The 109,516-nt window shown below is 48.0% G+C and overlaps 1 protein-coding gene across 5 annotated transcripts; it reads right to left on the bottom strand.

Moving 5' to 3' along the window:
* Window positions 1-3,356: 3,356 nt before the first annotated feature.
* Window positions 3,357-98,817, bottom strand: LOC135247357 (C-terminal-binding protein 2). 5 transcript variants are annotated; one of them, XM_064320710.1, is made up of 10 exons: window positions 98,458-98,817; window positions 60,295-60,478; window positions 21,309-21,463; window positions 17,327-17,471; window positions 15,939-16,145; window positions 11,964-12,178; window positions 8,921-9,051; window positions 7,960-8,087; window positions 7,306-7,423; window positions 3,357-5,623 (listed from the first exon to the last, which is right to left on the bottom strand). In XM_064320710.1, exons 2-10 carry the CDS (start codon window positions 60,350-60,352, stop codon window positions 5,443-5,445), a joined length of 1,338 nt encoding a protein of 445 aa, XP_064176780.1. In that variant the 5' UTR covers window positions 60,353-60,478; window positions 98,458-98,817; the 3' UTR covers window positions 3,357-5,442. The 5 variants fall into 5 exon arrangements, with proteins under 5 accessions (XP_064176780.1, XP_064176778.1, XP_064176781.1 ...); XM_064320709.1 differs by lacking the exons at window positions 60,295-60,478; window positions 98,458-98,817 and adding exons at window positions 6,749-6,823; window positions 44,275-46,213 and having other exon boundaries at window positions 5,485-5,623; XM_064320708.1 differs by lacking the exons at window positions 60,295-60,478; window positions 98,458-98,817 and adding an exon at window positions 44,275-46,206.
* Window positions 98,818-109,516: the final 10,699 nt, after the last annotated feature.

The raw sequence follows: 109,516 nt of genomic DNA on the forward strand, positions 1-109,516 counted from the left end.
CACCGTGCAGGACAACGACCTGCTGCTAAAGCAACCAAGGAGTTGCTCAGGGCCGAAAATGGAATGTTCTTGACTAGCCAATCACTTTAAGTCAAGTCAGTCACCTGTCCTGAATACAACTGAACATGCGTATCACTTGCTGAAAACAAGACATCACCAGGGAAGATAACCAGCGTCTAGCGATCTCTATAGGTTGCAGACTTTAAGCAGCCATCGAATGCAAAGGATTTGTAATCAAGAACAAATACGAGTGCTTTATTTCAGATTATGTTAATTTGTCCAATTACCTTTGCCCCCGTAAAATGGTGAGGACTATGTATAAAAAGGGCTGTTATTCCTACACGGATCATTCGATATGGATGCAAATTCGCTCAAATTAAAGCAGTATTCACTCTCACATCATATTCATTGTTTCATTTGCAAATACAACACTACAGAGTAAGCACCTGCACCTGGGGGGTGAAAATTGAAGCCAACACACGGCCTCTGTTTTGTCATCTTTTCTGTTTCTGGTATTCACCTTGGGGATAATTCACACCTTGCAGCAGCTGCAAACTTGAAACACAACCTCTCCACTGGACTCCGTGAAACCTGACACAGCGGGAATCTAGAGCGGCAGTTTCTCACCTTACCCTGCCTGAAAGTCAGGGGAAAAAAACCAGGACAATGGAGGTGTGCGAGTAGTCTATATTTATCTCATTTTGTATCGTTTTTGTCGTCTGAAATATGCTCCTCTCATCCTCTCATGGTGCCTATCCCCTTCATTTAAACAGACCTTTCCAATGCAACAGGACATTGTGTGTTTTATTTCTATGTGAACCAAGGATGTACAATATATGTATGCATTTCCATTACAGTGCAGTCCCTTTGTCCGATTCTTCCCCTTCGTTTCCTCACCTGAAGCAGCCTCACGGCTGATCTTCCACAACAGCAGGAAGAGTGTAAACCTGGGAGCTATCCAGTCTCCTCAGCGGCAGAATGGCAAAGAGCCCATCAGTAGTAACAAGATTCCAGAAGCAAGATATCATTAAGCAGGGGAACAAAAAAATGTATTATTATTTTGTTACTGAACCACACATAAGAAATTCTGGAAGTAGTTTCTTAACCCGAGTTTAAACTGCAGTCAGAGATCAACCAAAATTTTAAACGTACAATATTGGCTTCTCTGTCATCATTTCCTGCTTTGTTCATATTATGGTTTAATTGGTGATTAGCTGGTATCAAGCAGGTTGACTATATTTGTGTCCATCATAACAGGCACAAATGTTCAGATTGTAATGGGAACACAGTCCTTTGGGACCTGCAAACACTTGATGACAGTCTTTTATCCAGCGAACATAGCGCATAATACCTCCTAAACAAATCATGTTTGATGCAAAAAACAAGTCCAGTCAGCCATGGAAAATTTAGCAGACCTAACAGATGGACTACAGTGACCCAATGCAAAATGGTTTGTTAAAATGGTCTATTCGCCATCTTGAAAACACTTAAATGAGACATCCTTTGTTCAGTACTTCCCAGCTCAGCTAATTTAATTGTTAAAAAAACAAACGAACAAACAAAAAAACATCTGGTTACATTGACATATTCCTGAACTAACTTTGACAATCTGTATGCTTCAATCTTTCAATCTAGATCCTACTTTATTATCTAATTTTGAAGTGCATAAATATGTTATGGCCTTCAGTCCTCTTTCACCTCAATGTGGAAACCATGTGACCTCAGTTCTCAAGACCCATGCCCTGAATAATAACTGTCACTATTAAGTCTATTCCTGTCCTGTGTTTTATTGGTTTGGAAAGAAAATGACTCAGTGATTTAGCAAACACTTTGATTACACAAAGCAGAGAAAAGGGATAGTTATTCAACTTTACATTAAAGGGAAAGTCCACTTTCTGAGGTTTTTGGTGAGTACATTTGAGTACATTTTGTCGATTGACCCAACTTTTCTGACATGAAGGATAGTTTGGCAGGGAGACAGAAAATTCTGTAAACATATAAAATATCCTTCATCACATTCAAAATTGTTTGAGTCAATTCAAAGACAAATTGAAATAAAAATTTAAAAAACACCCAGCACCCAGAAAGTAAACTATCCTTTTAATATTTGTTTAATAGTGCCCCCCTGTGGTAAAAACATACGCTCAAATCCTCAGTCAAGATTGAGAAAGCAGGCCCTGCAGATGGTCATTTGTCAGAAAAAAATCATTACACAAATGTCATAAGGGACTGACGTTTATGATGCAGTGTAATGAAATGCATCAAGATGGCAGTATATCAGCCTTTAAATTGTGTGTAGTAACTTTGAGCTCTGCATGTGATCAGACTAATTCTACTACATGATCAGACCTCCTGCCATGCAATAAAAATGCATAAACAATAATAATAATAAAAAGCAAAATAAAAATAATATAGCTGCAAGCAGTGATGTTGGGGGGCAAGCATCAAGTGTGAGCCATAGTGCATTTGGGGGTACTTTGTCATGGACTGCAAACCTAACTCAAATACAATCCATATCAACTTTGGTGTGCATTGGATGTAAGGGTAACATCTGTAATTATAATTTTTTGAAAATTGCTATCTTGAAATGCTGTTGCATCACCTAGGGTGGTACTGACAGAAAATTTCATACACATGACCTACATGGGAGACTCTTAAATTTGTACGTAAATTAGAGTAGTGGCTCAATTTAAAGGAGGTGCGATTAAATATGTTTTCCACAATATATGCTTACTCACTTAATTTTTTAAAATATCTTGGACTGAGGGGGACATACTTCTCAGGACTGTTGCAGTGAAGCAGTCTGAGGGATCCTGTCAAATTTCAAACAATTTGGGCTATGGAGCCAATGCAAATGCATATTTTAAAAATGGTGGCCTCTACAGGCCATATTACACTATAAGACCGCATGCCTGTGCATGCTGTTCCACAATATGGCTTCCTATCATTCCCTGAAGTATCGTCGCATTCAACTGAAATTTTGGGCCACAGGCAAAATATGGTTGACTTTATGGGTTGTATGAAATCATTTGGCCAGGATGATGAAATAGACATGAGATAAATTTGGTGCATGTAAGTGAAACGGGATCATTTTTTCAATGTTGCAGGTGGTGCTGCAGTGCCCCCTAGTGAGTCAGTTGCATGGGTGTCGTATAATAAATTGGCAGCCATACCAGGCATGCATGCGCAATTTTGGAGTTTTTGAGCATGGGAAAGGGTTGAAAGCGTAGTGACAGGCCCAGATGAGGAGGAAGAAAAGGAGAGGAAGAAGAAGAATCTTAGCAAAAACAATTGGGGCCCTACACACCCTTCACGCTTGGCGCCCTAACTAAGCATTTCGGTACAAACAACAGGACTTCTGAGTTGTTTTTCTTTTTATTTGAACTGCACTGAATGCTAAATGTTCACCTTGTACAAGAAACAATACAAATACTCACACTAAAAACAAAACATTTCTCTGGCAGCCATCGTCTGCTATTGTTGGGACACTAGTAAGAGTTTGCTATTGCTCTCAGAGTACAACGCCCTCAAGAGCTCCAACTGGCCTTCATTAGAACAAAAAAAGAGAGAGAGGTGGTTCACAAAAAGACTATGGTTATAAGAACATTTAACTAGGCAATACAAATCTAACAGGACTCTGCAAAACTTTTAAACACCAAACACACGGGATGTGTCTGTTATATAAAAATATCACAATGGAGAAGAGAGAGGGAGTAGGAAGAGAGAAATATCCAGACAGCTTTTTTTTTCTTTCTCAGACAATATCTTGGGGAAAAATATCTGCAAAAAGGTGGTTTCCTGAGTCAGTAAGAAATGTGTGGTTTACTTTAATCCACAACTAATGTTTGCTTTAACCCTTTCCTGATCAAGGGAATGTAATCTTACTTCTGATGAAAAGGCATGAATTTATTTAAAAAAAAAGGAACCAGTCTTATCAAAACCATCAGGAGATGTGGTTGGAGAGAAAAAGTCATACACAATATCTTCTTGCTTTTGCTGAGAAATAGGACATCAAAAGCATGATCAGTCAGATGTTAGCTGAAAATTCTGAATTTGCTGGGTAGTTTGCTGCCTCACACACAAACATCCTCTCATCTGAGCAAGACTGTTCAAACAATACCCAGGTATACACTTCACTGCCAGAAATAAGGTAACTCAAGTACGTGCTACTGGGTACTTCCAAGAATTCTGATTCCAATATTAATATAAATAGCTGTAAGTTCTGTCTGAAAATATTCTGTATGTAACATTTATGAATCAGACACATTTTGTTTAAAATGAATGGCAGGACAGCTTTGTTTCGGCAGCTCTTTTTTTTTGCTAGGGTGGTGGGTAGAGAAGTGAGTTGGTAACCAGAAGGTCAGAGGCATGAATCTTGTTTAGAGTGCTCCTGCTATACCTTTGAGCAAAGTAATGGACCTGAACTGCTAAAGTAATCATCCTTATGCATGGCAAATATATAAAAATGCAAGCTATGCAAGTTACTCTTCGTAAGGGCTTATGCTAAGGCTAAGCAAATAAATAAGTAATTGTTACACTTACTAATGCCGGAGCTATTTCATGAAGCGTATTAGCCGAATCATACAAATGCAATCTGTGAGTGCTGTGTGACCTTGAATTATCGGCATTAAGACTATTGTGCTACAATTTGATGTAAATAGATAATAGATTTTTATTTATTTAAATACTCCGTGGCCAGAAGCCACGCTATGGGTCTGCTGTGTGGAAGCATTCTCTGGGTGGTCAAAGCCCATTCTGAGAACTACCTATCATGGTACATCAGTGAAAGGCCATGGCCAGGAAAGGGTTAAAGTTCACTAAGTAGATTGCTGCTGCAGTGGGCAATCTTTTTCCTTCCTTTTGCTGTTGTCTGATAAATATATATATTTTTTATAATCTTTTTTTATTTTCTTATTTCTCACATTAAAGAATAAAAGAAAAGCATATTTGCTTTCTGGGGCTTGAATAAACGGAATAAACCGAGAATAACCTTCAGACGCACATTAACTGACATGGAAGGGGGGTTAGAGAGGGAGGGAATACGGGGAAATGGGTCACAGGGCGGGGTGAGGGGGGGGGTGGGGGCGGGGTCCAGTAACACGTGATGTCGTGGTTTCTCTGAGCTCTGATCTGTACGTCAGGAAGCAGGCTTTCCCCACGAGACGATGAGTGGGTAGGCGTGGCTGAGTCTCCTGGCTGACACGCTAGCCCCGCCCCACCTGCACTGTATTAACACTGGAACGTCCAATAAAAACTGGCATTTCCGAAAAAAAAAAAATTGTACTAAACCAAAAAAAGAAAGAAAAAAAAAAAACACCTAAACTAAAAATGAAAAGTACAAATCCGTGGAACGTGTGGCTGTTCCCAGTGCAGGGCAGTGGGTGTGTTCACTGTCTCTTGGTCCCGGGTTGAGTGTTGGTTGTGAACGCTCCTGGTCTACTGCTATTGCTCGGTTAGGTGCTCTCTGGTGTCGCCATGTTTGGAGGGCTGGTTGGGCGATGGGGCCTGTGAGGGGTGTGTACCGGAGGGCAAGGTGTGGGCCACCGGCACTCCCCCTGGCACCATGCCCTCCATCGTTCCGGGGATCCCACCTGGAGCCACGCCCACCACGCCCGGCGGGTACCTGGCGGGCGAGAGAAGACGAGGGTGAGCGCCAATGCCGCGCGCCGCTTAAGAGCATCACTCTATATTCACACCAAACACAGATTATCTTCTGTATGACTGCCCATGCTACACGGGGCTAGCAGAGCTCCCCTTCTGGTTGGGGCGGCTTCTGGGGGGGCATTTTATACACCCCTCTCCTGAACCCCTTCATTTTCACCCGAAAGGGTCTGTCAAAGTGACTGAATGCTGTCTAAATGCATTCTAAAACACACACTGTCAGAATGCTAAAAAAAAACAAAAAAACATTAGCATTAGCTGCCAGCTGCTGTACTTTGCTGCAAAAGAAACTATTTACAGTGCTGCAGCCTCAATGACAAACCCTCTCATTATTGCTCGCACTGGTAAACAGGTGTTAATAACAGCTAAAAACTATTTTCACCCTGGAACAACTACACTGAATGTTGTTCCATGGTGAAAAAAAAAACTGGAGGACTTGTTCTACCAGAGCTGCTAATGGGAGCTCAGGCATTTGTTAGCGGTAGCGCTGTTTGCTGAAACCCCTTATAAAAAGCTCCACAGAAGCTTATTATGTGTAAGATTTCAGCAAATTGCACACAGCACAGTATGAACGCAAGTGCGTATGAAGTTGAAGATGAAGATGAAGAATGAAGTGGGAGATAAACAAACGCATGAGCGGGCGTGAAGACAGGTATGCAGACAGATGGTCCCTCCCTTTCTCAAATGCAGCTACAGACGGGGATGTCTGACGCACGACCGCAGTGCTCGGAAGGCCCCGGAAACGTGGTGCCGCCATGTCGTGAATGTGCAACTGCAGACATGAATCTGAATCAGAGAGCTAACGGTCTTACAGTAGGATCGCTACGATCTCGCTGCGCATCGAAATGATGCAACTTCAGGAAAGAGGCTAAGCCGAACCTAAAATAGAGAAATTCCTGTTTGTGTATTCTGACTTTTTTTTTTTATCTCTTGTGGTAAGGAGGAGGAGGAGAAGGAAGAAGGGAGGTGTTTGGGTTGGTAATGCAGCATTAAAACATATGGCAGTAACAAAAAAGTAAAATAAAATAGGGGAAAAAAAGGCATCTATCCCTCCCCAGCCCAGACAGGCTTGGGTCCGAGTATTTACCTGGTTCTGATTTAGGTATATAATTTGTCTTGGACACCACCGGTCGCTACGGCCTGTAGCGTTTGGTTCACTCGGCTGTGTGAGAGAAGCAGTCAGTCCTTTTACGACATCAAGGCTGATATTTTGAGATGCTTAGCAACTACAGCGATGGGTAAAATCCACCCTGACATCTCCTACCAGCAGGATGGGTCAGTCATCAAAACACAAACCCACCACAAAGTACTGCCCGAAAAAATACTCTTGCACTGCTTATAATAAAACTTCTTAGAGCAAAGACAACATCTGTGAATTTGTATAGTAATGTCGCAGTGATGTTTTTAATTCATTAAATTTTTTTTTTAAACTAGTTGTTAAACTGCACTAATTTTTAAAACTGTGTTTGTTGGTACAAATATATTGGGGTTTGCAGCACATTCTATTACTTTTTTAAAATAAATTATTTTGAAATGTTAAAATTCTTTGGCACATGTTGTAAGACAAAGAGCAGAGACAAATGATGTTAACATGACGAAAGGCACAGACACGGCACGCTTTTTAGTGACGCTTCGGTCACCCACCTGTAGGCGGCGCCATTGAGCTCAGGATGAACGGCTTGCTGGTCCACCACTCCCCAGGGTGCCGTGGTGACGAAGAACTCCTTGTTGACGCAGTTTCTTAGGCTGTCAGGGATACGACCTATTCCGAAGAGCGCAGAGGACAACCAAACCAAGATTATTAAAATGATGGACACGAGGATTGGTACAAAAACACACAGTCGTTATGTCTGAAAGATGAGCGCAGGGCTTTATTAATTAGCCTTAGACCAGAAAAAAACATATCTACTGAGGATAATCATCAATTAACATCTTTCAACAAACAAGATATTATTGTCCAGGCCAACCCCTGGGCTTTCTGGCCACTGCCAGCCTCCAGACCCCCCCCCCCACCCGCTTCCCTCCACCCGCATCGTAAGGCTAACGATGACATCTATTAAGAGATAGCGATTTAATCATGGCTGCGTGGGACCTATTGAAGTGTAAATGTGACATCTGGGTAAGGGAGAAAATTGCATGCTGGGAAAAAGAGTGTGTGTCTGGGGGTGGGGGTGGGGGGGGTCACAAATGAGTCACTTCCAGTCATACAGCATTCTGTAAAACAGTAGGCCTGACCCAGCCCCGCCACCGCCCCCCCAGTCCCCCCGCCCCAAACCGCGGCGGGGCCCCGGGGCCTACCGGTGATGGCACGGCGGATCTCCGTGGCCGCCGCCTCTCTCATCTCCAGGGAGGCCTGCTCGCTGTACCAGGCCGTGTGCGGGGTGCATATCAGGTTCGGCGCGTCCTTCAGAGGGCCCTGGGCGAAGCTGGGCGAGGGGGGGAGGGAGAGGCGCGAGCGTCAGCCACTCAGCTAGCGAGCGTCAGCTAGCATCGGTTGTCTCGCGGCTGCAGCCTGGACCGTAGCCGCCGTGAACACTGCTCTCTAACTCCGAGCGGTGTCTCACACACCTGCGACAGTGTGATACGAGTTCACGTAAAGGGCAAGCTAGCCTCCCCCTGTTGGCTCAACTGTAAAAGGCAGAGCCTGTGAAGGTCTAGGCATTACTAGAACTTGTTAGACCTGCATTGAAACGACCAGGTCTGTCCTGCCGAGGGTTCTCCCTCATGTCTTCTGCTCACCTCAAAATGGTGACAAAAAGACACCTTGCTTTTATGTTCAGTGAAAAACGGAACTGTTGAAAATAAGAAACTACGTGGTAGACTGTAATAGAAAGACTATGCAGACATCAGTTATTACTGTGTAATGTTAATTAAGTGTAAGTAATGCATGAGCCTTGCATAAATGATATGCTTTCACTTAGTGACTACGCTGTCACGAGCAATAAATGCAAACAAAGTCATAGACGCTTCCGCTGGTGTGCTGATGACTCACAGGCAAACAGCCAAGGCAGAGAGAGAGATAGTGAGAGAGTGTAAGAGGCAGAGAGAGACAGTGAGAGAGTGTAAGAGACAGAGACAGAAAGAGAGAGAGAGAGAGAGATAGTGAGAGAGTGTAAGAGACAGAGAGAGAGAGAAAGAGAGAGAGAGAGAGAGAGAATGAATGTAGGGTACTGTGATCCCTAGCGCTCCACTGATGCGCCTGGCTCCACTTGCAGCTCAGGGGACTTCCTGTACGGGCATCAACCGCCCGCCCTCTCACCTGAAGGGCTCCGACTCGTGGACGTCCAGGGCAGCCCCGCGTATCCTCCCCTCCTTCAGAGCCTGGGCCAGGGCCTTTTCATCCACCAGGCCCCCCCGCGCCGCGTTCACCAGGAAAGCCCCCTGCCGCATCTGGGGTGGAGAAAGAGCAGCATGAGGAGGAGCTAATGACCGTCAACTACGCCCTGCTGGAATACGAGACGAAGCGCACTCACAAAATGGCACTTCACTTGTCAAATGCATTTACAGCACCGCGACTCGACTTCCACAGGTCGTTCACTAGAGCACTGCCCACTGGTTCGGTTTTTTTGTTCACCTGTTGTGATTTTCAGTAGAAGTTTTTTTTTCTTTTTGTCACAGTAATTCATCAGCAGGTAAAATTTGCAGGACATGGGGAAAATATGGGACGAAGGATGTTGCGTGCGAGACAAACCATTTTTAGCCGAAATACAGGATGCCTCAGCAGGACCGCTGGAAATTCTAGGACAAGCAGCATCAAGAGGAGGAGGAGCAGGGGGGAGGAGGGCGAGGAGGAGACAAATGAGGACGAGCAGCTTCATGTTCTTTACAGGTGACCACTAATACACGCATATGAAAGGGGAGGATAGCACTGTGCTGTAGTTAGCGCAGCCACTCACAGGGCCTATGCCCTGCTGGAAACTGCGCCACACTGTGTTGGTCACAGCCCTCACGCCAGGATGTTTTTCAGCCTCGTGCATGGACAGGAGCTTCTGGATTCGACACAAAAATGTGTTTGTGTTCAAGACAAGAACAAATCAATGGCCTAAACTAACCGGCTGCATGTAACAACAAATACAGCTCACCAAAAATAAGACAAGCTCATGGAAGAGAACCAATCCCTTCATCTCAAAGAAGGTGAGACCCAGGGCACATAAACCCTTTATGCTCCCGAACATTCTTTCATTAGTCTTTTAAATTGCTCCACTTTACAGCACAGAGCTGCTAGATACACTCCAGGAAAAGAAATAAAAATCACACACTCTTTCACTTTAAACCTAAAAGACTGTTTATTTCTGAGTGCAGCGTCGATAAACAGCTAATGAACTAGGCCGAGTCGCTTTCTCCTTACTGTAACTGCACTTAATATCTCGGAGGCATAAAAGTTGAAGGCATAAAGCCTTGAACTGAGACATGGGGGTGACTTGTTCTGCAACTCGCCTGCAGGTGGCAGTAGCGGAAAAGGGACGGTGGCAGAGCACGAGAGCTTCAGTGCTACCTGTGTATCGCTTTGTTACGCTGCAGGGTAGCCAAAGACATGCGTATATGTTGAACCAAGATGAGCTCGGTCTCCTGGAGTATCCAGCAATCATATGTGTTCATATTCACATACATTCAAATCAGATATACAGCTGTGATATATATGTGCTGAAGTAACCTAGAAAGTAATCTTATTGAGATTCACCTGTACAAAGCTAAAAGATTAGTAAATATAATCTGTGCTAAAACTTCAGGGGCACCCACACAGTGCAGGATATCAGGGCTCCTCTCTAATTTTAACTCAGTCACTCTAGAAAATACTTTCAGATTTAAGTGGACTCAAACATAAATAAATAAATTGCCCATTTAAAGTCAGTTGAGTATTAATTCCGGACTCTGTCTATATCCGTTGCAATATATTTTTTAAATGCAATGAAAGGTCTGCTTATGCAATTTCTCCAGAATGATAAATGACCCAGCATGAGAATGAGTTTATTACACCCGCCCTACATGGCAGGGGGTCGCATTAAATTATATCACAGGGAGGCTCAATTACGATCACTAAATGGGCATTTAAGTGCTTGGCCTAAAATTGAGTGGTCGGATGTATGCCCAATATGAATGAAATATATTGTCTATTTTGAAATGACTTAACTGTTATGGACACTCCAATAATACTAAACTCTTTTGAAACATGAGATACTGTTCATGAATGTTTCAAATTGAAATGCCTTCCATCCCCACACATATCCATTTGGAACAATGATTGGAACAATCCCTCCCATCTCCCAGTATTTAAGTATTTAAGGAATACTTTTTAATGCCATCTTTACATCCAAGAGCTTTCCTCCTTTTTAAAGAATTCAAAAAAGATTGTGATATCACCTCTTCCTACTACTACTGATTTTTTTATTTTTACAAATAAGACATTTGCTACAATCTGTCGTGAAGCCTAAAGCCTCCAATACTACATGTAGTATGAAATTGAATACAGATACAGGGGAACTAATTAGAATTAAAGAATGGCGATGCAGTAGACTCTGAAGTCTCATTTATTTAAGCAACCCTAATATAATGTGTGCTACACAAAGCATTATTGTTGTTATTATTATCTTTCTTTGCAAAACCTGGCTATTTATTGTATATAGTTAAACGGCTACAGTTGTATACCCAAGTACATTTGTGAGACTTGCAAACACAATATATCCTATAGCCATCAACATTACTATTATTCCTAATTTAGTTGCAGTGCAATATGCATGCAGATGGGTAAATACAGTATATGGACACATGTTATGTCATGTGTATGTATGTTCAATATGAGTATGGAAGGCAAAATGTTTTTATATACAGGTGGATAGTTATTGCACAAATTGGTATGAATTATAATTATTTGTATTTGTTTACCGCTTATTGTCATTTTTCTACACTCCCACAGTCTAAGGGAAGAGGTGGGGATAGAAGGATAATATATCATACGTATTAAGACATTCTATTCATAACATTATGTAAATGTGGTAAAAATTGATTTGGGAAAAAATGAATAAAAATATTAATTTTCTGCACATAGAAGTTATTACATAGAAATTACTACAGAGTACACAGAATGTTAGAAAACTGGTATTGAAACCACTGAGAAACTTATCTTATTAGAACTTATCTCAGCACAACCAGCACAAGGTTGTGACCACTGACGTGGGAAAGAATGGACTGCATCCAGGTTTGGCGAGTGTAATATTTTTAAAAAGTACAGTTCATTTAAACATTCAGTCTGAGTTGACTGCTCTGGACGCCGTCCCCCGTCACAGACGGGCGGGGCTCCTCACCTGTTTGATGGTGAAGTCGTTGATCAGGTGGTGGTTGTGCTCGTTGAGGTTGCAGTGCAGGGACACGCAGTCGCTCTGGTAGAGCAGGTCCTGGAGGGTGTAGACGCGCTGCACCCCCAGCGAGCGCTCCAGCCCGTCCTGCAGGTACGGGTCGTAGAAGATCACGTTGAAGCCGAACACCTTGGCCCGCACCGCCACCGCCTGCCCGGACCGGCCTGTGCGGAGGAGACACGCCCGTTGGCTCGTTCATCTGCTGACCTTCGACCCCCAACCCCGCCCATTCACACAGATTTCACACATCATCCCATTTTACACATCATTCCATTTTAGACGCATATTTACAGAAGCAATGCAGGTTGAGAGCCTTTCTCAAGGACACAGCAAGCAGTGCCCTGCCTGGGAATTAAGACCATGCCCAATCAAAATCTTTAGAAGTTATACAATGCATAAAGAACCAGACCAACTAATACCATATTCATTTTAAATGAGATTTAAATTTTAAATAAGATTTTAAATTAGTTCTTTGTTTAACTGAAATAAGCAGGAAAGCCCACTATTTTTCAGCCCACTATATGATGACTTTGTATTGGACATTTGGCCTTCATTTCACAACTAACACGGTCATTACCACTGCCATTTTACATTAAGCAATCAGCGATGAGTCTGTTTAGTTGGCGGCCAATGGGAGTGAACTTGAGGTCAATATCCATACAGATCGGACATGCCGTGTCAGACCTCCAGCTCTCCGGTTCAGAAACGACACGCTTTACGTGAAATGGGAATCGCATAACATTTATGTTCATAAATAATTTTTTTTTAAAAACAAGCATAAAACTCTACCTAGGGGCTTAATACGTTACGCGGGAGAATCCCTCGGTCTTTAAAAGCCCGTCACCTGCACAGGTAGCGCGCGCGGCGCAGGGAGCAAATTTGTGTCAAAGCGAATATATTATCAGGCTGATTAAGTAATTAAGCGCAGGGGTGGGAGGGTAAGAGAAGCTAAAAAAAAGGAAGTGAGTTTGACACCTCTGTTCCAGATGCTGCGCGGTACGGCACTCATCAGCGGGTTTCCAGGGTGTCTCACGCTGTGATAAAGGTTAATGAAGCTCTGCTTTTACAGAGCCTCCGATTTAATTAACGCCACACTCTGGGGGGGGGAGGGGGAGGGGGGGGGGGGAGCGGTGGATACGCGAATCCCGCCGGCTCGACCGCCCGCGCTCCGAGACGGGGCGGGGTCGGGATCCGAACGCCCTTCCCCGCGACCCGCGGCCCCTCCCTCGCGGGTTCTCACGGGGGCGCGCTCGATAGCCCGCTAGTCCCCCCCCCGGGGTTTTTATAACCCGGCGGCGCACGGTCGCGGCACAGAAATGGCCGGCGCTCCCTCTTTTCCGCCAGAGCCACGGCCCCCGGCTCTCAGGAGAGAGAGAGAGAGAGAGAGAGAGAGAGAGAGAGACCCGGCGAGTTGCCTGGCAACACCTGCCGTGCCGACCGCCGGTGCGCGGTGGCGGTCGTGTTTGGCCGGTGTTGAGCCCCCGTTGTAAATTAAATCAATGCGGCCGCGAAGAGAAAGCTTGTCAACACTTATTGACGCTTGCTGAGGACCAGGTGAGGTTTGTCTCGGGGACCCCGCTGCCCGCACCGAAGGGCGACGAGAGAGACTGTTTTGGGGGGCGAAGGCGCTCTCACGAGCAGCTACCCCCGCGAGGAATCAATAACCCATCACGCTGCTAACGTCCTCATCTGGTCCAGCCGCGGACGGCCCCCGGTCTCACACCGCATTAATAACCGTAAGAAAAGCCCGCGTCGTCTGGAAGGCGAGAGCATGTGCGAGAATGTGAGAGACAGAAAATGAGAAAGAGATAATGGGAGCGAGGGAGAGAGGGAGACAGACAAAAAAAAAGGGAGAGAGAGAAACAGAGAGAGAGGGAGGGAGAGAGAGAGAGAGAGAGAGAGAGAGAGAGAGAGAGAGAGAGCATATCTAAACCATTCCTCTGTACTCTCGAATCTCAGCCATGGCAGAAACCTGAAAAATGAGCCCTATCAAAGCCGGAGACACAGGCTTTTTTTTCTTCCTATGCGACTATGCGATCAATAATTTTTTTCTGAAATGTACTTCTGAAATGGACAGCCAGTCACCTCTCGTGGGCTGAGAGAGATCGCGGTTAGCTGTCCTGAAGCTACAGCTGTCTACTCTTTATTTTTCCTCCATCCCCACAGTGAAGTTCATATCCTTCCTTTCCGCATGATAAATAACAAAAGTCTCGAGGTTATGACTAGGTGGAAGGGATGCATTTTTAAAGATCAGGCGAGGAATTGTGGGAGAGTGCAACTGACATTTTTTAAACCCTTGCAGCCTTTTCCTGTAGATGCAAACCTCAGCTTTCCAGATCACATGAATTTGTGACCGAGAGTAACCTCTGGTCACGAGACAACAACAACAACAAAAAAGAAAGTTCTGGTGGGCTTTGATCTAGATGTTGCACTTCATGTAGCTGAACAAAGAAAATCAGCTTTGGAAAAATCATACTTTATAGGAAGCAATGCCTTTAAGCTCCTCTTTGGATGTGAGCATGTACTGTGTGTGTGTGTGTGTGTGCATGCGTACATGCATCTGTGCACTTATGAGACTGAATGTATGTATATATATATATATATATATGAGTTTGTGTGCATGTGTGTGTGTGCATTTATGGGACTGTGAATATATGCATATGTATGGGTTTGTGTGCGTGCATCTGTGTGTGCACTTGCACTTCCAAATACATGCACGCGCGTCTAAATGTTTATGAGACTGAATGTATGTATATAAATACATGGGTTTGTGTGTGTGTGCGTGTGTGCATTTGTTTGGGAATGTGTCTGAGCGTTTATGAGGCTGAATGCATGTATATATATAGGTTTGTGTGTGTGTGTGTGATTGTGAATGTGTGTGTGTGTGTGTGTGTGTGTGTATTATTCTCCTAACCTCCCTGTAGTCATGCCCCACCCCTGGAGGGAGGCTTTCAGCGTCTAGTCATGACATCACAGCGCCGCCGCTCTAGCCAGACCTGCGCTCTATTGTTCCTCTCTCGCGCCCGCCAGAGTCATTCTCCTCGCCACGCGAGTATTAAGCGCGCTTTTAATCTGGCGTGACCGAGACGAGCGAGGCGGCCCGGCGCGGGGGGACGCGGCGGCGGCGGCGTCTGCAATCAGGCGGGCTTAGCGCTGGCCCGACCCCCGGGCCGCCGCCGGGAACCGCAGGGACGGCGGAGCACAATGGCCGCTCCGCCGCGCGGCCCCGCCGGAGGGCCGAGGGGAGACGCGTGCGGAGGTGCAGATAAGCGGCTGGCGGGAGGAGCCGGGGGGAGCCCCCCCACCCCACCCCACGAATCCGTGTAGGTGCGCGTGCGGGGCTCAGGTGAGGGGCGGCAGTTTGAACAGTGCGGCGAGCGGAGGGGAGAGGGGAGAGGGATGTTATACACGCGCCATAGGGGCAGCCTACAGACAGAGCCGCTATCACAGAACACGGGCTGAGAGACAGAGGGAGAGAGAGACGGAGGGAAACCACGAGAAAGCACGAGAGAACGACAGGGAGGCAGTAAGGGAGGGTAGAGGCAATGGGAGAATGTGTGAATGAGATACCGAAGTGCACAGTGTGAGTGAGTGTATGTGTGTGTGTGTGAGTGAGACTGAATGAGAGAACTCGCGAGCGAGTTTGTGTGAAAATAAATCAAAGAATGAGCGAGAGAGTGAATGAGTTACTCAAGGTAGCGAATGAACTAGCGAACATTCAGAGTGAGGGAATGAGCAAACGGAAAGAGAGAAGAGAAGGCCGCAGAGCCAGAGAGAGAGAGAGAAAGAAAGAGAGAAGCAGCGTGACTGTGCTGAGATAAACCCTGTGCTCCCGCCCCCATGGGTTATCTCCGGGCGCGCTCAGAGGGCGGGGTGCTCGAGGGCGGAGGGCGGAGGGCGGAGGTGGGCGGCGGCGCTCCTCACCGAAGCCGATGAGGCCCAGGGTCTCCCCCCGGATGCGGGCGGCGCCGGACGCCACCTCGCGGATCTGCTCCACGCTCTGCACGCGCGTGCCCTCCCGCAGGGCCTGGTACAGCCAGGTGTTCCGCCGGTACAGGTTCAGGATGTGGCAGAGGGTGGAGTCGGCCGTCTCCTCCACCGCCGCCGACGGGATGTTGCACACGGCGATCCCTAGGGGGCAGAAGCGAGCGCGGTCAGAGGCCTGCCGTTAACCCCAGTACCAGCCCCCCGTAACCCCTCCCCTTCACATACACGGTGCACCAACCAGGCGGGATGTCCAATAAAAGCCCTTATTCTTCACCTAGCGCCTTATCGCCATGGATACAGTCGCCATTGCACAATTCCGAGAGCTGCCTGTCCTAGGATTGCATCACGCCCCGAATCTCCATATTTGCTCCCCCGCAGCATAATCGCGGCTCCCTCAAGATGACAACATTTTTATCTTTCAATTTTTCTTTTCGTGAAAAAAAAAGAAGAAACTTTCCGACTCTGACAGACGCCGCCTTCGACGCTGTCAGCTGACAGGAACTGGGCTCTCTGATCTGAGGTTTGGAGAGGAGGGGGGGGGGCGATGTTATAGCTTCCCGTCACGAGTCGAAAGGAGAATCAAGATCGGGCTCGGGAGCGTGATTGATCTGATTCCTTTCCCCCCCGTGCGTGCGCGTGAAGGGATTTGCGACAGGCTTCGCTGTTCCCCCCTCCCCTCCAGCCCCCCTCCCCACTGACAGCTTTGTTTCGTCACGCGAGTAAGACATCAGAGAGGGTCCCCACGGAGCGTCAGGCGCGGGGGAGGGGGTTCCTGTGGGGGGGGGGGGCGTCGGCTCACCCCCGGGGATCCGACGCAACGTCTATCTGTCATCCCTCACACGACGCGGCGGGGGAACAAACGCGCGAGCCTAGCCGCTGGAGACGCCGATGTTTAAAAGATCAATGGGGGAAAAAAAAAAAACTCCTAGCGCCAGCAGTTCTCGTGCGAAGGAACAGGGCCCAGGTAAAGAGTGGCTCCATGGGAAGATGTAACCCAGAGAGAGAGTTTAGCTGGGCGTATCGCGCGTATGTAAAGCTGGGCGTATGTAAAGCTGAGCGTATGTAAAGCTGGGCGTATGTAAACTAGCTTTCCAAGGGTCACCAGCTCGCTGTTTGCTCGGTACAATCCAAATAAACACAAACACTGCCTGCGGTTAATTACAAAAGGCTCGTTGACCTTTCGGAGAGAAAACGTAAAGTCAAGTCTCACGCCCTTATGAAAATCTACATGCTAAATGGTATTTTGCTTAGCAAAATGGAGGTAATTTTCTGGACAGCAGGACTACGTGCCCTTTGACCCGTGCGGGGGGAGGCTGATGTCATACCCAGCTCGCCGGCGGCCTTGATGTCGATGTTGTCGTAGCCGCTGCCGATGCGGATGATGATCCTCAGGGCCTTGAACTTCTCCAGGTCCTCGCGGGTCAGCGTGATCGTGTGGTACATCATGGCTCCCACGGCCTCGTTCAGCACCTGCGGAGGAGGGATCACATGACCGGTCACATGACCAGACTCGCCGACCAGATACGCAGAGGAGAAACCACACGACCGGGCATATGGCCAACCTGTTTTACAAGACTTGTGCTGTGCCCGAAATGGCTTACCTGCCTATTGAGCATATAAGTTCAGTACACTGGTTGAGAAAGTTGTTAAAAGTAGTTGTTAAGTACTCCTAAATTTTCTCTAAATTTAGTGTACTTAAAGTACCTGGATGATGTACTTATTTCCAGGGTTTCGTTGAGTGTATTCAGGAGTGCATTTTTCAGAAAATAAACTATACTTTTAAAGAGAAGTTCCCATAAATTGGAGAGGAAGAGACAGGACTTTTTAACACAAGGGCAAGACGTCTTATGGTACTTTCACAGTACCGCTAGAATATAATATGGAGGATATTTTTACATACTGCCCATCACATACTAAAAATACGCACTAAACAGTGGACATGGTTAGGAGACTGTTTTGGACATGGCCCTGGAGAAGAAAGACCACATGACTGGTCACATGACCAGCATTACTGACCAGACTGGCAGAGGTGAGACCGGATGACTAATAATATGCCCTGCTTTACTGACTAGACCTGCAGGGTGATGTCACATTGACTAACAGGAGGACAAGAACGTGTGATGTAGAAATGGGGCGTTTCAAAAGGCTGGTCTGAGCCCTTGAGCGAAGGGATTCTGAACATCCTACATTCGAATCACATTCCAGCGTAGCCAAAGACAGAGCTGTAGAAAGATATAAATCCAGATGTGCGGATATCAACAAAGTGCCATCAAGCACTCTGAGTAAATAACAGTTTAAATTCACCTCCAGCTAACCACATTACCCCTGCATACACTGCCAGATTAGCTCCACATTTCCATAAAGCTTTTATTAGAACAGTGTCCCAGGAATCCCAGCTAGATGCTAATTCAAGGTTAAACCTCTCCTTACACATCACTTCATTTCTTCCATTATTCGCCAAAGGCAAGAACTGCCGGAGACAAAGCACCCCAGTGTGAATTCTGACTAACGCAGTAAAATGTTGTGCAGAGAGAAATTATTTCTCACTGCCGCGTCTACTTCAATGGAAAATCTGAACTAATCTTTTTTTTGGGGACGTTCCTTTCTTCTTTCGTAAATACCCCGGATACGTGAACGTTTAGGATGTTATCTCTGGCAGGTCGGCCTGGAGGCGTGGCACAGGGCCGAAGGGGCCCCACCCGGCAGCTTTCAGGAGAGGGTTAGAGAGAACCCCTCCCCGTTTATTTACCCCTCCCCGATTTCCCACCACCCCGCATTTCCAAAGAATTTCTGGCAGGGGCGAGATTTTATGGCCATGAAGTCATTCCTCTGGTGTGCTCATTTGATCCAGTACAGAGGGCTGGAGCCAAAGCCAGGCTTTCTCCCTCAGTACCGGGCAGGAGGTGGGGGTAGGGGAGGGGTATGGAGGGAGGGAGGACCGGAGGCCTTCCTCTACCCAACGCACACCCCACCCTGTCTGACAGAAAATGCTCCACCTACTCTATATTAAGAGTATTGTGTCATTCCACTATAGCAGGGCTGCTCAACTCTGTTCATGGAGATCTACAGTCCTGTTGGTTTTGCTTTCAACCCTAATTTGGCATGTTTGAGTCTGCTAATTAGCAGCTCGATGAGACTGCTAGTTGTTGAATGAGGTGTGCTTTGTTAGGGTTGGAGTGAAAACCTACAGGACGGCAGATCTCCAGGAACAGTGTTGGGCAGCCCTGCGCTATAACGTTACCGTTGGTTTTCCATACAGCACGCGCGCTTGTAACGACGAACGGATTTTCCCCTCTTTTTGCCTGTGGACACCGACTTTGCGCGCTGATTAAATCTATCTGAGAGGACAGATGTTTCGCCCGGACGTGAGGGTCTTGCTATCCCGCCCTTATCTGTGCAGGTCTCGTTCGCCGTCTCCACCGGCGGTCGCTAGCCTGCGGGAACGCCGGGGGCGGGCGCGTTAATCGCGAGCCCCGGGCTGTCCGTCGACCGGCCGCGATGAAGCAGGCAGAGCAGCGCGCCCCGGCCCCGAGAGGTCCAGGTCGAGGGTTCGAATTCCCCAGTAGGGAGCCAGTGTCATGCCCTACAGCGGTAAGCTTCCTGCCTTCATCGCTCCATTGAAAAACCAACTGTGAGGATGAATAGCGCCGTTAGCCTGGTGAATCCGCTGAGCTAATATATACATGATAAGTGAAATGTTAACATTGGGCCTGCAAAAATCACAGCAATCTGCCTCCTGCTCCCCATGTAGACTGAGACCAGCAGACTCAGACCTTTATCTCCTCACGTTTCAACTTCAGCACGGGTGGCGTTAGCTGATGATGATGATGAGTAGGCCCAGTTGTCACATTGTGAGGGTCCACATCGAGGCCTCTATCTTCCCATACAAACCAGCTCAACGCAACACGAATGGAAAGGCTCCTATACCAAAGCTCCCTGTGGTAGCCAGGAACTTCACTACACCCAGGCCGTTTCAAACCAGGCATCCGTAGTGCATATGTGGACAATAGTTCAAAGCTCAGTTCCACAAAGAACTTCCTCAGTTATTCATGCTACAACGTGTAGGAGTTTGCAGGTTACGCTAACCTGGAACAGTGAACTGCTCCACATCACAAGCGCAGCAACACAGCCTGAGCAGAACAGCCCGCCCTTCTCATCATATTTCCTCATGGTCTCCGACAGAAAGCAGCCACAGGACTGCATTAGCGGGAGGAGCTGCGGCTAAAGAATACAGCGATAGACTCCGCTGATTTACAGTACATTGGAATGATCTAGAAGGAAAGAGTCAGAGGCCAATTTAACATGGCGCCTTCGACTGCAGTCAATTCGACATTAAATTAGATTAGATTTTTCTCCCCAAAAAACGTCTCCCCAAGATGGCGGCCTCCAAACAACAAACCATTAGCGCAAAGCGCGGAACGCACTCGAAAGCAAACACTCTGGCCATATTTTTTTAAATATGTCACCGATGAAACGAACGGTAAACGCGACGTCGAGGCGCCGGGCGCGAGATCAAATGTTTTTTATGCAAATGGAGCTTTCCCCCCCCCTCCTCCCCCATACTCCGGGCTTTATAAAGGAGAGGAGAGAGGGAAGGGTTCAGCCCTCTCCAGCTCCTGATAGCATCGCTCTCGGATAGCGATCTTCCTGGCCATATATTCAGGCGGAGCCCCAATGCTGCATGAAAAAGCAATAAAGGACCGATACAAGCCAGCGCAACGTAATTACATTCCACTCACATTATGAGCCTCTCCCTTCGAACAATACGGGTGATACAGACACATCACACTTTGGCAGCGAGTGACATTAAATCATAATGAACCCACTTTATTTTAACTGGGAAGAATATAAAAGCCAATATACAGTACTGCATATATTAGCTTCACGCAAGGGATGGGGAGGGGGGAGGGGGGGGGGAGACGGGACGTGAATTAAAGCCGGGGTGTGCTGCTTGCTCCGCCCCTGTGCCGACAAGCCGGGCTCTGAGGACTGCCGGCCGTCACTCTCAGGACGGACACGCCCACCCTCCTCCTCTGTTTCCAAGCAATTAGGATATACACTCCTTCATCAGACAATCTATGGACTGACTAGCTTACAGGTCACTGGACTGGATCTAGCCCAGGCGGTTAAATGTCTGTGTGCATCCACATGCATGTGCGAATGTACATGTGTAGCTGAGTGGGTACGCATATCTGTGTGATTCTTCGAGTGTCTGTGGATACACCTATGTGTGTTTGCATGTGTGCGTGTTCAAATGAGTACAGGGGCATCTGTGCGTGTCCTGGAGCTCGTGTGGGGGAGCAGTACCTTCTCATGGATCTCCTGGGTGGACTGGGCGTCGCAGAACGCCACGGTGGCCAGGTCTTTGAGGATGGGCATCTCCACCGTGCAGTCGCGCCCGTCCAGCAGCGCCACCAGGGGGCGCGGGTGCATGGGCCCGTTCATGATCTGGGGCCGGATACCTGGACACGAGAGCGAGCGAGCGAGAGAGGGGGAGAGAGAGAGGAAAAAGAGAGAAAGAGAGATTATTAATCACATTGCCAGGACTGCTGGCTCAAAAGCACCTGCACACAATAAGACCTGTTAAGACCATGACCAGTGTAGAGACAGATCCGCTCTTCTCCTTGATGCCGGGTGGTCTCATGAACTGTGTGGGAGGAAACGATTCATATTCCAGATGTGTCTCTGTGGCCTCACACCAGCTTTATTGAATGTGACAAATATAATTTCACTGCTATGTCGTCCAGCACTGATCGAAAATCAGCCAACCTGTTCTCGATCCCAACCTCTCACATAATAAAAGATTATCATTTAAAAGAAAGAGTAAAAAGAAATTAATCCAGGATCGGTGTTGGTGCCATAGTCTAACTGCATTAATTGTACCGTCCTAAAGAAAATCCATCAACGTACCATGTCCATGTCCATAGTGACGTATGTGGTGTAGTGGTTAGAGCATTGTACTGTGGATTTCAAACCCTGGTTGGACAGTGCTTTTGTAGCCGTGGGCTAAACGATCCATGTCATTTTATAAATTTAATTTAAAGAATAGATTATGGAACATACAGACTTATAACATGGAGCAACTGGAAAGCAACTGCATAAATAAAACAGAATTTCCACAGAGAGGCGCCCGTGTCACTGGCTACCTGTAAATAAGGCTCTTCTGTTCTGAGCAGCCATCATAGAACCATGCTCAGCACCTGTTACCAATGAGTTACCCAGAGTGCTCTGCATCCCAGAATGCACTGGTGTGCTGTTTTACATTTGGAGATTAGAATATGTAGCCACAGTCACTCGCTGGCTGAGCAAACAAATGGTGCTCAATAAATCAATGGGCCGACTCAGACTGGATTAGCTAACAACCTCGCTGGCAACATCTGTCTCAGCTAGCACTTCCTCAAATAGCGATCAATTACCCCACAAAGTTCAGCCTTGTGCTCTCTATCACATACACATACACACACACACACACACACACGTCAGCCTGAGGAGGAGCAGAAGTCAGACAAATCTGAGTCAGACTCCTATCTGTGCCTCTGGGCCAATCGCAGGCAGACAAGCCGTCGCGATTACTCCACCATCGGATCGTTCACTTCCTGTCTGTGTCGGGACCTTACTGTTTCCTTCATACCGGCTGCATTACTGAGAGCTCTAAACGCCACCTCGGAGACAACACACACGGGGAGAAGTGTGTGTGTAGGTAGGTGTGTGTGTGTGTGTGTGAAACTACGCGGTTTTCAAAAAGCTTTCAGAAAGACTGAATACCAGCGCTGCCAGCCAGTGCCTGGCTAACCGTCCCTCTGTCACTGAGTAATGCAGAGATCGAGTCCGGATCAAAAGTTTGATTGGACCTCGGATGCACTCCGCTCCCCACCCCCCCTCTGCCTCTGACCAACCACTTAACACCACTCAGCAGAAACTGCCCATCCCGGACCATCCAGCATTTTAACACCCATTTCATACAATATTAATAAGAGGAGCATCAATATTCATGTTCCTGGCACATCCACGCTGGACGGGCCTGCCAAACTCCCCCGCCGACGCGCCAGTCAGCGCCACGACAGGGTCGCCGAAAAAAACCGAACGGGAGCCAGCGGCATCGTTCCCCCGAGGTTCGGGTCCCGGGGTGGATGAGTTCATTCTGCACCCCCCACCCCCTGCTGAGTGGGAGCGGCAGATGAGCTGAGAAAAGCTCTCGTCATCACCGGATGGAGATCAGTGTGGGAGGGGGTGGGGGGAGGGAATTAAGAAGGGAAATTTGGAAATAACCTCACCTGCTCACACCTAGAGATGGGGGGGCACAAGGAGACAGGAAGACAGACACAGGGCACAGACACAAAGGTACGGCAGAAGGACAGTGGTACAGATAGACAGACATACAGACAGAAAGATAAGAGGATGGACAGAAGGGCAAAGCAAAAAGGCAAACGGGTAAAATACTGGCAGCCAGACAACCGAAAATGGAGAGTCAGAAACAGTGCTACAGTGGGCATAGAACATACAGACAGACAGACAGACAGGAGGGGGAGGACAGGCGGATGAGAGGAGAGGGGGAGGAGCAGAGAGACAGGACAGTGAGTCAGAGAGAGGGTGGAGAGCACGGGAGACAGCTGACGACGGCCCTGAGCGTGTGGTGCGCGAGCCTCACCAACAGAGGCCGCTGGCGAGCAATGCCCACTTCAGAGTGACCGAAGGGAGACATGAAGAGGCAATTGGGATGGAAAGACACTGCGGTTGGAAAGAAAGAGAAGAAAGAAGAAGCGGAGAGGCAGCACTTGAAGAGGAGATGCGCTGCACTCACGGGGCTGTGGAGCCGCCACCGTGGCCCTCCATCCGCCTGCTGCCTGTTGTCATGGTGATAACTTAACTGGCTTTGGCTGGTTTATAATGCACTTTATTTTAGGCAGTGACATCTGTGCCGCTGTTGGAGATTAGAGCCGCGCTCTTCCCCGCCTCCCCCCCCCCCCCCCGTTCCAGAGCGAGGGAGGCAGGCTTCCCGCGCTCGCGGGCGTCTTGTTAAACCGCGGCGGCGCGTAAAAAACCCGCCGGGCTTCGGGCTTCGCCGTCCGCGCCTCCCGCCGCGCGGAGAGTTAGCGCCGTCCGTCGGCGACGGCTCGTCTCGGGGGTCGTTCCCTCCGCGCCTCAAACGCTCCCTCGGGGGGAGCGGGCGAGGGTCTGCGCGAATACGACGGGCCGGCCGTTCCACGGCCTGGGACACCCTGCCGTCGAAAAGGGGGCCGTGACACCCCCCCGCCCCCCCGCCCCCTACGCCCGCACCCCTGCCCCCGTGAGACACAGATTACTGTAAGCGCGATGACACAAGTGCTTACGCAGAGCCCGCTCGGAGAAAGAGGCTGTGCAGCGGACGGGGTAAAGGACGCGACAAAGGCAGCGGGAGAGGGAGAGAGAAGGACCACGGCAAGTGAACACGGCAAACTTGCCGGCCGCATCCTGTAGGCTAACCTTTCCGATACTCGGCGCAGAGTCCGTCCTGCTACGTTACAGCGAGTCCTTTATTAACTTCCTCTCTCTCTCTCTCTCTCTCTCTCTCTCTCTCTCTCTCTCATTAGCAGCAGAGGGCTGCGTCTCTCTAGAGACACATTCACTTTCACGCTCTTGTTTTTGCTGAAACGAATACGCGCTCTTTGGACCGAACAGCTCTCTTCACTGACGCCGATCGACCTCTACACGAGTGTCCTGTCCCCGAAGACGCTTCCCTTAGGCCCCGCAGTAGCTTCCGGCTCTCTAAACCTCCCAGGCCCTCCCCCTCGCCCCCAACCCACGAACTGCGGCTAACCAATCACAAGCAAAGGCAAGTACCCGCAAACCAAAGTACACGAGTCTGAGATTAAGGCTTAGCGAGCAAATTAACAAATTTTGACAAACTTTTCCTAAACAGTTGGGGGAAATTATTTTCAGAATAAAAGCGGTGATAGATGGAGCCCCTTTCTAATTCGACCCCCGTTTAATGAATCCCTTCCTTCCTGCCACCGCGGTCAACAGACAGCGGCACTGGAGAGGACTGGAGGCAGCTGCTGCTCGCTACCTGGCTCCCCTCCCCTGAGGGACCCTCCATCAGCACCATGATATGCTCCCCCGAGAATTCAGCAGCCTCAGCTCCGCAGCTGGCTGCAGCATCCTCACTGGAACGTGAAGGGAAGACACAGCCACAGACGCTCTCTGTGCAGAACAGATATCCAACTCCATGCACCTCAGCTCCGCAGCTGGCTGCAGCATCGTCACTGGAACGTGAAGGGAAGACACAGCCACAGATGCTCTATGTGCCGAACAGATATCCAATTCCATGCACCTTAGCTCTGCAGCTGGCTGCAGCATCCTCACTGGAACGTGAAGGGAAGACACAGCCACAGACACTCTGTGCCAAACAGATATCCAACTCCATGCACCTTGGCTCTGCAGCTGGCTGCAGCATCATCACTGGAATGTGAAGGGAAGACACAGCCACAGACACTCTATGTGTCCAACATCAAACTCCACGCTCCTTCTACTGTGCACGTCTGTGCCTGCAAGCATCAAGTAGTGAGGCAAAGGTTCTGCCGCTATGGACGTTACATAGCCCACCATGGCTCTTCATAAATGACGATAATGAGAAATAAAACATTTTCGAGTCAACAATGGCAGAAACATAATTATAACTGTTAAGGACAAAAAGTTTAATATCGGTACAGAACATGTCTAACAAATTGATTTTTTTTCTTCTCCCTGGTACAAACCAATGTTATGTTGGGGTTTGGCAGGCGTGTAATAAACAATTTGTGTTATTTGCTTTCCATTAATATCTAACCATATAAAAACAAGAAAGCATGACAAATTCTGGCTCAAAATCAGTACCAATCGCGTTGTGATGTTGAATCAATTACATTCCCATTTCAAGGGGCTTTATTGGCAGAACTTCAAAGCGAAAATAAATTTTGCTCACAATTAAATATAATAAACAACGCTATTATATAATAGCCATAATGCAATCTCTTGATGTTCAAAATAATTTGATATGCTAGCAATTACACCTGCGGGGAATGATCTTGTGAATGCTGTAATTAATAACATTGAACAGACTGAATGGGTAATGCATCTAGAACTACTTGTTCCCCTCCATCAGGACACTTAAGATCACAAAAAAGTCATTCACAGTACAAAAAATTTAATTTAATTTAATCAAAAATAAAACTTTATTGTGTTAACTGCTTCCTTACTGCAAGAGAAAAAATCTCTTGTTTCTTCATTTCAATGTTGCATCATCTAATATTAAAAGACATTTTTTTAAAAAGAGTGAGAAGTTTTTAGATCGTTAAATCAGAACAGAAGGAATCAGAGCCCTGGCTGGCTTATTTTGTCATACATATAAGGCAAATGCTCAACAAAGCTATTTTCATCTGCAAAAAGGTTTTCCAGTGTCTGTTCACACACCAAAATACCCTTTACAACTTCATAGGTTACTGAAGAGTTTATAGGTTACTGGGAACCTGGAAAGTATCATGTTGGACATTAAACAAACCGAAGACCTGTCTTATAAAACGCAGGGTCTGGCGGCGGTACATCTGACATTCAGACTTCCTCGCGGAACCTCGCACCGAAGAAGTGCCGTTAGAAACAGAGAAAAGGCCCACAGGTTTGAAGACCGCACTCATTTGCTCTAAACGCATTTTCTGAACACAAGCAACCAATTTAGTCACTCAAACAGCACCACAATCCTGACCTTGGGCCTTGTTAAATGGGACTCTGGCCGCCCAGGCGAGCAGTAAAACCCCGAAAACAAACAGGACGTGATCATTTCCCACAATGCCCTAATGAAAGCCCCTGTCAGAGCCGATAGGGAGGCTTTATGGAAGATGGAAGCAGGTTCCTCCTTCTCCAGCTGTCTGGAAGCCCGGGTCGTGGAACTGCCTCTACCTTCTGATCAACAGCTGCTTCTGGTTACCTAGCAACCCCAAGCAAGCTGCCTGGCTGCAGTTGCGGGTGGCTCTCTCCTGACAACAGGCTGAGCTATGCAGTCAACAATGTTATGGACTATGGCCGACAAGACAAACAGGGAGCAACTGCGTATGTGTATGTGTACATGTCTCTGAGTGAATTCACAAAATACATGTTTGTGTGCAAATGTTATGTGTGAATATGTACACACACACACGCACACAATTCCCTCCGGCAGGCACAAACACAAACACGCACACACAGACACACACACGTTCTCACACACTCACGCAGCGTGGCAGCCTGCCAGCGGTGATAACTTTCGAGTAATCTGAACCCACGGCGCAACACACAGTTGTGCAGATGGGTCAAACAACACTGTTTTTCTTTCTAGAGTTTCCCCCCGTCGCTGCTGGAGTACAGCCAGCACTTTCTGGAACATTTAACTGTCCTGGAGGCAAAGAATTCCTTCTTCGTGCCCGCGCACACACACACACACACACACGGATACACACAAACACACAGAATGGACATACGCACACATGTATGCACACACACACACACAATCCCACACACGTTCCCAAAAACCCCAAACACAAACACATGCACGCTGCGTGTTACGGTGTGAGGTCATGACACGGGACCAGCGGGGGGAACATAAGCCCCTTTTGTTGGCAGCCTCCAAACACATCACCCCACCCCCCCCCCAACCCCCCCCCACATCACACAAAGGCCCCTTGTCCTCCCGGAGCGGGCTCCGCCCCTGTCACCACCCAGCTGCCCGCCACGCCAATCGCACCCCTGCCAAGAAAATTAGAGAGCTCCCTCCTAAAAGGCCCCCTTTGTGCGGTCCGAGGGGGCCGGTTACTCCAGCGGCCGGGGAGACAAAAGCGGGCGTCACCAGCAGCCGTGGCGAAAACACCGGACTCAATCCCCGCTAATCTCCCTCGCCTATGCGCTGCACTGCTGCCAGAGAGCGGAAGAGATATAAAAATAAAACTAAACGGACGCTGAGAAACAGGGGGAAACAAAAAACCCCCCACACTGCGGTACGGCTGAATGTTTAAAGGTGTATCAACTGGCAACCCAGAGACGCACACACACAGGCACACGCGCAAGTACATGCATGCGTGTACACATACACACGCGCACGGACACACACACACACGCATGTGCGCGCACGCACACGCAAACACACACCCGCGGTGGAAGCACACCCTAACACGCACCCACCCCCCCCTCACACCGCGCCCCCCCCCCCATCCCTCCGACCATGCCACACTTTATTAGACAAGCAGAAAAGAGAAACAGGAAACGTGCCGCTTGCCTGGAAAATGTTGTCTCCACATTCTTCTGATTAAGAGCTACACATGGTAGTCACATAACAAAAGGGAAAAAAGAAAAAGAAAAAAAAAAAAGAAGATTCTCAGAGATTGCCCTGGGGGTCCCCCCCCTCCTCCTTCTCCTCCTCCTCCTTCACCCCTCTGTGCCCCCCCCCACCCACCCTAACCCTCCCCTTCCCTACTCCTCTTTCGCCCTCAGTCCGTCTCTCCTCAGCTAGGGAAGGTGGCTCAGAGCACAGCCACTCTGTGCCCTCGGCTGCCCCATCTTTCAAACAGAATGCCCCTTTGATGAGGAGGAGAACAGCGCCACACACACGCACACACACACACACGCGCACGGGCGTGCGTGCGTGCGGAGCGGCGGGACGGGGCAGAAGAGGGTCAGGAAGAGGTTTTTTTTTTTTTCGTCCCTCCTATCTCCGGGAAGAACGGACCGGGCTCGGCGCGAGGCGCTCTCCCCCCCTTCTCCGTCGCAGTCGCTAACCAAAAAAAAAAAACGGAAAAAAAAAACTCAGTCACTCCTTCCTCGCGGCGCTCCCGCCTTTCAAACCATCGCTCCCTCTCTCCACTCCTCTCCTCTCCTCGCCTCCTGCCTTTGTTTCTATTAAACAAGGAAAGGAAAACAGAGATGCCTGGAAAAAAAAAAAAAAAAAAAGAGCGAGGAAGAAAAAAAAGGAGGCGGGAAAAAGATTCCGGTAAAGAGTGCCAGCGTTAGTGTGCGGCGCTGCGCTCCGGGCTGGTGCGGCTCCCTCTCCCGTCCGCTTCACGGGTTCCGCACATTTTTCCCCCTCCCGCTCTTTTTTTTCCTCTCTCTCTTTTTCCCTCCCTCCCTCTCTCTCTCTCTTTTATTTTTTATTTGTGATCTGGCCTCCGCTGCCTTTTTTTAAGAAAGCCTGCCCCTTTTTTTTCCTCTTCAACTCACTCGCTCGCTCGCTCCCCCACCTCTCTCTCTATCCTCTCTCTCTCTCTCTAACCCCCCCCACCACCCGCACTCTCGTTCTCCCCCAATAACTCTTTCCATTTGCTGTCTCTATCTCCAAACTAAACACCACCCCCCCCCCCACCCCCCTCCGCTGGCATTTTGAGCAGTGTTCCTTTGAATACTGAAGTGTGCACAAACACACACGCGCACACACACACGCAGGCAAGCGCACACGTATAATATCACACTGGAGCGATCGCTGACAGCAATCGCACGCCGCGGCTGCAGCGGACGTCAGCGCAGAGATTCCTGCGTGTCACGGCGACTCAGAAGTGTTTGTCTCGCCGCTCCGTTCGCCCTGAGAAGTACGGCGGATTGGCAGCTTGCCCCGATACGGTGAGAGGGGTCCTCTCTTAAACAGGCCGTTTAAAACAACAATGTCGCCGGAAAGCCCCGCCTCTCCGCCGTCCCGCCCAACCGGCTTCTCTCCCCGCCCCAACGCGAGCCGGACGACCCGCGCGGCGGACAGACAAAGGGTGCGGCCGCAACGCGCCGCGGCTAGCCGTGGGCAAGCGCCGAAGCGGTGAGGTGGCGTGAGGTGGGGGGAGGTGCTCTGGGCAGGCCAGGCTCGGCGGGCACGACGTTTCCGGCCCGCGACGACCCCCCCGGGTCAATCGGCCATGGCGGAGTTCGCCCGCTCGCGATGACAGCGTAGCGGTGTCGCGTTTCCGAACCCAGGGTGTCACCGTGACGACCGCGCCTCGCCCTGGCCCTCTCGCCCCGAGCTCTGCCGCCTATCGCTATCGATCGCTGCCTTAAGCTCGACGCTCGCTTACGCGCTAACCTCAGAGAGAAGTCGTGCCAGGACCTCCCCAAATTCACCCAGGAACAGAGGGGCTACAGACACGCTGTGATTAACCGCCCACAGTGCAGGCGCCGTCAGAGGTGGAAACCGCGCCACGCAGAACACTGGCACAAAGAGGCTGTGTTCAGAACGGGTCTGCGTTCACTTCGAAGCAGAACCGAGAGCGATGTGTTAGGAGGTGTGGGAGCGGAGGTGGGGAGGAAGGAGCGAAGGAGGAAGAGACAGCGCCCCCCGCCAAAAAGAAACACGACTTTCAGAAGGGCACATTACGGGAAAAGACAGCGGCCTTCCTCCCAGACACAGACAGACGGACGGACGGACACGCACGGACACGCACGGACGCACTCACGCGCCCCGCAGACAACGCGCTCTTCCTCGCGCGCAGCGTCAGGCTCGGGAGGAACTCGGGAGTTCGGGAAACCCGCGCGGAGTGGACCGGCGGACCCGCGGCCACGAGCCCCCGCTGCACAAGCTCCGCCCCGGCGGCCGCCAAAACGGCTCGCGGCGAAAACGCTCACGTTAAGGAGAAAACCCGCGGTTCGCTGAACGCAAACACAACAGCGCGTCCCAGCGTGAGCCGCCCGGCGCCCAGCGCTCCGCGCAGCACAGATAACAGACTGTGTTGTCGGAGTCGCTTGCCTGTGATATCCGTGCCCTCGCAGGTCAGCGCACCCCGAGCGGCTAATAAACATCAATATAAACAGACCGGCGCGGCGGATCCGCTGTGACGAATATCAAAACACGGGCTTTCGCAAGCAGACATGGACACATCTGTTCTACGCCTCCGACCCCCCACAGCTCCCCACCCACACACAGACACACAAACACACACACACACAGACACACAAATGCTCACACAAAGACATACATACATACTGTATACGCACACGCGAATGTATATGCACACACATACAACACATACCCAAGCGCACACAGACATACATACTGTATGTGCACATGTATACGCACACACGTACGACACAGACGTACACACACACGCACAAGTGCATACACATACACATACACACACACACAAATACGCACGCACATCCACTAACACATGAACAAACATGCATACATGCATATGGACACACATACGTACATACATGCACAAGTGCACACACAGACACACAGACACACACACACACACACACAGCTCACTCCTTCACGCTTTGGCCATGAGAACAGGCATAATCCCCACACAGCCACCAAGGCCTTAATGCAGATTACAGTCAGGTTTTTGACTGTTCACCAGCTCCACAGTTTAAAGGAAGCGTCCCCATTTCAGAGTGTGTGTGGGTCAGACGACCTCTCACACACTCACCGCACGGTCTGCTAACAACTACAGACAAACATCGCAGTCAACACACCCTTCCAGTGACTGACATGGGGAAAGTGACCGGTGCCTAACAAAACAGCACCACCTCAATAACGTACTGTTTGTGATTCCGTGCCATTTACAACCCGCTTCAAAGTCCACTCCCTCCGAAAGGTCACTATTTGTTTAACTCGCTACGCCCTGCGTCAATCAATCAGTCACCAACCAAGCTCCCGTAGCCCCGCCCACGAAGAAGTAAACCGCCGTCGGGGAGGGGAAAGTTCCAAACGGCTTAAACCCGCTATCCCCGTCTGGCGGTCACGTGCCGGTCGGCTCCTCCAGAAGCGCCGTAAGCCAGTTTTAGCGGGCCCCCAGACGCCCCTCATTGGACGCCGTGCGCCCTTATCCCCCCAAAGCGCTTAAAGGGATTTTAAAGAGGAGTGGTAAGTACAGCAGCATCTTTAGCGGTCACGCTGCACCTCCGCTGAACAGAAGCCCGGGCCTTCGACCGCACAGTCAGGAAACCGCGCACACGTGCGACCGGCCGGTTGGCGGGAACGCGGTTCTGGTCCTCACTACACGCTACGCTACGAGGAACACGGTTCGGCTCGTACAGCGGCTTAACTTCAACCTCAAGATGAAACTCAATTCGAACACACGCCCAGCTGTCATGCCATAAATACAGTATCAAATATCTTTCTGAAAGTAACTATTATTTCAAAGATAGTGAAATACACAGATTGTAAAATAGCTATTACTGAAAAAGAATTAAATAGCATTTTCAGGCAACTGGAAATAATGCAATACCAATCCTAGTAACTAAGTTTTATTCAAAGATAATTAATATCAAATTCCTGAAAATAACTTTTCAAAAACTGCAAGTATTGTGCAAATATAAAACAGATAGCAGCACCTTTATAATCTCCATTGGTAGGTACATTATATTCTCTTATTTATCTACCTTAAGTTACTATGCTGAATTTTTCACAAGTTATCGTTTACATTGCTGGATACTGAAAGAACTCAATTGACAGGTACAATCGCTGTGTCTCACCCAGGACTCAAACCTGCAGCCCTGGCTGGTTGAACTCGCTCTTTTTCAGCTTCGCTTAGCCTAATTTTTTTACCATCAAATTAGTTTTACCATCACTAGGGCTTTGAAACTGACTTTACACTGCAATAAAAATTCAAATGAAACATCCTGAGGTTCAGATTATTACTGAGAGCCATACAGCTTCAAAGCCCATGTTAGAGAGAGCTCTCAAACTCAAACGCGTGCTTGGCTTGCTTTAACAGGCCGAGAGCGACGCAGGACACGGAATGACGTAGCGGACTGCACGGAAAGCAAGCCACTGCTGTACCGGGTCGTTTTTTTTTGGCCGCACGTCATTTGGAAAGCAGGGCTCAGACATCAAAGGGAACCAAAAAGGGGCGATTCGGCAAACCCAGGCGAGCCAGGAAAGCTGGCTTATTTAACACTTCGCGGCCTGCCTTCCTTGACAGAAAACAGCCGAGTCAGTCATGCTCACGGGGGGGAGGATAACCGATTTAACATTCTGCAGCTAATGACCTTGCCCCCCCCCCCACCCCCCTTTAATAGTGCCCTTTTCCAGTCCACAGGTTTGACCTCTTCAGTAAGACGTGGGTGTTGAGGGGACGGGGACGGGGGGGGAACAGACTGGACCCTTTCTGAAACAGCAGCAGCAGGGGCGGCATACTTTTATATCAGGCCCACGGTCCTTCCCCCCCCCCCACCCTCCCACCCCCAAGCGCCACTCCGGCTCACCGGGATCCAGTCAGATATGAGAGCCCACACCTCAGAGGGGACGGAGCTGGATGGAGCCGAGAAATGAGATTGCTTCTCTTCCCCCCCCCCCTGCTGCCACTCCCCCCGAAAAAGAATGTTTATCCACGAGGTGCAGAGCCCCCGCTCCGGGCTCCCGGGGGGACGCACCGGCGCGGGCGGCACAAACAAACCCGGGGCGTGTTTACACGGCCGCCTTCGCTAAAAAAACCAACCATGGATACGGGCGCGGCGCTGCTGCTTCCCGTAGCTCCTCTGCGCTCGTCTCCTCAGCGGCGGCGGCGCAGATTAGCACAGGGAGCTAATGTAAATAAGACCCCTCCGCCGCGCGCTGCGTTCGCTACGGGGCGCCGCGGCTCCGCGCCGCGCCGCAGGAAGCGCTCCGGCGCCAGGGAGAGAGCGTCACGGCCTGTCATCATCGAAAAAAAGGGGAAGAAAAGAAAACCGGGCCGGGGAGGTGACAAAATGAAATGGCGTTTGAGGACGCCTGGCGCACCCCTCTCACACCCCTCCCGTCCAGCCCTACCCACATCCCTACACGCCCTCCCCCCGCCCAGACCCCCCCCGCGTGTGGCAACGCCCATCCAAGGGGTGCGGTAAATGCGTCGAGAAGTGATGTGGGCACCGCCACCGCGGATCACAGCTTGGCCAAATACAGGCCTGCTGTAATCACCCCTTCCACTTTCCCTCCGGAAAAATACAGACAGAGAGAGAGAGAGAGAGAGAGAGAGAGAGAGAGAGACAGAGAGAGAGAGAGAGAGCCAGGGACAGAAGAGAGGGGAGAAGGATGGGAGAGAGACAGAGCCAGGGACAGAAGAGAGGAGAAGGAAGGAAGGGGGGGAGAGAGAGAGAGAGAAAGAGAGAGACAGAGGGAGCCAGGACCAGAAGGGAGGGGAGAAGGAAGAGAGAGAGAGAGACAGAGATAGAGAGAGAGAGACAGAGGGAGCCAGGACCAGAAGGGAGGGGAGAAGGAAGAGAGAGAGAGAGAGAGAGAGAGAGAGAGAGCACAGCTGCAGGTGGGCCCCAGATGTGGGGTCGCACAGGGAGGGCGACTCTGGCGCAGTTATTCATCCTGGCCCCTCCCCCAGACAACCCGCTCCCCCCTCCCCACACATCCCCACCCCACCCACCTCCATGACAGGGACCATCTGGCCTGGCAGAGGGAGAGGAACATGGCAGCAGTGCCCCCCTCATGGGGTGACGGTGCGCCCTACACATGGCAGAGTGCAGAATTACAGACCGCGCAATCCCGCGATACCTCCCCCCCGCCCGCCCGCCAGCCAGCCTAACCCTCTTCCAAACCCGCCTCCTCCCCCCACGCCCGACCTCCCCCTCTGAACTGTCACATCACACGACACAGCTGGGTTCTATTACCATAAATACACGAGGTCTCCCGGTTCTGCTGACAGAGGGGGGGGAGGCCTGGAGCGGGGCGCTCAGCGTAGAGTTACTGCGTTTTCCAGCTCTTCCCAGACCTGCTAGCCTCTGCCGATTCATCACCATAATAACAAACTCCGCAGATGATATTACAGACTTCCTCGGTCAACAGACGCTCCCCGCCCCCCCCCGCGGTAATCGGAGGGGGAAGACAGGCCACACGATCCGCACCTGGAACAACCCGATCCTCTCCCGCAAAAACCAAAAACCGACTTCTCGCTACTTCCTGGTGAAGAACGCGTTTCGTCTGAGGGAGTGAAACGAGCGAAGGCACTGCAGGCGAAAGCTATTTGTTTATCGCGCGTTTTAAGGAAAGAAAAACGGGCAGAACTTCTGGGGTAATCGACAGACTATTGTTTTCTTCTTTTTATTTATTTACTTTTTTTTTAAATCACCACAAAATTTTCATAAATCAATACGAAAAAGCCGCTTGGCAGGGTAAGACACAAGACGAGCACGCGCTACAATCATAACTTTCTCTGTGTAGCCTTCCACAAACATTCTACTCACAGTATCTTCAAAGGCCGTTGAAAAGGAGTTCCTGTGTAATTGGCCAAGCCGCACAGACATTTTTGGAAGGCAGAAAAAAAACAAGCCTTAGCCGTTCTCTAAGAGAGTGAACTGGCAGTGTGCGTAATGAATAAAACAGCCTGGCGCGCTAACAACATAATAATGAATCAGTGGAATAAAAAAGAAAACACGGTGACTTCAACGTGGCTGTTTATAAATGCGCTACATAATATGCAAAATGTTTCCCTTAATTTACTTCTTGCCTTTGTGTGGAGGGGAGAAAAAAAAGGGTCTATTTAACTGTCCTCTCCAGGAAAAAAACAGCATTCCAATTTCCTCATTAAGAGGAGCCCAGACACGCACTGGGGAATATAATATTTATATTAATGAAATAATAACCGCGAATGTACCGCAGACACAGCGAGCGCAGGGGGAGACATGACGCCGCTGTGTTTGTACTTCGTTTTTGCTCGATTTAAGACGCTGCGAGACGTTTAATATCGCGGCCGCGCTCGTTTTCGCTGCGCGCGGAGGTGATCAAGCGGCGTACCGTCACCTGCTCGCCCCGTCGGCGAAGGCTTACAGCGCCAAGGCCACACGCCAGGAAGTAATGGGGCGCCGTAACACGGAATATAATAACCTATCAATCACTCCTCGCCGCCACCTATTCAGCTTTGCTTTTCACCGTAGCACTGTAGCGGCAAGCGACCTGCAACAGCCATTTCTGTGCTTCTGCAGGGTGGCGTTTGACACGAGCTTCAAAAATCAGACCTCGTTTTTTAAACCGGCGTTGCTCAACCTGGGGGGGAGGAGGGGGGGTTGGGGGGAGCACAATTACTGCTGGTTCCCATTCCATTCGGGCTCTGGAACAGTTGAGCTGAGGTCTGAAGGAGCTGTCGAATGAATATGCATATCAGCGTTTGTCATCGCCCGACAGATATCTGCTTCCACTCCTTTTTGCGAAACAAACGCTTTTCTTTTTTTTTTTTGGAGTGGTTGCGTGCGTTCAGAGCGAGATTTACAAGGGCAAACCATCTTTCTTCAGCTTCTGGTCTTTTCACACGTTTTTTTTTTCGTCTTTTTTTTGTATTTTAGATTAGCTCGTTCAAATAACCTCCCTCGAACAATTAATCTAACCTCGCGCGGCGCTCCACCGAGGCAGCTGCACCGGGCTCTGGCTTCAGTCAGATATTAACAAGGAACGCATTAAGACCCTTCATTTATTATTACAAAAATCAAAAGCAATAATTAATTTCTTTCGCAAGGCACAACGCTAAAGGCCAGGTGCGGCTAACGGCTCAATCAGACGTAATGAATTCAAAAAGCAGCCGGATCAGAAACACACACGCAGGCGGGCGGGTGGGCCTCCGGGGTCGCCGCGGAAACGCGCGCATCCGAAAGGCGCGAGGAAGGGACGGGCACAGATCGGACGGGCAGAGAAAACAACCGCGCCATTTCTCCCGAGAAGCAACAACGCCCCTCCGTTCTTCTTCTTCTCCTTCTTTCCGGTCAGAGCTCTCCATCTACGGCTCCCGCCCTTCAAAATGCGGGAGGACTCGAAAACGAAGGGGGGGGGGGGGAAGAAAAAGAGTCGAGGGGGACAAATAAATAAATCCTCAAACCCGCCAACGACCCGGAGAAGACGCCTCCCGCCAAAAACGCCACCTCTGTTCTGCGGGACAAAGCAGCGGCGGGCCCGGCCACTCCAGCATGGTAATGCACCCGCAAGGGCTCCGTTTTCAGCGCATGAATAATTCAGGGTGACCTGCCTGGCATGAGGGGCGGGGGGGCGGGGGGGTTGGGGGGTTAGGGGGGTGGGGGGGTGGGGGGACAAAGGGAGGGAGGGGATGTGCGAGGGCAGACGTCTCTCCTCTCCCCCCCCCCATTTCGCAGAGCGAGGGAAGGGAAGAAAGACACTCAGGCGCAGCTGTTCCGGCTCTTTCTCTCATTTCAGGTCCGTGCAGCCTCCCCCACTTCAATCTGCATTCGGGCACCCCCCTCAATCACCACCACACCCCCGCCCCCACCCCCACCCCAAAAAAAGTCCCTTTTTTGGAATCCCTGCAGATGTTCCTCTGAAGACGGAACCAAGATGTACTTCGCTAATTTAAGCAAGTTATTCCATTTCTTTGTCTCATATTTTAAAAAAAGATTGTATCAAGGAAGCAAAGACTGAAAAAAAAAACAGCAGAGGTGACCTCATACAAAAACTTGTGCTCCCCAAGTTTGTATGTTGAAATACAGCAGGATCACATCCCATTGGTCCTAACATATTGAGCCTCAGGAGACCATAGGGTAACAGTGGTCTCTTAATGCCCCCACCAAACAGAAACTTGGGTAGAGGATAACTTGGTCCCACAGGATAGAATCTCAGGTACCGGGGCTGTGAGGTGTCACCATTTCCGGTGACAGACCTGCTGCTGAGGGCAAGGGGGGCGGTCTGGAGCTCGTGGGGTGACCCTTAAGCGAGGTCAACGGCCTCTTGACCGGCAGCCATGTTTAAGCAATTCCTACAGGCTTATATTCATTCACCCCACCCCCATTTCAGCTGGCTAGCTTTTCACAGCAGTTAATCATTACAGACTAGAGAGAAGGAGGACGCAACGAAGAAGGAAAATCTCTTGTTCTGTGGCAAAATTAAAACTATGTCTAATTCTTATCTCGTGGAAAAAATACATTTAAGGGTCCATCCTGACACACATTTTGACCTATATGCTGACATAAACAACAATGAGTAATGTATTTGAAACATGGCTGCATTTGATGCTTAGTCCACTGATTGGTATACTGTAGGTTTATTTTGACATAAGAAAAGTGTAGGTCAAAAACAATGACATTACAGGAAAATGCAGAAAACCAATTACAGCACCCTGAGTTAGTTCTGCTGGATTACACAACGACACGGGGACACAGCCGACGCAGGACATCCAGCAGAGATGTTTACGAGGACCACCTGAAACGCTGCAGATGGCCGCTGGGATTTTCCCCCATTAATCCCTCTTTGTGGTCAGGTGAAACGGACAAATTCCCAGAGAGATTCCCTCCCCGCCCTGCCTGCGCTTCCCCCTTTAACCACACTAGCACACGCAACTGCACTGAAACGAATGCGCACAATGCTTCACCTGCACTGAAACTACACCTTTCCAGGAGGACGCCCTCAGCAAGCTATTCATCGATTCGTCTACACTTTAGCCAATAAGATAATACATCTGTGATGTCGGCACTATTATTTCCGAGCGTTCAGAAAAGCTATACTTTATTGTGCTAGTATGACACAGTACTTCCTGCAAATGGGCACAGTGAAGACGAGGAAAGTTAGCGGCGAGCGGCTAACGGCGAGGACGTCGAGAACGCTCGCCGCGGTCTTCCCACGTCTTCGTCTCCGGGCGCCGAGAGCCCGCTCCGCTGACACATCCCGCCCGCCCCGTTTTGGAGCCGAGCCCTTTTCCCCCCCCGCTTCTCAGAAAGGGACATCTGGCTGGGAGGGAACCGGCTCCTGTTTCCAAACGGAACACGCACGCCCTCCCTCCCCAAATGCCAACCCTCTGCTAGCCCGCCACCTCCGCACAGACGCCGGGTACACGCCGTGCATGCGCCACTGCTGCTGCCGCGCGCGGGAAGAGGGAGAGCCGGCCGCCGCGGCAGCAAGAAAGACCGACCGGACCGCGGAGAGAGGACGCCGGTCCTTTTTACCGAATGTTTTTGAAGGCACGACACTAAAGGACCATTAAAAAAAAACTGAACCAGCCGGCCCTTCTCATAATACCTCAATTGGGCGATTATGCTCCAAGACCAAGAAGCACTAATCACTAACGCGTTTAATGATGAGGAAGCCTTAACTCGGTGTATGGTGTAAAATATGACCCCGCACTCGATCCACGCACGTACTTCCTCTCTATTGAATACGCGGCGTGTATTTTCATTTTCTTGAGGTGATTTGTGAAAGCTCAGGTCTAGTGCGACTTTTAACTACTCCAGCTCTCCGTAATGAGAGCCCTTTGTTAACTTCTAAATTATTCAAATGTGTTTCGCTCAAAGAAAATTGTTTCATTCCCAAGTAGAAAATGAACACGCGACCGCATATTTCAACCAAGGGCATCGGAGCACGCGCTGGGAATGTGTCCCCGGGTGTGTATCCTCAGAAACAGAAGGACCGAAAACGAAAATCTCATTGAATGCCTCCGTGGGTTCGAGATGCCTGAAGGTTACATAACTGCCAGAGAAAACTTCCTGCGCAAGGCTGCGATCTTCCCCTCCCCCCACCCAACACACTCCAACTCTCTCTCTCTCTAAAGAAATAAGCAGATTAGCTGACCAGCCCCACCCAGGAGGCTTAAGCACACGTATGTCAGGTCCCAGCCCCGCCCACAGGCCCTGTGACACCAACCTCGAGCCCCTCCCACCCTCCTCCACACTGACCCCGGTAGTACAGCGTGAGCAAAACCCCCACCACGCCCCGACACCTCCTAATGACTCTCGTTCCCCTTCCGCGGAGGAGCGCACGGCTACAGACGTTCCCTTTCGGGTTCCAGAAAGGCCTCCCGGGGGCATGTCATCTAATCCCCCCCCCCCGCCCCCCCCTCGCTGGGCCACGTGTGGCGGATGGCGGCTCGCACACGCACGCGACAATCCGTCTAAGCTACCGTCTATTTATGCGGGCGTGACACCGCAAGGCACGTCAACTATAAGCGGCTACCGCATCACATGACACTGACCTGCGCTGCTGTCCGTGCGGCTGACTGACAATTCCATGGCCAATGCGAGAGCTCTCCCCGACTGTACATTGGACGGGCAGGAACTGCCGCCAAAGCGCCCGGCTCAGCCATTTAACGACATTATTAATGAGCTGCTTATGGCGTTAGCCAACGAGAGTCCCTCCCACCCCCCCCTGTTGATACCGCCGTATCCATGCCACTTATCTTCCTATACGCGGTTAGATACGGCAAGCAGAACTTCCCCATCTCCCTTTAAGAGAGACGGATATAATTCCCTCCAAACAACCTCACTGAAAGATAAAATGCAAAAAAAAAAAAAAAAAAAAACAACCTTGGTTCTCTCCCACCAGAAAACAAATTCGGAACCCCCCACGGAGGTTTACTGGGCTGAATCCAAATCACCTTGTTTATGTGCGCGTGCTTTTATCTTTTCATCCACACGAATGTTTAACCGTGATACAATAGATTTAATCAGAGCGGCTTCAGCGCGTGCAGTCTTTTTCAGAAACGCATTCATTTGATGACCTGGTTACGGGAACAAGCATGTTTTTATTTGGAGCAACACTAATAAAATATAGCTCCTGCAAAGCTTCATAAGTTCTTTTTGCAAAACATGAGCACAATGCAAATTTTAAAGCAATTTCCACAGGCACCCCCCCCCCTCCCTCCCTCCCTCCCTCCCTCCCTCCCTCCTCCCCACCCCTAAACCTTCCTGTTACTTAAATGAGAAGATAATCTTTCTGTGATTACGGCCAAAACCCGGGTTGCCTAGCAACACACAATTAAGGAATATGCTTTCAGATGGGCTTCGCGGGCCGCCCATTATCAGATGAAATTACTGAAGCAACAAATGTCAGCCACATGCAAATGAGTTTGTTGTGCTCAAAGAATGTTTAACTTGAGGAAATCGGCGCGCGCGACCTTGGAGGCGGCTCGAGATTCTCCACAGATTTAGAGCGGGGCGAAAAAAACGCAACAACGCCGAAACACAAAGGCACCTTTACAGTTCCCTCTCTCGAAATCAACGGGGCTTCGCTGATTACCCATGCTCGGCGAGGAGGAAAAGGGAGTAGAGGGCAAAAAAAAACAAAAAACTTAGGATTAAACATAATTAAATTAAATTGATTATCGGTCTACCAGAAGACGGAAACAACGCCTGAACCCATTACACACCAGCGTTGAGTCTCTGGACTAACGCATGTCGTGGCAGGAAAAGTTTGGGAATTAAGACCTTCCCCAGTTTTCCCCTCTCATGACTGGCACCCCAAAAAGAAATCAATTGCAAACGAACAAAGGAGAAGCATAATTTAACGGCCGAGCCTTTGTTTCAATTTAAAACGATGCGTGTTAATATGTCACTAGCGGCTCTCCCCTAACGGTAATACAAATCTAGCATTACCCTCGCTTCAACCCCCTGAATTGTACCAGCAATCCCCCTAATGAAGTACATCCAAGATAAAATATGCAAATTTGAAAACAGACTAATCACTCAGGATTCCAAAGGGGTTCTTTCAAAAACAGACTATTTGTGTCTGGGCAAAGGATGTCGAAATCTTGAAATCTGCGACTACACAAGGCAATGTTCCCCACAACGTCGACTTCGGATGATTTCATTTTCTCTGGAATTCTCCTCAGAGGTCTGTGTCGGTAAAGCTGAGGATTATGGGGGTGCCCTTGGTGTTCACTTTCAATAAGCTGATTAATGAGATTGTTGGAGTCTGTAACATTTGAGTCACGTTCCAGATACTCCAGAAGAACATGTGTGCCTTGAACCAAAGGGTACCGTTAGCCTTTAATTCTGACTTGATTGGAATTCCTGCCCTACATGCAATGGAACCACTTCCAGAAGGCAGTTCTATAGTCACTGCACATAGACTTAGCGACAGTGATAATATCTAGCCTTTGATGAATACTTTATGCTCATGTTTACTGCAGAACAAGTGCACAATGGGCAGTAACCGCACTGACCTCGGGGTACAAACCTCAACACACAAGAAATAACAGCCTGGCATCAAAATCTTTACCATCGAACATGCCATGAGAAGTAAATCCACTGTCATGAGACCTACATGTTGTGTGTGAACTGATGCTGTCTGTGTATGTGTGTGTGTGCGTGTGTGTAGATTCTATTTCTGTGTGGACTGTTTTCCTCAGTGTGTATCTCTGCAGACTGGTCGCCTGCACAACAACTTGCTACTGTACGTAAATATGTGGACCAGTCCAAACAGACAGAGTACTGCTCCCTCAGCTCCTAAAAGGAATCCGACCCTTCTGTTCCCCCACACAAATGGCTCCCCGCCCCCTTTTTCCACACAATCATTATAAAACACAAAACATCAATACGCATTCCCAAGGCAAGGGCCGCAGCTACCAGTCTGTCTTCCAAGTGTAAATATGTGCGCTGAGAGCGGGGAGAAATCTCTGATGGATGATGACAGTAATCTAGTGCGCCGTCATTCACCCCTGCCGCTGCCCAAATCGGCGGGATTCTGAATCCGCTCCCTCCAACACGACCCCCCCCCACCCCCCCATTACCCCCCCATCCCAACATCGCATGCATTGTGCTCGACAAAATGAAGACATAAAACAAGGTCCTCTGTGCAAGGCTGAACAATCAGCAGTATATCGAGCCGGAGAGCCAGCTCTGACATACTGGAGTGAAGAGGGCCATTGAAAAGAAGGATTCGGCACCAGAAGAAAAAGGCGAGCTTGAACACAACGTAGAGGCGGACTGGCCGGTATGCATGCTGGGTAAAATGAATCTCGCTCAGTCGGCCAGGTCACTTTGTTATCTGTGGTTATGCAGATATTAGGGCCCACGCTGAAAGCATGCTTTGAGAAATAAGCAGCGTACAGAGGAAGGCGGAAAAGCTCTAATTTAACAAGGTAAAATTCACTTGTTCTGCAAATGTGAGTTCTGCTTCCTTTGCTTAAAATTCTTTTCGGAACTCACAGAAAACAATCTTAGTGCCCAGTCAACCCCCACTTGTACTGTGATATTTATAATCTCAAATACACAAAGAGTGGACACGCAGAGAAAACTGTTTTAAAACAAGTGGTGCCATTTTGATTTTGTTATGGTTTTGTTTTCTTTGAAGAAAGCAGTTGAAGCTTAAGAGAAGTGTTTCTGAAAAATTACCAACAAAACCTCCCATAGCCATCAAATAAATTCACTAAGATGTAATAAGCATCACTGAGCCAGCCTTCTAAAAATGCTTTAATTGTGCAGTATAAAAACTGTCTGTTATGAAATCATACACGTCATTTTGGCTATGCAGTACAGCAGAAGCCTACATTCGATTTAAGCCATTGGCTACCCCATAGTTCATATATGCACATCTAGTGGACCTTCTGACATCCTGGTTAGGAAGAATACAAAATGTCAACTCTCAGCTGCCTGGCAACGCTCACAACATGTCTATCATAGACTCACATAGACCAAACAATGTCTGCTACAAGAGCACAGTGCTAACAATGTAAGTCTAAACATTGAAAGCAATAAAGTTATTCAAAATAAATTGTAAGTATTAAGCTGTAATAAGTTGACATAAGTGCCTGTGATATGATTCACCAAACAAAACAAGAAAAACAATGAAAAACCATCTGTCAGTTTCCAAGCTGCATTAGAATAACCAAAACCAACCATGGTTGAACACCAAGGTATTCACACCGAAACACGCACAGGTAAATTCAAATATCACTTACAGTGTTAGCTAAAGGCTCGTATACTCACTTAACACGCACACATCGCACGCACGAGCAAACATATGCAAACGGAGCTACTGCTAACTTCTAATTGCATAAAATGCGGTGCCATTGTGACGTTATTGTGACAGTTGTCTGAAAAGACGCATTCATTTTAGAGTTTGTGGAAAAAGTTGTAAAAACATAACCTCGGTAGGTGAGCCTATGTAAGCACTTCAATAGGGATCAAAAGAACAGGATCTCTCAGGCACCTGGCTTAACTGTACTGTGCTAAATATACATATTTAAAAAAAGAGCTCTTAGTGGAAGCTGCTTTGGGACTGAATATATATCTCCTGCAACTGTGACAGTCTAGGTAAGAAGGAATTCTTTTTTAAATCTATAAAATGTGCTTGGGGAAAAAGGAAACGAACACTCAGGATATTTAAAAAAAATGTACATCATACACTTTAAATGCTTACAGATGTACGTAAAGTGCATAACATACTGTGGCAAACAGAAGAACATTATGGAAATAAATACTGAAAGGCTCCCCAATGGGGAAAAAAGCTCTACCTCAACCTGACACATGCTGACAGGACAAATAAGGAAACGTTTGGTACGCTTCTGCATAAAAGCAATGCAAAGCAATGAAACACACACACACACACACACACACACCAAGGACGAAAAGAAGGAGAAAAGAGGGAGGATGATGATGAAATGAGAGGGAGGAAGGTTACTTGAGTCGGGGGACGGCATGGTGGAGACGATGACAGGCGGGCCGGTTCGGCGGGTCAGCTTCTGGTTGGCGACATTTTGGGCGCTCTGCACCTGGAGGGTGGAGGAGGCGGCGGGCAGGAGGGCGCTCTCGGGGGCGGCCCCCTTGCGCAGGAGCTGGGGGCTGAGGTGGGGGCTCTGCAGGGGGGACGCCGGCGGCAGGCTGGGGGCCCTCTTCATCAGCTCCATGGGCACCGTGTAGTTGGTGGAGAAGGTCTTGGGGGCCGCACCGGCCGCGCCGGGCCCCAGGCCCGGCTGGTGCTGCAGGCCGGACGTGGGGAGCCCGGTGTGGGCCCCGTACGGGGGGCGGGCGAGGGGCGACGCGGCGCCGTACCCCCCGGGGCTGACGGGGTACCCCGCCAGGGCGGACCGGGCCGTGGGGTAGGTGGCCGTCTCCAGGAGGTGCTGGGAGGGGGCGCTGCTGGGCCTCCGGCCCAAAAACTCTCCCATCCTGGGGGAGAGGGACGTGAGGGGGGGCTGCTGCATGAGGTGGGGGTCCAGGGCCTGCTGCTGCTGCAGGTACACGTCGTTGCGGTGGCTGAAGCTGTTGGAGCGCCCCCGCGCGGGGGGGTGGCCCCCCACCGCCCGCTGCAGGTCCATCCTGCAGTTGAGGACCACGCGGGAGAGCACCCGCGCCTGGCCCAGGTTGGGCGCCACCGAGCGCACGTCGTGCTCCTCCATCATGGCCAGCATGGCGGCCGAGTCGAAGCCCTGCTGGAGCAGCAGCGTTATGGTGCTCTCCGCCAGGCCCTCGGCCCGGAGCAGGGCCAGGAACTCGGGGTCCACCGTCCGCTTGGGGTCGCCCGCCGCCGCCATGGTCGCCTGGGGGTGGTGCGGGGGGAGGGCGGCGGAGCCCTGCGCCGCGGGGGCCAGGCCGGGGTCGTAGGCGGGGTCGTAGGGCAGCCGCTGGGCGGCGGCGGCCGAGGCTCCGTACGCGGACGGGTTCTCCTGACGCAGCATGATCCCGCGCCCGACGGTCCCGTCGAGTCCCTGGGAGGCTGAGTCCACCACCAGGCAGGTGGCCGCTGTCTGGCGCGGGTCCAGGGGCTGGCCGTTGACGTCGCTGTAGATGGGCCGGCCCGAGAGAGCGGGCGGCTCGGCGCCGTACCGTGGGACAGGTGGCTGGACCCCGTAGCGCGCTGGAGAGAGGTCCCTATTGCTAATGCGATGGCCGTCTGGCATCACCTTCGCGGTGACAGGATCCCTGTACAAGCGGCTAAGCTCCTGAGCCGAGGGAGGAGGGGGGGGAGGAGGAGGAGGAGGAGGGTGGAGGGGGAGAGGAGCAGGTGTAGCTGCGGTGGGAGCCGTCCTGGCTTGTCCTTGATCCCACGTGACCCGGCCCCCCGCCGCTCCGTAAAGCGCGGCTGATCGGCTGAGCGGGTGCTGCTCGGCGGTATAAAAGCCGTGCGGGTCTTCGGGCAGCCGCTCGGCCAGCCCCGGGTCCTGAAGGTAGTACTCCTGAGGGGGCAGGGAGGCCCTGGCGGCCATCGGCGGCCTGTGGTAGAGGCCGCCCGCCTCGGGGACGGTCTTCCTCACCAGGCGCTGCTCCATGTAGCTCTGCTCGTACACGCAGTCCTGGTACGGGTAGGGCTCCCCTTTCTGGCCGGGCTCGGGGGGTAAGGTGCCGGGCGGCTCGTACCAGCCGCCGCCGTCGCCCCCCAGCGCCGCCGCGTTCCTCCTGCCCGCAATCGTGTCCGTGTTGACGGCAGCCGACTAACCCCGTCGCCAGGGCCCACACACCATCCCAGAACGTCCCCGACTCACCAGACCCACCGCCACTCGCCCGCTCGCTGGAGACGGCTGTCGCCGGAGAAAACAAAGAGGGCGGCTATAAAGAGGGGGAGAAACGGCGCGGTGTTCCCTTTCAAGTCTTCAGTTACACTTACATCAAAAGGACAGGAAAGAGGAGAGAGAGAGGGAGGGAAAAAAAGAAGACGAAGCGCGAGGTATCGCTTCACCCGATCACCAGCCGCAGTTTTTTCCTCCCTGGAGGTGGTGCTATCATGTGGCTCCATGTTAGTGGGCAAACCCTGAATAATTCAACTGTGGAAACACTATCAGGCGGGGATAAGGGAAACAGAACACCACACACGCGCACGCACGCACACATATGCACACACACAAACACAACGCACCTTATGAAGACAGTTGTACTACTCCATAGCTGCCTATACAACAGGGTCTCCACTTGTGTCAGGATCAAGCCTGAACTGGATTGGGGGAAACTGGGGCGGAGTGGGGTGGGAGGAGGGGGAGGTGAAGCGAGTTAGGGGTTGTCCTAATCCAGAGGATTTATCCTTTCCTACTATGGGTGGCACGTTTTACTCGCCCCAGCAATTGCTATAAAGGATTAGAGGCTAAATAAAACCCATTTAATTCCGCTGCCTCCTGTGACATCATTCAAGCCAGATGAAGCGCATCACTCAAGTCGCCGCCCCTCCGATAACAATCCCGCCCCCTCCGCTCCATTTATGGAAAGTGCATTTTCATCCCGGCCAACTGAACCAACGCAATTCACTCGCGTCCTGTTCGTTGAGCAACAGCCCTCCGTTGGCCAGAGGCATTTAGGCAGCTAGTGAAATTTATACGAGGCTTATGTGGAATCAGAACACGTTAAATCCCCTGTTATTGCGCTCACATCAGCTAACGGAGGCAACGACACTAATGCCAGGCAGGCACCTCTAACCGCTACTCCCTTCCCCAGACGTAGCCTTCGCCAGTCCCGCTCCGCGTGCACGAGAAGGCTTCCCCCCCCCCCCGAAGGCTTCAAACCGCACGTATGTTTTCGGAGGGAACGTGAGCGGGAAAGGCAACAGAGCATCGCATGTTAAATGAACAGCAGACACGGTTCTTTTCAGCAAACACCTCCCAAAGCACCCTCTCTCCAGGTCCCTAGCAGAGGAGGCTGCGCTGCGATGTGAACGCTCCACAACGGGAGGTACCGCGAGGAGACGACGCGCTCCGCCTTCGTGCCTAACGCAGCCGTTCCCTTCTGGAGCTCCGGCTTTCTTAGCCACGGCTACCCGGTGGGGTTCCACCTCAGATGAAAGACTTGTTCATTTCCCAGCCACACTGTGGCTGGGGTTCGGCTGAAAGGCTCCCCCTTCCGCGTCGCCTCTGCGCCGAGTAAACACGACAAAGGAAACGCACCTCTCAGGGTCTCTGCAGATGGGCAGGGACTTTTTATACGCCGAGAGTTTTTATACTACGCGAACGGTGCACAACAGCGCCCACTGAAATTCACAGTGTGCCCTTCCTCGTTCGGGAAGGACACTGTGAATTTAGTGACAGTGAGCTGGCCCCAGACGCCCCCCTCCTCCTGCTCTAACGGTGCATTAATAGGGATGCCACAGCCGCTATTTAGCCACAGGTATTTAGACTTGCTGCCATAATGTTATAGGCCCAAATCCCAGACGAGGAAGTTGCCAATTCTGATTTTCAAATATCCGGCAAATATTTGGCCCTACAGACGAACAGCGTGCAGCCGCACTCGACAAAGGAATGGGGGGGGGGGGGGCATCTGACGCTGGCAGGTGAATCACCTTTTGCGCAGGCCTAACGGGGTGAGGCTGGATCGGTGCGGTGGGCAAAACATCAGCTGATAAATTCTGCCGCTGTCACGGAGTCACAGGCAGCGGGATTAAAGAGATCATCGCTTCCGATTCTGAAAACTCTCTGCTATTTGCACTTTCTCTGAGCAGGAGAAAGATGCGACGAGGCCCTCTGGGCAAAGCGCTGCCAAAACTGTGTTTGGCAGGCTTGTAACCAGCGTTCACGGACTTAAAATGAAAAGATCGTGATTTAAGTGCGCGGATCCCATCATCTTCATATAGCTAGCATTCGGAGCCTGCAGATATACAAACCTAGATTGATTTGTGTACGCTCGCGCGCTAGCTTTTAGATTGTACGTCAAGACGGTTCCTTTATTTTGTTAAATTAAAAGTGGGGAAAAACTTCAAGAACCTGCCATTAAAGCACAAAAGAGGAAGGAGATTTTGACAACAGAGAGCAGCAGCCTCTCGTTTTCATCAGCTTAGCAGATCATAAAAATGACTTTTAAAAAGCCTTGGGGGAAGTGAACTTCCACGGAAGAGACGTACAGCATACAGCGCTGCAGCAATAACCACAGGAAGTGATAAACATCACTGTGTTACCATCGCGGGGAGCTGTCAATAGCACTAACCGACAAAACACGACAACAACTGACAACTAGCGTTTAAAGTGCTCCTAAAGTGGGTCCTGCAGTATCAACAAGCCGTTACGGGCCTTCCGTCTTCCTCCTCAGCCAAGACAACACTCCTCGGCCATCTCTCATGCCCTCGGTTGCTCATTTTGGAAGTCAGACGTGACACACCGCCAGCATTAAAAGGCCATCCCGACCCAAAGCCGCAGGGGCACGAAGGCTAGAAAACAAGCTCTCAAATAAGCCCCAGATGAAGGGAAAAGCAATAGGTGCTTGAGGAAGGGATCACAGGAATAACATCCCACAAACCACCGAGGAACCATTTCAGATTGATCTGCTGTGCCCCTAACTGCCAATTCGATCTGGCACGTCAACAGAAATAAACATAAACAGAAGTAAGGATGGTAATAGATAAAGCCACACAGTTTAGCCCATAAATATCAAATTCCAGTGGATTTTTTTGCAGCTAGCCTATATCATTCTGTTTTCTGACCACACATTTATAGCCCATTTATTATTGTTCCAGTGTATGTTAATGGCAAAGAACACACCGTGACCAAACAGTATAAATAATTGCTTTTCTGCAGACAGTGTTTATAGGATCACCAGATCAAGTGTCCGTCAACGTCAAAGGGAATGTAAATGAATTCATTCTCTGGCACAAAGTACAGACAGAAAATGAAGGTATTAGTGCTGAAAGATGCCGATTTTATACCAAGCAGGTGCTTTTTAATAACCTTTTGCAATCTCTCGCTCTCCCTCTGGGGCCCAGGAACGGTTCGGTGGTACCTTGCCACATCACATGGTGTGATCACCCTCTGCGGGCTTAAGGGCTTATGGATAACTTTGGAATTGGTTCCAGGAGAACAGCTCTTTTGTCCAGCAGCTGCATTCACTCTCCCAACAAAATAGATTTCCTATTAAGGGTTCCATTTTGATCCACATTGCATGCATCAAACCAAATCAATCAAACAATATTGCTATTCCACACAGCAAAGATTCACTTATAAACTACAGCCGTGTATGGAGCGACCGAATCAATACCGCTCATTTTACAGCAGGTTATCAAGCGCAATGCCGTCTTTATTCGGCGACAGCCAAACGGGCCGCCTGCTTTCTGCTCCTGCCTCTCGTTGTTTCCAGTTTCATGCTAGCAGTTGGCCAAATGAGCGGGAAACGCAATGGAAAAGATTTACTTTCGCCCTCGGCTTCAACGTGCTTCGCGGGTCTCACGTCAGCCATTTTGATATACTCGGCTCTCGGGTACGAACTCAACAGATGCAAGCCTACATACCTGAGTCGATACAAGCAACACACAGCATTTGTAACACATGAAAAAGATTTTCATTGCACTTTCATAATGAATATGCCACAGACGAGGAGAGTGGTATGATGGATGCCACGTTCTTTTCATGGTTTATTCTGATTGCTATAACTTAATGTGCCTTGACGAGAACCGTTTGAAACTTATCTTGTTTGATTACCAAACACAGAGGTAGCAGGTACCAATTTATGCATTTGGTATGATGTTTGAAACCTATCCTTCCATAGTCAGGTGAGGCACTTTAACTAAAGGGCCCCATAACATGCATACCATATTCCTATTTGTGGAGGTTCCTGAACTTAGCCAGGCACTCATTTAGTGTTCTTGCAGAACTGTACCTGTAAGGGTGCAAGAGCCTGGGCTTCAGCTAAAAACAGAAATGACTGATGCTGGGAGCCAATGGCGTGAAAGACTACAGCTTACAAAAAGCTAAGACCACCCTCGCCTCAGAGCCTGGTAACTGGGTATGTGTCTACCGGAGCACAGATGTTTTGGTGTCCTGTACTTCCTGTCAGAAATGCCTGGACTCTATCTGAAATGTGATAATGTTGAACAGTGTCGTGTAACAGAAGGGAGCGGTCTAGGTCGAGCTTCCAGCACCATCTTCCAGCACTGGAGGTCTCTGGCCACTAAAGGCTGTAGCCTGTCTAGGTGTGCAGTGTCCTCCACCCCCACCCCTGCCCCTGACTCCACCACAGAGCCACAGAGAAAGGACTGCTGTTCAGTGAGCTCCGACGATGACGCTGGCGTATCCATTCATTCTCCCCGCTCATGTGAACTGGCTCGGAATGCACCGGAAACATAGCATTTCTACAGGTCACTGGGTCAGCCGTGGCAGAGCAGAGCAGGGGGCTGGAGGATGGAGAAAGGGAACGAGAGGGAGGCGGCGCAGAGACCGAGCCCGAGGAGCCGCCGAGCAGGGCTCCCAGAGGAGGCCGCCGAGGAGCGCCGCCGTTAGCGCTGCCCGTGGTTAGCGCTACTCCTCGCGGGGGAACCTCCGGATCACAACAACATCCCCGACTCGTGTTCCTCCTCTCATTTCTCATTTCTCCCCCCCCCCTCCCTCCCCCACTGCTCCTCTGAGGCTCCTCTCTTCCACATCAGCGCTCTCGCTCGCCGCGATGCGCAGAGGCACGGCGGAATCGGCTCACGGGGTTCCGCGGCTCCGACGTTTCGCAGACGCGAGGCGCGGCGCGACGGTCGAGCCGGAGCTCGCGCTCGCCGCTCAGAAATCAGCCGCGGTCGCGCCGTGTCGGTTAGCATCCCGCAGCCCCTACGCAAAGCTCACGCCCGGAATACCAATTATTTAAAAAAAAAAATCTGCACTGGGCAAGTCCGTAATGATATCGCGATATCAATAAAACATCAGCATTCCGGGTCAGGGTCGTCACGTACAGCATGGCTGAGGCCTGGAGCTCTCTCCGCTCAGCTTCTCCTCCACTGTTCGGGGGGAACACAACCCTTCAGCAAAACAAAAGGGCCCAACACAGACGCATGTTGCACATTTATTATGTCTGGGGGGGGGGGGAGAGTGGATTTTCACCATGTCCAAAAACCCAAAATTCCCACCAAAAAAATTAACTGTACATCAGCACAGGGAGGCACTTATTATTCAATACGAAGTCCTCATTGGTTTATTCCTGCCGCGAGTTTGTCGGCGTTAAAATGCAATATTAATCAGAGCGCTGCATCTCTCCAAGGCAACCGGCATAGATAACTATTTTTAATAAGCCCCCGCATATCGCATGTCATTCATTTCCACGCTTCCTGCCAAAATATTAATGATGCATTTCGGGGCCCGCCTCGGCTCGCTCGGGCCGAGTCCGTGAGCGGAGAGTGCCCAACGCTCGCGCGCGGGACCTCGCATTTTTAACAGCGCTGCCATGTCCAGGTCAGCCACGCTCCATCCTCGACGGATGACTCTCGACCCAGCCTGCAGTTAACCGAACAGGTCGCATTCTGTTGCGTTCCGTGGATGGCTCGGGGGCCGGATTCCGGCTTAAGGGTAAGATTCGGGCTTCAGGGCCAGATTCGGGCTTCAGGGCCAGATTCGGGCTTCAGAGCCAGATTCGGGCTTCAGAGCCAGATTCGGGCTCCGCGCTGGATGAACAAATCGATCGTTCAGAACGCGGAGAGGACAAAGCCCGGGAAACGTTTCGCGTTTTTTCCGCTAACCCAGCCCACGTCGCGCGGACAAGAACGAGAAAGGCCGCATTCTCCTCAACACGCAAGCGGGTGATGTATGGACCGGGCACTGCATTAACGCGGCCAGCCCCGAATCCGGCAGGAATGATGAATGAAATTCATCTCGGCATTAATCTCTCCGGGGCACCGCGGCGCTCCTGGCACAAGTTGGCGAGCGGCGCGGGGGGAGAGGAGATAATGCGATTCAGACAGCATCAACCGCAGAACCATTCCGCCATTAAACTTTCATAGGGCTAAATAAATTTCCCAACCGTGACCGGGAACTCGAAAATTCGAGTCAATTACGGTGATTGTACAGTATATTAAACTTTTAACAAGCCGCTGGCCTGTTTTCCGGAGCCAGGAGAGGGAGAGAGAGAGAGAGTGGCCCGATCGTTTTTGACTATTTCCCACCGACCCGGGTCCAGGGAAATTCTGCCTCTGAAGACATTGGCCCGCTCGCGTCAGACAGTCGTTCTGGAGCAGCGTAGCGGCTGCGTTGTTCCCTACCGGGCCTAGCGTCGCTGATCTGTGCTCAGCGCTCGGCATGCGCTGCTGCATGCTGGTTGCCGAGCGCCGATCGCAGAGCAGGGAAGGGGGGGGGGGGGGGGGGGAGAGCACATTGGAATGCAGCTCCTGACTAGCTCCGACTGCCACTCACTGCACCTCTTCATCACCTGGGATGCAGGGCTGCGAAAACAAGCTCGTTTTCTCTTCAATTAAAGAAAATGGAAAGCGCCGGAGCCAGCCCCCCCCCCCCTTCCACCCCCCCCCCGTTTTGTTTTTCCATTTTATTCCGTTTCTTGTTTCTTGTTTCTGTCTCGCTCTGTTTGCATGCCATTATCGGCTGGGGATGAATTCATTTCTTCATCATGCGAGCGGGTTGTTTCTCCCCGGGCCCCGGCCAATCGCACGGGGCGGGGAGACCAGGGAGAGGCTCGTGACCCAGATTTGGACGCGCTCCCGTTTCGATCGGAGTCGAGCGGTAGCAGAGCTTCCGGCCGAACCCGCGGCGCGTTTCCCGGGCGCGTACTCGGAGGGGGCGGCGACAGACGCCCTTAAAGGACACCTGACCGTCCGGGTGAACCGCGGTACGGCCGCTGCCCAACACGCAACACCGTAACAAAGTATCGTTTAGACTACCTTAATGGAGGATGACTCCGGCTCCTGGAAGAGGCCCAGAGGCCCAGCCGGCGGCGCAGCCGTGCCCGGGCACAGATGGGCCAGACAGAAGGGGAAGGTGATAGCGTGACACAATTCGGAGGGATGGGGTGAAACCACAGCTCATGGAAATGCACTCCGGTAAAGGTTAAAAGACAGAGTGCAGAGTGAGGGAGGGAGAGAGGGAGGGAGGGAGGGAGGGAGGGAGGGAGGGGAGGAAGCCTGAGGTAAAAATGAGGCGGTTCTGCAGAGTTCCTCCTTCTCTGCATCTGAATGCATAGCCAGTCAATACAAAACGTTTCAGGAGGGCTGGGGACCTTCCTGGTTTGAATTCCATTTGGTTGTGAAATAACGTTAGGACGAGAGCATTCCCCAGTCTCAGAATGTATTTACTGTATTCATTTCCTGTAGAAGAAAACCGTTCCAGACAATTCACATACAAATTATGTGAACATCCCCTTGTGGTCATCATTCAGTCAAGAAAAACCATCATAAAACGAATGCTAGTATTGTAGTATAGAAATTCCAGATCCGTTGGACATTGCATTATTCCTGAGAAAATTAATCTGAATGGCCATAGAATGAATGAAAATTGTTTTTTTTTTAAAATCCAAATTAACATTTAGAATTATACTTATTGAAACAACAAAACAGAATAATGTTTTAAGACCATTCCTAGAATGTTCCAAATGACTGAAACCATTTTCAAAATGGGGACATCGCTGAGTCAGCCTCCGCTTTCTGGGAACCAAAAACTGACAGCCGAAGATCTTCAGCGCCTCGGTCGTTCGCTAGCTCGTCCAGCTGCCTATCTGCCTATCGGCCGGAGCCGCGCGGCACACAATGCGTGGCAGTGCGTAGACGCTGATCGAAGGGAAGTGCTCACAGAGGGCACCGCTAGCCTGCAGGCCGAGCGCTCGGGAAGAAAAACAAAATGCGCTCTACCCCCCCCTCCTCCGTGCCCCCCTCCCCCAGCCCCCCCCGGGTGCGAGGTTGTGAAGTGCGCTGGGGCCTTCGCTTCCAAGCGCATTATGAAACCGGATGCAATCCCGGCCTGCTGTTGCAGCGCTGCGGCGTGCGCACGCGGCTCCAGGGGCTAGCGGGGCGCGGAGCTAGCTGTGCGTTTCTCTGCGCCCAACCCCAGAACCCCGGCTCTGAAAACAGGCAGCCGAGCCCCAGGTTCAAGCCTTCAAGTGCTGCGTACAACATAGGCTCAGATGAGTTCTGTACCTTGGTTTTTCTCCTTGTAAAGCCGCCATACTGCAACAGCTGAATACCTTCCATTTTATAACAATGAGTCGATCTACAATGGGCCTTGGTGCTATCTCCTTGTTGACGAGACTTCATTGTGAAATAGGAACCCATTGGTTGAAATGTAAAATGTACTGAATTTGTATTGAGAAATATATTCAACAACAGAAATAAAGTGCAAAATATAACCATTATTCTTGCCTTTTTCTGTCTGATATATCGAAATATAAGAAAGAATGTACAACTAAGGAAAAGTCACAAATATATTGCAATGTATGGAAAAATATATTTGGATTGCCTCCATATAATATACAGCATATTCAAATGCATTGCTCAATTATATTACCGTGCATTTTTAAATACATGCCAATATACCTTTGTTGCGCAAGGGCAGCTGCATCTCAGTTTTATCGGCCTTCCATTGCCATAAACCATAAGCTAAAATTGAGGGAAGCATCTATGCATCAAGCGGGGAAGGATTCGTACTGCAGATATGTTACCCCTCACTCCAGTACTATTAGCAATAAGTCACTTTATCTCCTGAACGGCACATAAAGCACAAGTAAACACACTTGTTAGACAACTGAAAAGACGAGGCTGGCGTTGACGCAGCCTCCCTTCACACAACACTGAATTTATCGGCCGCCGAACTTAAGTTGTGAACGATTAAAAGCAAACGCCTGCTCGAATGTGTTACGCCAGCCTTTCGCCTCCGTGGTGAGATTCAACGCAGCTCTGTACGCAGAGGTAAAAAAAAAAATTCTAACACTTAATTATATTGTAGATTTACCGAGCACAAATATTTTATAACTGGCAAAAAAAAAAAATCCACAGTATCAATCTCTGTTCACAGTATGACCTGAGAACTTCTTTACCCCTTCCCTGTATTACACTGCTGCCCTAGCTACAAACTGGGATATGTGAGACTTCCCAATCTAGGCTATTTGCATTTGCAAAAACTCTTAAATGTTTACAGGCGGTAGCAATAAAAATGTAGGACAATTTTCTTTCCCACACCCAAGAATTAAATATGATTACTCCACAGAGCTGATTTGATTAAGTCAACTAACAGCACTTAATAATAAAAGTCTTATTCCAAGTGAGGCCTGGCAAGATTATGCAAAGTACGTAGCAGAATCTTTCAAGATCTAATCATGGTTGTCATGAAGCCACACGGTTTCCATAGACACGGCAATATTTCATATTTGAATGTCATTTCGTCCGCAAACCCGCACCTTCTGTTAATCCAACCAACCATAAACGACACATCCCCGGTTTCATTTTTGAATATACAGCGTCTTGATTTTGAAAAAATGATATCGCAGATTAAATCAACTATAAAACAATTAAACAAATACACTTCCTTGAATGAGACCAAAGCTTTGAAACAGTCAAGAACGTTGATAATCTTTCTGCAAAGACGTTTTTTTTCCACCCAGAAGATATACGTCCGTAAGGAAAACTAGTGATGATAGAGAACAGTGTGAGAGAGCGATACAGAGTCAATCGATCACCTGTCAGGACTGTCCCTTTATGTTAACCCCGCTTCCAACAATAAAACAGACAACAGTCAATAGTCAATCTCCATTTTGACACCCAAGGCAGAATATACGTTGCTTTACGATTGTCACGGGGCCAAGATTAAATCTTATCAAATGCTTTTTATTTTTCTTCTTTCTTTTTAGGAAAATGACACAGGTCTACCACCGTGCGTGACACAAATGACGGGGTGACTTTGTTGCCATAACGGCTCGCTAACAAATGATAGCGATCAGGAATTTAAGAGAGCCGCCTCGCACTCCCTCATAATAAAGACTTGCATTGCTTAATTCCCTCATTCACTATGGCAGCCATCTGGAGCCACCGGTCCATTGCTGTGTGGATTCATGAACAGGTGAGCTCATTTATTACCAGCCACTTCGCTATCAGAAGAACACATGTTACGCTAAACTGCTGTGGGATCAGACTGTTCGCTCCCAGCCCCAGTCTGAGGAGCGTCCCGCAGGCCTGCCGGCGAACAGGCGCCCGGCGCGCTACGGAACGGAAAACGGCGCGCTTCGGCGCCCCGTACCCCCAAACTGGCGCGCTGGCTGACTGGTAATGAAGAATGAGGCTTGGTAGTCTGATATGGTTAACAATTATTACCTCACCACGCCCACTCCCCACACGTTTCCATAACCTATTCGAATTATGTCATTGGGGAAAGGAAGGATTTCAAACAACTGCAGCCATGACCCACCCCTCCCCATGCACACACAACGCAATTAATAGTTTACTGACAGGACCAAGGTGAATTCCACTGCAATTCATTCAATGAAGGAAATTCTTTTAAATTGAAATTATGTTTAAATTGAAATTATTCATATCAACAAATAGAAATGGCAAAGAATGATTTTTCAATTAATGCACTGAATTTCGATTACCGTACTCAATTAACTTCATTAAAAATGGATTGACACCCCTTCTTGTTAGCAAGTTTTCTATGACAGGCCACTGTAAGCACCTTTCTGAAATTGTGCCTCATATCCAGTTTCAGACTGCATCATTGTCTTAAGACCATCTGAGCGTCCGTAAGGATCGGATCTCCGAGCGTGTGCGTGGTGGTCGCGGGTTTCACGGCAACCGTGCGCGTCTCAGGGGCGACCGCCGCACGCGCGTCTTGCTTCGCTTCCCAGCCGCCGCGCTGCGAAAGACGAGCATCGCCGGGCAAAGCAAACCCGCTGTCGGGGGCAACGGTGCGTCGCGGTGCGTCGCCACATCATGGCCCATTTTCCAGGACTGCAGTCATGTCCGCTTCTCCCAGCACTGCGGGAGGGGGGGGGGGGCGCATATTAACCTGGTTCCCAAGAGGTCAGCGAAGAGGTTGGAGCATCTTATTGCCAGAACACCTCCTCCCGCCCCCCCCACCCCCTTCCACACACCCCCCTCCCAGCACGGCCCATACAGAGTCTCTGGACCCTGAAGCCGACGGGCTGCTTGGGCGATGGGCCGTCACGACCGAAACACCTCCGCTCTGTGACATCATGCGCCATTCACTCTGTACTCTGCATCCCAGTGCCTCTCTCACTCTCTCTCTCTCTCCATCTCTCACAGTCTATCCGTCTCTCTCTCCTCAGCCACACAGCTAACCCAAAAATACCGCCACGTAGAGGGTTGAACCCCTCCCCCCCCATCCCAGAAAGAGCGTGCAGAGATTAAAGGAAGGCCCCCGCCACGTGACCAGCCACAGGGCCGGGAAAGCGTTCTACCTCATTACAGACTCCCAGAATTCCTCTCTCTCTGACGAGCTACCCCGCAATCTGCCCCAAACATCAAACCGGTTTTTAAAGTCTTTCAAGCACACCCCAACACCCTCCCATAGCCATGACCCCCCACCCACCCATCCCTTCCTGGCCAGGGTTCTGCAGCCCCCCCACCACCCCCCTCCCCCCCATCAAAGCGGCGCTTTGGAGCTACAGCGGAACAGGGCTCCTGTGATCACACGGCTCCCGCGCAAACGCAATTAAAGGGCTGCAGGAGAGCACCGCTGGCTGGACGCCCGACGCTACGGGTCTGTACGGGGGGGACCGGGGGGACCGGGGGGCCCGACGGGCACGGCATGCGACCCACGGGGCTCCTGTGTGCGTGCGCGTGTGTGTGCGTGTGTGCGTGTGTGCGTGCGTGTGCGAGCGTGAGTGTAAGAGGCGGGGCCAGAGGGGTGGGGGAGTGGGGTCAGAGAGGGGAGGGGGGGTGGGGTCAGAGAGGGGAGGGGTTTCAGAGAGAAGTGGGATTTGGAGTTTTACTTTTATATTTTGTGTGACTGCTGGTCCATTGCTATTCTAGTAGCTCTTAACCTGTGTGTGTGAGTGTGTGTGTGAGTGTGTGTGCGTGTGCGTGCGAGCGTGTAGTTTCCTAACAGAGCACAGTACATGCTCAAATCAACATCAACGGATGCGAAACATCGTAATCACAGCGTCCAGGCCTCCTCTTTATACTGAACAAGGGCCACCATCACTAGGCACATTAGATTAGCATCATAGATCAAAGGTTCCCATTCACAACAACAAAAATCGATATATTTACAGCAATATATGAATGCATTAGCAGGTAAATATTATGACTACAACAACTGCAGTAATAATAATAATAATAATAACAACAATAATAAATTGGTTAATTTAAAGTTTATTAACCATAAAGCATCGTTCTTTTCCTTTTCCCCTCCTCTTTCCTGTCCCACCTTCACCTTGCTGATACAGACATCTCGCAGTGTCTCCGACACTTCCTGTGCTCCCACACTGCGGAAGCAGCCCAGGCAGCCGAGAGAGCTTCAGCGCTCACGTATGATAATTAGGACAAGCTGTTTGCACACTCCGGTGGACCCTTCCTGTCTCAGTTCAGACACCCCGCGCAGAGCGAGCCGTCCTCCTCCTCCTCCTCCTCCTCCTCCTCATCGCACCGTGACGACTGGCGAGCCGGACGGACGGGCGGCATCACTTCCGCCGAGAGGACGCCGGGCACAGCTCCTCGAGAGCCTCCCGAAATTCTGTCCCCGAAAGCCCACATTCCTCTCCGGGAAGCACGCGCCCCCCCCCACACCGCCGGCACAATGACTGGGGAACGAGCCTCACCCACGGCGTGTGACACGGCGCCGAGCTGACGTCCGCTCCCGAACGCGCGGAGCGCCGGCTCCTTCCAGAGATTCCATAAGGCTTCCTGAAATAATCCTACCCAACGTGACAGCAGGCGGGCCAAAGGACAAGTCAAAACAGCCAGTCAGACTCAAACTTTACCACGTAAGAAACTTTCCCCCCCGGTCTCGAAAACTTAAGAGCGTGTCTTCCTCTCAGAGCACATCACACTAACGAGACAAATCCCACGTCACCGTTTCAGTTCTATTTTAAAAGCGAGCTGCTCCTGCTCTCCCGATGGTCTCATTTGGAGAATGTTTGTCTCCAATTAAAAATGTCTCAAATTCATTTCTTAAGCATTTCTTATGATAAGAAAGAAACATGTTTTACCACAGCATTGGATTTCCCATTCTCATTGCATGATTACATCTATTTGATAAAAATGTTACATGAGAAATATTTGAAAGTGAAGGAAGCAGAAAGTAATGAAGGCTTCTTTAATATTTTTTAATGTCCAACAGTAATGCTGCCCCAGTTTTGGGATAGTTTCCCGCTCCTGTGGCGGTGGGTCCACTGACCTGGGTTAAGCCAGAGAAGCCCAGGTTTGCCATCTGTGGGCCTGTTCCGCTGGCCACAGGACTCACCACCAGCGCCCCCCGACACGCTGAGAGGGACAGCGTGCCCGTTCGGCCATGCGCCAACTCAACAGGGCACCCGATTGGCCAAGACGGAGCGGGAGGGGACGGAGACGCACTGCGGTTGGAAGCTGACTGTGGCATGTACACCAGAGACCCGGAATTCACTCAGCTCCGCAAAGCTAATGTTAAAGGCCGGGACAAGCTCCGCCCCAATAATTCCATCACTCGCTGGCCGCTTGGGATGCTTCATCTCCTCATTTTTAAGCACCTATGGGTAGACACATTTCTTTTTTCATGCTTTTCTTGCTCATTTCAAAACGCTTTCATCAGATCTGGATGTCAGAAGTCCTTGGAGGATATCTCTCTGGTGGTTTTGGGTCACCAAACACTGAAGATTGAGACATTATCATCTTCAATTCCCCGACCATATCCAAAGACGGCTTACATGACTAACGCAGTTCTGATTTCTTACCTAAACACTGAGGACCAGAGGACCAGGAGACCAGCCCTGTGACATGAACTACACACAGTTTTAAACTACAAAATGAACAGTGAAGCAGGGCCTCCTTCAGAAGGGGTCAGTGGGTGAGGTCATTTCCTTAAAAGGAGGGGCAGGGGGGGAGGGGCCTTACCTTCGCAGATCCTGTCCAGTCGCTGCCGCTTCACTTTGTGTTTGTCGGTCAGAGCCATGCTTGCGCCCGGAGCCCTCCTCCTCCTCTCCTCCTCCTCCTCCTCCTCCTCCAGAGACGAACGCGTATTCTCGGTAACCTAACGCCCTTCGCGGGGTCCGCCCCAGCGCATAACGCCTCCACGCACCTGCACAGGGGCACAGAGAGCGTCCGGTCAGAGTCGCGCACATCCAAGTGCCCTGGCTCAGCCAAGAGATGCGCCAACAGCAGCATTTAACCAGAACCAGAACCCACATCAACGCTACACCCGATTCATCTCCTATTACCACTGACTTAAATAGCTAGCTGTCAGAATTTTCTATGATACATTCTGATGAACTGTTAAAGGCCTTGACAGCTTTCAGTGGGACTGACCGCTCTATGCGGGATTAAATCCAAAATATTCTGGCCTGCACTAGGCAAAGGTGCAGGAGGGCTCCAGGCTGTTCTAGACTCTCTCCCACTCTCACGCCAAAAGAACATCACACCTCAGGACGGAGATCCACTCGCCCATTCATCCAGGAACCTCCAGCTGCCCCCTGCGCCTTCTGGTGTAACACCTTCCAAAGCAGTAACAAAGCTGGATTGACAAATAAAAATCTAAAAAATAAAAAATAATAGTAAAAACCTTCAAAATCTCAGTCCTGGTGCGTGGCAGTATTTCTTAAGAAACACAGTCTTGCACTTTCACATATATTCTGTTTATTTTTGCTGCTTGCTTCACCTCAACAACAGCAAATTGCATGGGCTTGCATTTCATGCAATTTGTGAAGTTAACAGGTCACATGGTCAGTAAAAACATGCCTTGACTTGATAGTCACAAAGTGAGAGAAAAACACCCACAACAGGTTGAGCCATTGACTCCAAAGGGCAATGCACAGCACCACATCACTGACCTCAGTTCACAAATCAACATTTACTTTCACTTAATCACAGGTCAAATGGCATTTCCTCCAGGAAACAATGCATTTGTGAGAACAATTTTATGAGCCACTGCACAATAATTTAAACTAGAATGGGTTTTTTCATTTCTCCCAGTAACACTCAAAGTAGTATATAGATGCATTTAAGTGACTGAAATAAATGGCATTTCATAAATGTCAGGGAAATATTTATAAAGGGGTCCTTATAGGAAAAAACCCTCCCAGCGATAGGGAAGAATCGGCATTATATGAAATTTCCAGTGGGCTGGAAATAAAATTGCAATGACAACCTCTCGCCAATAGAGGGAAGTAGGACCTTCTCAGAAAGCAAAAAAGTGATGGATTCATTGACAATCATAAACATTGTGAACAAGGAAGTTGATTCTCGTTTGCTGGGTTCTAGGCAGGGGGCAACATAAAAAGTGCTAAAGGCAAGAAAAAACAGGAAGGACATTCTGTATGTGTGCGTACAGGAAATGGCAGTAAAATGCACATGCAGGAGGAGTTGTGAATACATTCTAGAACATATGGGAGGGTGGGTGGGTGATTGAGGGATAAAGATGTACAAGAACTGACACTGGCACAGAAGAGAGGAGGAAGTGGAGATAGTAGGGGTCAAACGTTTTTTGCATGCATCTTACAAAAAAAAAAAAACTTGCCACACAGTGCAGCGGTTAGTGACCACTTCCTAATACAGGATCGTATACCAGTGATATAGGCCAATAAAATAAAACATGAGTCTCTCTCTTAACTGAACCAATGGTGCAATCGGACCTTCACTATTATTTTCACTATTTATTTTTATATGGTTTAGAATGGGACCTTTACTGTTATTTGTAAAGGACTGAATTTTTTCTTGTACTGTCCCATCAATCAACTAGTAAAGTACGTACACATATACACACACACACACAGTCTACAAAACACAAACCCACACATGACCACTCACACGTACTCCTGCAGTTTGCTCCCTGTCAACAGTGCCCTACGCCGTTCTGAAACCAGGCATTTCTGATGCGCAGCCAATCAGCAAAAGGAAAGGAGGAGGGGGGTGGAGACAGTGGAGACTCCCAGCACTCCACTGTTGAAGAATTCACTGGAGTCCAATCCACCACTTTGAGATACTTCAGCCCGCCACATTGTCAAGCCTGGCTAACGGATGGCTGATAGATCTACGCTCAGCAGCCGGTAAAGGCGACGCATTTCCACAACAGAGTGAGATGAGAAACGGGCCTGATAAAAGCGCAGGACTCAAACGCTCGTTAGCGCATGACTGGATCGTTAAAAGAAATGCATTCACCTGGACAGTGCCAAACAGACCGGACACGGGGTAACCTTCCCCTGAAGTGTTACCATGGCAATAACACGCCGCAAAAAGTGGCAGCGTTATCTTCAATTTAAAAAAAAAAAAAAAGAAAAAAAAAAAGTCATTTTCATTTTTTTTTTTTTTGCAAAATCATTAATGCAAAATTGTTTGGGGATCGCCGGGGTCCGTGCGGTTGCCGGAAAAAACAACAAGAAAGGAAGAAACATGGCTCGGTCCCGAGCTTGGTTTATTAGCTCTGATTAATTTCCCCTCCCGACAATGACCCTCCTCATCGGGGTGATTTATCAAGAGCGAACGGCCTCCCTGAACCCACGCGCTTATCGGAGCTCACAGCAGACTGTATCGGAGCAGGCCACTCTCTCCGGGGCGGCTGACCTCGGCCCCCGAAAAGCACTTACACCTGTTTACTGTCTGGCGCTCCCCCCCCCGTCCCCCCACCCTACCCCACCCCACCCCGCAGATGGAGGTGAGTAACGAGCGGCGTTTGGGTGTGCGTGCGTCTCCCTCGGTCTAGAGACAAATCTGTTCCCGCGGAGGGAAGGCGTGACCTGCCCCGCCGCCCCCACACGCGAGGCTCCGCACACGGTAACCACGGAGGGCCGGGGAAACGTCCTGGAGGGAGGGAGGGAGGGAGGGAGGGAGGGGAGGGAGAGGAGAGAGAGGAGAGAGAGGAGAGGGAGGGAGGGAGAGAGAGAGAGAGAGAGAGAGAGAGAGAGAGCGAGAGAGAGCGAGAGCGAGAGAGAGAGAGAGTAGGAGAGAGAGAGAGAGAGAGAGAGAGCGAGAGAGAGAGGAGAGAGAGAGAGAGGGAGAGAGAGAGAGAGAGAGAGAGAGAGAGAGAGAGAGAGACGCTCGACCGTGGGCCCGCTCTGACCCGTACACTCCATTAGGTGCGGAAGAGAGGAACATAAATCCAGGGAAAGTGCGAGGCAGGACGGACCGCGTGTCTGGAGATGTGCTCTGGCGGGTCACTAATTTTATGAGGGCCTGTTAGAACTGACCCCCCCACACCCCATGTTTATTTTTAAACAATTGCAGTCCAATTAGTCAAACACTCATAAAGCATTAATTATTTTGCAGAAAAAAAACCCTTCTTTCCTACTGGGATTACACAAGTTGAAGTGAAAAATAGTAGATAATAGTTATTTGGAGAGAGAACAGGTCTTACTTCTTCGGAATGAGCCCTCCCTTGTCTCTAACAGAGATGCCACTTTTGGAAGAGAAGAGCTTTTGAGAACAGCCTCACCGTGCTTCAGAGCAACTTTAGACCAGTCCCCTGTAAGAGTACCCATTTGGGGAGGTCCTTTTTTGGAGCCCCCTGTCTCCTTGGCTCTGATGCTGAAGTAAACAACCCTTTCAGTCACACCCCATCCTCCCACCCCCTCAGCCAGCCCCCCCAGACTCCTGCTGGACGCGTGCCCACTCGCACGCCAACGTCCACCCCGAACGGCTCATCAATCACGACCGGAACGCCGCCGCTGTCCCGGGAGACGTGCGTGCGGGAAAACACCGGGGGCGCCAACAATTCCACACCCAAACCTCAAGGCCTCGGATGCTCCGCCCCCCCAGGCTCCCCTCGCCTTTCAGGCAGGCAGAGATGGATCGCCAGGAGGACACAGGCTTCAGTCCCAGCAAAACAACATCTCCTTGTGTGGGCCACACATGGACAGGAGGGAGGGTGGCAGGGTTGGGAGAGAAAGGGAGGGAGGAAGGGGGGGAAGGGGGGCGAGAAAGACCAAAAACACCACGAGAGAACTTTCTCTGCCAGCCACCACAGACAATTTCTGGTGGTTGAGGTAAGTCTCCCCCAACAATGTGAAGCCCTTGGAGATCATGAGATGAAAGGCCCTAAAAAAATTAAATCTAGTATTATTTCAAAGTCAAATCAAACTTCATGTTCATTGACAGAATTGAAGAGCGGCCTTGGGGTCCTTCAGTGAAAAAGGATCAGAGGCCATTTTGTAGCTGGAGCTCCCATACAAACCTCAACACAAACACAAGGCTGACACACATCCCAATATTTCATCCGCATAAAGGAGCTCAGTAAAAAAAATACTGCCTGCAGCTACTTAACAGTGAAAGGCGGATCTGCCCTAGAGAAATAACTGACCTCACTCTTACTTCTGCAACTCTGAAATGTTCTTACTGAAATCTCAAATTGAGTTGAAATGGCAAAGCATGTTACGTACTGAAATATGTCACAATAAATCTCTAAAAAAAAAAACATCAATTTCCATCGAAGGAGAAAGGAAAAATTGGGCAGCGGGAGACGTGATTAATAACTTGTTGAGCTAACACAGAAGGAGCAGTTCGGTACGTAAGTAGGTATAGAGACATCTTCCCCCAGAAGTTAATTGGTATGGACTGATTACTTGCCTCGCGAAGCCATCAACTGGCTGCCAGGGGTAGGCTCTAATTATGACTCGGCTATTTGCAATAAACCCGAAAGGGCTTGACTAACCTTTCCAACTCCGCACAACCTGAAATGCACTGCGGGGGGAGGGGGCCAGCTGCACGTTACGGAAATGTTTTGACGGCCAACGCACTCCCACTTTTGTTTGTGAGAATCTTTAATCACCGGATTAAGTTTTACAACAAAGGAAACACTATCGCGTTTCGTACAAGCTACGGTACAAAGTGGCTTCGAATCAGAAAATTAAAACCATGTTCTCGGTTAGATTAATATGTCAATTTAATAGTTTATGCGGCTGAATTATTCATTCGCTTTAAAAGGTCAGAGTGCCTGCCGCCCGTGCAGCCCTTTAAAAGAACAGACCATAAAGCAGACGCTACCGTACACACGGGGAATTGTAAAAACCAATGAGCAGTGTAGGCACGAAATGTCCGCTCCTCGCAATACAAGCGTCAGTACAACCAGCGGCAAGGAACTGAATGAAGTGAGTGCTTATCTATTTGTATACAAGTGGGTTTTTAAGAGGAAGAAAAACCACTGAATTCAACACGAAAGGTTAAAAGAAGAGGACAGAAAAAAAAAAAACAATTTTCAGTGACATATCGCAAGAAAAACCAGCAAAGCGCTCGGGTACTGGACATTTGCCAGGGTGTCGTTGTTGTCCGCCATTCCAGCTGAATTCCAACTGACATTCAGACCGATGGCTGTTATCTTCCCCCATTGTTTACTTTTGTTTTGAAGTCCATAACCTCCCTGCCCCTTTGTACTGATTGATGGGCCTCAAGGTTAACTCGACTTTCCTCTGCGCAAGACACTCAGCCTTTAACGGGCTTTCAGTCCCCCGGGACCACACCACACCACACGGAGAGCCTCCGTTCAACGTCCGCTAGCCCGTCTCTCTCCCCTAGCCCGTCTCTCTCCCCTAGCCCGTCTCTCTCCCCTAGCCCGACTCTCTCCCCTAGCCCGACTCTCTCCCCTAGCCCGACTCTCTCCCCTAGCCCGTCTCTCTCCCTAGCCCGACTCTCTCCCCTAGCCCGACTCTCTCCCCTAGCCCGACTCTCTCCCCTAGCCCGACTCTCTCCACTAGCCCGTCTCTCTCCCCTAGCCCGACTCTCTCCCCTAGCCCGACTCTCTCCCCTAGCCCGACTCTCAGCCCCTTTCCCCTAGCCCGACTCTCTCCACTAGCCCGACTCTCTCCACCTAGCCCGTCTCTCTCCCCTAGCCCGTCTCTCTCCCCTAGCCCGTCTCTCTCCCCTAGCCCGTCTCTCTCCCTAGCCCGACTCTCTCCCCTAGCCCGCTCTCTCCCCTACTTCCTCTCCCCTAGCCCGTCTCTCTCCCCTAGCCCGACTCTCTCCCCTAGCCCATCTCTCTCCCCTAGCCCGTCTCTCTCCCCTAGCCCGACTCTCTCCACTAGCCCGACTCTCTCCCCTAGCCCGACTCTCTGATGCCGTGCTGATGTCTCCGCAGCTGCGCCGCACAGGGCAGTGTCCTTTTCAGTCGAAAGCTTTATAGCTCCAAGCCTCCTTTTTTTACTAAAGTTTCTGTTGTTTTTATTTCAGCCTGTATCTTAATGTCCTCCCCCTCCCCTCCCCCCCCACAAACTACCAAAATGGATGTTTTTCCTACAGCACAGCGAGGCACATTTTCCTCCGAGCTTTTGTCTTTTGTTTAACCTCAGGTAAATCTTTCAGTGCGGAACCAAAACAAGAGGTCCGAGAGGGAGGGAAAACAGGAAGGTCAAGGTAGCAGGCGAAACGGGGCTACTGTACTAAAAATATCACATTACAGACCAGCGCCTGAGTCCATATCACAACCCCAGAGGAAGGCCGGGAGTCCGGTTAGAACTTTTCTGTGTGAATAACAACCCTGACCTTTGATCGAATAGCACAGGTCAGGCTTTTAATCGTGTATCCAAACATCGCTGTACTGTTCGACACATTGAACCGTTTGTTTTGACATTGGTGATTACAGCTTTATACTGAAACGACCCAACAGCTAACTACATTTAGTTAAGAAGCAATACTTGAAATAAAGACCATACATTACACACATTAGGGTTAGGGGACCCCAGGGTTAAAGTTAGAGTTAGGGGACCCCAGTAGGGAGGACTAGTACTATTAATTATAGGCTAGTTAAAGAGACCACCGCAGGTCCTACTGGACACCAGCTCTTAAATAAAATGTCCAAGTTTTCAAACACTTTAGTACTTTGAGCTTATTCCACCCACACACAGGCACACATACACACACACATACACACACACATACACACACACACGCGCACACACACACGCTCAGTGCAGGCTGGGAGGTCTAAGATCTGCTCACCCACCTGATCCCAGGGAATGGCCAAACTCCGCAGCCAGAGGCCCAGAGACAGCTTCCTGAGGGTCCTCACAGGAAGGCCCGTATGATGCAGAGCTTCCTGGTCTGTGTAAAAGGTGGCTCCATTCCCGCCATGCCCACACCGCCGCCCCCTCCCCCTCCCCCTCCCCCCACAGGACCCAGCCTCAGAAAGCCAGCTTCCCTACGTATTTTGGTTTACACTGAGAGCAGGCCAAGCAAAACAATGAATTGATAAAGTCCAGAAGAACAGACAGGGATTGTAACACAAAGGAAGCACACAAGTGTATCATGCTGCAGGAAAACACACACGCGATCAAGCACACACGCAATCACACACACACACACACAGTCACAGCTCTTGTTTTAGGCAAAGCAGTTTGTTTTGGCACGAAGGCCAAATGTCCAAACCCTGTCATGTCACAGATGTGCTCACTGCCTTGCCAATAATTCAACTGATGGAATGGGTCTCAACTTTGAACTGAGCGATATAATGTTTGGAGAATGTTGAACACACAAACACACAGATAGACAGACAGACAGACAGACAGACATGCACGCACACACACACAAATCCACACCACACACCATCCACACTTCACAAACAGAGGGAGGCCAATCTTCTCCTGACCCCTAACTGCTTACAGAATAAAAACAATCGTACGAACTTAAAAAATGACAGCTGCGAGAAAAAAAATACACAAGATGCAAAGCCTCCTAAAGAAAATATTTATTTTGAAGAGAAATGCAGAACGGAGCCGTTCCAAGTATGAAGGTCAGCTATCTGCCTGAGTTTTCGCTGAGGCCAAGTTTGTTTTATTCCTTGTAGAGACGCTGCTTGCCAACGGCTGCTCAGCGGTGAGGTTTCTCAGCTACGCCTCGCTTTTCAAGCCGACAGGAAAAACATTCGAGCGCAACCAAGCCAACGTTCAGAGGCTTGGCGCATGGCACAGCGCTGCAGCGGTTTACTGCCCAGAGGAGCGTCATGGAAACACTGCCTCCACCGCTGGCCCCAAGCCCCCACCTGCCCTCAGCCCCCCGCTGTACCCACAGCAAGCACGCACCCACCCAATTACGCCTGCCACGATCACCCGTTAAAGAAATGACCACCAGGGGGAGCGCTGTGACGTTAAGCCAGGGAGCTCGCACTCTCTCGCAGACGTCATGTGACGAGGGTACTTTCTAACGGTTTAGTTAACAGTTTGAGGCGAGGTAACTGACCGAACCCTTTCAAATTGCATCAGCTCATTGTGACGGAACAGCTTAGCAGTTTAAGCGAGTGTGACCCAAAGTGGAGTTAAATAGTCGAGACCAAGGTGGGAGGGGAGGGGCGGGGCTTGGCCCGCAGAGCAACGAAACAGCATCATCGCACTTTAGAGAGCAGAGGGGTGTCCACACCCCCCCCCCCCGGCCTGCATGCCCCGCCCCCGTCAGCGAGACTAATGCCCGGTGCTCCGGGGCACCGCCGGTAGCGCGCGGCTAATTAGCCAGGTGAGGGGCGCGCCGCCGCGGCGTAAACGGAGGAGAGCGCTAGCGTACCGCTTTATTAGCGCATCCATCACCCCCCGAATGTAGCACGCATCTCAGGAGGCCCCGGAGCCGCGCGCGGCCGGGCGGTTACGAGTCCCCCCCGCGCGCCGCCGCGGGCGACCCGGAGAGACGCTCGCTCGGAGACCGCCGATACCGCGCACGTGCTCGCTCGACCCGGCCCAGGGAGGGAGAGAGAGAGAGAGAGAGGAGGAGGAGAGAGAAAGAGAGAAGAGAGAGAGAGGAGGAGAGGAGGAGAGAGAGAGAGAGAGAGAGAGAGAGAAAAGAGGGGAGAGAGAGAGAGAGAGAGGAGGAGAGAGAGAGAGAGAGAGCAGGGGAGAGAGGGAGAGGGAGGGGGCGAGAGAGGGAGAGGGTGATACCCCTGAAAACAGTTTCCTAGTACATCTTATCCAGGCTGATATAGTGGAAAGAGAGAGAGACAGAGAGAGAGAAAGGGAGGGGGAGAGAGAAACCTACCAATTTTCAGTGAGCATTCCTCTCAAAATACTTTCCTGTGAGTTGCTCTCCCCCTCCCTAACACACTGGGACCAAACCACACCCTATCAGCTCCATCTCATTACCTCACCGGCGACGGGACCACGCCCATCTTACCCGCCCCGGCAATTTCAGCGGCCCTCCCCTCTAATCGCACCGCGGTGGCTCTCCCTCAGCACCCCGCGCCGGACCCCGACGTCGAAGCCGCCGCCGCCGCCACGCGCTCGCCACTCACTCCCAATAAAAAACGGGCGGAGCACAATAACAAGGCGGGAACGTCGCCGAAGCAACGCCAGGCCGGTTAGCGCAGTAAATAACACGCGCGGGGGCGCGCCTTATCTCCGGCAACATGACAACCCTTTTAACACCTGACAGACCCCCCCACCCCGTTAACGCTACTCTCCCTCCGACGCTCGTGACAGGTAAAATACGGCGCCCGTCCCCGTCCAACTTTTCACGGGGTGTCGCCCCGCGCCACCGCCGAGGGTTGGCACGGCGACCACTAAATCACCACCCCCCCCCCCACCCCCCACTTATCGGTGGGCGGGAGACAGCTTTAGAATCCGTCACCGTTCCCTTTTACAGTGCGGCCGAAACAAGGTGAAGAATTACAGCGGCGTTGCTATATATGGCCTCGCGGATTAGCAGCAGAATAAAAGTGCTGATCACCAACGGAAAGGGGGGGGGCGGGGGGCGCTATTCATCACTCTGGCGCGAGATCAAACTCAGGCGCGGCTCAAACGCGTAACTTGAGTTATTGTGGCGTCGGGCGCTGGTGGCACTTATATTGATACCGCTGCCTCCGTAAATTGATTAGTGAGGGATAAGGCTCAGAAGTGCCCCAACATGATAAACAGATAAGAGCAACACTTATGTCCAGGGAAATTTTTTTTTTTGTCCCTTTCAAAAAAGGTAATTTTTACCCCGCGCAACCGCAATATATTTTCATTCTTGCAGAACACCCTTCCGAACATGATTAAATGCACAACAGAGAACGCAAAGAGGTACGAGCTGGAATGCTCGTCTTGACCACTAACATTTATTCTGCTGGCAGTGCACTCTTACAAGTGGGGAGGAGACCAGAAGGAAATGGTTTGTTTGTGTGTGTGTGTGTGTGCGTGTTCGCGTGCACATGTGTTACTCCCACAGTGTACCATATAAGGTTTCAAAGCTTCTATTGTACTATAGTAATTATATGTAATAATACTATATATATAAATATATATATATATAAATATAAATTTATATATATATATTCTTTAAAAAATATGTATATTATATATCATTACAAAAAATTCCATTAACTCTTGACACAAAAATTTGTTCAGGAAACCACAGAATGCCCAACTGACACCACCTGACAAGCCTTGGTCCCCTGGGGGTGAACAATGAAAAGAGAAATGACTCATGGGATTGTATCGCTGTCATAAACATGACTGCCTGAAGGGCCTGAGTGAATTCTGATTTCTGTGCATTTAAAAGATACTTTTCTCTTCGTTTTGACCCATGACCTATAAAACAAGCCTATATATTTTGGCTTTGTCCACTGGGCTTATTTTTTTTTTTTAAGTTTAAAATTCTTATATATTTTTTGCTTTAGTAATTAACAGAACTAGACAGTGACCCCCATTTCACCTTGTAAGGTCAAAAGGTCATGTGTCTCCCCCCCCCCCCCCAATACGAAAGCCTTGTCTTGGCTTTTCAGGTTTTACGACCTCTGACAGAAAGCCTTCACAAACAGGCCACTCCCACGACACTTTCCGAACACACACCATTCATAACGAATCCTGAAATCACCTCTAGGCTGCAAATCGAAATAACGTTCTTAGTAATGTGGCCAGACAAAGGCGGCAAAAGCTATTTTTCGCTCAGTCCAGCAAAAATGCGATCTGCGTGGAGCTTAGGTGACTGAGTCCATTCTAATCTAAAGCCGTTCTCGAAGCCCGAGGGGGAACGTTTGCGGTGTTTTGCTCCCTTTCTTGCTTGTCTAAGCCGCTTGGCCGACCACAAGTCTGCAGGACTCTTGAGCCACCAGGGACGTCAGTACACCTCGGTCTGTATCGCTCTCGGTGACCCAAAGGCAAAATTGACAGACATTCATAATAGCATTCAAACGCACTGCCATGTGTGTTAGTTGTGGTTTTCTCCCCCCCCCCCCCCCCCCACCTCCTCCTCAGATTACCCAAGAACAACAATTAGTTTCTGCAAAGGCCATGACTGAAATAATGACTAGCCTGGCCGCTTAGCCTCGTGCTAATTTGTTGTTTTCACAATTAATTAATCACATATTTACTCTACGTCCTATTTTTTTTTTTTTTTTTTTACCCCGGGCGGCGAACGCGAGGGAGCTCGTTGCGTAAAACGCACATGTTGGAGGGACGGCCTCCTCCTCCTCCTCCTCCGTCGTTCGTCGCGGCCTTTATCGGAACGCATGATCGGTCCACCTCCTGTGTGGAGCTGCTTATTAGCCAGTCCTGACCCACTGTGCGAGACCCATCACGCTTCAGAAAGCCCGTGCCCCCGTAGTCAACTGGAAACCTTCCGCAACACACTTCAAATCCCCCCCCCCCCCTCCTTCCCCTCCCTGCGCCCCCCTGTCATCCCGCAAACACATGATTTCCCCCTGCCCCGTGTCTGGAGGTCATTCACTTCCCTCTCTGCGCAACTGCACGCTGGGGGCCCCTCTCGGAAATCAAACATGCTTTTTTTTCTCTTTTTTTTTTTTTTTTTTAAAAAGGGGGGAAAAAAAGGAAAATTCCTCAGAGACGTGACTTCATTATGCAGCACTTACCAATTAAAAAAACACTGTTTGCCAGCCCACTGCAAAAGAAAATTATCTCCCCGTTTCAAAAATAAATAAAAAATGCACAAGTGACCCCGGTGAACTTCAGAGCAAGGAGGGGGATGGTGGTGGAGGGAATGGGGTGGGGGGTGGGGGGTGGGGGGGGCAGGCATAAGGGGGTGGGAGGATGTCTTACAGGCCATTGTGAAGACAGGGGTGTAGGCGGTACATGCCTCCTGAAGAGAAGGAGCTGAACCTTACGAAGGTTTATTGTGGTGGGGCCGGGGAAGCGGGGTGTTTTTTATAGGAAGCGGGGAACCCGATATGGCATAAAACATCTTCTTTTAGCCAAATTAACTGGCAAAGTAATGGAAAAAAATATGGCAGGCGGGTCAGGAGTGAGGGGGTGGAGAGCGGGTGGAGGGGAGGGTGGGGGTTGGGAGTTGGGGGTAGGGAGCGGAAGGTGATGGGAAGGGACGGGGACCAGAAATCTCCGGGCGGAAAATGAACAGTTCCACGCCGCGCACTTTGTCCGCCAGACATTAAATGCGTGAAACACATGAATTACGGTGGCTGGGCGAGTGGAATTAACTCTATATATCAAGCGGAGTCTAAATAGTTCAGGGTTTCTGGGTCTGCTGAAATGGGGGGGGGGGGGGAGGAAGGGGGGGGGGTGTACCGCTAGCGTGCGTAAGGCAAGAGCGAGGAGTGGGGGGGGGGGGGGGGGGGGGAGGAGGGAAAAAAAAAGTAACTCAACATTTCTATCTCCTCTCATTAAAGTTAACCACTTATCCCTCTCCGGGCACATAAAGCTGTCATCCCAGCCAGTGATTTATACCGCCCTTGCCTAGCTCCTGTCCTAACTATTGCATGCCTCCAATTAATTTTTTTTTTGTTGCTCTCCATCCCTCCTCTGTAAATGTAATGAGATTGCGGCACTCAAAACTGCTGACTCCGGCTAATGCGCAATTCTCAGATAATACAAATGCTGGCCTCAAATGTGGAAAAATAATAAAATAAAATAAAATATCCCAACAACAAAAAACCCCATAGTTAATGACGCTATATTGAATAAAGCCTGTTGTGTCACTAACGTTATTAATATAATTAATCACACCAGATTTCACATAATCTTGCCTCACGGCATTTAGAAGACAGGGAATAGGCGTGCAAAGACATCCACAATGTATATTAATTAATGCCAGTACTATGCTGAATCCTTGAACGCCATTTAAGCTAACTGCTGACAAAAGCTTACCTGAACTTTCCTGAGAGAACAGCTTTTCAATATTACCGAATAAAAGTTATTTAGCAAAAAAGAAAGAAAGAAATAATAATAATTTTTTTTTTTTTTTTTTTAACTTTGTTTAGGAATTAAGCCTAGCAGGAAATGCTGCGGTGTATTTACCATACAGTGACCACAGCCAACGACTATAGATGGAGGAGGCCGATAGGAGTCGCCGCGGCGGTAATTGCATTCCAGTTCAGAAAGAATGCCTTTAACCGCCAACAAAGGTCAAAGATATAGGTTAATTGAGTGGAGTTTTAATTAGTGTATGTTTATAACCTTCTGAGGGCAATCTGCAGATTGGAGGTGCAGCGGGGCTTACAAAAAAAAAAAAAGGAAAGAAAGAAAGAAAGAAAGAAAAGAATTACACACCCCATAAATTGTGCTCTTGCTTATTACTCATCCCTCAGAAAGCAGAGTTTGTTCTGTTATCGGAGAGAGAGAGAGAGAGAGAGAGAGAGAGAGGCCCCTCACGGCCAAGCACGAGGGCCCAGGTGTGGATTTGCTGGGGCGGTAAAACGGACGCCCCGGCCCTGCTCAAACGCAGCTGCCAGGTAGGGGTCCGCAAGGCCTTTACAACCCTTATAAACCATCCCAGACAATTTACTCCGTGGCAAGTCTTCAGCGAGCGAGGGGAAAACACACCCAATTTAATGTGAGTAACAGCTCGCTGTGATAGGCGCGCGGTGCGGCGGTAAGGCCTGTCAGGCACGGTTAACAGCGCCTCATTAAAAGGCCCCTACAGCGGGGCCGTTTGAACCCGGTCCTGTTCAGCCCGTCTGTCTCACAGGAGAGAGCGGGAAAGCATTCTCAGGACGAGTGGAAGAAATGGAAAATTTTTCGTATCAATCCCCCCCCCCCTTTAAGCAGAAGGGTGAGCTTACTGAATGGCGGTTAGCACCGGTGACACGCTTAAGTGCGGAACAATGGCCGCAACGGTCTGAGTCACCGAGGAGAATGAACAAAGCGTGGCGCTGCCTCTCCTGTTCCGAGAAACCTGAAGTCACACTACATTCCAACTTCTGAGACTGCTCCAGGCGTCAGGTAAGGAAAAGAGTCGGGGGGGGGGTGTGATGTCACTAGGGATGCTGTGCCCATTGGTCCCATAGCCTGTTCACATCTCCACATGCTGTACTGACTGCATTGTGGCGGGAGCCATTTCTTAAACCTCATAAGACCTGCATGCGCACAATTCATCCCACTTCAGGAAACCCACGTTTCCAACTGCTGTCTCTGTGCAGATGTTCCCTGCAAGCCTTGATGACTGACTGATGCCTCTCACATAAGATTTCCCCTCAGAAAGCATGAGGCAAACAAAGCTTCGTTGGCCGCTTCTGCTGGTTTATTAGGGCGTTGTGTGTGGATTTTGGGTCTACAGGGTAAAGGGGGGTGGGGGTGGTGCAGCTGAAGTGATGCATGTCAAATTAGGAGCGAAAATAAAACCATTGCTACTGGGACTCATTAGAGCTGAGGAACAGAGACTCTGGGAATATTTGCTTTATATTTCTGTTTTTATTTCACAAGGAAAGAAAATACATTACTACCACATGACCTCACCCGTTCGGAGTTCCTGTCTGAACCACAAGTTACTTTTTATTCAAAATCTTTACAGAGAAACTAAATCTTCAAAAACAAACCCACCCATCCACCCGCCCACCTACACACACACCATATCAATGAGACTGCAAGAATACATGCAAACGCAATGTCCAACTTCACACTTTTGAAAAGAACTAATGTCGGAAGCAAAAAAAGTACATGCAAGGTAGCGGCGTAGCAGAACGAAAACAGAAAAACATCCGTCCGGCTACACGGGTGACATTTTGAGAGAGGAACAGCTGTTCTCTTCGGGACCGCTCACCCTTCCCTGGCCAATGACACGCGGTCGTTCTGCTGCCGCTCTCCCGCCGCACAAAGGAGAGCGCGGGGGCAGATGTGAGATTTACAGCCGGCCATTCCGCCCGGCGCGCTCAGAGATTCCTCCTCCAAGAGAAGACATCTGCCGCTTTTATTGATCTCCGGGGTTAATGCGACTAATCTGGCCCGCGGCGTCGGCCCCGCCGCTCCGCCGATCGCTTCGCTTCCAGGGGGGCGTCGCGTGTGTCCCCCTTGCTCTCCCCTTCCGAAGACGACGACGAAGAGCGCCCCGCGTTTTCCTTCCGGTGTACCTGCGTGCTTTCCCCTCCGCCGCGCTACGTGTCCCGCCCATCGCCCCGGCCTCCCGCCCCCCCGCTTCAGATCATTTCAAAGGGAGCGGCAGATCAAAGCTCGCCGGCCCCTTTGAAAATGGATGGGCGAGGCGTGTTTGACTAATCATTTATTTAAAAACCGATCGCCTGCCAAACAAAAACCCTTGTCTTCCGTGCGTTTTCGCACCATTTTGACACACCGAGGATGTAAGCTTGTGGTCAGATGGGCGGAAAGGGCCAGAGAGCGTGTACTGACCTTCCACAGGCTACAATGCAGGCAGAAGCGTGCCGTGGTACCCACACAGCCACACAGTGTTTAATGTGCATGCATTTGAATATTAAAAGAACCTATCACTCAAATGTAATTGCCTTTGAAACCTTTGGAGATAGATAGTGTATATAGCCATCCAAGACCATCATACAAGAACTAGGGCCTTAAACAAATACCTAAATCGTGTTTAAATATTCTTTTAAAAAGCCTACCTAACTCTTATAATCCAGGAAACAAATATCCAGTTTTCCCTTCAGTGCAGATGCATAGTTTCCTATTATAGTCTTCTGCCTCCGCATACAGTTAATGCCACACATCTGGTAGCATTTGTGTCAATAATAGGCCTAGATTTTAAGACTCAAGGCCCACAGAGTAGAAAATCATAGAATATGAAGTGGTTAAAAATGCATTTAAGTCAACTGAGTTTAAGTTTATTTATCTGGGAAAATGATAAGGCCAAAAAAATGCAATTCTTAGAACTGTATGCTTGTCCTTGCACCAATGACACGCATTTGTATAAGCCGTCCAAACCCATTTGTTTCTGCATTCAGACTGTAAACATTTTTTTTAAACTCACAACTATAACAGGAAAGAAACCTTTCACTATTCAATATTTTCCCATTTTAAATGTATTTACAATTTTATTTTATTGAAGCTAACAGAACAAAAAACAAGCAGCCTTGGTCTTCAAGCATTTTCTTTGTACAGAGTGAAATGTCCAAAAATTGCTTGGAATTGTCAAAAGTGCCTAAGAATACAAAAAGTGCCCTTGCAGACCCACATTTGGGTGAGCAAAATGAAATCTAAACAGGTCTTCTTCAAACAGCACAAGAACATGAAAGCACCTGGCACCTGCTTACACAAGTACAGGTGGGATTGCCAGGTGTCCAAAGTCAACAGCAGGACAGCAGTTTAAGGCACAGATAAAGATAAAAGAATGATTCAGAGAACCACCTGGCATCCCGTTCAAAGGGCATGGTCACACCTCTTGTCCGACAACTGAGCTAAACCAAACCACCGCAATTCGCTGTGGCATCTTCTCACAGCCAAACCGGCTCATGCCACTTACTGTATGTAGGAAGGCGGCAGAAGTGGAGCTTTAACCGAATATCCTTGATTGGCAACCGTCACCTAGTAACGACGCGCTACAAATACAATACCCTGGTAATGACGACTTACGTGACAAAGAAGAAACACCCCTTGCATCTCAGCTCCATTGTTGCTGGATTCACCATTCATCAGGTTCTTGGCAACGATACGTCATTCGGTTTTACTTGAGTCTGAGGGCATGCAACACACGAAGCTCGATGCCACAAAACGAGCTCTCCTCTTCATTACAAAGTGGCATCGTGTTGCATGTGCTTAAATGGTAAATGCTTACATTTCATCACGCATGCTTAGAAGGTCAGTCCAACTTGGCAAAGGGGGGGAAAAAAATGCACATGTCCGTCGCTACGTAATGCTAATGTCAGAGGCAGGACGTTAAACAACAAATACGAGAACGATATCAACACGGCCCAGACTACCTATGTTTTTTTCTCCAGTGTCAAGCGTGATTAGTGGAATGCAGTGCCATATGCCCTCTTTGTTTTTCTTTCCATAGCAGAATTATCATGAAAATCACACACGCCCTTCAGATGTTTGCCGAAATGCCCAAGTCTAAGAGGGGGGGGGGGGGACCATGGTGGTGAAGTTCAGCGGAACACTCTTCGACCTACATTAGTACCTAGACTTCAGGATCTGAGCCATTTTCCCCCACTTCCTGTCCGTCAAGCGATTCCATCTGCCAGGTTTGCGTGGGCTGTGAGAAATTCGCAAGCGCGGGATTGGCCCAGTGAGGTGGAGGCCTTCATTGTCAGCAGGCCAAGCTGTGGGGGGGTGGGGGTGTCTACAGGGGAGGGGGCCCCTCGAGGGGGGGGGGTTGGGTTGTGTAAATGAGAGCTTTTCTCCCCATCCCTTCAAGAACCCCTGCGCCACAGAAGTGAATACTCCCCTGACTTAAAGTCAGTATAATGGAAGAAAAGTGGGCCACGGCAGAATTAGCAGTCGTACTACAGACAGACTTCCGATGAGCCGCTACTGTGTATAAGACAGATCGTCCGTTTCTTCCACTCCAGGTATTTCACTTTTTCATTAAATCTACATTTAAATTTTCATTTGCACCGTCAGAAGTGAGGGGGTATAGCTGACTATAGTGAATGTAAATATCTTTGCTATATTTTGATGATATGCCAGTTTCTGAATTCAACAATAAAAAAGAAAATTCTATTTTGTGATCACGCTGCAATTTTCTAATCATGTTCTTCAAATATGGTGGCACAATACATCTATGTATGTAAATGCATGTGCGCATATGTAATTATAATCATAGTTCACATACAGCCTACACATTAGTTGTGTATAAGTGTATATACGATGCTCTCCAAAATTCTGCAAATCTTGATAACGGTGAGCAAAGAAGGCTGTAAAAAAAAAAAAAAAAAACAATACAGATAATGCACAAAAAGAGAAATTATAAGCTATTCTTTCACAGTGTTACAATTAGGCCTACTTCGAATAAATAAATAAATAATTTTATTGGATGGCCACCAGTACTGTATGTTGCCCAATGTCACAAACCACAATAATAAATGACCTAACAGTGTCATCGTTTGCAAAGGGAGGGTGCACAAAGTACTGAAAACAGGAAAGAGAAATAAATAGGCCTATACAGGCTACACAAACGCATGCACACTCAAACACACTCACACACACACACACACACACACACACACACACACGCTCTTTCCTCCAGCCGGTCGGTGGGTCAGCTCAGCGTCGGCGCACAGAGGCCTCTCTCCGGCGCCCTCCGCGGCCGTTCGTTTTGGCACGGCGAGGTTCATTACCACGGCACACCCTGGCTGACAGGTGAGCGGGTGTTACGGAAACGCGGCGTGGACCGAGATCAGAGCGCTCAGCGGTGGCACTGCCCGTTCCACAAGCGGGCATTATTACCGAAAACAGTTACACCGCCGGTGCATTAAGGGGACCGCAGTCATTTACAAAGACTGGCGGCTGGACTGACCGATCCACCCGACAGTCCACAGTAAGAGATGAGGACATTTTGCAGGCACGGATATGGATTGCAAAGCCCCTGTTCGCATACACCACCATCCCCCACCACCACCACCCACTCCCAACAACCACCACCCCCCCCACCCCCACCCCCACTCCCCAATTCCTTATTTTGTTCTGCTCGTTGCAGGGGACCAACTCAGTGACATTTATCCATATTTCATGAAGTGATTTCTGTAAGCACAACCGAACAAACAAATCAATTTCCCAGCAGTAGATTGCTTAAGAGAAACAATAATGACCTGTGGGATGGGGCTCAGAAGCTGTGAGAATTAATTGCAGTTGGAGTACCTGCCTCTGGGTCAGAGTGAGCTAGCAGCAACTCTAAACAACATATTCAGCTTTCGCAGGCTGGACTTAAATGCGTAGTAAGGATAACGCTACGAAAAAAAAGGTTATGAAAATACTGAATGAACAAAAACATTCAAGGTAAAAAAGCATTTTATAAACGATTATGTCACCAAATCCTGATACGGAGAGAATGTGGATGTCATGCCGATGACCGGCCTTCAATCACGGTCTCTGAAACGTGGAATCCGAAAAGCAGACCTCTGAAAAGGTCACAGCAGAGCCACGTTCTGCCTATAGCTCTGTGACTTACTCTGCACCTTATAGACTCCCCCAAATCAAGGAGAGACGCATTGGGAGAGATCGGTCGTGCATAGCCTACACTGAAGCAACAAACTTGGCCCAAATCTCCGCTCCTGGTTTCAAAGATTCTAAAATGAACACACACAATATAAAATGGGAACAATTATTCACTGCTGCCAAAAATCCCCTCAGAGGTCAAAAGTGTTGCGAGTGATAAAGGATTAAAAGCGCGCCAAATATCCCACACTTCATTCCAATCCGTAAAAACTGACCAATTCTGTTGGTCACTACTGGAGCCGTTCCCTTTTTAGGAGGGGGGGTATCTCCATGACAATGTGTGGGGAAAAAAATTGTTCAGAGACAGTTTTTTTTTGCTTTACCATTCCCTACAATTTAACAGTGAACGGATAAATATTATTTCACTAGGCCTATGCTGCACTTTAACGTTCTTCCGTGTTAGCGGACTACTTCACAGTCAGAACGGATACCCCCACAAGCATTTCCCTACTGCGGAGAGCCTGACGTCTCTGAAGTTCAGAGCTGGAAATCGATTATTTCAGCCAGCGGTGGTTAAAAGTCATGTGTGTGCGAGGTTTGCATTGCGGCTCGCGAGTGGGCACTGAAACGAAAATCGGAGAGTATTCTGGTCAGGCATCTCTTTAATACGCCATGGCAGTCAGTAGAGCTCCCCTTTGACAACAAAACTAAATTAGATTCCATCGCACAATGTGCAGCTGGGGTTTCAGGGAGGTGGGCATGGGAGTACAGAGCTCTAAGTGGGAACAGAAAATTCCAGGTGGGTTTCCAGAGCACTCAATCTGGATGGTATGAAGGTGCAGTAAGCAGAAACTGGACCCATGAAACACTGTTGTGGTCTAGTGAAGGAATACAGGCTGCAGTAACACGGTACTGCCAGTAGAGGGCTAAGAGCTGGCTGAGTACAGTACAATGAAGTATACTGAGCAAAGGGACACTAAAACGAATGGCCAGGGGTGTCAGAGAGCTAAATGGCTACAGTGAGCAGTATATTTGCGGTGAGTTGGTAAAGGAGGTTCATAGGTATTGTGACTAGTGGGTACATACAATGAGCGGTAAGTACAGGGAGCAGTGAAGTGGATACAGCAAGCAGCTGTCCAGGGAGTAGTGTAATGAATGGTGAAAGGCTACAGTAGTTGCAGGGCCAATGAGTAGGTAAAGTGAGTAACGATATGGCTGGTGAGTAGTAACAGTAAGTAGTGGAATGGCTGGCACAGTGAATGCCAGTTTGTGAGTACAGCAAGCGGTAGGACAGTAAGTGCGGCGAGTAACTGGCTGGTGAGTGAGATACACCTGCGGACAGCTGAACTCCCTCTACACCATCTCTCCCATTCCAGAGCATTGGCCCCTGGGTCGAACCGCAACACCCGATCCTGGCTCTAATGGAGCAGACTGATCACATTTCAAAACAGTGCAGGCCAGCCAAAATCCAGAGGCCCCTCTAAAACCCTGAGCTCGCTGTAATGCCTGCCAGACCCATGGGAGCACACACACAACTAAATTACACTATGCAGGCATTAGCGCGTAAGAACATGTGTAAACTGTTATCCTTGCAATATTTATCCAGTTAATATGATACGTTCGGCCACGCTTTATATGAAAAGCAGTCCAATTAAATTTATTTTAATTCATCATTTACACAGGACAACTAGATTGTTTTGGACACGTTACAAAATTCGGGCCCTTGAAGCATTAAGCTATCATCCTTCTGTTCGCATAAATCCATATTGCAATCCATATATCTGAGCATGTTGTCTGCCAGGTGGAGTTGTAAATGTAAATGGTATTCCTGCACAGCTGAAACAATACACAGTGCACTCAAACTGCTAAAAAAAGGCCACAGTCTGCACATTATGAACAGTACAAAAGAAATAGTAAATAATACATAAGTTCATATCTCATATCAGATATACAAGTAAAAAAATACAGGTTGCCGATTTACTACAATGATATTGCCAATGCTTACATGACAAATGTTCCAAAATGTAGCAAAGTAGTCTCATGATTTAATTTATTTTGGAAAATGCCACAAATCCTTTGAAAAGCGCTCATGCAGTCATTGCTTTGAACATATTCAAAGCCATTTTTTTCTTAAGCAGGTCAATCTGGTTTAAGCTGTGTTTTGACACTTTTAGCTGATTGACCAGCCTATATAGTCAGCTAGTCCACCAATTTGACCACCAGCTTACTCTACCACCTTAACCAGCTTTGACTAGCTTTGTCCAGCTAGAGACCAGCTGCAGAGCAGTCAAAAGTGTCAAAAACACAGCTTAAAGTACCTTAAACAGGCTTAAAATCCCAACTGGTCTTCGCTGGAATTTTCAGCAGGGCAGTCAACACAGACAGTATGGGCGTGCCAAAAAAAAAAAAATGAAAATGAAGTAAATTACCCATAAAAGGACACCACTGGAAGCCACGTGTAAAAACTGAAAGCACAGCCAAGTCACGACAGTCATCAGGTACAATAGTTCGAGTCACTTTTGGAACAAATCTGGATTAATCCTGTTTATATAACAACCCCCTTCAGTACTTCATGCAGTCGCTGCTTGTTCAGAAAAACTACTAAAAATAAAGAGGGCCCATGGTGCGAACAAACACCATTCAGCTGAACTCTGACCTATTCTGATCTGGAGAAAAATAAGAAATGCATCCAAAGCTTTACTTGTGCCTCAGGGTGTTATCTGCAAAAAAAGTTTTTTTTGGAATTCCTGAAAGCAAAAACTTGTTCAAAATGTTTTTTCAACACTTTACAGTCTTGTTGTTGCACAGAATTGAAGAAACCCAGAGACTTCAGAGACCCAGAAACTTCAGGTGTCGAAGTCTGACAGGTTTGTCCAAAGCCCTTTGGTTGAAAAAGAATCATCTCAGTTCAAGAAATTCCCAGAAGAGAAGTGTTTTTGTCACAACTCTGTAGATACATATTTACATTATTACTGCAGAAGAATACGATCAGTTTCAGAATGGTTAACATGGTATTCTTGACGTGTTTCTGATGGGTGTATTGTCCAGACTTCCTGTGGTGCATAGTGCAATGATGATGCAGTCATGCATTCTGCTCACTCAACAGTTATACCTGAGGCAATCACTCCAAACAGACAGTGGGGGGGGGGGGGGGTAGGGAGAGTCTGTGTCTCTGACATTCATCTGACATGGGGGGTGGGGGGAGGGGGGGCTGATGCAGGGCACTACAGTGGTCAGTCTGAAGGGGCGTGGGAGGGGCACCCGCCTGTGGGCTGAATCCATTGTGCACTGGAAACACACTGTAGCGTTCAACATCAATTAGCCGAATGTGCTTTCTAAAAAGCAACAACCACAAGAGCCATCACAAGAAATGGCGCTCAAACAAATGACGGTCAGCAGAGGCGCAGTCAAGCAAGTTGCTCCTACAAACAGCTGAAATAAGGCATCATAAACTCTGGAAGTCAGGAAAATTAAAATAAAAACTTATCAAAATAACTTTTGTAATCCAAAGTGGTCAACACAACACACAGTCAACATTTGCGCTAAATATGGATAAAACAGTTGCGTAACCTCTGAATAACGCATGGCACCTGGATGAATTTTAGGCAACATTCCCACGTTTGTCTTAAGTCTTCCAAGCACACTGAGCACAAATAGGCTAGTTGTGCTCTATAGTACCACATATTTCATAATAATAATAATAATAATAATAATAACATGACTGAGTACAACAATATTTTAACAGTAAATATCCATATGCATACAAGAATATAATGGATGCCTTTATAAATAATAAAAAGTAGCAGAATATGGTAATTATTTTAACATTTTATTAATGTAATGAGTAGCTAATTGGAGCATTGGAGTGGGGGGGGGGGGCAGGGACACCTGCATGAGGTAAAATGTTAGAAAATCCACACCAAGGCACTCAGTCAGGCGCAGTGAGATGCAATCTAAAGCATTTTCTCAGCAGCAAATGCCAGTGGCTGGAGACATTTAGTGACTAACATCACCTCTACGCTGACATGTCTCCTTCAGGGACACATCTACTCACTAAACTACACCACGAAAGCCAGATAGTCAATTGAGTGGGAGGACTTTGATTGCATCGTGCAGTGGAGAGAGCCATGCATTTAAGTCACATTCCAATGGCTTCCAATAGCACAGACAATGTCATCTCATTTTCTAAATGTGACCGCAGCTGAAATTTAAACACTTTCAGATAGGCCTACATAAAAGGTCACGCATGCACCTACACACATCGTTCAGCCAGGGAAGCAGAGCTGTTAACAATTCACACCGCTATCGTTTCATAAATGTAGCCTCCCAAAGGCATCCTATGCGGTCCTCTTTTCAAGCCAGTTATATCTGAGATGTCCGCACTACTTCTTTGCTTATTTTATCTTGGTCCATCTTAGCTGCAGCAAACCAGAGTCATCCACGCCGCCCTGTTGCTGCAGGAAGTTAAACATGGAACCAATCAGCTAAAAGCAGGGCTGAACTGCAGGTGCTACATCAGACCTACTGTACGTATCATCTCATTCCCACACAGAATACATATGTTGACAATGGTCACATGAACTTGCAGCCCCATACAGTGTTGCCTAAAGTTAGAACAGAATCAACCTGTCTTGCCTGTGTGGTTTGATGCCCTTTCCATTTTGGGGGTGATCTCTTCCCTTTCACAAAGGACCTCTTTTCAAAGCAATGCAACACTTCCTTAATAAAAAGTCATTAATCTAGTAAAAATCCACTCAACGTTACACAGAATTTGATTTTCCCTCCAAGCAATTGTTCAGTATAATTATTCAATGAGGAAAAACATGAACACCCCACTCTGAGTAACAAGGCCATGAAAATACAATACAAATATGTCCAGTCAAAACCCGGTGTAGATGATTATAGCAACTCTTAATTTGAAAACAGGAGCGCGCCCAAGGTTAACACGCGTTTGCAAAAACACGGCTGACGGCCTTCCCGGAGGAACAGGAATCAGCTCAGGGCAAGGGCTGCACTTTTAAAACAGAGAAGCACAAATGCTCAAACTTGCTAGTCATGTAAAACCACACTTTGCTTAATATCTGTCAAGCACTACACAGAATCACTGCACAACACGAGCTCATTATCACCACATTCATATTTTAGTGTAATGGATTATGTAATTGCACCATTAATCAGAAGAACTGCTTGGGAATACTCTGCCATATTTGCTTAATTACGGAAAATGCCTTTGCTGAAATGAACGCGATGTTTACCAAAACAGACTTTATTCAACGCGCTCCGTGAGAACGCGCTTAAGTCGCCATTCATAATTTGACGTGTGACAGCCGCACACGGAGCGTAATACTCAGGCTAAGGGCCCTCATCTTCAAATGCACCGTATACGGGAATGGAGCACGTGCGTCTGCTAATACGCCACGGGCAACATCTCTCCCCCGGCAAACTGGTTCATCAAACCAGAGGACTCGCTCGTGTCCCAGTGAGTGATACTTCTCCCCTTGAATAATTCACCGACATCAGCGTTCGGAACTAGCACTGCGGGGATGCATCAGTCAAGAATCGGATTGCAATGGGTCACGAGGCACTGTACGCCAATGCCGTTTATTTATTTCTGATATTAGGCTTTTAAAAATATATAGCCTATATATATATATATAGGCTATATATAAACAGCATGGACGTGAGAATTATACCGGGGCAGTTCAATGGTGTGTGTGTTTCAGTGGTGTTACAGAAAACCCGAGGAGAACATGTGAACTCCACACAGAAAGACCCATGCTGGATTCAAACCCAGGGCCTTCTTGCTGTGCGGTGACGGCGCTACCCACTGCACGACTGTGCCGGCAAGCTCAGTTATTCGCAGAAAAATCTAAACTGAACGCTCCCTCTGAAACGATCATTACAGTGTTCTCAGAAAGTAGGACTTCATTACGTTTCAGCAGTGAGTTTTACGAGACAAAGCTTTCGGATTTGGTGCTCGGACAGGTGACCTATATGTCAGTTTAACGGCACAGTGGATTGACATAGGTTTTGAAACATAAAAGGTAAATTTACAGTACATGCCCATTGGTTCATTGGGCTCCATATAGTTCTGTGATTGGACCGCATGGGAGTGAGGTCATTTTGAGTCACATTTCAAACATAGCCTACAAATCTCTCACTGTCTGACAGGTCTGAAACAAAACAAAAAATAAGTCTATGGATCTCATGCAGGCCTTTTCTGCAAAAATTCATTAAAAAAAATTACCCAGATAAATTTCACGACGAAAAAAGTATTCTATGATTATGCACCCTTTACCGTACAGTTTGACATTTTAGTATACAATACACTCAGATAGTGTTGTTTTGTTAAATATTTGATGCCTGCTTTTCCTGCTAAGCCCACTGATCTACTTTAATGTAATGAACAGGTTTATAAAATAACAAGAGTGCTGCAGGCAAAGATTACGCAAAACCTTTTGTTTCAAATCTTACTATAAACTGTTCATTTGAACGGAATTAAAGATTTTACACCTCCAAATGAAAGATTTTATACTCCGCAATATCTTTCCAGCACTGAATTGATTCCGTTCGCTGTTCTCACTTAGGCTAAATGGTCATGTTGTTGAGTAACCCATGAGGCGGAGCAATCAGGAAAACTATTTACCCACCATTACATAAGAAACAGACTTCCCGAAATACATCAGCATCAACCGCCACGGCTGGGGAAAAAACAGAATCGGGATCTGAACTGAAGAAAGTAGGCGCAACAATCATTCGAAAAATAATTTTAAAACGTGTTGTATACACAGCAGGGTTAAATGCCTTTTGGCCTAGTTTGCATTCTTCAAAATGCAACGACAGACAGACAAAGGCACATAGGTTATATGGTCCGGCTATATAGGTCCAAGAAATACGAAAAAGAATAATGATATAATAAATAAGATCAGAGAAATAGAAGCAGGAAAATAAAATGGCAGAACAGGATCACAGATAAAATCATGAGATGTTATGATTGACATTGTAAAGTGTCTTCCATTAGCAAGTGTCTTAACCTTACAATAGTAAGCAAAAGAAAACATCTACTAGAATTAGCAAAAGGCTAACTGAACATATCCAGTATATTCTGATAAATATGACACTCAACATCGCAGATATTTCTGCCTGTCCAAACTTGGTTCCGCACACGGACTCACTGCCCGAGCACCGTGAAACCAAACGTTCCGTCAGCACAACCGCCAACCTCAGCAGCTTCGACGGTTGCGTAACCGGCCCGCTGATAAATGGCCTTCCCTTCGCCTTCGAGTCATCGCAATGTCAGGGGTTGATAATCAAAGCCTCTTCCCTTGCTGCGTAAGGAGTACGCTCAAGCTCTTACTGTGGAACACAGATCTGCTCTGTGATGTCTTCTCTTTCTTCATTTCACAGCAGTTAGGCCTATTCCTGGATCAGATTCCTGCCCGTTTCTCCAGAGGAGACAACACGCCTCATTATGACTTATCAGGAAAAAAAAAGATCATAAAAAGTGGACAAACTTAAAGAGGGGGAGTGTTGGAGGAAAAAAAAAAAAAAAAACAGAAGTGGTGGTCTCATTATTTCACATTATTCAACGCTTAATTTAGACCACTCCAGTAAACATGTATTTTCCATGGCTTAGCTAGGGACCAACATGCCACTGACAGTAAAACGGTCGACAAAACCCGCAAGAATTTGCGGCAGCCGCACTGTGCTTCTGCACCTGAATCGCGCGGCTCGTGCAGTGTTCAGCCAAGAGCGCCGGGCCACAAGACGAGCCATTTACCCCGTAAGGGCTGAACGTGGCAAACGGCAGAAATCACACCGAGAAGGGGGCGATCTTTCAAAATGAAAGAAAGCCACGTAGCCACAAACACGGCAGTGCGGAGGGTAACACGGACTAAAGCAGAATGCATTCTGCACCCCGGGAAAAGAATGACAGCTAGCGTGTAAGTGCTAAGAAAAAGCTCGTTTACACTTTCAGCCTCCTACACCTTAGTCTCCTAAGGTCCTGACAGGATGGGTAATAAAAAATAAAATACTTCAGAGCCGACAGGAAAAAGCATGTTTTGCTGAAAGTGTTATCGGTAGATAAGTAAATCACCAAAGACGGTTTCCAAAAACATTGTGCTCATCAGTTTGTTACACTTTATGTATAAATAACATCCCCCTACACACACACACACACACACACACACACATAAACACATTCCTGGCCACACACTGGATTCTATTTTAAGCATTTGCTCTTTGAAGAGGGAGAGGTGGGTCCAGGCTATACACAAAGAGCCAGTGACGGCCTATAGCTCCTGAATATTGATGGCATTCCTTCTGGGTAAAGAGGAGGGTGGGACACATACACACAAAAAAAAACACAGTGACTTTTAGACATCAAAGCTTTCCAAACCCAGAGAGCAGGGCAGTTAGCTTGCCTTGTCTTGGTTTCTCACAGTTTACTCAAGTGCAGTCTGAACACAAAGTGATCTCATGAGACCGGCAACTATCCAAAAATCTCTCAGCCGTCTTTTATTAGTCCCTGTGTACAACTGAATTGATGGAAAATACATATTTGCTGTCTAAATTAGCGTGTTAATGTCTTCAAAAAGGAAATGTTGGCTTACTGACCTTACTGAAGTAGTTTTTTTTTATTAGGCAGCAATCAATCCTTTTTCACAACCCTCTTCCCCTTGCTTTTGTCATAATTTGAAGTATAGCTCTAGCAAGAAAACATCCCGCAAAACTTTTCTCACGTCAGGATCTGTCTCGCTAGTTTCCTCCATGCAGGTCTACTTAAACTTGTTCAAAATACCGAGGGAGTCCATCATGCATGATGCCATATATCAACATGACATTTCACTCCTGACAAGCACTGAGAATTTGTTCAACTTTTGTTTTCGAGAGGCTGGGCTGAGAGGGGTGCCAAACCACAGAGTGACATCTCTAGCACAGCAAAGCCGGGTGGTGCAAAAGTACACAGAAACATGACCTTGACTCCATTTTAGGCAATTACGACAGCCTTCTTTCTTCCCTAGAAACCCCAAAGAAAGGCTCAGTTGTACAGTGCCTAAACCCTGACTAAGTGTCGCAGAAGGGCGTTGTTCCCCTGTACAGCGACTGACGGTGGTCTGTTCGTTCTTCACGCAGGCCTCCAGTGCTAATCACACAGGAAATCATACAGCCTATTTATATAGGCCTGTTTGTTCCTATGGACAAGCACCTCTAGTGAAAGCCATTATAGGAATTGAAAAGCTAACTAAAAATTACAGTTACACTTTATCAGGTGATAAACCTGCAGAACAGCCATCTTTTGGCCTCCTGGCCTAGGTTTCTCTATGCCAGTGCTTCTGACATAGAGAAACATGGGAGACCATTGCAGTGCACAGTATCAATTCCAAGAACAGATAAAATGCCAATCTTTAGAAAATACTAATGCAAACATTTCATTTGTAGTTTCAGTAGCTTATGAAGAGTCAAGAGAAAAAAATCTAATATTATGGGCAAACAAATGAATGTGAAACTAATTTAAGACAGCCCAGGTACTAAAGAAGCACAGAAAATGAATCATTCGTCCCCTACGCTGGACAGCCCCGCTGGGTAATATGCCACAGCGGGTATGACACCGCATCACACCCTTCACCCCGCCCCGGTAAGCACCGCCACGAGAGGCTGGCGCCGCGGCGGGAAGCTGAAAGACTAACGCGTACGGAGCCCCCGCCCACCGCGCTCTCTCCGGCTACCACGAGCCTCTGGCCAGGCTGGAAGGGGCAGAGCCGCGGGGGGGCAGCTGTCAGAGGCGGCGAGAGGAAGTCTCCACTGAGACGCGAGCGAGCGGGGAGGGAGGAAGGGCAGGAAGGCATGCTGGGATTGCTCAGCGCACTGGAAGTTATGGCAGCATGAATTACCCTGTTAAAAACACATATGTCCGGACCCTCAAACGGCGCGGTAAAACCCATGTCTTCAGCAACGTGGCTCAAAGCAAACATGCTTTCTGCTCCACTTCCTAGCACTCTGCGAAATTTGAAAGAGAATAGTTCAAACGCTTCATTAAAATAATAGGCAAAAAAATGCATGGCAAAGCAAGCTACTTCTGGTGATCAATTCACGAACGACTCCTTTTCATGCAGTGCTTGTGTACGTGGGCTATTTTCTACAAAATCTTCAAGATACTTCAATCCCTCCAGAGTTGTAAGCTTTTGATTGAAAAAACAAAAAAGAAAAAACACAAGGAAAACTGCACTTTGCAGTGTAATGAATAAGACCATTTTCCCCAGATAAAAAAAGACATTGATAGCTAGGATTTCTTTTTTTCTCTCCCCCTTTTCTCAAAAATGAGCAATCACAGCGAGTGATCTGGAAGATAGCACTGCTGAGGAGGTATTACAGGCATTACCTTCGCCTCAAAAAACAACTCTGAAAAAAAAAAAAACGACGCTTTTATCTCCCCTCAGGTAATTATTCCTAGCATCAGCAAGCAGTTGAGCCTCTTCTGTAAAATTGATCCAACAGGCTTTGTATCAATTGCCGTGAAATCTGGCTTTCTTAAGACGGGGAGAAAAAAAGAGAAAAGAAAAAAAATAGGGTGAAGAGCTGCCTTTCCAGCGCCTCCTCCTCTTTGGGTGCTGAGTCAATGGTAGAGAGGGTGGGGAGGGAGGGAGGGAGGAAGGGAGGGAAGGAGAGAGCTCTTTTCCTTTTCATTCGGAAAGAAGTTTAAGTGTCACCATCTGATCTGCTCCATCGCGTCTGCACACTGCGTCAGCACAACCAGAAGGACGTACTTGCATTCTCTCTCACTTGTTCTCTCAACTCTCTCTCTCATTATCTCTCTGCTCTCACTCTCTCTCTCTTACATTCTCTCTCACTTGTTCTCTCAACTCTCTCTCGTTCTCTCTCTCTCTCTCTCTTACATTCTCTCTCTCTCTCTCTCTGCCCTCTCACTCTCCCCCATTCTCTCTCTCTCTCTCTCTCTCTCATTCTCTCAGCATTTTGGTTTTAATATGGTTGCCGGCGTGGCAGCAGCTATTTAATAACAATGCAATAGTTTCTCCCAGCAGTAGCTGAGTATCAGTCAAGCGCCCCCGCCGTGTGCAGATGGCACATTGTCTGTGCCTCCCCAAAAAAAGCATTTGCATCCAGACTGCCTCACTCTGGGGCTGCTGGTGCTCAGCTTTCTCAACTCAACCTTCAATTTGAGAGGATCCACCGTTAAAATGTGAGTAAAATATACAGCACGTGAAATTAATTGTCTTATGAAGAAGGGGGGAAAATACTCAGTTTACACGGATACCTACCAGCCGACACATTTTCTACACTCCGCAGAAGATAACTGAGGGGAGGGTAGGCGGTGGAAATACTTGAGCGAGGAGGGACTCAGAACAAACACGCGGAGAACGGCAGACGCGGCAGTTTAGGATACTCCTGAGCAAACACGCTCGAGTCACCTTTCCAAATTCCCCCAAAACAAAGTCCCTGCCGCAGCCAGCCCTGCCCCCATCGCCGCAGAGAACAATTAGCGCTCATTTTCGAAGAAAATGACCTGTAATTTAGCGGAAGCTAAATCTACAGTACACCCATTCCGCCAGGTAGGCTTTCATTAAGCGTCAGCGGGGAGAGACTCCTTTTAATGGAGACGGGGCCCATAAACATCTCTCATAATTAGTCTTGTGCCATCTGATTTCACCTCTGGGCTTTTCTACAGCCATCTTCATTTATTTCCTTTATGTTCTGCTTAATGTTCAGCCGGTCATGAAACTCCCGCCTGCCACCGGGGGGCGTCGCACGAAATTCAGCGAATCCCCACGCCGGAGATTAATAACGAAAACAACGACGCAGGTGCGCTCCGCGTCACCTGTTCAGCTGCGGCAGTGACAGCCAGTTCACGGTCTATTTGAAGGGACTCCTCTTCACCGATGGCTGAAACCCGTATAACTCAGCTGATAAGCCTGGTCTCCTGCGAGATTATGATCCTTCAATCATCCAGCTATTTCTTTTAACAAGGACTGCAATTCAAGTTAAGCATTGAAGCATTAAACCTTTCAGCTGGTAATCGTTTTGGCTTGTTGTGAGATGGCAAAAAAATAGGGTCATTGAATTTTCACAACAATCTTGAGGCTCTCAACTAAACTCAACCTCACTCGTCTAAGGCTTGAAAAATGGTTTTCTAGAGTGAAAAAAAAACACAGGCACAAATAAAGCAAGCATACTTGGATACCTGACGACCGCCTGCGTCAAACTGCGCGCGACACCCAGAGCTGCAGGCAGACTGCGCAGCCCCGGACTACACAGCCTGGGTCGCGACTGTGACCGCTGCTCCTTCGGCGCGGTTTACAAGCGTGGAAACGAGGGCCGCCATCTGTCCCCTCTCCGGCGGAGGCGCGGGGGGATGTTTTGCACGGCTTCGACGCGCCCGACTTCCCCTAATCCCGCGCAAACGCTTTTTAACGCGACGCGCGGCGGCTCCGGGGCGGGGGCGCCGCAAGAGGAGCAGACGGAGGACCCACCTCTAAAGCGCAATCCTGAGGGCCAGCCCTCAACAGCAGCGTAAGGAAGGACCCTCCCACAGCCCCCCCCCCCCACCTCCCACCGCCCAATCTACTACTCTTGATTGGCCCAGATTCCAATGGAAGCTGGAATGGCTGCAGCCTGGTATGTGTTTGCACTGCCGTTCGCGCTGAGAGATGGCGAGCTGATGGAGGTGGTTGGCTGGGGGTGGATGCTCTGTGTGTGTGTGTGTGTGTGTGTGTGTGTTGGGGGGAAGGGGAGGGTTACTGGAGGGAGGAGCCAAGATGGGCTTTAGAGGACCAAAATTCATTAAATAGTCAAGACAGCCCAGAGACACCTCTGTCAATCAGACCACCATATAAACCAAAGGTAATCTGAGCGCAAGAATGTTACAACGAGCAAAGAGAAACACTGCGGACTGCAGCGCACAGAAACACCCAGGTGCGGCACATAGGCGTGTGTTATCAGTGATGCGCGACATGCATTAAATCTCCCAGTGCGATTGCACTGGAAGGCATGACATCACTGATACCCGCAGACTCATTTGCATGCTGTAAATTCGCTCCACATTCATTCTCTGAAACGGGACCAAAGTTCCCGCGCGGAACGGGACGTGTGCAATGGTGCCCCCCCCACCCCCCCCCCCGCCGCCCTTTTCATCATCGCTCTCCGAGAGGAGAGATGACCTTTCCTTCGCAGGAGTAAACGGCGCACAATCAAACCCTCAACTCAACTCACAACTCCGCACAACCCCCTTCCCTTATCGCCTTAAACACAACGTCATATTGCCTCCGACTTTGCCTCTCTCTCTCTCTCTCTCTCCTCCCAAGCATCCCGCGCGGGCTCATAAATATTTAACGGTATTCCTCAAGTAGCCTTCGTTCACGCATTAAATATTCCGCGAATATGGTAAATCTTAAAAAAAACGCAGGAAAACAAACAGTTCCATTACTGGGGGAGTCTTGCACGCGCAGCGTTCCACGAGGCGCTCCGGAATAAATACATGGAAATACATGGGTATTAAAATGATGAACTGGCAAGAGGAGGCGTGGAAGAGGGGGCCCGGGGTCTGGGCGGGGCTCGGAGCCCCGCGCTGACAAATAAAACAGAGGCTCACCGCTACTAGGTGGTCCTCCCTCCGCCTTGCAGCATACATTACCGTGCACCCAGGGGCGAAGGGATCGGAATTAATGATGATTTCCCCCCCACCCCCCCCCCCTCGCTCCAGAACCACTGCGCACACCTATCACGTGACGCGCGCTAGGTTACGCTGCCGCACCCGTGCGCTAACCAGCGGATCTGTATTCCGCACACATAAGTCCCCGCTAGAACCGATGATTTGAAAGCACGGACTACGCCTGTAAATTTTTTTTTTTTGCTATACACTCAGAAATTAAGTATTAAGATTGAATATCCATCGCAGCCCCCTCCCCCCACCCCACGCCAACCCAGGAGAATCCTCGAAACCTTGTTAAAATTTAAATAAATAACAGGAAATTAAATATCGCAATCTCTCCTCAAATGCTTGGGTTTCATACGTTTAAACTTCAGACTTATTTCTCCTTAAACAGGAGACCAATAAAAACCCTCTGACACTCTCCAATATCACCAAAGCATGGGTGATGTAATTATTTAATACATTCGCTTCCTGGGAAGATGATATGTCGCAATTTCATATCACTTCTGTCTTCTACATAATGCCAGACACAATGGAGTAGACCCTCCTAAGCTTCAAAAGGCGCCCTCTTTCTGATAAGAAAGGCTTTTGAGGTCTGCCTTTCAGAAATACTTGGCGGATTACGCGAGCAGATTCAGAAAAACATCAATTAATATGCATTAAATAAAGGGAGTATTAACGCGTAAGAAAATAATTAATAACTGTAATTGCTACACTGCTCCACCGCTTGACTTCAAATAAACTCGGCATTATTCTCTGTTCAAGCACGGCCCAGCTTGACATGCGCTAATATGGGTCGCGATGCAACACTGCTCACAATCTGCTGCCGCTAAGTGACTGTACTGAGCGATTTAAAACACATAAGGAGCGCACCTCATCTTATGAATGACAGGCCACGATGCTCGAGGGTTTCTACATTCGCGCAAAAGGAATTGTCCTTGGCGCCAGAAGACAATGAGAGATATTCTCTTTTTCCTGGCACATGCTTTGGTTTTCGAAACATTTTTTTTAAAAATGACCTTTTTTGAAAATCAATTTGACACCCTTTTTAAGTTAGCGGCCTCCCACGGGGTTTGTGACCAACGCTGCGCCAGGCCAGCCTTGCCGCTTCACACCGCAGGAACGGGGGCATGGTAGCACGCTAAGGCTCCACTCCCCCCAGCACCGTATGAAGACAGTCGCTCAAAAGACATGGACCACCTAGCATTAGCTCCGACGGAAAAAAGAGCCTATGTATAGACGCATTGTGCGGCGAACTTCATAGGTGTGTAGGCAGCTCAATCACCCTGATGAGGACCTGGTATTGTCTCTCTCTGTGCGGCTCAGAGGCTTGGATTAGCAATCTTTTCTTTGGGCTGATTACATGCTCCTCGCTCTCGTTGCTAAAGGAGACATCTAGGCAATTACGCCTTTCCCCCATATCGCTTCACAGCGAACAAAAAACTGCGCCAGGGGAAAAGAAGTGAGGGAAAAAAAACTGAAGGAGCAGAAGCAGTGCAGACTCTCTATGGCTGAGCGGTGGATGTATTAAGGGATCATAGAGAAGAGCATTCATTGGTTAATTCAGCAACTGCCAAAAAACTCACACGTCATTTGTCAGAGAAGTCTCAAATCCCCAGAGTAAATAATTTACAAATCCAGATATGTCAGATATGTTGTGGATAGCCAGAAGAAACCGAACCAGTTTGTTAGGTTTGTTCACCTGTACAGCTCATATCCTGCTTGGTGTAAATTGAAACTCAGCTACCTGGTCCACATCTATTGACAGTTTTGTTTCATAATTTTTATTGCATAATTAATTACAGAAAATGTATTTTCATTCCCAAACAAGTTTTTTTTTTTTTTTTAACTCCTAAAGGCTAACAGCAGTGTGCCCTTCAAGAGACCCCTGTGTGTCTAAGCCCTGATTAAAGTCTATACTACACATGGAGAGGAGGTCTCTCAGGTGGGTAAGAGACTAGCTCCTATCCATCTTTGCTACTGGTTTTGCATGCGGCACACTCTGAGCAAGCGTGACCTGAGGGCAAATATCTTTGCTGATCACAGTTCCACGTTGCTCTGTTTAGTAGATGCATCGACACAGATTAGCTTTGTTCTTCTCAGCTTAATTAAACCTGCCCTCACGACCAGCCTTGAACGAGCCCCAACACATCGCTCGTCCGCAAAAGCCGGACACTGGAGCGAACATCAGCCGCTAAAGCAACAGTAAACAAAGAGGCCCGGGTCTAGAGAGACCAATTAAAAAACCTGTATTTAAATAGACCCCTCGCGTGAAGGCCACAGATCGCCTCTCAGGTCACTGTGCCCCATTCTTCGGCAAGCTCCGCCTCTCTCATTCTCAGTCAGCTCGCTCAGGTAGAGCGTTGGGTCCAGGCTGGTTCGCCCAGACCGCCGTTAGGCCCGCCATTGTCCAGGCAGGGGAATAGGTCCCCCGGGTTCCCTGACAGACACGGATCTCCGTCTATCGTCAAGCAAGCACACCTGCAGTGTGGAGGTGTCATAAATATTAAACTGTTGGTTCACATTTACACGCCGCCTATGATGCATCAAAACTGCTAATACAAACTGGCACGGCTCTGAAGGCCATCCATTCGACCTCGGTAAGGGGGGGGGGGGGGGATGCTTCTTTCATATATGAATACAAAACACCGGCCAATGTGAGAGGCAAGCTGAACCCCCCCCCACAGGGAGAAAAGAGGAGAAGGCACTTGTTTTTCAGAACATCTCCCTCTCTCCAGGATTTACATCCAGATTCAAACAGGCCTGAAGGTTTTCATGGGCTCCATGACCGCCAGCATCCCTCACACTTGCCGAGGAGCCACAATAAATTTGCCCAAATGATCATCAGTGAGTGAACTTTTGAAATGTGGACATGGTGGCAGCAGGCATTCGCTGGTTGAGTGAGAGCTTCAGAAAGATGGATCTCAATAAATATTTCAGAAGCTAACAGAGGTCCCTTCTGAAATATTCCAATTGGCTTGAATGATATTTTGACACACCTCTGTGTGTGACTTAACTGACAACCTTAAAAAGTGTGCAAATGTATGCACACACTCACAGAAGTTTGTCATTCGGGTTGGGTGACACAGTTTATAAAGATACACTGATCATGCTTCAAACAATGTGGAAACCACCCTGCCTCTGAATCTGACTTAGAGAAAGAAGGTAAATACTCGAAGGGCAAAGAGCCATGGGTAAATTGGAGGTGGGGGGGGGACCTCCCTTTGAATTCAAGATTTTTTTTTTTTTTTTTCCATGCACTTCTGACTAGAACCAGCTTAATTGAGTTTTCTGACAGGGGTCTTTGTTGTATTGAGCTGTGAACCATCTTAAATATTTCCTTGACAATGCCCGAGGAGAGCGCAGATGTCCAGGCAGACCACATCTGTAGAGTCCCTATTCCTCCGGGCGAGCACTCCCGCCCTTTCTCCCTCATACACAATGGGTTCTTTCCAAGGTCGTCCTCTATTCAGCTTTCAAACATCAATCAATCAAAATTCAAAGGTCCCTTTTCATGCACATCCCTACTGTACCCAGCAGAGTAATACGCATTGAAACAAAGTATATTGTATTACAGACCATTGGAATAAGGCAGTGATCATTTCCCATTGAACTTTGTAATACAGGCTATATATAAAGCCAGATAAATTAGGCTGCATTGCATGGAAACCTAAAATAAGTTATTCCTTAAAAGAATTCTGAATGTAGCCAAGCATTCTCTCTCTCTCTCTGCGGTTATAATTCTGTGTCACGAGAATGCATCCCGAAAGGATAAAAGGTTCGACTGCAGTTCAAGTAAAAACGTAATCTTTGTCATTTACGCAGAGAGGGAGAGGGAGAGAGATAGAGATGCGTGTAATGGGGTGGTGTACCCCATTGAGAGCCGTCGGTTGTGACTGTCAGTGCCGCCAAAAAACCGCGGGGTGGGGGGTTCAACCGATCGTATTGTTCTCTGAATTCATTTTGTTAAGTCACTGAAGGAGCAACGGAAGGCCAAGCAGGATTACACGGGCAAGGTTGAACAATTCAGGCCAATAAACCGCTGATTTGCAATACCCCATTCTTTGCCCTCGTACACAACGGAACGAACTTTTTCCTGCACAAGTTCACAAAGAAGTACTTAAATACAAAAAAACGTTACTTGATTAAATAGTGTAGGTTATATAGGCTATGCTACATAAATAATTCGGAGGGTTGACTATATCGATACATATTACAAAAAAGTTTATTGTTTACCTTGCGATAGGATGCATGCAAACATAAGCTAAATATCGAAATAGGTTGCTGTAGCAAGTCGTCATTATATAACGCGCAGCCATAGGCTATAGCTAAAAAAAATATTTTGATATTAATCAGATTTTACAGTAGCCTACCTTTTATAGCCTAGGTTAAGCAGAATTTCAGGGAACGGAAGCGCAAAAAGACTGCCCGTGGTTAAACTACTCGACTTTTAGCTACTCATAGTATTCCCATAGCCATCACTTATGTAAACAACGCAGAAGCAGAATTTCAACTCCTCTTGCTTCCTTTGAGCGCATATAGGTTGTCTATCAAACTAAGTTTTGTTTTTCAAAATATTTTCCCCCACGATCCAGCCCAAAACTATTCACACAGGCTTCCTCCTAACACATTATTTTTTATACATTCTATTTCGATAACAAGCAACAATATACGCGGCACAGCTAACACTTCGCATATCAATCGTGGCCAGGAGGCTGTGGTTGTGGTTAGCCCAAGAAATCTCATATTAATGTAATAAAAATAAACAAATAATCTGATGACAATATTTAATTGCTAATAGATTCCAACAGGGGCATAATTCAGCGTGCCAACACTCGTATAGCCGGTTCAAAAACAGTGCGATTGGTTTTAATTTCATATTTGCTCAGATATTTGCATTTTTAGCTACCTATCTCTGTTGTAATCAGTTCAGTTTACTTGCGAAGACGCGGGGTTGACCCAAATGTGAGAAAAACCGTTTGAGAAATCTTATTTCTTTTTACAGTGAACTAAGGTTAGCTATTCGGCTATATGTGACCAAAGATGTCTTCGGAATACAATTCACTCATCGCCCCTTCCTTTTCTTCTTGGCGCAGTGAGGCGAACACACATGGACATGAGCGGACACGAAATAAATTATACAACCATTAGCTCGCCACATGAAGATCACAGCTTTATAAAATATTTAAAATAAGATCTTACCTCAATATAGGATGTTTATCGCAAGCTCAAAAAGCGACTTATGCACCCAAGAACACCATCATCCGATGTTTTAAGATCGCTTCCTACCAATCTTGTATTTAAGACAATTGATCCACCTTAAATTAAAATGACAAAAAACTTAATCCTCCGAGTGCTAACTGAGTAACTATTAGTCTAGAGAACAATTTCCGGCACAGAAACAATTGAATCGAGCAGAACGTTTTACTATGTGCAGCTGGAAAATAGCTGGTCTATTTTTTAAGTGATATACGTCCCCGATGACTGGAGAGTGGCTGGGTTTGAGATATGCTCTTCAATCCTTTGCCGATTGAGTCAGGTTATGCGTGTATGTGTGTGTTTTCTTTTTTCTTTTTTTCCTCTCTTTTTTAGCAAGGCGGGGTCTTGGGTCGTACAAACCAATGACACAAACCCACATGAGCCCGCCTCGCCCCCTAGACATATCCAGTCTTTTATTCAGAAACAGCCATTCTCCTGGGATTAGCGACCGCGGAGCTGTATGAGCGAACAACTAGGAATAAACTCGACATTGGCTGCACTCCTGCCGCACGAACACGATGCCACTTTTTCCTGGAAAGAAAAATATTTCGAAATAGTTAAAACGATTTGTATTTTAGATTTCAAGAAAAATACACTGAAGACAAAAAGGTGCAACACTGGAAATGTGTTTTTCTGCGCCGTTGTGTCAAAAATAGTGAATGCAAAAAAAAATAATAATTACAAATGCATTACAATATCTGTATGACCTCGTTGCCGTGGTCTGTTTCTCATAATGTGAAGGTAGCTTGAACGGAGACCTGAAAAAGCTTGCGGAAGCTGGCATACATTTTCCTCGTGGCAATTGGCATTAATGGTCATGGTCAATACTAATTCTCATTAACAATGCAGTTTGTCTGCTTTCTTTATTTTTAATTACCCATTTCATTAAAAAGCTGCTCCCCTTTCCAGTAGCAAATGCTGTATGAATTATTTGGTTTTATTAACAGGTGTAATTTAAAAAGAATTGATGCTCGCATCTTTCACCTGTTTTGTCATCATCATATCCAGCTAGTAGCATTGAGTGATAAGAAAAATATTAAATGCAATTAAATAATATACATGTATATTGTAGGCTATATCAATTTTTTCTAAAACATGGAAGTTTGCCAATTAATCTTTTGAGGTTTTAAATGTATATTCTGTTTAAAGTTAGGGAGAAGGTGAATCCATCACATTGAATCCAACCCTATACGCTTTAATTTAACCATAACACACATATAAAAATACTGCAAAAGACACGCAAGTCACAATGATTTTTTTAGGCGTCATTGAGCTTAAGTCAAACAGCAGCTGAATCATTCCAAACCAGCCATAGTTTAGTGTGTAGTATCATAGTCTAAATGGCATGTTTAATGTAATTGCTAATGATGAGCATTATTCAGACCTGTTACTCATGTGTAATTGAAAGAATACTTTAGAAGTCAATAAAAGCATTACCTGTGTGCCATATACACCTCATTTATTGTACTGATGTAGAACTACACTGTCAGAAAAATGGGGATGGTAGGGGGTCGTTTTTGTTCCCTTTGGTACAGTCCCTGTAAATGTTCCCTCACTGGGCCATAGTTGTATCTTAGAATACTAATTTTAAAGGGCATAGGGTAAAATGCGTGTACCTTTGAGGGTACTGGCTCAGTGATAAGCCACTGTACCCCTATGGGTACCATTTTTGGTACAATTGGTACAATTTCATTTTTCTGACAATGTATTTTCTGTCATAGTCTATGTACAGATATGTTCATGTCTTACATTAACCCCACTTTCATTTGGCTTAATTTTTTTGATTTACTCAATTTCGTTACCTTTTTTTAAGTATATGTAACTGTAGCTGGTATTAGAACAAACCCCCCACAGGTTGTTTTGACAACTCTGTCGAAATATAAGGACCCATTTCTATAGAGTAACAATATCAAAATTCTGAATGTACCACTGTTTATACTTTACCCTCCAAACTGTGTACATAGGGTAGATTATGTCTCTCCCAGTACAGAACACACAAGCTGCCCCAAACTGTGTATGGTCAAAAAGGACTGCATTCATTTTACTGCTTGTCATGTAGAATTATCAGGCACAGGATTAGTTGCACATGGAGGGTGTGCTCTTGCAGGAATTGACACCATCCACTCCCTCCCCTAAAATGAAAAAAAAAGTGGATTGCATTACATCAACCTCCATTATACATGTACATGTACTGTATGTGCAAATATGATACGAGGCAGTTGGCACGTGTACTGATGGTAGTCTTTTAGAGACAAAAAAGATGTTTTCTTAACCACTCAGTTGTTCCACAGGGGGGCTGAGTTGACTGTGTTTTCCACCCTTGAAGAAACACAAAGCGCTGGTTCTTAAATGGTTTGGGTTTCAAGGCCAAGCGCATGGACTGTCGTGTCTTTCAGTGACCACTGATGCAACATGGTTGGCCACATGGCTGGTCATGATACGGTTTATGGTTGACCACTGGTGCCCTGCCTCAGCTCTAGCCCAGGTTTGTCTTCTGTCCTCTCTCCCTCTCACCCGTACAAACAAAAAACCTGAGTACCTTTAGTGTGAAAATCACCAAAATATGAAAGGATATTGGAAACAATAAATATTGGACAATCATTCATGCCAATGCTAGAATTAATAGAAATAACATAAAATCAAGAATAAATGATATTCTGGTGTTAAAATGCTTTTTGTCATTGAACAGCAAATATGCCAGCAATAAGACAAACCAGAACGTAATTGTAGGTGTTCGTAAAAATCAGGGGAACCTTGCTGGACATACTGCCCAGCCTCATTATGGGGCAATTTCAAGATGCTAAGTACAACCTCCTGAGCTATGGATACTACACAGTATGATCCAGTTTTGGGGCCAGAACTGAAGTTGAAATTGGTTGAAAGATTAACTCTCCTGATATGGTTGGTAATATGTAACTATGTTTATATATAGGTTAATAGCATTTTAAAATAAATAAACCCCATCACATGAATAAATGGTGTGGAGTCTTGCATATTATATTTTAGTTATCATCTTTATTATATATTTTTCTTGTTCATTCACAAAAACCCAATGCATCAACATTAACGGTTACATGTAAAGATAATAGGATACATGCCCTTCGAATTATCAGTTATTCACACATTAATGAATACGTATTTTAGCATATTTGGCAATTCAAAACAATCATGTTCTACATTTATATTTGTGTATATATTTGGAAAAACATGTTTTATCACTGTGTGCATAATTTCCCCCTATTGAAATTCCTCATAGTGGTGAACAGGGATTTCAGCAACTAATTGGAGAGCCTATGAAACAGAATTCAATTTCTGTTGTACCAACAAATGAATGTAATGCATTTGATTACTTACCTTAGGGAATACAGAGGAATATTTGAGCCTTGTATTATATATAAGTACATGCATTATGCTGTGCATAAATGATGTCCCAGTGTATGGTTAATTTATAATCTGGGTTGACACTTATTGTGAGCATTGTAAAAGAAGAGAACCTTACATTTATTGCTAGGCCAACATCAAAGTGAATGTACTTTAAACATCTTATGTATCACTGTTCTTGGAAAAAGCTTACAAAAACGTAATAACCATTGGGAAAACGACCAAATTAAATGATATAATGATAAGTAACTAGAAGCTGCTTAGGAAGAATCCATGAAAATTTATGAGACCTAGTATTTCTACAAGTCGTGAAGAAATGGTCATGCGCATGACTACTGAACACTGTATTAATTGTATCTGCTAACACCCTCACCTGCAACTTGACCCCCAAACTGGTTTCAGGGGAAAAACGATAACTAATTGAGTCAATTAGCTTTTTCCAACAGAGATCCTGCAACCTTTGATGCAGATGTCAACAGTTTTTTTTTTCTCTCCCATTGTTCCATTTCACAGAGGGAATAACCGGAAATAATATTCCTAAATTAATATCTAAGATTTTCCTACTGTCATTGTGTTCACCAAAGATTTTATAAACAGGATGTGCTGGAAGACTGTGTTTATGTACTTTCTCTGTCATACTTTGTGTTTTGTCAAGATGAGGTCAAAAACGTGGCAGCAGATTACAAACGGTACTAATGAGCCTGCCGCATTCAGTCGCGAATTCAGTTTCTCTACTTTTCATTTAAAGTGCGCCAACCTTAGCTCAGTGTTTTCAAGTATTGATCACCACCATTGTTCAGCTCTCTGCCACAGAGGAAATTGGGGGGATGGGATAAGTGTGTGCGAGTGTGTGTGTGTGTGTGTGTGTGTGTGTGTAGGTGTGGGTGGGGGATGGGGAGGTGCATGGGATGCGTTGTTTCCATTGTCATTGGACAAATTTATTTTCTTTTTTTCCAAATTCTATTGCAGTACTAACATTTTATATAAGGGAAAAAACACTTTTTTATTTGTTAAATATAATTTGGTCATAAAGTGTGTGTCCTTTTCTAGTGATTTGATCTTATTTCACCGAAGCAGTTGCATTAAGGAATCTATTTCACAGAAATATGCTTTTGAATTTGAGTCCAAGTGTTGCTTCCCCATATCTCCACTGGTTTCATTGTATCTGTGAGAAGTCATCTATAAAAACATTGCAAGGAACACAAATGCGTTCCCTTTGTGAATTGTGCTGATACTCGCTTTTTGATTTGTTTGGCCGCAATTTCCAAATCACCGCTTCATTGGGCAGAGGAGTTTCTAAAGAACAATGAAGCAAACAGCTAGCCGCTGAATGGTTTGCTTTCTGTCTGAATGACCTTCATGCTAAGTGAATGTGCAACACATGCATCGGACTCAGACTGCTGCCTTGTTGTCGAAACGCTTGCCTGCTTACGTGATGAGAGGGAAGGAAAATCTCAAAGGTGGCTATAAACATATGAGATTTAATGCAACATGGAGGGTTACGTACACAGAGAAAGGAGTTGACTCTTAAGGGATAGGTTATCTAGCTGAAAAACCAGAGGAGACAACCCCCATACTCCCAATCCTGCTGCCAATTTGCTCCTAGAGTTTCGTCTACTGCTGGTTTTACCCCCTCAGACAATCAGGTGTGACACACTGGTGTGAGCGAATTATGGTTTCCAACTATAACTTTTTTCACACTTTTGGCTTACCTGAACTCTTCTATACATTGGAAACACGTACTCACACACAGTATCTGTGAATATTGTAGGCATTTAAATGATGCTTTCTTCCTTAGAGGCCTGTACAGCTTACAACAATTTTTTTAGCTGGATATTTATGGAAGTAAGGAATAGTTCACTTTCTAGGATTAAATACATTTTTTTCAGTTTTAGCATGTATTTCCAATTTGCCTGGATATTGATTGCAATGAAGGATATTTAAGATATTTACAGATGACCAACTGGTTTAGTAATGGCTGACAGAGGGGCAATAATAGATTTTTGATTTAAAGCAAAATAAACAAATAAATAAAAATCAACAAAAAGCAGCTTGTACTCCAAAGCAGCTTGAATATCAATGTTATGCCTCCAGAGATGTGCATGTGCACATTACCTGATAATGTTTTAAAAATTATGTTTAATGTTATGTTGGGACTGTTTGCTATGATGCATGCAGCCTGAAATTGCTGAGCTCAATGAAACCAGCAGCATGGCTTCCTATTTTAGCAGATGGGGAGAGAAGCAAATTAGCCTACCACACGAGGGATGCAAAAACAAATTGACAGGACTGAAAATGGCCTGTGCTCGCGCAATTCAAATTTGAGGGGGAAAATTACAAAATGGTCTTTATGCCACTTTCACCTACTACCATTAGACAACCCAGATGTATTGAAAATGCAGCTAGTTGTCCTCAAAAGTATGTCCCACAAGTATGCCCAATTTACATTCCCTCTTTGACCTCTCGGCTTCTATCTGTTGCAACTCCCTCATCAGCAAATTTGGGTTCAAATAAATACAGTTCAGCAATGAAGCTCTCTTCAGTTTATGTCAAACATAATTGTAAGTTCAATTTCAATTTGTAAGCAGATTGGCTAATGTTAGGCAAAAAAATGACACAGGCATTATGGTAGGCTACCGTTTCATCAGACCAGCTGCATCTCGATGCCCTTCTGGTCCTTGGTTATTTAGCTGAGAAGAAAAGAAGAGCTAACACAATATAAAAAAAAACTGATTTTAATGTTCATGTGAATAGAAGCTATAAAATGTATCTGTTCCTATATAGCCTGTGGCACGATGTCATTGTACAAGTTTCTTTGGATTACATGTCCTGCATTGTTTGCTTTAAACCACAAACCCATGATTGCCCCTTATACCAGCCATTCTAAAGCTGATAGTTTGTGAGAAACTTCTATGAATATCTAAAATGTCTCTCATTGCACACACAAACGGGCTCAGCCAAACAACATACACAATATGCACAATTACCCCTTTCAGTGCCTTGCTCAAGGATATACAGTAACCTTGAAATCAAACCAGCAAACTTGGAGCTGCAAGCCAAGTTCCCTGAAGTATTATGTTTACCACAAACATCTTCAGCAAATGTACACACACACACACACATAAATATATATGTGTGAGCGTGCATGTGTGTGTGTTGCGTGCGTGCGTGCGTGTGCGTGTTTGTGTGTGTGCGCGCATGTGTTATTTTGTGTGTGTGCGTGTGTTTTTTTTTGTGTGTGCGTGCGCCTGTGTGGGGGTGTGTGCATGTGTGTGTGTGTGTGCGTGTGTTTGTGTGCGTATGTCTGTGTGTGTGTGTGTGTGTGTGTGTGTCCGTGTGTGTATGTATTTAAACTTGGGTGCAGTCATGCTGCAGTATGCCTCCAGAAGGAAATGTTTCAGGAGGAATGCTTAGTTTGTAAAAGGCTGGCTTCAGCGGGCTCCCTCTGGAATAAAGAGGCAGAGACAATGTGCTACCCATATCAGTCCCGTACACCTTGACCTTTGACCCTTATCTCCATACTCACATCTTCACAGATAGATTTCAACATCTCAGAGGAGCGCGGAGCAGAGTAATACGCACGTGCCCGGTTCCCCGGAGATGCAAATCAATCAGTCTTTATGCAAGCCATCGAGGGCCTCCTATCCCAGCGTTCTTTGCTGTTCCGCCTTGATTAATGCTCTCTGGGCTAAGGAAAGCCTGATGGTCGCTGTAAATTTGGCTTTGGGCGATGAATCCTTTGTGAACGGCTTTGCTCAAACCCTGCAGGAAAACCCACGGACCTGCACGTGTATGTTGAACGCTGTAATCGAATACGCCCTTGGTTTTACACAGGTCAGGCTACGGTTTTCTCTACACCTTCACAGTGTGGAACCCACTCCCCCTCCCCCACACCCCCACCCCTCCTCTCCCCCCTTCCCCTTCTCTTCATTCCTGCACTCATTGCAACATTGGGGACAAAACCAGCATCGCCTCGCTGTTTTCAAAGAGATGCATTTTCTTTAAACAATTTCCTTTCGATTTGAGCTATTTGAGCACAAATCCCCAGGGACAGGAAGTTTTGTTCTGATAAATGAACTCCCCCCTACCCCCCCCCAATCCACTGCCCCCCACCCCCACCCACCACACACACACCCCTTTCATCCTCCCAACCGCCAGCCCACCCGCTCACTCCCAGCTTCGGTAGCGGCCAACCTCTGATTGGCACCCGACGGCATCGCAGGCTGCAGCCCAGGACGCGGGGAACGCCGTGGTGCCAGGACTGCCGAAAAGGGACGGCGGATCGGCAGCTCCGCTCGGCGCGGGGTAATGAGGGGGTAGAGGCGCGGCGAGCTGTGACGGGGGGGGGGGGGGGCGCGATCAGCGACGGACCCCCGTCGGGTCCGCTTGAACTCGCGAAATGGGATTGACACCGCGCTCAGATGAGCTCCCGCCATGTGGACGCGGCGCTGACTGAGCCCCCCCAGGAGGCTAACTTGAATCAATTCCGGTAATGATGTTTGTAATTTAGGAGGCTAATGACGTGCACAGTGCGCCGGAATATTATGTCTGGGAGACGTTTCTCAGAGTCAAGTGGGGGGAAAAAAAAGAGCCCCCACCCCCCCACCCCCTTTTTTTTTTTACATCACTTTAAATGGTGAGGAAATGGTCAGGTTAAGAAAAAAAAAAGCAATGGTCTTCTATTCATTAGTTTAATACTTTAATGCAGTGCACCTGTACGTACTGTATATGTGGGGGTTGGGGTGAGGTTTGGTGACTGCCTTGTTTTTTTTTTCTTCCTTTTTTTCTCCTTGGTTTGGCAGCCTTCCCAGATGGATGGTGCCCTGGGCGACCGCCCTTGTTGCCTGTGCCTAGAACTGGCCCTGCGTGTGCATGTATGTATTATATGTGCGTATTCATAAGATCATGATGATTTTTCAGAATCAAACACTGCACTATTATTTTTTCCGGTCTGTCCAGTACTTGTGCACAGATGCCAGGTGCACAGATTCTGAGGATTAAATGAATTTCCTTCAAAAAAACAAAACAAAAAAAAAAACTCCTTGCTCTAACAGATGTCTGTCCATCCTGATTAGCTCTGGAATACTCTAGAGCTGCTAACTGTGTTTTTACCCTTTAGCCTTTCTGTAGCCTGCTTCTGAGAGGCATTGCAGATTTGTCCCTGTGTAGGACACTGGAGCTGTTAGCTGCTGTGGGTGGATGCAAGTCCAAATGCGTACGGTACACATAGTAACTCTAAAAGGGGGGGGGGGGGTGCCTGTTTGTGCAGGGGAAAAGTACCAGAGGAACGTGGAATACAGCTATGATTACAATAAGCCTGCTCTCTCGACTGTGTCTTGCTGTTGGTCATTAAACTATTTGATGTCTGTCAGTTGGTGCCAAGACAACAAGCAGCAGCCCCCTCCCCCCACCCCCTGCCTGCCCAACTCCACTGTCCCCACTTCTTCTTGTTTCTCATTAATATGCAAATGAGACACTCTTGTTGTTAGGTTAGAAGAAAGCTGTCATGTCTTTGGTGACAGGTTTAATGAATGTGTTTGGATTGTTGGCTTGCACTGTTTTGGAGAGCATGTCTTATCTTTGTTTAGGCAGTGAATCAAAAATGTAAACATTACTTCATTAGCATCTGTCAGACGGCTTAAAGCCACAGTTTAAAAAATATGTGACTAACCCTCTGAATAGTCAAACAGTATTTATTATTCCTTCTCTTCTTTTATCTGCTTGTTGTAGTGTATTTAATTTTTCAAAGGGGAAAGCTGAACATTAAGTATGTCCTGTCACGGTCAATGGTTGCGAGAAATCAAAACAAGTTGCGGAACTGACAAGGGACAGAAAAACAAAGAGGCTTTTTTTTTGCTGTTCATATAGTGCTTTTAAACCGGCCAGGTAATGTCCTTGAAATTTATTGACTGCGTACATTGCATTTTAAAGACCCATTTTTCAGACTCCCGCATCCGGGGGAAGAAAAATGTATCTGTCACCTCCCTTGAAAATCACAAATATTATCAAAGTCGTCGTCCCACTTAGCTGTCTGGAACTTGCATAATATTTTTTTTTCTGGCATGGCTGCGCATGCAATACGGGCTATTGTTCTGAATGTGAAATAAAACAACTAATTTATGAATCCGCCTTGAGCCGAAAAAGCTTTATTTCAATACGGGATTTCAGCCATCATTGAGACTGTCGGTGACAGTTTACAGTGAAGAATAATGTTTTCTTAAGCATTTACAGTTTGTTGGCTTAAAATGTTTTGACTGACCGAACCTCATCTGTCAATTACTGGGGTGGCAGCAAGGCTTTCTGATGGGGAGGAGGGGGAGCACAGGGATAGCTTCTTTGGCTACTGGCAGTGATAAACTGTATGGATAGAGCAGGCGAAAAATAGCAGGGGGAGCATAAGCCAGACGAAGTAATGGATGAACCCGGCATGCTCCTTCAGAAAAACACCTCCACAGAAACAGAAAAAAAACACCATTCCTACCTCCTAAATGCATCGGTATGTTCTTGGCAAACGAAAGGACGCCTTTGTTCTGTTTATCGGGAAAGGAAAAAATGTCCAAAATAACATTTACGGGAAAAGGATGCCGTAAGTTTCTCGTGCCGCTACACATCAACGAGCCCTCCGAAGAGGTGAGTGGATTTATGGACATGATTTAAACTGTATGCAACCGGTGTTGGGAGAGGTGCGGGGGTCAGTGTGTAATGCTATCTAACCAGGAAAAAGGACTGCAATGCATTAGTACCTCTCAACATAATGCAAGCGTTTTAATGGAAACAAGCCAACAATGTACAGAAATGCAAAGGTCAAAAGAAGACTGGAAGAAGAAGGTGTATGTTAGGAAGACTAGCGTCATGGGAAAAGAAGCCATACGTGAGAGTATGATTTGTTGCGTTTCCAACTTTCCTGTGCGTATGAAATGCTTTGCATTTAAATTCATCAATCTATCTCTGCCTCTGTTCGCGCAGTCTCATTTTCATGTTTGTGATTTATGTACGGCGATAGGAGGAATCCCGTTTAATAAGATATTTCTTTACTCTCGGCGTGAAAACAAGATGTCAAAATAAAAGCAGAGAGAAATGGTACGCGTGACAAATTGAGCGCTGCAGCAGTGTTGCAAGCCGAAGGCCTCCCTTTGCGCTGTATGACATGCATTGATATCTATGTTCCTTTGATATAAGCTTTACAGTTTTACAATAAAAAAACAGGTGTTTGGAAATAGTGGTGAATTTCAAAAATAGTTATTATGATCCGTTGATAAAGTTCAGTTGAAAATGAATTTTGACTATTCTTTACTCTTGACACTCAGGGAGTATAATTGCATTAAGTCATACTCAGTAATGACTTATGTTTTGACATCCTAATATCACATATTAGATATACGCATAGATTAAGAACTTTTAAACTATGCCTTAAACCTCTTTGTAGAATGAGAAATTATTGAATCATTATTGTAAATTAGTATTAATTTATATTTTCCTTAAATGTAACAGTAGACACTAAATACATGTTTTATGCTTTGTGTGGAGACTAATTTCTGGAACACATGAAGGAGAGTGTACATAAAAGCAAAATTGCGATTCTGATATAAATAAACCTGAATAGATGAGATTTTTAGTCTTG

The sequence above is a fragment of the Anguilla rostrata genome, chromosome 2 (genome assembly GCF_018555375.3).
Source record: "Anguilla rostrata isolate EN2019 chromosome 2, ASM1855537v3, whole genome shotgun sequence".
Taxonomy (NCBI): domain Eukaryota; kingdom Metazoa; phylum Chordata; class Actinopteri; order Anguilliformes; family Anguillidae; genus Anguilla; species Anguilla rostrata.

Bases quoted from the DNA above. Each gene is read 5' to 3' on its own strand.
- LOC135247357 (XM_064320708.1), bottom strand. From the start codon at position 45,862: ATGGAGCAGCGCCTGGTGAGGAAGACCGTCCCCGAGGCGGGCGGCCTC. The intron at 21,464-44,274 runs GTAACCTTCCTC...TCTCGTGTCCAG, and splicing joins CATGCCGTCCCCCGACTCAA to GTATCCGGCCCCAGATCATG. The intron at 12,179-15,938 runs GTGAGGAGCGCC...TCCTCCGCACAG, and splicing joins CCTGGGCCTCATCGGCTTCG to GCCGGTCCGGGCAGGCGGTG.